Consider the following 144,179-nt stretch of genomic DNA (forward strand, 5'->3'; position numbering starts at 1 on the left):
TTTTATTGGAAATTCTCTGAGTTTATTCCTATTACATATAATATTTGTTGATGGTTTTAGATAGATACTAATTTTTATTTTAAGGAAAGCTCCATTTATTCCTAAACTTTCTGGTGTTTTTAATAGGCATGTATGTTGTATTTTGTCAAAGACTTTTTCATCATCTGTTGAGGTAATATATGATTTCTGTTGGTTTTGCTATCGATGTGTTTGAGTGTTATCTTAAGGTTGAGCCATTCCTGCCTACCTGATATAAATCCTACCTGATCATGGTGTATTATTCTAGTAATAACATGCTGTGGTCTTATTGCTAAAATTTTATTAGAGAGTTTTGTAACAATATTCATCAGGGAGGGCAGAGCCAAGATGGTGGTGTGAAGGCAGCATTTCCTGAGAACTCCTTCCTCAGGGAACTCCAAAAGCCAATAAATTATGACTCTAGCCAAAATTTAGGGGGACAGAACCCACAGAAAGATTGAGTGATACATTTTCCCAGAGGGAGATAACATAGAAGTTCCGTGGGAAAGGTGTATTTCACCAGGACTAGGAGCTGGAAAAAGCCCTGGTTGCAATGCAGTCCTGGAACAGCTTGAAGGGGTGAGAGAATTCTGCTACACCAGAATGAGTGTGGAGTGAGGGAGCACCAGCCACAGAACCTGCAGTGAAAATCAGGAAAAAGCAGCCTGTACCCTCAGAGCACAGGCCACAGATGGTAAGGAGCTCAGAGAAGATAGGACTCTGGTGAACGATAGAGGGGGTGAATGAGGACTAACTATGAGGAACTTAAATGATATTGAACTGTTTGTATTCCTGCATGGGAAGAAGATATTGATAACTCATATGAACTTTCTCATTTATAAGAGCTGTTAGAAGGAGCATATATATAGACAGGACACAGGAAGGAGTGGAATATAATGGTATAATATAGTAAAAAGATGGAGTCAATGGGTGATAAAGGAAAGTACTGGGAGGAAGGGAAAGGAGATGAAGAAGAAGCTAAAAAATTTCACATAAGAGTCAAGAAAAAAGCTTTTTCAATGGAGAGGAAAGGGAGAAAGCAAGGGGGAATGATTAAGCCTTCATCTTCATCAGAAATGTCTCAGAGAGGAAATAGCATACACATTTAATAAAGTGAGGAAATCTATCTTGCCTTGGAGAAGGATGGGAGGAAAGGGATGGAATGAGGGGGAATGGGAGAAGGGAAGGGGGGAATAGGTGATAGAAGAGAGGGAAGATTGAGGGAGAGGGTACTCAGATGACAACACACTTGGACAGCCCAGGATGAAAGGAGAGAGAGAGAGAATAGAATAAATGATAGTGGGGAGAAATAGAGTGGAGGTACAGCTAGTAATAGCAACTGTGGGGAAAAATATTGAAGCAACTTCTATGGTTCACTTATGATAAAGAAAGCAACTCACCCCACAGACAGAGCCATTGGAATCTGAACACAGAATGAAGTACATTCTCTCTCTCTCTCTCTCTCTCTCTCTCTCTTCTTGAGGTTTCTCATCTTCTTGGGGGGTTATGTTTACTCTCATAACAAAATTATTGTAATAATAGTAATAATAAATTAAAGTTCACTTGCAAAAAAATAAAAAAATATTCATCAGGGAGATTGGTCTATAATTTTCTTTGTTTTGGTTCTTCCTGGCTTAGGTATCAAGCACTATGTTGGTGTCATAAAAGGAGTTTGACAGAACTCTTTCCTTTCCTATTTTTTTAAGTAGTTTATGTAGAATAGGAATTAATTGTTCCTTAAATATTTGGAAGAATTCATTTGTAAATCCATCTGGATCTGGAGACTTTTAGGGAGTTTATTGATAATTTCTTCAATCTCTTTTTTCTGAAGTAGGGTTATCTAAGCAATTTATTTCCTCTTCTGTAAATCTGGGCAATTTGTATTTTTGTAAATAGTCATTTATTTTATTCAGGTTATCCAATTTATTGGCATACAGTTCAGCAAAATAGCTCCAAATTATCTCTTTAATTTTCTCCTCATTGGTAGTTAGTTCACCCTTTTCATTTTTGATACTGATAATTTGGTTATCTTTCTTTTTTTAAAAAATTAGATTAACCAAAGTTTTGTCTATTTTATTGGCTTTTTTCATAAAATCAACTCTTAATTTTATTTATGAGAACAATGGTTTTCTTGCTTTCAATTTTATTAATCTCTCCCTTGATTTTCAGAATCACCAATTTGGTATTTAATTGGGGATCTTCAATGTGTTCTTTTTCTAGCTTTTTTAGTTTCATACCCAATTCATTGGTTTCCTCTGTCTCTATTTTACTCAGATGGGTGTTTAGAGATAAAACATTTCCCCTCAAAACTGCCTTGGCTGCATTCCATAAATTTTGGTATGATGTCTCATTATTATCATTTTCTTGGATATAATTATTGATTACTTCTATCATTTGCCTTTTGATCCATTCATTATTTAAGATAAAGTTATTTAATTTCCAATACTTCTTGGTTTATTTTTCCATGACCCTTTATTACATGTAATTTTTGTTGCATCATGGTCTGAGAAGTATGTATTTATTATTTCTGCTTTTCTGAATTTGATTATAAGGTTTTTGTGCCCCAGTACATGGCCAATTTTTTTAATTACTTTTTTTTTTTGGTAAGGCAATGGGGTTAAGTTACTTGCCCACGGTCACACAACTAGGTAATTATTAAGTGTCTGGGGCGTAATTTGAACTCATGTCCTCCTGACTCCAGGGCTGGCGCTCCTTCCACTGCACCACCTAGCTGCCCCACTTTCCCTCTTTGCCAGCACAAATAGGGCTGCTATAAATATTTTTGTTCAAGTAATGTTTTTAGCCTTTTTCTTCATCTCTTCAGGATACAGACCCAGTAGTAGTATTGCTGGGTCAAAGGGTATGCACATTTTTGTTGCCCTTCGGGTGTAGTTCCAAATAGCTCTCCAGAATGGTTGGATGAATTCACAGCTCCACCAACAGTGTAATAGTGTCCTAGATTTCCCACAACCCTTCCAAAAATGATCATTATCCTTTCTGGTCATATTGGCCAATCTGAGAAGTGTGAGGTGGTACCTCAGAGAAGCTTTACTTTGCATTTCTCTAATAATTAATGATTTAGAGCATTTTTTCATATGGCTATGAATTGCTTTGATCTCCTCATCTGTAAATTACCTTTGCATATCCTTTGACCATTTGTCAATTAGAGAATGGCTTTTTGTTTTAAAAATATGACTCAGTTCTCTGTATATTTTAGAAATGAGTCCTTTGTCAGAATCATTAGTTGTAAAGATTGTTTCCCAATTTACTACATTTCTTTTGATCTTGGTTACAGTGGTTTTATCTGTGCAAAATCTTTTTAATTTAATGTAATCAAAATTATCTAATTGGTTTTTGGTGAGGTTTTCCAACTCTTCCTTAGTCATAAACTGCTCACCTTTCCATAGATCTGACAGGTAAACTAGTCCTGGATCTTTTAATTTGCTTATAGTATTGTTTTTTATGTCTAAGTCCTGTAAACATTCAGATCTTATCTTAGTAAAGGGTGTTAGGTGTTGGTCTAATCTAAGTTTCTTCCATACTAACTTCCAATTACCCCAGCAGTTTTTATGAAAGAGGGAGTTTTTATCCCAATGACTGGAGTCTTTGGGTTTATCGAACAGCAGATTACTATAATCATCCCCTGCTTTAACACCTATTCTATTCCACTGGTCCACCACTCTTATTTCTTAGCCAATACCAAGCAGTTTTGATGGCTGATGCTTTATAATATAATTTTAGATCTGGTAGGGCTAAGCCACCTTCTTTTGCACTTTTTTTCATTAAGCTCCTGGCAATTTTTGACTTTTTATTTCTCCATATGAACTTACTTACAATTTTTTATAACTCATTAAAGTAATTTTTTTGGAATTTTGATTGTTAGGGCACTAATCAGGCAGTTTAGTTTTGGTAGAATTGTCATTTTTATTATATTAGCTCTACCTATCCATGAGAAGTTGATATTTGCCCAGTTATTTAAATCTGATTTAATTTGTGTGAGAAGTGTTTTATAATTGTTTTCAAAAAGATTCTGAGTCTGTCTTGGCAAATAGACTCCCAGGTATTTTATAATGTCTGAGGTTACTTTGATGCTGTATCTTGCTAGACATGTATAGAAAAGTTGAGGATTTATGAGGGTTTATTTTATAACCTGCAACTTTGCTAAAATTGCTAATTGTTTCCAGTAGTTTTTTGGATGATTTCTTGGGATTCTCTAGGTAGACCATCATGTCATCTGCAAAGAGTGAGAGTTTTGTCTCTTCCTTCCCAATTCTAATTCCTTCAATTTCTTTTTCTTCTCTTATTGCTGAGGCTAACATTTCTAATACAATATTGAATAGTAGTGGTGATAATGGGCACCCTTGTTTCACCCCTGATCTTATTGGGAATGCCTCTAGCCTCTCCCCATTGAATATAATGCTTGCTGATGGTTTCAGATAGATACTGCTAATTATTTTAAGGAACAGTCCATTTATTCCTACACTCTCTAGTGTTTTTAATAGGAATGGATGCTATATTTTGTCAAAAGCTTTTTCAGCATCTATTAATATGATCATATGATTTCTGACAGATTTGTTGTTGATATAATTGAGTATACTCACAGTTTTCTTAATATTGAGCCAACCCTGCATTCCTGGAATAAATCCTACTTGATCATAATGTATTATCCCAGTGATGACTTGTAATCATTTTGCTAAGATTTAATTTAGGATTTTTGCATCTATATTCATCAGGGAAAGAGGTCTATAATTTTCTTTCTCTGTTTTAGCTCTTCCTGGTTTAGGTAACAGCACCATATTGGTTTCACAGAAAGAATTAGGCAGAGTTCCATCTTTTCCTATTTTTCCAAAGAGTTTATATAGAATTGGAACCAAGTGTTCCTTAAATGTTTGGTAGAATTCACTTGTGAATCAATCAGGCCCTGGAGATTTTTTTTTAGGGAGTTCAATAATGGCTTGGTGAATTTCTTTTTCTGAGATAGGGTTGTTTAGGTATTTAATCTCTTCTTCATTTAACTTGGGCAACTTATATTTTTGTAAATATTCATCCATTTTACTTAGATTATCAAATTTACTGGCATAGAGTTGGGCAAAATAATTTTGAATTATTACTTTAATTTCCTCCTCATTTGTGGTGCTTTCACCTTTTCCATTCATGATACTAGCAATTTAGTTTTCTTCTTTCTTTTTTTAAATCAAATTGACCAGAGGCTTATCAATTTTATTGGTTTTTTCATAATACCAACTTTTGGTTTTATTTATTAATTCAATAATTTTTTTGCTTTTGATTTTATTAATTTCTCCTTTAAATTTTAGAATTTCTAATTTGGTATTTAATTGGGGATTTTTGATTTGTTTTTTCTCTAATTTTTTTAGTTGCATGTTTAATTCATTGATTTCCCCTTTTTTCAATTTATTCATATAAGCATGTAGACCTATAATATATCCCCTGAGAGTTGCTTTGAATGAGTCCCATAGGTTTTGGTATGTTGTTTCATTATTATCATTATCTAGGATAAAATGGTTAATTCTTTTTATAATTTGTTTTTTGGTCCACTCATTTTTTAAGATGAGGTTATTTAGTTTCCAATTTGTTCTGGGTCTATATCTCCTTGGCCCAGTATTGCATATGACTTTTATTGCATTATTATCTGAGGAAGATGTGTTCACTATTTCTGCCTTTTTGCAGCTGATCATTAGGTTTTTATGTCCTAGTACATGGTCAATTTTTGTATAAGTTCCATGTACTGCTGAGAAAAAGGTATATTCCTTTCTATCCCCATTCAGTTTCCTCCATAAGTCTACCATATCTAATTTTTCTAACAATCTATTTACTTCCTTAACTTCTTTCTTGTTTATTTTATGATTCAATTTATCTAGATCTGATAGTGGGAAGTTGAGGTCTCCCACTAGTAGAGTTTTGCTTTCTAAGTCTTCCTGTAGTTCTTTCAGCTTCTCCTCTAAGAATTTGGGTGCTGTCCCACTGGGTGCATATGTATTCAGTATTGAAATGACTTTATTGCCTATGGTACCTTTTAGGAGGATAAAGTTTCCTTCCTTATCTCTTTTAATGCTATCTATTTTTGCTGCTGCTTTGTCTGAGATAAGGATTGCTACCCCTGCTTTTTTTACTTCAGCTGAAGCAAAATATATTTTGCTTCAACCTTTTACCTTTACTCTACATGTATCTGTCTGCTTCAAATGAGTTTCTTGAAAGCAGCATATTGTTCTGGTTTTTAATCCATTCTGCTACTTGCTTATGTTTTAAGAGAGAGTTCATCCCATTCACATTCAAGGTTATGATTACTAATTCTTTATTGCCCTCCTCTTCCTTCTGTTTGTATTTCCCCCCTTCCCCCCCTTTTTCCATATTCCCCAGTATTTTGTTTCTGAATACCACCTCCTTCAGTGTGTTTGCCCTCCTATATCACCCCTCCCCTTTATTTCCCCTTTCCCTTTTTCCCTTTTCCCTTCCTTCCTTTTGTTATTTACCCCTTCCCCCCCCACTCCCTTTCTCTTTATCCCTACCCCTTCCCTTTTCCCCTTTAATACTTGAAAGGTTAGATGTTTTATAAGTTAACTGAGTATGTGTAGGTTGACTTTAAGCCAAGTCTGATGAGAACAAGGTTCAGGTGTTTCTCATCTTTTCCCTTCTTCCCCTCTATTACCATAGGTTTTTTTGTACCTGTTAGTGTAATGAGATTTACCCCATTCAATCCCTTCCCTCCTCCCATCTCTTTCCCGTCCCCCTTTTTAAGGAGGTAGTGTTTTTTAGATCATTCTGTCTAAGTCATAGAAAATTCTGAGTGTCTGTCCCTTCTAGTTCAGTATATTCTATTGAATAGAGTCAAAATTCCTGAGAGTTATTAGTCTTTCTTCCAAGTGGGGTTAAAGTCAGTTACATCTCTTTAGATAGCAGTCTCATGGATAGGTCATGAATTTCCATCATTTCTGGCTAGGTATATTTTCTCTGTTAGAGTTACAATTCTCAAGATTTGTGAGAATCTTTTTTCCCCCATGCTGGGATATAGCCAGTTTCAAGTTACTGGATGGCATTGTTTTTCCTTTTACTGCCCCTCCCCCCCTTTTTAACCTTTTCATGTGTCTCTTGAACCTCCTGTTTAGCTCTGGTCTTTTCATCAGAAATATTTGGAATTCTTCCATTTTGTTGAATGTCCATCTTTTTCCCCTGGAAGAGAAGGCTCAGCTTTGCAGGAAAGTAGATTCGTGGCTGCATTCCAAGCTCCCTTGCTCTTGGAAATATCTTGTTCCAGGCCCTTCGATCCCTTAATGTTGATGCAGCCAGGTCCTGCATGATCCTTACTGTGCCTCCTTGATATTTAAATTATTTCTTTCTGGCTGCTTGCAGGATTTTCCTCTTTTATCTGATAGTTCTGGAGTTTGGCCACAACATTTCTTGGTGTTTTCATTTTAGGATCTTTTTCTGGTGGGGATCGATGTACTCTTTCAATAATTACTTTGCCCTCCAATTCCATGATATCAGGGCAGTTTTCCATCACTAGATCCTGTAATAGTAAGTCCAGGCTTTTTTCTCTTCAATGTTTTCAGGAAGTCTTATAATTTTCAGGTTGCCCCTCCTCGATCTATTCTCGAGGTCAGTGGTTTTGTTGATGAGGTATTTTATATTTTCTTCTATTTTTTCTATTTTTTGATTTTGTTTAACTGACTCTTGCTGTCTCATGGAGTCATTAGTTTCTGTAGACTCCATTCTTTTTTGGGGGGGAGGAGTTTTCTTCATTAACCTTTTGCAAGTCCTTTTCCAATTGGTCTACTTTTGAAAGAGCTTTCCATTTGACCAATTGAGGTTTTGAGAGAATTATTTTCTTTTTGTATTTGCCCAATTGAGGATCTGAGAGATTTATTCTCCTTTTGTATTTGTCCAATTGTACTTTCTAAGGATTTGTTTTCTTGTTGCAAGGTATTAATTGTCTCTCCCAAATTTTCCAGCTGATTTTTAAGCTCCTTCTTTATTTCTTCAAGGAAGTCTTTCTGTGCTCAAGGCCAGATCGTATTCTCCTCAGAGGTTCCAGGTCTTTCTGAGTTAGGGTCTTTCCCTTCCAAGAATTTTTCTATGGATCCACCTTTCCGCTGACCCTTCTTCATTTCACTAAGACATTGAGTTGGGGAGGGGCTGGTTCAAAGGGGCTTGGGATCAGTAAAGGCTTTACTCACTGAGTGCAATTTTTCTGGCTGGTCAGTAGGAGGTGTTGGTTGCTTTCTCTGGAGTGTCTGTGACCTTGATTGAGGCCTTCTCCCTTTGCTTGAAGGCAGGAGTTGGAGCTATTGAATTCTTTTGCCTTCAATCAATGGTGGGCTTTACTCTGGCCTGAGGTCATTCCTCAGGTGGGCTAGTTCTTCTGCTCATACACCTGGGCCTGAGGCAGAAGTAGTTTGCATTTGTTTACTCTGGGAAGGAGTCTGAGCTGTAATGGGACTGTGTTCCTCAGACCAGAGGAGCCCAGGGATGGTGTCCCCAGCTCTCCTGCTCCACAACTCTTCCCCCAGCCCTGTCCACAAGCTCCTGGGGGACAGCCCCAACACCAGTGCCTCTATTCCCTAGTTGACTCAAGCCCCTGCCGTCTAGCCCCACTGCTGATCCAGCAGGTCCGGCTCTCGGGCCCTCAGACTCCTGGTTCCAATTCAGCTGCTAATCTGGCTGATCTGGGGCTGATCCTTCCTCTGAGCCCAGACTCACCTGCCTAAATTCAGCCAATGCTGTTGCTGGAGACAAATCCTGAGGTAGATGTTCTTTCTCCTGGCTTTTCTTTTTGGGTTTTGTGGGTCAGATTTCTTTTAAGAGTTTTTTTTCATGTGACAGATGGGGAAGAGATCAGGAGACTTTAGAACTGTGCCTGTCTTCTCTCCACCATCTTGGCTGGAAGTCTCTCTGAACCATTTCTGATGAGAATGTGGGCTCATTCATTTCCCCCTCACCTTCCCCTCTTCCATGTTATTGCAAAAGCTTTTTCTTGATTCTTTTACATAAAATATCTTAGCCTATTCTACCTCTCTTTTCCCTTTCTCTCAGTGCATTTCCTTTTCACCCATTGACTCATTTTTTACAGTGTATTATACCTTCAAATTCAACTCCCTCCTGTGTCTTGTCTATATATGCCCCTCCTAACTGCTTTAATAAATGAGGAGGTTCATATGAGTATTATCAGTATCATCTTACCATGCAGGAATACATGGAGTTTAACATCATTAAATCCCTCATAATTTGCTCTTCCCATCTACTCTCTCTATGCTTCACCTGAGTCCTATACTTGAAGATCACACTTTCTGTTCAGGTCTGGTCATTTCAACAAGAACATTTGAAATTCCCCTATTTCATTGCATGTACATCTTTTCTCCGAAGAGCTGCTTTCTTCAAGGTTATTCATCTTATAATGTTGTTGCTGATGTGTACATTAATCTCTTGCTTCTATTCCCTTTGCTCAGCATCAGATCCTGTAAATCATTCCATGCTTCTCTAGTCTGACCATTTATGATTTCTTATAGATCAATAGTATTCCATAATATTCATATACCATAACTTGTTTAGCCATTCCCCAATTGATGGGCATCCTGGGGGCTATTTTTCTTGGATCTCTTTCAGAGGAGATCAGTGGATTTGTTCAGTTTCTGTTTTACCCTCTGCTTCTAGGATAACAGGGCAATTTTCCTGTAGAAATTCTTTAAAAACGAAGTCAAGTTTCTTTTCCTGATCATGATTTTCAGGCAGCTCAATAATTTTTAAATTGCCTCTTCTGGATCTGTTTTTCCTTATCTGTTGTTTTTTCAATGAGATATTTCATGTTTTTCTTTTAGTTTTTCATTCTTTTGGTATTGTTTTATTGTTTCTTGGTTCCTCACAAAGTCATCAGCTTCCTTTAACTCCATTCTACATTTGAATGAGTTGCTTTCTTCAGAGAGCTTTTTTCTATCTCTTTTTCCATCTGGCCAATTCTGCTTCTTAAGGTATTCTCCTCATTACCTTTCTGAACTGCTTTTTCCATTTGACCTAAACTGGTTTTTAACATGTTTTCTTCAGCCTTTTTTTGGATCTCCTATTAGGTGCTGACTTGGTTTTCATATTTTTCTGCATCTCTCTCATTTCTCTTCCCAATTTTCCCTCTACCTCTCTTCAAAATCTTTTTGGAGTTTTGCTATTGCCTGAGCCTAACTCCTATTTTTCTTGGAGGCTTTGCATATAGAAGTTTGGATTTTGTCTTTTTTTGAGTGTGAGTTTTGAGCCTCTATGGGATCAAAGTATTTGTCTATGGTCAGATTCCTTTTTTTTTCTGTTTACTCATTTTCCTAGCTTGGTTTTGGGGGTACTTCTCAAGCTTTTGAGTATTATTGAGTTATTTAGTTATTCCCTGTAAGGACCTCAGTTACTTCAAGGTATTATGAGATGCTCTAACTGCTCTCCTGCCTGGTCTGTGGATGACCACAAGCACTTCATTCTGCCCTCAAGCTGTGAGGAGGGTCCCTGCTCTATGGTAGTGGGAACCCTAGACTTTGACCAGGGTCTGAATATGGACAAAACACTGAAGTCCTGTCCCAGTAACAGAGGAGAGACCTTAACAGTCTCCCCTACTCCCTTACCTTTGGTAGGTTGGGTGCTCTGGAAGCAGCTACTGGGCAGCTCCCTGCTGGCTCTGTGGGCCTGCTTCTGTTTCCTGGGATCTAGGCTCTTCTGAGGGCCGTGGCTACACTGAGGAGGGCCACACTGGCCTAGGCTTCTCTCTCACTCTGACAGTTTCCCCAATGATCTTCCAAGTTGTGCTTGGTATTTCCTGGGTTGGCAGGTCAGAAAAATGCCAGGAGCCAGTGCTCCCAGGGACCCAGGTGCCCAGCGACTGCTCCCAGAAGACTCCTTTACTCCAGTGCTGTGATCCTGGTAGCACTGTTGCTCTCTTCAACCTGCTAGAATAGAGCCTTCCCACTATTTTCTAGGTTCCCTAGTGCCCCGACCCATGGGGCAGAAAAGTGGGGTGTCAAGGAGGACCCAGCCTGAAAAGGAATGGGTGAGAATAAGGAGAGTGAGACCCAAGGATGGTGGATAAGGTCTGAGTTTATTTGAGAAAAATACCTGCTTATATATTGTAGAGAAGGAACAAGGGGATTACCTTAGGGGTGGAGTTGGTATGCCTTGGCCTGAGAGAAGGGATAGTCTGTGGTCTGTTTGTTCTTGATAATGGAGGGTGAGGCCTCTTTCCTTTATCTTGGCCCTTGGTATGCCTGGAATTTTGTTTGCTCCTTTTATCTTATCTGACAGGGGGCTTCTTGGCTCCTGGTATGTCTGGAATTTATTTGCTCTTTTTATGGGGGCTTCTTGGCCCCTGGCATGTCCCCCTTTTTTATTTTAAATTTATGGGCAGGATCCCTGTCTTAGGCTGTGCAACTTGATTTTCATGCTTGGTATCCGTGACCAGGAGGGGACCTTAGCGAGGTCCTTGTTATCTCCTGTAGGATCTGATGTTCCCAAGTCATGGAGTCGCACTAAATCCCGTCATTGGGTATCACTGCAGCCCTTAGGGGGTGCCTTTCCTTGAGCAGATGCGCATACCAAGGTGGGTGAGGTGTAAGAGCAGCAAACCTCAAGGGTTCCATTTGGAGGTCCTCACAGGACCCTTGGCTTTTCAATTGGTGATATAAGACCAAAACTGGTTTTCCAAGGGCTGAGTCAATTTGGGATTTGATAAAGTTGGTCAGTCTCCTGAAGGCCCATGGTCCAAAAGAAATTAGAATTAGGAAGCCAATTAATGGGCCTAGAAGGCTTGGGAGCAGAGTAGAGAGCCAGGGGGATGTGGAAAACCAATTTTTATACCATGCCTCACCTTTCTCTCTCTCCCTTTTTCTTTTTTCCAGGCTATCCTTAACCCTTTGCAGACTGTCTTCTACCAGGCCAAGTTTATCCTTAAAAAAACAGCATTCTTCCTTTAGTGCCGCACAGAGTCCCCCCTTGTTGTAAAAATAACAAATCAAGACCGCGTCTATTTTGTAATGCTACTTCAGCTAGAGAGGCAACAGAATCTTTTAGGTGTTCTAACCCTGCTTGAAGTTCTGAGAGATCCTTATCAATAGCGGAGCTAAGCTGGGTGTACTGTGCATTAGAGGAGACTAAGGAGGCAATACCTGTACCAGAGCCAACAAACCCAAGTCCAATCAGGACCGCGAGTGTAACTGCTGTCAGGGGTTCTCTTTTGTCTCTGATAAGGGTACCCCTTCCATGTTCCCAAAATTGGAGGAATTCCTCCGGGTAGTGGACAGTTAGGTGAGGAAAAAGGGAGACAAGGACACAATAGTCCTTTTTCTCAAGGAATTGTTTGGTGTCCACAAAGGTGGTTAGTCCTGATGAGCAGGCAAGATAGGTATTAGGAGGGGCTATAGCATATCTATAGGAAGTATTAATAAGGGTACTTTGGTTACATACTGTGTCTAGCTGAAGAGGGGGGAGCATTTGCGGGCCAAGGAGACAATTTCCCTGACCGGAGATTTTTGCAAGAGTGAGGCCTTGGGATTCCCCAGTGCCCCATCTGAGGTCATCTGTTCTGTTGGAGTGTGTGATGTTCCCGAATTGAGCAATACCTTCATAGAAGGGAGGGGAAGAGGAATAGCAGATCCAGCATTCTTCCAATGAAGAATTCTGTATCTGGGTCAAAGCTTGCACAGAGGCATTAATGAGGGTAAGTATGATATGGGCAGTAGAGGGACCACTAGCAGGGAGAGTGGGTCTATAAGGGACGGTGTCAAGGGAGACAGGGGTGCTGGGAGTAGGTTGGTCCAAGGGTCTGGTATTATAGATGTTAGCATTAGGCCCAATGGCCACTGGTTGGGAGAGTGTGGGGATGGTTTGGGTGAGTTTGATGGTGAATATAGTTCCAGGGTTATATTTAGACTTATATAATCGGAGTCCCCAGGTATATCCCTTTTCCCATCCACGTGCCTCTTTCCCTTTCACAGTAAACTGAATTTCCAGGGGGTTGCACCATTGATTGTTAGTCTGGCAAGAATTCTGAGTGAGGCTATAGTTGGCAGCGACTGTTATAAAGTCTGTTTCTGAGTGTTTTATCCAGTACCCAGTACCTGTTGTTTCACAACCCCACTGTTTGCAGAAATAATCTGCCGGTCGGCCACAACGTGGGTGGGTCCGTGCATATCCGGGGCATACATAGAAGGATAGGCTGGCAAGCTTTCCTCTTCGGTTTTTAGTGAGGCATCCAGTGGGTCCCGCATATGGGCCCCACATCACACTCCATCCTGAATCGTATTGCGAGAGTTGACAAAGGTCGGGGTATAGAGGGGGCCATGGGGCGGTTGAATCTACTTTAGACGTGCTCCAAACACGGGAGCCTCAGGAGTCTTCAACGGACCAGGTATAGTTGAGTAGTCTGTATGAGCAGGATAGAGGTAAGAGCAGGCATAAGATGAGGGCCTTCATGCTGGATCCCTTATCTACAAGAGAGCACAGAGGGAGATTTCTCAGGGGGTTCCCTGGGTGGATTATGTAGTTTTACTAGACGCTCAGGTAGCCATCTAGCATTTTGAGCTGATGAATCATAAATACAGGCATGTCCTTTACCCCAGATAAGGACTGGGTCAGGTCCTTGCCATTTGTTGGAGATGGGATCTCTCCACATAGCCTGTGCATAATTGTGTTCAGTAGTGGGATGCCAAAGGCGATCTGCTGCAGATTTGGCATTAGCATCAAGGGAGAGGAAATTGAGGACAAAGAGGGCATGGTTAAGAATGGTTTTAGCATTATTAATCTTGGGGTAGAGTGTCTCTGACCCTTTCTGTAATTTAGTAATCATGTTTTTGAGCGTTTGGTGGGCTCTTTCTACAATGCCCTGTCCTTGGGGGTTATAAGGAATTCCTGTAATATGTTTGATACCTAAACTCTGACAGAAGTTACGGAAGGAGGTGCTTGCATATCTGGGACCATTGTCTGTTTTAATGATCTTAGGGTTGGGGAGTGTAGCCAAGGCGGCCAGAACATGGTTAATAACATGGCGGGTAGCTTCACCGCTCTGGGGGGTGGCAAAAATAAACCCACTGAAGGTGTCGATAGAAACATGGATGTACTTAAGCTTTCCAAAAGGTGTATAGTGGGTGACATCCATCTGCCAGACTTCACCAGGAACCAACACCCAGGGATTGACGCCGAGGTGTGGCTCTGGGAGCAGGACAAGACACCCTGGGCACTGTTTGACAATTTGTCTTGCTTGTTCCCTAGTTATGCCAAATTTAAGCCTGAGTGTCTGTGAGTTTAGGTGGTGCAGCTTGTGGGCCCGCGTGGCAGCCTCTAGGAGACACAGCAACACAGGCTCATAAGCTACCCCACAGAAACCTGTTCCTTTTCCTAAAAATGGATCTTGAGTTGCCCGGTCCACTTGTGCATTCCCTTCTGTCAGGGGACCTGGGAGGTCAGAATGGGCACGAATATGACCAATGAAAAAGGGTTGACTTCTGGAAAGTATGAGTGACTGTAACTTGGCAAAGAGAGGGGAGGCATTGGTAGATGGTCGTATATAAGGGACAGTTTCTAAAAGGGGTACCAAGTGGGCAACGTAGGCACTATCTGTGTACAGATTTAAAGGATCAGGGACTGCCTCAAAAGCCCAGATGATCGTAGCAAGCTCTACAAGTTGTGCAGAGGTGTATGGGAAGGTGAGGGAGGTGATCTTCCCATTTACGCTCACTGCGGCTTTCCCAGATGCTGAGCCATCTGTGAAGATGAGATGGGCCTCCTTGAGGGGTGTCCTTTTAGTTATTTTGGGGAAGACTACAGGTGTTATTTGCAGGAACTGAATAAGTTTGTCAGGGGGGTAGTGATTGTCTATGATCCCCGGGAATGAGATACAGCTCACAGCCCAGTCATCATCGTTTAATAGGAGCCAATTTATTTGTGATGCTGTGTATGGGCAAATGATGCGATCTTTGCCTCACTGGATTTTTCTGTCTCTTGAAAATTTAGTTAGAGTCATAATTTTAAGGTTTTTTGAAATATTTTGGAAGAGAGCTCCTGGGAAATGCTGTAATCATGCCACCATCTTGGCTCTGCCTAAAATAGTTTTCTATAGTGAGCCAGTGCTCTTTTAGCTTTTTTGTTCATCTTTGTTGTTTCAGTTTTACTCCTGGGGTGTATGGAATATAAATCCAAACCCAAGTTTTTTTTTTTTTTTTTTTTTTTTTTCTGGGGCTGGGATCTGATCCCTGGCTCCTTGTTGGCCAAGATATTGCTTAAACAGTCCAGGCCTTGCTTTTGCAGAGTTTTGTTTCCTCCTTTATATTCAGGTTCTGACTTAACAGTGGTTTGTTCCCAACCAGGTCCTGTCTTTTACCCTGGTGTTCTCAGGGTTCAGACTTTATTTAGGGTTGTGATCCTTCCTGCTGTCTTGCTATCTAGCTACCAGGACCTCTGCTATTGTTAAGCTCTTGGGACCTGGATTGCACTGAGGCCAAAAGTCTCTTGCTAGCACCCCCCGCCCCCCACCTCCTGGACTTTACTTCCCCTTTCCCCCAAAGGGACAGACCTTTACTGAAGATCCTCCATGATGTCTAAAGTTAAACTTCTTTGAATCCTCTCTTTTTCTAGGTGGAATCTATAGTGTGAATGTGAAGAGTAGAGGCTTCATTTATCTTTGGTTGGGAAAAGCTCAGGGAGCAGGTTATCTTCATGCTGCTATCTTGGCTCCATCCCAGAAGTCTCCACAAACAATCTATTTCTAGAATACCAATTGGTTGACAGTCATTGACCTGTATATACAAGGCAGGGCACAACTGCAACCTTTAGGTGGGATTGAAATAGTGTCAACTTCTTTCACCTTTCATATTACTTTCTGAAGAGGGTAAGACCCCCCCCCCCCCCCCCATGGAAGTCTACTGAGTTGCAACAAGAGAAATGGGGGAAGCCAGAGACTGAGCAAGAAAAAGAATTTTTTTTTCCTCAAATATTTGGGGGCTTGAGGAGGAGGTACAAATTAGGGAATGCTGCTGACTAGGGGTTTGTTGATAAATGTTTCACAACTGACTTACCCTTTCTGTGCCCAAATGTACACAAAATATATTTTTTTGGGGGGGTTGCACAAGGCAATGGGGTTAAGTGACTTGCTCATAAGTATCAAGTGTCTGAGGCTAGATTTGAACTGACTTTAGGGCCAGTTGACTGGTCACCGAGCTACTCCTTAATTTTATTTTCTTTTGGAGGCAATTGGGGTTAAATGACTTGTTCAGGGTCACATAGCTTACTAAATATCTGAGGTTGGATTTGACCTCAGGCCCTCCTGACTTCAGAGTCCATGCTTTATTCACTGTGCTACCAAGCCATCCCAGATTTAAAAAATCTGCATTATTAATATTTTTCCATCACTTTCCTACATTTAGACAATCAACCAAAAAGAAGGGACCTGATATGTAGTCAGTTTCTGAGGTATAAATATTCACAGTAAAAATTTAATAACTGGCTCCAGCACATTCTTGCTTCTCTATAAATTCAAATCTACAGAGCACCATTGACAGCTGAGATTTTGTGCTCTGTACCTCATTCATTTCCAGACCAAGAGATTTTACCATGAATCAATCAGCCAATTCATCAATAAGTATATGGCAGTGAATGTTCAATATGATCTAGATACTGAACCATGGAGGATATAACACAAAAATAAAAATGGTCTCTGCTCTGAAGGAGCTTATATTCTTTTGGGAGGGGCAACATGCAGATCTTAACTGACTGGAACCAATTATAGAATGTCCATGCAATTCTCCCAGGAATTTCCACTGAGTATCTTTGTGGTTCTTCCAGAAGAACCAGAAGATTCTTCCTAGAATCTTCTATGTGAGTAGTGTGAATAAGAGGTACTATGTATATGTGTCAGTCCCCTCTTATATAGACAAAATAATAACCCCCTAAACTTTGGGGGGCTTGAGGGAATTTCTGAAAGCTAACTGAATAAGCAAAAGACTTCATAGAGTAGGTGACTAAGCTGAGCTTTGATGAAAACTAAGGATTCTAAGAGGCAGAAGTGGAGAAGGAATGCATTTCATGTACGGAGACAGTTTCTGTAAAGGCAAGGGGACAGGAGAAGGAATATTGTGTGAATTATAAAGGAACCAAAGAGAACATATAGTCAGTCTTCACCTGAATAAAATTCAAAATTTCTCCCTTGTGTTTTTTTTCCTCTTTAGTTTAAAAATTATCAATATCTAATGTTTTTAAACCCTCATTTGCAAATATAACTTTCCCTCCTTCTCTAACCATTATTTATCACAAAGATTAGAGAAGAAAGAGGGAAAATATTAGTACTTTAGCCAAACTAATCAACAAAACAATGGAGTCTGACATTGCAATGTTCCCCACCCATAGTTCCTTATCCCTGAAAGCAAGAAAAGGAAGTATATTTGCTAATATCTTCTCAAGAGCCAAGTTTGGTCATTAAAGTTTATTATCATTGCTTCCTTTTTTATTTTTTTATTTTTGTTCTATTGTTGGAACCATCCCATTTTCCTTTCCTGATTCTACTTTACTATACTCTGCATCAGTTCATGTCTTTTTTCTTTTAAGTAGATTTTTATTTGCACCTTTTGATTTTATATCATCTAGACATGTATCTAGTATTTATATATGCCCCTCTCTTCTAAGTCATCCCTTATGACAAAGAATTTTTTGTAAAAAGGAAAAAGATGAAGATAAAGAGAAAAAAATCAGCAAAACTGTTGACAGTTCAAGAAATCTTATATTATGTGCCATGCTCCATGACTATGAATTCTGCCTCTATTAAGGAGTGGGACAGGAGAGGTATTCTCAAATCTTCTTTGGGGTCAGACTTGTTCTTTACTATTTTGCAACATTAATGTGTATTTTTTGGTGTTTTTCTCCATTTGCATTGATACAGTTACTGTATCTTTTTTTTTTGAGGGAGAATTGAAGTGGGGCAATGGAGTTAAGTGACTTGCCCAACATCACACAGCTAGTATCAAGTGTCTGAGGTTGAATTTGAATTCAGATCTTCCTGACTCCAGGCTGGAGTGTCACCTAGTGTCCATTGTGCCACATAGCTGCCTCTCCATAATTTATAATCATGTTCATCTCATATAGTACAATAAAGTGGGAAGACTAGTAGTAGTACTTTGCTACCATGAAAAATGCCATTATCAATAAATTTATGCACATGAGACTTTTGGCCTCCTTGGGAAATATGTATAGCATAAGGCTCACTATATTAAAGATTTTGAACATTTTAGTCTTTTTTATTTGCATAATTCCAAATTATTTTGCAGAGTAGCTTAATAAATGAATAGCCCCACTATGTGTATTAATGCACTTGTCTTTTAGCATTCCTTACAAAAATGCTTATGTCTATCTTTTATCTGTTTTGGCAATTTACTGTGTGTAAAAGTGAAACCTCAGAGTTCTTTTGATTTGAGTTTTCCTTATAATTAGTGGTTTGGAGAAACTTATCATATGAAGGTTAGTAATTTGACTTTCTTCTTTTTAGAACTGTTTATTCATATCTTTTGACTCCTTATCCAGTGAGAAATGGCATTTGGTTTTATATACTTGTATGTTTCTTAATAGAGTATCCTTTGAAGGAATTCTGGGGTAAGAATTCATCTAATATAATCTGGGGAGCATATACAGATGATCAGAGACTGTTGGTGAAGAGACTGAAAGTAATTATATTTGACCTCACTGTTTAGGGTGGTAAATATACTTCATATTTCCCAATCATTTTAAAAAGTCTCTTATCAAAACATCCAGTCTTTGCTTTGGTATGTAACTTTTTTTAACTCATATTTTAAAAGTTCTTTAGTTCAAGAAGGGAAGAAAGAGGGAAGTGAAATCTTTGGAGTTGCATTATTTCATGCAAGTGCTTAAGGAAGCTTGCTATTTCAAATAGTTGCTGCCAAATGTTCACACAAAGTTCCTCTTCTTTACAAGAGGATGGGGAAGAAGTTTTATTTTTTTTAATGGTCATTTAAAAAAAACCCCAAACTTCAAGATAGTCACCTGAGAGACTTTTTTTTTTTTTTTTTTGCTAGGCAATGGGGTTAAGTGGCTTGCCCAAGGCCACACAGCTAGGTAATTATTAAGTGTCTGAGACTGGATTTGAATCCAGGTACTCCTGACTCCAGGGCTGGTGCTTTATCCACTGTGCCACCTAGCTGCCCCATATCACCTGAGAGACTTTTAAGGTGGACTTATTTCTTTACTCATTCAGATATTCAATGTAGCTCAATTAAAAATTTATATATATATATATATATATATATATATATATATATATATATATAGTTATTAGATTTGGTAGTACCAGAATCATAGATTCTGTCTTAAACCTAATAATAATAAGCTAACATTTTTACAGACTTTTTATGCACCAGGTTCTGTACTAAATGTATTTTACATATATTAACTTATTTGATCCTCACAAGAACTCTGTGAGGTAAATGTCAATACCACCTCCATTTTATAAGTGAGGAAATTGAGGTAAAGAGAGGTTAAATGACTTGTCCGGGGTCACACAGCTGGTAAGTTTATCCTGAGGTCAAATTTGAACTCAAGTTTTTTTTTTTTAAGAAACCAATGTTAATTTTCCATCAGCATTTTTCCAACACTATTAGAGCATCTGGGTAAAACTTAAGACCACTCTGTGGTAGTTACTACCCATTCAATGGCCTGAGCAGTAGGAGCTGCAGACCAGTCCTCAGTAGCTGGCTGAGCACTCCAATCTTCAGTAGGGAACTGCTGAATGGGCATAGATGGCATCTGGACGCCCTCAGACCAATCAGCCACCTCTGGCTGAGCAGCAGTGAATTCTGGGGCAGGTGCAGTCCATTTGCCCTGAAATTTCTCCTTTGTCACTGCCTTCTCAGAAACGGCCTGCTCTTCCTTTTCAATCTCCTCTGGATTTCTGTAGAAGTAAAGATCAGGCATGACCTCCCATGGGTGCTCATGGGAGATGGTACCCTGCAACCACAGGACTTCTCAGGCCAGCATACACAACATCAGACCCACTGAGTGAGCTCCCTTGTTGTTACATGGAATGGCAATGTCCACATAGTGAAGTGGGGAGTCTGTGTTGCACAGTGCAATGGTTGGAAGGTTAACATATGATGCTTCAGTCAAAGGCTGATGATCTGCCTGAGGATCAGTAACCACCAAGAGGCGAGGCTCCCTGAAAGCTGCCTGGATCTGGCTAGTGAAGGTGCCCAGGGTGAAGTGTCCAGCAACAGGTGTGGCGCCAGTGGCAGCAGCAAATTTCAGAACAGCTTTCTGGCCAGTGTTCCTGGATGAGATGACACTAACATCAGCTGTATTTTCAATGGCAACAATGGCACAAGCTGCCAGCAGAAGCTTTTCCCAAGTTCTCTTCAAATTAATGATATAGATGCCATCACTCTTCCTTTTGTAGATATACTGTTCCATCTGGAAGTCCAAATTGGTGCCACCCAAATGGGTGCCTGCAGTGAGGCATTTGAGGACATCCTCCTCCTTCATCTGCAAGACATCCAGGGCTTCAGACATTGTGAAAGTTGCCCTTGAAAGTTATGACGGAAACCGTGAACAATGCTGTATGGACCCCTCTTCTGGGCAGCACGGAAAGCTGAACTCAAGTCTTTAGATTACTGAACCACCTACATCATTTTGCTCTCCTCTCCTCTACATCATATTGGAAACATGATCAACCACTTTTTGTTTGAAATCACTACCAGTGAGTGGGAACTCACTACCTTTGGAGGCAGATTTTTTGCTTTGGGTTAACTATTAGGAAGTTTTTCCCTTAGACATTAAGCACAAATATTTTCATTGTAATGTCTATTCAGAGTACTTCATTTCCCCCTCTGAGATGAGAAAGAACAAGTCTAGTCCTCAGTTACTTGGATTTCCTTCCATTTTCTATGTGTAGCCCTACTTGTCTGGTTCTCCTAAAATGGAGCTCATAAGTATGCTGCCAGAATCTTTAAAATCAGTCTTATTAAGCAGTTTACACCCCCGTCCCCAACCTTTCTTTCAATTATTCTAATCTGCTCTACCTAGAGGGTGAATATCTTAGCTCACCCACAGGATGGGGACCATGAACTGAGGCAATGAGAAGGGAAGAGCTTTCCTTTCCCTGCTCTCTTTTGCCCTGACTCTGAGAAATGGGTCTTGAGATGTTCATTTCTTCTGTGTTGTTTGCTCTCAGTTTCATATTTTGAAGATGATCCTCATAGGACCCAAGAGTTTGAGCCGAGGTGACCTGGACCTAGGATTGTAGGTAATATGGAGCAACCGAGATTTTTGTAGTTGTTCAATCACTTCAGTTATGTCTGATTGTTTGTGATCTCATTTGGAGATTTCTTTTTATTTTATTTAAGGCAATGGGGTTAAGTGACTTGCCCAAGGTCACACACAGGCAAGTAAGTGTCTGAGACCAAATTTGAACTCAGGTCCTCCCAATTCCAGGGCCTGTACTCTATCCACTGCACCATCTAGCTGCCCCCATTTGGAGATTTTTTAACAGGGATTCTGGGGTGGTTTGCCATTTCCTTTTCCATTTTACAGGTGAGGAAGCTGAAGCAAACTTGCCTTTTCCAGCTCATTTTACTCAGGAAGATGCATTTTCCTGACTCCAGACTTGATACTCTCTCTACTATGTCACCTAGCTGCCCAGTATAGATGTGCTGAGAAACAAGATTACTGGGGCTTAACTCTGGAAGGGTCTTTTGGATTTGAAATGGGCACTGTGCTCTATAGGACCTGAGCTAAACTATGAGCTCAATTCCCTTCTTCTCAAGGATTGAGGTGGTACAGAGAAGTGGGGAATTATGCCCCCTACCCCATTTGGGGGAATAAATTTGTATATTTGTGACTTTACCTTTTGAAGTAAATATTTTTGCATAAAAGCTAATCTGACTAATGGTGGCTAAATGGAGTATAGGAGGAAACCCTCTGTATCTGTGTGGGGCTAGACCTTTTGGTAGAGAACCTTATCACACTTAGTCCCTATAAAGGTACTGTAGAACCCTGGAAAATAAGAGAAATTCTAATCTACCTGGCCTTCTAGGCAGTGAGAGTCATGGGAATCAGTATTACCTCATTTAAAAAATCTAGTTTATTGATGAAATACCTATATAATAATATTTGCCTCAGTAGGGGACTCTGATTCTTCTTATTTATTGTAATTGTTACTTTCTGTCTTCTAAATTTCATTATTAAGAACTCTTCCATCTGTCTTATGCTGACTTCTGTGAAATTTAAGTCCAAAGCATCCTTTTTGCCCTCTCCATAAATGTTTGGAAATCTGCTCTCCATAATCTAAATATGCATCCTTGATATGTTTTGCTTTTCTCTCCTTCATCCAATATCGATCTTAAATGGAGTGACTGTATCCTTCCAAGCCTCCTATCATTTCCAAACCTGCAAACTAGGTGATTGGTCCCACAGGAATCTTTTCTTTATTACTTTTCTCTATATTTTGGAGGATGAAGTTGGCATTAAAGGAAGTCCAGAGTAGCTTTTCTACCTTGAGGAGAGGGAGAATCCCAGAGGAAAAGGAAGGTAGTTGAAGGTCTTACATTACTATTAATATCATTCTTCCAGGACAAGATTTGTTTCTTTTTTTAAATCTGATCCCTGAATTTGCCTGTTCCTCTTCTATTTTTTTTGAGGCAATTGGAATTAAGTGACTTTTCCAGGGCCATACATCATCTAGAGTCAAGTGGCAAGTATGTGAGGTCAAATTTGAACTCAAGTCCTCCTGACCCCAGGGTCAATATTTTATCTATTGTGCTATTTGTCTGCCCCTTATCTACTTTTTATTTCTATCCAGGCAGTACACTTGGATGACAGTATATTTCTTTTGCTTTCTTTCTTGGTCTTCATCCAAAAACTCTAAGTCAGAGTTAACTCTAAATCTACTCCTTAGATTTTTTCATACCACTTTATCTTCTTTTTTAAAAAAAAAATATATTATGAATTTGACAGTAATAGCATTTTTTTGCAAATACAAAGGACAGAAAAATAGGTTGGTCTAAGAAATCATCAATCTAACATGTATCATGCCTTTTAATATAAATTAAATTTAACCTGGTAGCACCAATAATGGCCTTCTTGTCTGGGGGGGGGTCTCCTTTTTTCTTTTTTTTAGATTTTTGCAAGGCAAATGGGGTTAAGTGGCTTGCCCATGGCCACACAGCTAGGTAATTATTAAGTGTCTGAGACTGGATTTGAACCCAGGTACTCCTGACTCCAGGGCTGGTGCTCTATCCACTGCGCCACCTAGCCACCCTTGGGTCTCCTTTTGAACTTTTTTGCCCTCCTGAAAATATTTTAAATCAGGGGCTCATTTTTTGCATTATTGACCCACTTGGAATTCAGGGGAAGTTTATGGACCTCTTTCATATAACATTTTCAAATACATAAAATATATAGCATTATAAAAATAATTGTAACCAAGAACAGTACTTCATAGTATTTAAATATTCAGATTCAATACTTAAATTCAATATTTAAAAAATCAATGAACTAAATATTTAACAATGTATATTTTCAAAATAAAAAATCCTTTTTTTGAATTTAAATTATTTATTTATTATTCCAACTACAAGTAAAGATTTTTTTTTTAGATTTTTGCAAGGCAAATAGGGTTAAGTGGCTTGCCCAAGGTCACACAGCTAAGTAATCATTAAGTGTCTGAGACCGGATTTGAACTCAGATACTCCTGACCCCAGGGCCAGTGCTCTATCTACTGTGCCACCTAGCCACCCCTAAAGATGGCTTTTAATATTAACATTTTTGTAAGATTTTGAGTTCCACATTTTCTCTTCCCTTCCTTTTTCCTCCCCTCCCCCACAAAAAGCTAGCAATCTTTTAGAGGTTATATATGTATAACTATGTTAAACATTTCCCTATTAGTCATGTTTAAAAGATTAATCAGAACAAAAGGAAACAAAAAACCATGAGAGGGTAAAAAAAATAAAGCATAAAACAAATTTTTAAAATGGAAAATAGTATGCTTTACATTCAGATTCCATAGTTCTTTCTTTGGATGCAGATGGTAATTTTCACCACAAGTCCTTTAGATTAAAAAAAAATAATATATTCAAAGGCCCCTGGCTAAAGAATTTCTGGTTTTAAACTATGCACCTTTACTCTATCCCACCTTTTATCTAGCGTCTTATGATCAGGGTATACTCTTCCAGAACAATCTTGCTACACATCTTATCAAAGCTTACCTCTTTTCCTATCCTTTATTTCATCCCACTAAACCTCAGCGATATTCAAGAGATCACATTTGGCCTCCTGACATTAAGATCATTTATTTGTTCACCTTGCTTATTACTTGTACTTGTTACCATGTATAGACAACTAGGGTCATGAGTTTTGTTGCCTGCTTCCTTTCTGGAATTTATTTCTGGGATTATTGGACATTTCTACTTCTTCCAGCTTTGTAAGTATTCTCTATGCCATCTACTTTGGTGGATAGATACAGGCAGTTTTCTTCCTTTTCTTTTTAAATATAAAGCTCCTTTAATTAGATTTAAAGGACTCCAGGCAAAGACACTTCTCCTCCCACATAAGGAACTCATTAATCAACTTAGATTTTATTTTATCTTTTGCCTGTGTAAAAAAAAGTATGCCTTTTATTTTTGCATCACATTTTCTCCCCAAATCTGTTTCAATTCCATCCTCCCACTCACTTATCTTCTCTTCCCATCCAATTCCTTACCCAGTGACAAGCAAAGACATTTTTATCAATGCTAGTTAGGTGTATTGCATCCCTGGTCAGGAGGCAGTCACTTCTATATTTTCAACTGTGGTTTAGAGATAAAATTCTCAGATATCATATTTTTAAGTAGTTGTTCACTTCCCAAATCAGCCTTTTTTAGTGATTAAAACATAATCACTGTCCTTAAAGTATTGTCACTTTTTTGTCCAAGACTTAAAAAATCCTTAAAGGTCCTTAAAGGTCCTTTTTTAAAAAATATTTTATTCTGAACTTATACATTAAAAATAATTTCCATACACTGTACAGAACATAGAAAAATTCTATATGAAAATTGCTATTTACTTTTAAAAAGTACATAGTAAATTTTACATATTACAACTCTCTTTTTCCTTCTGAGATGCTTTTAGTTATTTTCTGTGCAATTTATAAAGTATTATAAAGTTATTTTTTGGTGGTAGCACTATTGTTCTCCTCCCCATCCAATACTTACCTGTGTTAACAAAGAGAAAAAATATTATTGTAGCATATATACATGAATGCATGAACAAAATTAATCCATACAGTGGCCATATACAGTAATATAGTATATCACTTTGCTTGTATCCATCACCTCTCTGACAGGCTATGTGTAGGCATGCCTCAGTGTAGATCTCACAGACATGGTTGGTCATTGAACTGACCAGGATACTAAAGCATTTCAAAGAGGCTTTTCTTTACAATGTTACTGTCATCGCATAATTTTTCAGGTTTTGCTCACTACACTCAGAGTTAATTCATATAACTCAATATTCTCTGAAGTTATCTTTTATTATTTTAATAGGCAATATTCTCATCTTGGTATGTATCGCAATTTGTTCAGTCATGACTCAGTTTTCTAAAACATACTAACTTGAATTCTAGTTCTCTGATTTTCTTCTCTTCTTAAAAGAGAAACAAACACAACCAAAAAAACCCCCTTTCAGAATCAGGAAGTTCTCTTTACTTGTGACTATTCCCTCCTTGGTATGATTTTTATGATCATTTTATTATTAAATTATATTTTTAATTTATGGAATAAACGAGCATTTCTACAACATAGTACAATACAAATGATTGCACAAACTGAAAATCTATCATGCACAATTTGTTATTCCTTTCAAATATACAACAAAATTATTATGTAAATTTCTTTTTTTTCTTCCCTTCCCCTAAACCCCAGGTATATATATAACTATATATATATATATATATATATATATATATATGTATATATATATGTTAAAATTTTTCTATAACTATTTTTTCATCAGGTTTTTCTCTGGATGCAGATAGTATCTTTGTTCATATGTCCTTTATAGTTAATTTGGATATTTATAATTGTCAAAATAATGATTCAAAGTTATTCTTAAAACAATATTGCTGTTTCTATATACAATGTTCCCTTGGTTTTGCTTATATTGCTCTTCATTATTTCATGCAAGTCTATCCATGTTTTACTAAGATCATAAAGTTCATCATTTCTTATAGTACAGTAGTATTTCATTATAATCATCTACTATAACTTGTTTAGTCATTGCCCAAATGATGGGCATCCCTGCAATTATTGGTTTTGTGCCATTACAAAGAGAATTGTTATAAACATTTTCCTTTTTCTTAATTATTTTCCATTTTACTTTTTTCTCCTCCTCTGCTCTTCTCCCCAACCCCTGACTGTTTTCCTGTTGTTTGATATATTTCTATTATAAACTGCCCATGCATTCATTTTCAACCTTCCTTTTCCCAGTTCCATTTAGAGGGGGGCTCATTTTAAACCCATTCCCCAATATCCTAATGCTTCAAGTTCTTTTATTCTTCCTATGCACTACAAATTATGGGAAATTAAGGTCTACCTTTTCTCCCTCTTTTCTACCATTGTGTAGTCTTCCTTGTACTCTCCTTTTTATATTGATTATTGAGCTGTTCAATCATTCTCTTCGTGACTCCATTTGAGGTTTATCTTGGCATTTCCTTCTCCAGCTCATTTTATAGATGAGGAAACCGAGGCAAAGAGACTTAAACGATTTGCCCAAGGTGACACAGCTAAAGCCAAATTTAAACTCACAAAGATGAGTCTTCCTGACTCCAAGCTCAGCACTTTATCCACTGCACCATCTATCTAGCTGTCCTTCCATTACTTAGGTATTGTTTATTATCACTTTCTCTTCTAAGATACTCATTCTCTGTATAATTGTTTTCTCAAGAATGTTTATTTCATTAAAAAAATTTTTTTTCCCTTAGATTCTTTGTAGCTGTTAAGAAGTCAGATTTTCAATAACTTGTGATACAGGTTACATTTTCTTTGATTTACTCATTTCTCTAACTTTAGATTGTGAGTTAGATTGTGCCCAGAATGGTCTTTTCTTAGACAATTACTATCTGTATGACCCTGAGAGAGTCATTGAATATATGTTTCCATTTTCTCATCTGTAAAATGGGGATAATAATACCACCTACCTCACAGTACTTTTGTTAGGAACAAATAAAATAATGATTGAAAGGTTCTTTCCAAATCTCAAATCACTTTATAAATGATAACTACTATATACCAGATGCTTCCAGATCCTGATGAAGCATAGGAACTAACAAATGCTCTTGGTTTTGGTCTTAGTTTCAGAGTGTAGTGGGCTTATGCTCAGATTGTCTAACACAGAGATACCCATACTAGAGACACCTAGAATGCTTTCTATCGACTATGTGATTGGTAAAGGGCTTCATTTGACTAAGTGAAGTCTTATACTCTTTCCAATCCTGACTAGGGATGAACACAAATATTTACCCACATTATGGACTCCATGTACTAAACTGGATATGAGGAAAAGGTCTATCTTCACTATCACTACCTTTTTAGCCTCACTGACCCCAAGAAATGGGCTTGGAGTTCTGTTCTGTTATACATATATATATATATATATATATGTATATATATATATATATATATATACACATATATATATGCATATGTAGTGTAACAAGTTGTGCGTGATAGATTTTCAGTTTCATGTGCAATCATTTGTATTGTACTATGTTACAGAAATGCTCATTTATTCCATAAATTATATAGATGTATTTTGTATGTATTCTGTTTTATATGTATTTTATGTATGTTTTATATGGGGTTTTGTTCTGTTTTATATTTAGTTTTAGGCACTGGACCTCTGCACTCAAACCATAATCACCTTGGCGGCCTAATTCTAGACCTGAAGTTATTACCATCTCATCAAGGAAACCCTGAAAAATATACTAGGACTCAAGTTCTGTGGGGATTTGGACTTGGAATTTGGTGGGATCATGCTATGTAAACTAAGTTAAACTGTGAACCCAATCCCTCACTCCTCCCCCAGACTGAGGAGATTAGGAAAGATAATACCTTTAGGTGCTGAGAGGATATTTATATTTTTTCCCCTTTACTTTTGAAGTAAATATTGTATCATAGCAGTTAATCTGACTGCTAAGCAGTAAAATGGACCAGGGAGGAATGGGATATAACTTAACTGGTCCTTGGGCAGTGGAATCCAGAGTAGTCACAATTACAAAAGGAATATCATAGAATATTTCTTCAAAATATTCATTCTACATTTTCATAGTGCCAGGAAAACCAAAAAGCAATGTATTTTCTTAGTCTCTCATTCTATGACTAATGCTGGCTTCCTGCCAGTGGTGGGATCACTATGACATCCGGTAGCCACTCTTCAGTCCAGCATTTTGATAGATGTTCCGAATTGTTACTCGGAGAAGTACAATCTTGCATAATACTTCCTTAGATCAACTTTGGTAACTTCTCATTCATTTCTAAAACCACATAATCCCTGGTGAGTATTTTGTCATGCCCTTATGGTAACTTCCAAGTTCTACTATATTTTAACCTTTAATTTGTAATGAAATGACTCAGAGTGAAGTGAGCAGAACCAAGAGGAGAATTCTTGCAATGATAACAGCATTTGAAAGAAAATGACTTGAAAGACTGGAACTCTCTTCAATATAATGACCAATCATTTTTTCAGAGAATTTTATGATGAAGTATGCTACCTTCTGACAGAGAGATAATAGACATAGGATGTAGAAAGAATATATATTTTGCGGCATGACCAATGTATGAATTTGTTTTGCTTGAATATGTTTGTTTGTTATAATGTATTATTTTCCTTTCTCCCATTTTTAATTTAGGATCCAGAGGAGAGATCATTTAACAATAGTAATGTTCATGTTTAATCATTTTCAGGCTCTTTGTGACCCCATTTGGGATTTTCTTGACATAGATACTGGAGTAGTTTATCATTTCCTTGTCTGGCTCATTTTACAGATAAGGAAATTGAGGCAAACAGAGTTAAGTGACATGCCCAGGGTCAAATAGCTAGTAAGTGTTTGAAGCCAGATCTGAACTCAAGAAGATGAGTCTTCTGACTTCAGGTCTGGCATGCTATCCACTGCAAGTCATTTTTGAAGATGGGAAGACTTAGAATTTATGAGGCAAAATAGGCAGTTTAGAATGTGAAACTAGAGGTCAACAGAGTTTTAGGAATGCATAAGTAGATTTGAGAATCATCAACATAAAGCTCATCAAACAAAATAATACAAAGGAAGAAGGAAAGAGGACTCAAGACCAAGCTCTCTGGGGCTCCTAGAATTAATGAGTATTATCTGGGTAAAGATTCAGCAAAGAAGACTGAGAAGGAGGGGTCAAATAGGCAGGAGGAGAAATTCAGAGAGAGTACAGTTCAGAAATCTTGGAGAAAAGAGCATATTAAGGTGAAGAGGATGATTGATAGTGTCAAAGACTGAGAGAGGTCAAGGAGGATGAAGACTGCACAAAGGTGATTGAATTTGGCAATTAGAGATCATTTGTGACTTTGGATAGAGTTGTTTTATTTGAATGATGAGGTCAGAAGTCAACTGTAGAAGATTAAGAAGGGAGAAGAAAAGAAGTAAAAGCACCTAATGTAGATGACTTTCTCAAGGAATTTAGTGACAAAAGGTAGGAAAGATATATGATGATAATTAGAAAGAATGAAACAATGAAGTGAAGGGTTTTTGAGGATGGGGAGGCTTGGGCAAGATTGTTGGCAGTAGAGAAGATGGGAGAGACTCAAACAAGTGAGAGACTAGGGCTGATAGAGGGATTAATCTATTGGAGATGTTCGAATAGGGTGGGATGACTATACCCGATACAGGTATAGGGGTCTGCCTTAGAAGGAAGGACCATCTCTTCATATGAGACATAATTCAAAGAGTTTACCTCCTCAGATGGCACAGAGTGATAGATATGGGGTGGAGGTGGGGAAAGAAAGGAGCTGTCAATGAATGACTTTTTTTTTGAGGAAATATTCTCAACTGAAAGGGTGGGAGGAAGAGGAAGCCACTGAAGAAGAATGAAAAGGTTTGGAAGAATTGTTGTGGACAGAGAGAAAATGAGTTAGGGAGTTGCAGGAGGATTGACTAGTAGCAGTGAAAGCTCATTTGAGGTTATATAAATATATTTGTGGTGACCCAATACAATGACTGTGTGATTCTCTCCACCTTTGTTCAGTAGCAAGTGTATAGGAGCAAAGGCAGTGGATGATTAAGATAATCCAGGATTGAGTCTCTGTGGGTCACAATGAGTGATATGGTAAAGGGATAAGAGACTCAAAAAAAAAAAAGAAAACAATGTAAAATTGAACTGGTTCACAAGGAATTGAATTAAAGAAAAGGAGAATGAGGAATGAAAATATGAAAAGTAGGGTTTGGTATTGGAAAGCAGAATGAAGGGTGAAATGCTATCAGAGAATGATCAGATAAGAGAATTTCAAAGTTCATGAACATGGAGGTGGTACATTCATGGATGATGGCAAGATCAAATTAATGACCATCTTTGGATGTAATAAGATGTGTAGAGAAGTAAGTGATGGGAAATGTATGGATTGAGGAACCTGGATTGAGGAAACTGGAGGTTAGAGTGTTTGAAGAAATATCAATACAAATATCTAAGTCTCTTTATATGAAGGTAAGTTGGAGAGGACAGGAAGACTGAATCAGATACTGAATACATTGAAGAAGGAAGGGGAATGTTCAGAGGCCTATAGACAACAGCTGACATGATTTTGATTGGGTGGTAGTAGTGGAGTGTGTGGATCTCAGAAGAGGAGAAATTAGTGTCTGATTTTGATAGACAGAGAACATAGAAGTATATTCCAATTCTCTCACTTTGACCAGTGAGTCAAAAGGAAAGTCAAAGGGCAGTTAGTGCTGGAAAGTATGGCCAGGGAGATTACCATTGGGAGGGATCCTGGTTTCAGTGAGACCCAGAAGATGGAAGGAGTAGGAAAGAAAAACTATTATGAAAGCAAGTTTGTTACCTATGAGGCAGACATTATAGAAGGCAGTGGTAGGGGTATTTGGAGGGATCTATTGCAGTGGATGAGAATAAAGAATTAGGTTTTATGGGTATGGAGAATAATGGGGTTTGAATGATGACCTATAAGAGTTTTTGAAATTATTTTTATTTATTAATTAATTCTAATATTATACATCTTATTCCAATTGCATAATTATTATATATAATTATATGTAATTATTTATTATTATTCAATTTAACACATTATTTCCAAACCTGCCTAACTTGTTCATATTCCTTTATGAACTTTCTTCAACTCTCTTCTCTCTCTCAATTTGTCAGTGGAACATTCTATCCCCTCCCTTTTTTGTTATCACTATCACTACTCCCTTCTTTCCTTTTACCATCTTTCCCCAAAGGCCCTCCTTTATTTTCAGATCTACTTTCTCTTATAACCTTGTCCATCCCATCTCTGCCATTGTTGAAAAATGAAGAAAAACGAAAATGCTACAAATGTGTAATAAAACACCCTGAACTACTAAGTGCTTTTAGGTGTCTTTTGGTTACCAAGACCATCCATTGGAGGGCTACACTGAGTAGTATCCTGTACCTTAATTCAGACTCTTTACCCAAAACTCCAAGTACATAATTACTTTGTACACAATTTCCTCTACCCAACTCTCAGAACCTATTCCAATTTATTATTAAGGTATTGATGATGACAATAATTTCATGTTTTCCTTTTTGACATTTTATTTCAGTTTATACTTAATGATCTGTAATTTCATTGGTTATGGTAGTCTTTTGTTCACTGACAGAGATATCATTCTCATTGTAACTTAGTAGGTAGTCTTAGAGAGCTGTTGTGGTAAAAAAAAAACCTACTCTCCTGGAATCAACCTAGTAAAGAGCATCTTTTTCTTTCTTTTTTAAGTTAATAGTATTTACATTTTTCCAGTTACCTGTAGAGACAGTTTTCAACATTCATTTTTGTTAAATTTTCTCCCTTCCTCCCTTCACTCTCCCCTACCCAAAACCACAAGTGATCTGATATAGGGTATACATGCACAATCATATTAAACAAACTTCCATATTAGTTATGTTGTGAAAAAAAATCAGAACAAAAGGGAAAAATCATGAGAAAGAAAAACAAGAAAAAGACAAATTAAAAAAAGTGAAAATAGTAAATTTTGATCTTCATTCAGATGCAATAGCTCTTTCTCTGGATATGGATGACATTTTCTATCACAAGCTTTTTAAAATTGAATGAGCTTCTTTAAACTCAAGGTTTTATCTGGTTCTTAGATGTCTTTGTCATCATCTTTCCTATCATTCCCCTCAATGTACCATATGGTTTATCCATAAGGACACACTGGCTTTGCCTTTTGTAAGATGCCTTGTCTCCTTGCCCTGACTATTCCTTATACCTAGAAGTCTTTCACTCCTTATCTCCATATTTTAAAAATTCCTTTTTTTTCCCCCACTTAAATATTCAGCCTCTAAAGAGGAAGCAAAAGGAATAAGTAATTAGCAGGTCAATTTAGCCAATATGTAGAGTGAGTGAAAGATAGTAAGGGGAATAATCTTGAAACCTTGATTTTAAAAAAGTCTTGAAACCCAGGCTTTTGCCTGATTGTGAAAGGCTTTTTTTTTCCTTGAGAGGGAATTAATTTTTTAAAATTTCAAAACATATATTTAAAATAGCATTTCCTTACATAGAAGACCAAAGAATTGTACATGAAGTTGAGAATCTATATTATATAAAGCTTACTATTCTATATGATATATATGTGCTATTTTATATATGTGTACATATATTAAATTCAACATGCATTTTTCTTTTTTTCATAATTTATTTGCTTTTCCAATTACAAGCAACAGTAGTTTTTACCAATCATTCTTTTGCAACATTTTGAGTTTTACAGTTTTCTCCCTCCTTCTCTTCCCTTCCCTTCCCTGTCCTCCTGACAGAAAGCAATCTGCTATAGGTTCTACATTTATAACCATGCTAAACAAATAGATCCATATTGATCATAACATGTATTTTTTCAAAGCTGTCCTTGACAGTGATTATTTCTAACTTTCTGTTCTATGATTTGCTTTAAAATGTTTCAGCGCCCCCTCTTTAGTTATTTATTTTTATTTTGCTTACCCTATCTTTCTGTTCCCACTCTCAACTACTTCACTTTCACTTTAGGGTATGCCCAATTAAAAATAAAAATAAAAGCAAAACTTGTAACAAATGTAAATGGATAAGTAAAATAATTTCCCACCTTAGAAAATTGGTTGTGTCTAAAAGTATTTGTCTTATTCTGAATTTTGAGTTCATTACCTCTCTGCCAGAAGGTATATAACTTGCTATATCATAGGACCTCTGGAATAATAGTTGATTACTACATTGATTAGAATTCTTAATTTTTTCAAAGTTGTTTTTCTTTCCAATGTTGTTAGTATTTTATAAATTATGCTGGAGGATCTGCTCATTTTACTCTGCATTAGTTTATATAATTTTCCCTAGTTTTCCTGAAACTTCTCATTTTTTCAGTGTGAAATAGTATTTCATTATAGGCATAGCATATACTTCATTTAGCCATTTCACAAACTGAGTGACACTCATTCATTTTCAATTCTTGGTTAAAACAAAAGAGTAGCTATAAATTTTTTTGTATATTTGGGTCTTTTAATTTTTACTTTAATCTCCTTGGGGATATAAATTCATTAGTAGCATCACTGGATCAAAGGATATGACAATTTTAGTAACTTTTTGGTCATTGTTTGAAATTTCATTTGTGAAGGACTTTAAATGCCAAGCAGATAATTTGTATTTATTTTAGGAAACTTCTTAACCTAATGTCTGTTAACTTGTTACAAAAAGATTTTTGATAATTATATTTCAATATAATTATTTTCCTTTGTAATTCTATATATTTTATTAATGCATTTAAAATATTATTTTGAGAAGGGGTCCATAGGTTTCATGAAACAAAAGGGTCCATGATGTCAAAAAAATAAGCAACTTAAGAATCTCACTTCTGAAGGCAATAAGAAGTCACTGAATGTTCTCTAGTAATTTAATGACATGGATTGGACTTTATGAGGATAATTTTTTAGTTAACAAAAATTTATTTTCTTTTCCTCCCAATTTCCCATAATTATTAAAAATACCTCTTGTAAGAAACATGGATAGTCAAGCAAAACAAATTTTTTCATTAGCCATGTCCCAAAACATATTTCATTCTATATCTTTAATTTATCACCTCTCTGTCAGGTGCTTCATCATTGTTTTCCTGGAATCATGCTTGCTCATTATGTTTCAGTGTTTTTAAGTTTTAAAAAGTTTGCATTTTCAGTGTTGTTAATGCATAAATTGTTTTCCTAGTTTTGTACATTCTATATCAGTAAATACAAGTCTTCCAAGGTTTTTCTGAAACATTCTCTTTCATTATTTCTTTTGGGATAGAAATATTCCTATACCATCATTTTAGTGATTTCACAAATGTTGGAGACACCTTTGGTTTGTAATTATTTGACATTATAAAATAAGCTTCTATAAATATTTTTTGTATATACATATCCATAGAAGGATTATTTTGCCAGCTCAGTCAATATTGGTTTGGATAGAAGAGAACCTTTTTGAAGACTATAGAAATAGTCTAGACAAGATATGATTATGGACTAAACTTGGACAGTGACTGATTGGAGAAAAGAACATGAATGTGAGATTCTATGAAGGTAGATTCATAAGAGTAGGCAACTGATTGTATATGAGGGGAAGAGGGAAATAAGAGTCAAGCATGACCCTGGAGTGTCAATCTTGTTTGATGGTGGTATCCTTAGAAAAAGAATTATTTGGAATAGGGCCAAAGTTGAGGGGTGAAGTTAATGAGTTTTGGGCAAGTTAATTTTAACCTACTTATAATCCATAGATTAGATGGAGATATCTAAAAGGAAGCTGGTGATGTACAACTGGAGTTCAAGAGAGAGACTAGGTCTTCTGAATACATAGGTTTTGAAACTTATCTTCATAAAGATGATATTTGTAGGGCACTAATAGAATGAATTAGTAAACAAAGAAAAGATCTATGGAAGAGTTTTGGTGGATACCCACTTTTGGGGAATGGTATGTAGTTGATCATCAATAGAAGAGATTGAGAAGTCATGATAAATATGTAGGAGGAGAATGAAGTAACAGACGGGTCAGGAAACTAGCAAGGAGAGGGTATCCAAGTCATAGATGGGGTCTGAGAAAAATACAAGAAAGGTTGATCAGACAGGGAAAGCATTTCTTTTCCACTTAGGAACTAATAATGAATCTATTGGTATACTGAGGATGGAAGTATATATATATATATACATATATATACATATATATATATATGTATATATATGTATATATAACACTTACATTTCAGGGGAAAAGCCCAACAGGTTCAGGTTACCAGACTTGGAGTATGAGAAGGGAGTGGAATACAGATCAACCTACACAGAGCTAGGGACCCTAGACTGGAGTAGAGGAGGCAAAGTCTTTCTGCCCTTTCCTTTTCTCTTAACAACACTACAACACTATCTGTTCTGTCAGGATTAGTCCTTGGGTGAAGTAAAAAAACAGGAACCTGAATGATGATGTGGAAGGGATGTTGTCACAGATTTGTCACCGGTTGATTGGGAAATAGAAGGAATTTAAAAAGTATAATTCTAAGCAAGTATATATGTAGAGGAAAGGAAAGGAAAGGTTATAAGAAGGATCAATTCCTAAAGCCATTTAACTATTATAAATAATTATGTCTTTGTCAAATTATATAAACTGTCACATAGCATTGGTCTTCCTGACTCCAAGGCCAGTGTTCTATCCACTGTACCACCTGACTGCCCCTGTCATATAGCATTGGGACAACTATTTTGGTGCAGGTAGCATACCAGGTCTGAAGTCAGAAGACTCATCTTCATGTGTTTAAATCTGTTCTCAATTGCCTATTAGCTTGTGATCCTGTGCAAGTCATTTCACTGTTTGCCTCTGTTTCCTCCTCTGTAAAATGTAAAATAAGCTGTAAAAGCAGAAAGAAATGGCAAATCACTCCAGTATCTTTGCTAAGAAAACTCCAAATAGGATCATGAAGAGTCAGAAATGATTGAAAAATGACTGACCAACAAATGCTACCTATCATAGTATTAAAATCTGGTATCTAGTGGACATTCAATAAATTGAGTCTATATAATGATAGTTTTTTGTAAATTTATTGAATTTAGTATGACCATAAGATCTTAGATTCAGAGGTGAGAGGGACTTTATAGCCATAAAATTTAACCCAGAGATGTTAATTACTTGACTATTGTCATACAACAGTAAGTAGCAGAACTGGCATTTGAACTCAGATCTTTGGATGCTAAATCCAAAAATCTACCATAAAAGCCAAATATTCTCCTTCATGGTCCATCTCTGCAACTATACTGTAGCAAAATGTTTTTCATTCTTTGTACTATTAGGTCGCCTTGCATAAGAAAAAAAGAATTGCTTCACCTACATTCAATTCAAAGACATAGTCTACTTCCCAGAATTACCAAGTTATATTTCCAGTATTTTGGTATTTCCCATATTACTTTATCTAGAAAATGCCTTTCATTTTCAAGGGGTGAAAGTCATGTAATAATAGTTTCTTGAACCCCTGCCCAGAATCCACCCATATATCCTATTTCCTCTTTCTATTTGTGGAGGCATTCATATTGAGGCCAGCAGCTTTGACTTGAACCATGAATTGACTCAATCCCAGTTCTTTTATTCAGCTAGCTTTTATTTAACTACTAATTCTGTTCATTTTTCCTGCATCCTGATTATTGATGCCATTTGAACATTAAAAATAAACTGATTTAAAACTTTGAACTCATTGAATATTGGAAGGGAATTTAAAGACCACCTATTCTAACTGGTCCTGATTTTTATAGATGAGGAATCTGATATTCAGGAGTGTTGCAAAGTCCTATAACTAGCTAGCTAGAATTGGACTTAGGTCTCTTTATTTCTGGGTTAAGCTTCACAGAATAACTTAATTAGAATCAAATATCATGTAGACAAAGAGGATAGGAGTCAGTATCTTACAAACCAAAAGCAGCATAGGCCTAGGAAGAATAGCAACTCACATAGGGCATCACTTATCCATATGCTTTTCTGACCAAGATGGCAGGAGTAATGGTAGTCTATCAACTCTCAAATTTCTATTTTAGAAAAAAAGGTAGAATAATGAGTGAACAATGCAACGTGATAGTAAGAAAATTTCTTCTGTTCCAGGACTGCAGATGACATCAGCCAGAATGCCTCAGATGACTTAAAAAACAAAGGGGTCTAGAAACAAAAGGCCTTGCTAACACAGCAAATAAACCTAGCCTCTCAATGAGATGGGCCAGAAATATTTAGCCTGCAATGGTTGGTTGGTCCTTGTCCTTCATTATCAAAGAAGACTAAAATGACATCACTATGTTAGAGACAATTTACAGTGTGGCTGATCAGACCAATATGAGCTCAGAATTCTCTACCACAGATTAGACATAAAATAGTCCACGTGAACACTGGAGGTGATTTTTCTAAACTTGTTCATCTTACCTTTCTTATGAGCTACTTCAATTCTGCCTTGCTCATAGAGTACAGCACTGCCATTGATGAAGCCATGTCATGCTAGGTGGTCTTTTGCCAATGTCTCCCATGCTGTACAATCAGTTCTAAAATTCTTCAATGTGACTTTGCAATATTTTATGTCTGATGGCAACAAGAGTACAGAAATATTTGAGAAAGATCTAGTGTGGTTGGAAAGACAGAGGTCACTTAGAAAACACCAGGTTTTGATAGCTCTGAAGAGTGGCCACAATTAGAATGTCAGGTTAGGAAACCCCAAGACCTCAGGAACTCTGAATTATTAGCTTCTGTCCTGAGAAGTCATCGAACCTGAAGGCAGAAGGCTATAAACCTCACATAGAGCTGAGGGCAAAGAGAGTGTGGTTCTAATCTTCAGAGGTACAAGTTAGTACAAGAAATCAGGGAACCCAATGTACCCTGGGAGGTTCAAAGCAGGATCAACCTAAAAGAATCATTTATGTAACCCCAGTTTCAAATGTTCATAGCAGGGGAAAAGGTTGGCTCTGGCACAAAACATAACTTTAGGAACTAAAGTTGCATACAAAAGCAAATCATCATGCTGACCAGTATTAAAAAATATTGTAAATCTAAAGATTCCTCAGAGGAACAAATAGTTCTGTAACTGCAGGTGGTGACTCAAAGAGAGGGAAAGGGGTAGAGAATATTTTCCAGAAGAACTAGGTGAATACCCCAAAGAAATAAATCAAGAGATGTACATTATTCAGTAAGAAATATAACAAAGTCAAGAAATTGAAAAAATAGAAGAAAACATATAAGACAAAATCAGCTGGAAAATAGGTTAAGTAGAGATAATTTAAGAAGTACTGAACTCAATAAAACCAAAAGTTGGTATTAAGAAAAAACCAATAAAATTGACAAACCTCTGGTCAATTTGATTAAAAAAAAGAAAGAAGAAAACCAAATTGCTAGTATCATAAATGAAAAAGGTGAACTCAACACCAATGAGGAGGAAATTAAAGTAATAATTCGAAATTATTTTGCCCAACTCTATGCCAATAAATTTGATAATCTAAGTGAAATGGATGAATATTTACAAAAATATAAGTTGCCCAGGTTGAATGAAGAAGAGATTAAATACCTAAGCAACCCTATCTCAGAAAAAGAAATTCAACAAGCCATTACTGAACTCCCTAAAAAAAAAAATCTCCAGGGCCTGATGGATTCATAAATGAATTCTACCAAATATTTAAGGAACAATTAGTTCCAATCCTATATAAACTCTTTGGAAAAATAGGGAAAGATGGAACTCTGCCTAACTCTTTCTATGAAACCAATATGGTGCTGTTACCTAAACCAGGAAGAGTTAAAACAGAGAAAGAAAATTATAGACCTATTTCCTTGATGAATATAGATGCAAAAATCCTAAATAAAATCTTAGCAAAATGATTACAAGTCATCACTGGGATAATACATTATGATCAAGTAGGATTTATTCCAGGAATGCAGAGTTGGTTCAATATTAGGAAAACTGTTAGTATACTCAATTTTATCAAGAACAAACCTATCAGAAATCATATGATCATATCAATAGATGCTGAAAAAGCTTTTGACAAAATACAGCATCCATTCCTATTAAAAACACTAGAGAGTGTAGGAATAAATGGACTGTTCCTTAAAATAATTAACAGTATCTATCTGAAACCATCAGCAAGCATTATATTCAATGGGGAGAGGCTAGAGGCATTCCCAATAAGATCAGGGGTGAAACAAGGGTGCCCATTATCACCACTACTATTCAATATTGTATTAGAAATGTTAGCCTCAGCAATAAGAGAAGAAAAAGAAATTGAAGGAATTAGAATTGGGAAGGAAGAGACAAAACTCTCACTCTTTGCAGATGACATGATGGTCTACCTAAAGAATCTCAAGAAATCATCTAAAAAACTACTGGAAACAATTAGCAATTTTAGCAAAGTTGCAGGTTATAAAATAAACCCTCATAAATCTTCAACTTTTCTATATATGTCTAGCAAGAAACAGCAGGAAGAGCTAGAAAGAGAAATCCCATTCAAAGTAACCTCAGACAATATAAAATATTTGGGAGTTTATTTGCCAAGACAGACTCAGAATCTTTTTGAAAACAATTATAAAACACTTCTCACACAAATTAAAATAGATTTAAATAACTGGGCAAATATCAACTTCTCATGGATAGGTAGAGCTAATATAATAAAAATGACAATTCTACCAAAACTAAACTATCTGTTTAGTGCACTACCAATCAAAATTCCAAAAAATTACTTTAACGAGTTAGAAAAAATTGTAAGTAAATTCATATGGAGAAATAAAAAGTCAGGAATTGTCAGGAGCTTAATGAAAAAAAGTGCAAAAGAAGGTGGCTTAGCCCTACCAGATCTAAAATTATATTATAAAGCATCAGTCATCAAAACTGTTTGGTATTGGCTAAGAAATAGAGTGGTGGACCAATGGAATAGACTAGGTGTAAAAGCAGGAGATGATTATAGTAATCTGCTGTTTGATAAACCCAAAGAGTCCGGCCATTGGGATAAAAACTCCCTCTTTGATAAAAATTGCTGGGAAAATTGGGAGTTAGTATGGAAGAAACTTAGATTAGACAAACACCTAACACCCTTTACCAAGATAAGATCCAAATGGTTACAGGACATAGACATAAAAAACAATACTATAAGCAAATTAGAAGATCAAGGACTAGTCTACCTGTCAGATCTATGGAAAGGGGAACAGTTTATGACTAAGGAAGAGTTGAAGAACATCACCAAAAACCAATTAGATGATTTTGATTACATTAAATTAAAAAGCTTTTGCACAGATAAAACCAATGTAACCAAGATCAAAAGAAATGTAGTAAACTGGGAAACGATCTTTACAAGTAATGATTCTGATAAAGGACTCATTTCTAAAATATACAGAGAACTGAGTCATATTTTTAAAACAAAAAGCCATTACCCAACTGACAAATGGTCAAAGGATATGCAAAGGCAATTTACAGATGAGATCAAAGTAATCCATAGCCATATGAAAAAATGCTCTAAATCATTAATTATTAGAGAAATGCAAATTAAAGCTTCTCTGAGGCACCACCTCATACCTCTCAGATAGGCCAATATGACCAGAAAGGATAATGATCATTTTTGGAAGGGTTGTGGGAAATCTGGGACACTATTACACTGTTGGTGGAGCTGTGAATTCATCCAACCCTTCTGGAGAGCTATTTGGAACTACACCCAAAGGGCAACAAATATGTGCATACCCTTTGACCCAGCAATGCCACTACTGGGTCTGTATCCTGAAGAGATGAAAAAAAAGGGTAAAAACATTACTTGTACAAAAATATTTATAGCAGCCCTGTTTGTGGTGGCAAAGAATTAGAAATCAAGTAAATGTCCTTTAATTGGGGAATGGCTTAGCAAACTCTGGTATATGTATGTCATGGAATACTATTGTTCTATTAGAAACCAGGAGGGATGGGAATTCTGAGAAGCCTGGAGGGATTTGCATGAACTGATGCTAAGTGAGATGAGCAGAACCAGAAAAACGCTGTATACCCTAACAGCAACATGGGAGTGATGTTCAAGCTTGAAGGACTCGCTCATTCCATCAGTGCAACAATCGGGAACAATTTTGGGCTGTTTGCAAAGGAGAGTACCATCTGTATCCAGATAAGGAGCTGTGGAGTTTGAACAAAGTACAAGGAGTATTCCCTTTAATTTAGAAAAAAAAAACAGATAGCTTATTGTCTGATCTTGTTACCTCTTAGACTTCTCTTTAGGGATATGATTTCTCTTTCATCACACCCAATTTGGATCAAGGTACAACATGAAAACAAAGTAAAGACTGACAGAGTGCATTCTGTGGGGGAGAGGCGGGAAGGAAGCAAGATTGGGTGAAAAATGTAAAACTCAATATCTTTAATAAAAAATAAATTTAAATTAAAAAAAAGAAGTACTGAACTCACTGGAAACTGTGACAATAAAAATCCTGGGCACTGTATCTCAAGAAATTATAAATAAAAATTTCTTAGCTCTATTAGACCTATTAGAATCAGTAGGCAAAGTAAAGAAAGAAAGAATTCTCTGATCACCATTTGAAATAAATGCCCTAAATTAGTCTCACTGATGCTATAGTCAAAATCTGATGCTTCCATGTCAAAGAAAAAAAAAAATGAATCCTAGTGCCAAGGAACCATAAATTGAATGACACAAGATTTGGCAGCTTCTATTTTAAATAAGGACAGAACTTGTAATAAAATGCAGTTAAAGAAAAAAAATATACATTCTTATAAGCAAGCAGAAATGAGTATAATCCTATAGGTTAAAACAAAGTGGGTTTTAATCTATTAGAGGACATGAAAAATTAAAATTGAGTGGAAGCTTTGAAATATTAATTCAAAAGATTGAAGAAACCTAGGAAGGTAAATATATCTGAGTAGTTAAAAAGTTCTATGATGTAGAGATAACTTTCTAATATGAATAGAAGAAACAAGTGACCCTTCAGAATCTTAATGTCTTTAAAGGATATTAAGAGAGTTAAATAACAAAATCAGAAATACTGGAGAGAAGGGTAGATTGATTTTATTCTGATGAGAGTTAAATAACAAAATCAGAAATACTGGAGAGAAGAGTAGATTGATTTTATTCTGATGACATGAAAAGAACAAAAAAAAAAAAGGGAGTGTAAAAGCAGGAATTCCCTGGTGTAGAAAGAAGTAAGAAGGATATGGAACTTGCCATTTCTCATAATAGGTGTGCATAAGAGAATACAGTATAAAAACATGGAGGAAAGGATTGTGGGAGTGTGCATTAAAAGAATCTCACTTCTACCTGAAATGAATAAGATAGGTTGATCTTGGCATTGTTCTCCACATTGGTACCTAATCATAGTATAGAATGGATCCTGATCTTCCAACTGACCCTCGTGGTTAATCTATCATCAGTGGCTCGCTATGGCAGCTCTTCATGAGTGGTCCCCTGTTAAGCAACTGTAAACTCTGTTTATGATGACTTTCTTTGCTGTCTGTCCTACATTTCTTTTCTTTCTCTGCTCATTCTCTTGATCAAAAAAATCTGGGACAAGCTTGGGAGTTTGGGCACTGTCAATTCAGTGGTTCAGCTTAGTTAAAAATTCGTTTATATAATATAGAATATAATATAGTATTCAGTTTATATTAAATTACATATTCATTTATATATTATACATACTATTTATATACACAAATATATATATATTTGAATATTAAATTATTTTAATTGTTATTTATATTACTCTCATTCCTGTTTATCACCTTTCCCCAACTAGAAGAACCTTAACACTTCTTTGGATCAATATTTATATTATTCTTTTTTCCTGAAATTCCTTAAGGACAGACATTTCTTTTGACTATCTTTCATAGAACTTTTGATAATCTTTTACAAACTATTTATGTGGAAGTGCGCAACATATATTTGTTGATTTATTGATTTTTTTATATGATGACCAAGAAGCTCTGATCCCAAATTCACACAATAGTTATCCTCACACAAATAAAATGGCTGTTACCGGTATCAGTGGGGTTTATTCTCTCTTCAAAGGCAGCTAAAAATCACAGTGAATAGAATTGGATCTGGCACAAGAAGATACAAGTTCATATAATTGCCTCAAACTCATTAGTGGTGTGACCCTGAGTAAATACCTTAATTTCTCTAAGTTTCAATTTCCTCATCTGTAAAATGAGAATAATGATAATAATGATAGCAGCTCCTTCATAGGGTTATGAGATCAAATGTGATCAAATGTAAAATATTTTGAAAACCTTGAAGAACTATTTATGTAACCCTAGTCTCAAAGCCTGTTTGTATGGGACTCTCCTCCTAATGTTGGGAGATCATATTCTAACAATTGCCTGTTAGTTTCTGACTTAAGTATATCTGGCTTAAACAGATTTCTTAATATGTTATTATTCCCCCCAATTTATAAAATTCTGAAATAAAAAATATCAACTAAAATAAACATTTCCATTTATATAGTAGAGGAGATGGTTGTAGATGAATTTGTGAATCTATTATGCTCAGCTTATTCTTCTTTTAAAATATATAAAAAATTCAACACATTATTTTCAAAGTTGTCATACTTTGTGATCCCTTCTGGTCTTACTTTTTTCTTTTTCCTTCTCTAATCTGTGTTTTTCAAAAATATTTTTCAGTGACCCTCATTTTTTCCCCCTTTGTTCCTTCCTCTCTATCTTCCTCACTTCTTTTTCTTCCTTCCTTCCTTCCTTTCCTTCCTTCTTTCTTCCTTCCTTCCTTCCTTCCTTCCTTCCTTCCTTCCTTCCTTCCTTCCTTCCTTCCTTCCTTCCTTCCTTTCTTCCTTCCTTCCTTCCAATCTTTCTTTCTTTCTTTCTTTCTTTCTTTCTTTCTTTCTTTCTTTCTTTCTTTCTTCTTTCATTCTTTCATTCTTTCTTCCTTCCTTTCCTTCCTTCCTTCTTCCTTCCTTCCTTCCTTCCTTCCTTCCGTTCTTTCTTTCTTTCTTTCCTTCCTTCATTCTTTCTTCCTTCCTTTCCTTCCTTCCTTCCTTCCTTCCTTCCTTCCTTCCTTCCTTCCTTCCTTTCTTTCTTTCTTTCTTTTTCTTTCTTTCTTTCTTTCTTTCTTTCTTTCTTTCTTTCTTTCTTTCTTTCTTTCTTTCTTTCTTTCTTTCTTTCTTTCTTTCTTTCTTTCTTTCTCCCCTATCCTTCCCCATCTCCTACTCTCATATCCAATGAAGAAAATAGAAAATAAGAACAAAACTTTTGTTTTAAAAAATGTAAAAAAAGCTAATAAAATGAATACTTCCAGAAACACATGAGAACAGAAAGAGGAGATTGTACATGAAACTACAGAGCTCTATTCTATATAGCTCTACAAAGTATGTACAAATTAAATTTAACATTAGGTTTCAAGGCTGTCCTACTTGTTTGCTTCTTTCTGGTCTTCCTTCTGTTATCTTCTCTGAATGGAAAAAGAAGATGCTCAATGACCTGATTTTCTTTCTTTTACTTCTTTTTTTTATTTAGTATTTTTACAAGGCAGTGGGGTTAAATGACTTGCCCAAGGTCACACAGCTAGGTAATTATTATGTGTCTGATATGAGATTTGAACTCAGATCCTCCTGACTCCAGGGTTAGTGCTCTATCCACTGTGCCACCTAGCTGCCCCTCTTTTACTTTTTTTGACAATGTTCCAAATTTAATTTAATATTTATTTATTCTCATTTTATATAATTTTCTATACATTAATAAAATATTCTTGTCTAAGAGTAAACAGAATACCCCCTCCCCCCCAAAAAATGTAGACTCACTTGAGTGAGAAAGGAAAGGGGAGAGAAAAAAAATTAAAATTAAAATAAAAAAATAATAGTAATAATTGTAGGTATGGCCAGGTGGTGCAGTGGACAGAGTACCAGCCCTGGAGCCAGGAGCACCCAACTCCATATCCAGCCCTGTACACCCAACAATCACCCAGCTGTGTGACATGCAAGCTACCCCAACTCCACTGCCCTGCATAAACCAAAAAAAGAAAAAAAAGACCTAAAATAAAATAAAATAGTAATAATAGTAGGGGAAGCTGGGTGGTAGACAGAACACTAGTCCTTGAGCCAGGAGCACTTGGGTCCGAATCCGGCCTCAGACACCCAGTGATCACCCTGCTATGCGGCCCCAGGCAGGCCACCCAGCCCTGTTTGCCCTGCATGCCCCCAAATAATAATAATAAAAAATGTGCTTCAGTCTGTGTTCCAACACTACCAACTCTGTCGTGGGTGGATCACATTCTTTATAGGTCCATCACAAAAGTTTCTTCCATATTTTTCCACCCTTGTCATTGCTGATCCTGACTCCCTCCTTTGGTATTTCTCCACTACCATGTACTATATTTTCTCTCTCCTTTCACTCTGACTCTGCTGTAGGGTAGCTGAGTGGTGCAGCAGACAGATCCCCGGCTCTAGGGTCAAGAGGCCCTGAGCCCCCATACCACCCCTTAGGCCCAGAATCCACCTGGCCCTATGGTCCTGGACAGGCCTTCCAATCCCAGCCCTTTGCAAGAAGTAAAAAAGAAAATGTGTGATATCTGACCACTCTCCCCGTATGGTCCATCCCCTCCACCTTTATTCACATCCCCACCCTTTCCCCCTGCTCCCCCCTCCTTCTTACTCCAGATGTCTATACCCCATTGAGTATATATGCTGTTTCCTCTCCTAGTCACCTCTGATGAGATCACATTTTCCCTCATTCCCCCTTGCCTCCCCCTTCCATATCATTGCAATAGCTCATTGTAATAAAGAAAAAAACTTATTATATGAAATATCTTGGCCTATTCCCCCTCTCCTTTTTCTTCCTCCCATTACATTTCCCTTTTTTTCCTATTGACTCCATTTTTACACCATATTTTATCTTCAAATTCAGCATTCTCCTGTGCTTCAACTATAAAAGCTCCTTCTACCTGCTCTATTAACTGAGAAGGTTCATATGAGTATTATCAGTGTCATTTTTCTGTGCAGGAATACATGCAGTTCATCCTCATTAAGTCCCTCATATTTCTCCCCTCTCCTCCAATCTCCATGCTTCACCTGAGTCCTGTATCTGAAGATCAAACCTTCTGTTCAGCTCTGGCCATTCCAAAAGGAACCTTTGAAATTCCCCTGGTTCATTGAAAGTCCATCTTTTTCCCTGGAAGAGGACATTCAGCCTTGCTGGGTAGTTCATTCTTGGCTGCATTCTAAGCTCTTTTGCCTTCCGGTATATTGTATTCCAAGCCCTACGAGCTTCCAATGTAGTTGCTGCTAAGTCCTGTGTGATCCTGACTGCTGCTCCACAATATTTGAACTGTGTCCTTCTGGCTGCTTGTAATATTTTCTCTTTGACTTGGGAGTTCTGGAACTTGGCTATAATATTCCTAGGGTTTGGTTTTTTGGGATCTCTTTCTCTGGGGGATCGGTGGATTCTCTCCATTCTATTTTGCCCTCTGCTTCTAGAATATCAGGGCAATTTTCCTGTAGTAATTTTTTGAAAATGATGTCAAGGCTCTTTTCCTGATCATGACTTTCAGGTATTCCAATAATTTTTAAATTATCCTTCCTAAGTCTGTTTTCCATATCAGTTGTTTTTTTCATGAGATATTTCACATTTTCTTTTAATTTTTAATTGTTTTTTGTTTTGGAGTACTGATTCTTGATTTCTGGTAAATTCATCAATCTCCCTGAGTTCTATTCTTTGTCTGAAGGATTTGTTCTCCTCAGAGAGTTTTCTTATCTCTTTTACCATCTGGCCAATTTTGCTTTTTAAAGCATTCTTCTCCTCAATAACTTTTTGAACTGTTTTATCCATTTGACCTAACTGGTTTTTAGCATGCTATTTTCTTCAGCATTTTTTTGGATTTCCTTGACTAAGCTGCTGACTTCATTTTCATGTTTTTCCTGCATCTCTCTCCTTTCTTTTCCCAGTTTTTCTTCCAACTCCCTCATTTGATTTTTAAAGTCTTTTTTGAGCTCTGTCATAGCCTGAGCCCAATTTCTGTTTTTCTTGGAGTCTTTAGATGCAGGAGCTTGTGCTTCCTTATCTTCAGACCGAGTATTTTGATCCTTCTTGGGCTCATTTGCAAAATATTTCTCAATAGTCTTCTTTTTGTTTCTCTGCTTGCTCATTTTCCCAGCCTGGGCCTGGTTTTGGGGTGCTTTCTGAGCTTTTGGTATACTACCACAAGGGTCTCAGTGTGAGAGGCTCTGTCCCCCCTCCTGGTCTGTGAATAACCATAAGCACCCCCCTCTGCCACAGGGCTGAGGTGAGGGGGGCCCTGCTGTTCAATGGGGTGCCTAGACTGCTATCAGGATCTGAATGTGGTCAGATCCCCAGAGTCCTGTTCCACAGGCAGAGGACAGAACTCTTCATTCTCTCTTCAATCCCCTCCCTCAGCTCAATGGGCTCATGCCCTGGAGGCTCCTGCTTACTGGCTCTGCCTGCTTCTGTTTCTGATCTGGGCTGCAGAAAGACCAAGCTGCTCACTGTGTGCCCTGAGGGCTGGGCTCCACGTGCTCACTCTAGCAGAGGTCCCCTGCTGTTTCCCCACTTTGTACTTGGTGCTTCCCAGGGTGCAGCTCAGGAGACTCCCCCACTGCTGTGAGCCGTGGCTCCCAGCACCCTGGGGTTGCCTCCGGGAGGCTAAAGTTCTTTCACTCTGGTGGGCTGCCCCTCTGGCGGGCTGCTCCTCTGACCTGGGGGAGCGGAGCCTTTCTGCTCTTTTCCAGGTTACCTTGAGTAGGGGAACTGCCTCACTGGGTCCCTTTGTGGGTTCTGTCTGGAAAGTTTAGTTAGAGTCCTTAGTTTCAAGTTTTATCAGAGAGCGCCTAAGACTTGATCCCTTCTTGTTGCCATCTTGGCTCCCCCCCCCCCCCCCCCAAGGCTCTTTTCCTGATCATGACTTTCAGGTATTCCAATAATTTTTAAATTATCTTTCCTAAATCTGTTTTCCATATCAGTTGTTTTTCAATGAGATGTTTCACATTTTCTTCTAATTTTTCATTCTTTCAGTTTTGAAGTATTGATTCCTGATTTCTGGTAAATTCATCAATCTCCCTGAGTTCTATTCTTTGTCTGAAGGATTTGTTTTCCTCAGAGAGCTTTCTTATCTCTTTTTCTATCTGGCCAATTCTGCTTTTTAAAGTATTCTTCTCCTCAATAACCTTTTTTGAACTGTTTTATCCATTTGACCTAAGCTGGTTTTTAGCATGCTATTTTCTTCAGCGTTTTTTTGGATTTCCTTGACTTAAGCTGCTGACTTAATTTTCATGTTTTTCCTGCATCTCTCTCATTTCTTTTCCCAGTTTTTTTTCTAACTCCTTCATTTGATTTTCAAAGTCTTTTTTGACCTCTGTCATAGCCTGAGCCCAATTTCTGTTTTTCTTGGAGTCTTTTGATGCAGGAACTTGTGCTTCCTCATCTTCAGACTGAGTGTTTTGATCCTTCTTGTGCTCACAGGCAAAATATTTCTTAATGGTGTTCCTCTTGTTTCTCTGCTTGCTCATTTTCCCAGCTTTAGCCTGTTTCTGGGGTGCTTCCTGAGCTTTTGGTACACTCCCACAAGGGTCTCAGTGTGAGAGGGTCTGTCCTCCCTTCTGGTCTATGAATGACCATATGTGCTCCCTCTGCCATGGGGCTGATGTGGGGGTGGCCCTGCTGTTCTATAGTGGGGCCTAGACTGCGATCAGGATATGAATGTGGTCAGAACCCCAGATTCCTCTTCCAGGGGCAGAGGACAGAGCTCCGCAGTCCCTCTCTTCACTCCCCTCCCTGGGTTCAATGGGCTCATGCCCTGGGGGCTCCTGCTTATCAACTCTGCCTGCTTCTGTTTCCTGGATGTAGACTGCCTTGGCCATGTTGCTGCTCTCTGCTTGCTGTGTTCCCTGAGGGCTGGGCTTTGCGTGCTCACTCTGGCAGAGGTCTCCCCCAGCTGTTCCTCCAATTTGTACTTGGTGCTCGCTGGGGTGTAGGTCAGGAAACTCCCCCGCTGCTGGGAGCCACAGCTCCCAGTGCCCTGGGATTGCCTCTGGGAGGCTGAAGTTCTTTTGCTTTGGTGGGCCACCCCTCTGGCGGGCCACGTAACTCCAACCCTGGGGAGCAGAGCCTTTCTGCTCTTTTCCAGGTTACCTTGAGTAGGAGACCTGCCTCACTGGGTCCCTCTGTGGGTTCTGTGTCTCAAAAATTTAGTTAGAGTTCTTAGTTTAGAAGTTTTATGAGAGAGTGCCCAAGACACAATCTGCTCTTGTCGCCATCTTGGCTCCGCCCCCCTTTACTTCTTGATACTCTATTTCTACCTCCATCTATCTCTACATCTACCTCCTATTTTCCTTTTTTTTTTTTGACAATTTTGCCACTCTGATTGGTGTGAAATAGACCCTCACAGTTGTTTTAATTTACATTTCTCTAATTATGGGTGAAACAGGGGCAGTTAGGTGGTACAGTGAACAGGAGGTCAGAGCTGGAATCTCATCTTCAGGTGTTCAAATCTGCCTCAGGCTCTTCATAACTGAGTGATTGCTTAAGTCACTTAAGTCTATTTGCCTCAGTTTCTTCATCTATAAAATGAGTTGGAGAAAGAAATGGCAAACCACTCCAATATCTTTGCTAAGAAAACCCCAAATGGGGTCACAAAGAGTCAGATATGACTGAAATGATTGTACAACAAAATTCATGGATGATCTGGAACATTTTTTAAAAACTTATTGTTGATAATTTGGATTTCTTTCTTTGAAAGCTGCCTTTGTACATTCTTAGGTTTCTTACATGGGAATGAATACCCCAGAATAGCTATTTCAGGATAATCACTTACTCTCCCCATTTCATCCCTTAACCATTCTTCCTTGGTTCACTGTTGAGTGAGATTTATATTTACTATAAAAAAATGGATAATATATAGGAATATATCTTTCTTCTATAGTGGACTTGAGAGGCAATGGAAGTCAATAGCTCAAACCCCTAAGTCCAAAGAAAGAAATAAAGAGGAGTTGTAATAGTTGGAGTTCTTGCCTCTGGTTTCTTACTATCTCCACTCCAGAGATGTTGTCCTTGATCTTAGATTCCCTTTCCCCTTTCCACTCCCCCAATCCTTGAAGCTTCTGCACTAAGGCTTGGGAAAACCCCTACAAGTGATATGAAACAAGGGGTTCTTTCCTCCTGGGGGCAAAGGAGTAGAGGAAGAAGAGTTCTGGTAGGAGGCGGGTTCATGATATATTAATTTGGTGCTCAGAATACATCTTCCCTTAGATATTTATGGTTATACTGAATTACAATTATAAGTAGAATACAATAATGTATAATATGATACAATATTATAATAGTGATAATAACAGTTATACTGGCAAAGCAGTATGGCATCACTTACAATGATCTAATCTCAGGGAATTCAAATCTCACCTCCAACACATACTTGCTATGTGATCCTGAACAAATGATTCAATTTTTCAAGTGACTTAGGCAACCAGAGAAGGTGCCAACCTGAATTTGTAGAGGGAGTTTCCTCATCCAGAAGTTCCTAATACTAATGAAATTACGATTTACAAAGCACTTTTCCTCATAATAATCCTGTATATTATATTATTTAGAACTAACAGTAAAATTTTAGAGTTCACTGAACCTAAAACCTTCATTTGACAAAGGAAACTGAGGTTTACAGAGAGAAAATGTTTTCCTTATGGTCATACAATTACTTAAGTGGCAGAATTAGAACCCCCTACCCAAATACCTGCAGGACACACACCAGGAGTATGTGCCAGTTGTGACAGCTCCCCAGCTTTTAGTTTAGCTTGAATCCTTAGCCAGGGTTAATTCTCTTTCTGGTGAGTGTGGGGAGAATAGACTGTCTTTTAGTTTAAAACCCTGAAGCATTTCCTTCTTTAGTTATCTTTTTTAACATCTAAATTTTAAAAAAATAAACAATATATCCTTTCATTTTGAAAAATTTGACATCAGCAGTATGGCATCACTTGACATCAGTTCACAAGATTGTAATACATATTCTTAAATTCTTCATCAGTAAACTATAACATTATTTCTTTGAATAGTAAATCTACCTTTGATTTGAATAGTGAATCTAGTCTTGATTACAATCTACAGGTTTTCTTTTTTTCTTTTTAACTAAATTTTATATTTTCATATTCTAATTTTTTCCTTCTTCCTTAAATGTCTTCCCCACACCCAAATAAAAACTAAAACCCCTATCACAAATTTATGTTGCCTAGAAAAACAAATTCCTTACTTGGTCATGTCAAAAAAAAAGACACAATTTGTAAACATCACTTTTCTACTGACAATGGATAATATCATCAGTTTTCTTCTTTAGTACTTTTAGGAAGAAAAAGTTCTAACATATTCAGTCAAAGGATAAGTTCTTTCTGCTTCCTCCTTCCAATAAGGAGTGGTCTGTCTGTTTTTTTTTTTTTTTTAAGTATCTGAAGGAAATACTTTGTCCCTAGATAAGCTCTGTGGAAATATGTCTAGTTTACTAGCCTCCTTAGGAGTTATTCTTTTTTTTTTTTAAATTCTATTTCCTGATCATTAAAGCCTGAATCTTTCTTAGAGACATCTCTCTAGTTTAGGATAAAGAAAAATCTATTTAACTGGGTGTTTATTTTTTAGTGGAAACCCTCTGGCACTAAAATAATTTTTTAAAAATTTTTTTGCAAGGCAAATGGGGTTAAGTGGCTTGCCCAAGGTCATACAGCTTATGTAATTATTAAGTGTCTGAGGTCGGATTTGAACTCAGGTAGTCCTGACTCTAGGACTGGTGCTCTATCTATTGCACCACTTAGCTGCCCCAAGCTAAAATCATTTCAAGGGAGTCCTGTCACAAAGATCTCAGAGATCTCTGTTGACACACATCTTGTAGTTTGGTACTTTTGGGGGGGGGGGCAGGGAGGAAGGAAAAATCCAGTATTATTTGCTTCTGCAATGAAAATGAATTTAAGCAACATAAAAATCTAGCCCTGAGGTGAGACTTTTGGGAATCTCTTGCGTTTTGCTGATGTTCAGCATTTTCAACTCTTCATTTGTGTTTTTCTTTTACTTTTTCAAGGTAATGGAGTTAAGTGACTTGTTCAAGGTCACCCAGCTAATTAAGTATTAAGTGTCTGAGAACAGATTTGAACTCTGGTCCTTCTGACTCCAGGGCTGATGTTCTTTCCGCTGTGCTACTTAGCTGCCCCATTTTGTATTTTTCTTGGCAGAAATACTGCAGTGGTGTGCTATTTCCTTCTCCAGTTCATTTTACAGATCGGGAAACTGAGGAATACTGGATAACATGACTTGTACAGGATCATAGCGTCTGAAGCAGGATTTGAATTCAGGAAGACGAGGCTTCTAGACTACAAATCCAGCACTTATCTATTATAGATACTGTATGGTATCTATTACCATATCTTTGGACTTTGCTAGACTTTGACTAACAAATATCATCATCATTTCTACTACCATCAGGAAGGATCTCCTGTCACCTTTTCTTTTTTTTCTCCCTTACTGCATTCACTGTGACCATTTTTCACAGTTATTTTTTCCTTAGTTTTTCCTTAGTTTTCAAAGGGATTTTTTCTTAGTTTTTCCTCACTTTTAGTATTAAGCTAAAAATTTGCAAGGAATCAGAGTGAAAGATGGCATTTCAGATGTGAACAAACTTCAGTTTCTTCCCACTTCTCATGAAAATAGGGAAAAATTTTTTTAAAGCAAAAACAAAGCCCCCCCCCCCCCCCCATCATTTTGGTCTTTTAGGTTGTCTTCCATCAGAATGCTGAGCAATTGCATATTACAAAATGCAACCATACACACAGAGATATCCTTGATCCAACCCTCCCCTCACTCCCCCAGTATCTAGGAAAGTGTGCTCAGCAACTCTTCTATCTTGAGAGGCTATTTAAGAGGGGGGGGGGGTGAAAAAAAATTTGAGGCAAAAAGAGAAATGAAACTCAAAGGGTTCGACCCTGTCAGCATTCTTGTATTTATAAGCAATGTATTTTGAAAGGAGACACAGAATCTCAGGATCGGGGACCAGTCAAAATGACCAGTGGAGTGCTGCTTCTCTGGATGGTGACTGAGCTTGGACTGAGTAAGTATTCTGACATTTGCCCCTACAGCTACCCAGAGGGTGATTCACTAGGATGGATCGTTGACTGATATGCCTTAGAGAAGAATAAAGTGGTTGCATTATTTTTATTATAGGTCCTCTTTTTGGTTTTTTTTTAGGTTTTTGCAAGGCAAATGGGGTTAAGTGGCTTGCCCAAGGCCACACAGCTAGGTAATTATTAAGTGTCTGAGACCAGATTCGAACCCAGGTACTCCTGACTCCAGGGCCGCTGCTTTATCCACTGTGTCACCTAGCTGCCCCTATAGGTCCTCTTTTAAAAGATTTTTTTTAGAATAGGGGTTCATACAGTTCCTGGCTTGGAAATCTGTGGGAGGCATTCACATTCAAGGCAACAAAATTTAAAAGGAAACACAGATTAAGGGAGTGATGTAAAATGGAAAGGAGACAATTCTTTGGCAGGTGTCATTAGCTTAGCCGGAGTCACCAGGATGGTTAATCTGATTTAAAGTCTAGTATTCTTAGTTCCATTCCTGCCTGCTATGGTCAGAGAACATTTACTCAAGGTGGAGAAGCTTCAGGGGATATTTCTTTTTTCCACTTTATATTTTATGGTTTTCAGTGGTGCACAAAGGATAAATAAAGGACAGCATGCGATACAGAGGAAAGACCAGTGGGATGGAAATTTAAAGATAAGAATTCTAGACCAGGCTCTAAACTGGTCTAAAAGGTGCAGGTGAAGCAGTAGCACATTGAATTTGGAAGACCTGGATTCAAATTCTAATTCTTTAAATTAAAAAGTGTATGAATTGAGACAAGTAACTTCCATTGTGGGAGTTTCAATTTCTGTATCTGGGAAAAATAAGGTTGAATTAGATTGCCTCTAAAGTCATTTTTAACTCTTACAGTATGATTTCATTTTATGTATTAAACTGTTAGCAAGTAACTAATTTTGGCTTTTTTTTTGAGGTAATAAAAGGGGAATTGGATTGGATGGGTTCAATAGATATAGGAGTTTGACCTGGCTGTGTCATTGTTATCTTGGTCATATCACTTGTTAATAGTCAGAATCACAAGTTGAAGTAATTCTCAAGCATATTATGGAACAGTATGAAGTTAATAGAGTTTCAAGTATTAAGGAGTTGGTAGGGTCTAGTGGGAAATATACTAGATTATAGAATCAGAAGGCAGAGCTCTGAATTCTAACTTTATTCCTTAGGTATTGTGTGTGCTTGGGCAAATATTTTTTTAACTCTTTAGGCCTTGGTTTAATCAACTATAAATGAGAAGGTTAGACTAGATAATCCCTTAGAAACCTTCCATGTCTATTTTTGTGATCTGTAGGCAAAATTTAAGACTCCAGAAATTTAGTATTTTTAGAGACATGTTTAAAGTTTATTAAAATCACCTTCATTTTCAAATATGTCCTCATGTCCCTGCTACTCAGAGAGTCATCTTATGTAATAAGGAATTTTAAAAAAGAGAAGGCTTTTTTTTTTGTAGATACATAGGCTAACAAAGCATATCTAGCTTATTTTCTGATTTGAGTCACCTTTCTTGGGGTAGTAGTGGGTATCCTTGTATTTAGCCACAAAATTCTCACTTCTCTCAATGTAGTGATATGAAGAATAAAAATAGTGTTCTATTTGTCTGATAACAGGCCAAGGATTTTTCTAGTCATGTGGGCAATAATTTCCATGGGTTATTACTTTTGCCTAGAGCATATGTCCTTACTTGTATCATACCTTATTTCTTTGTCTCTAATCAAATCTATCAAATAATCCTTAGTTATGATTAGAATCAGAAACTGGGCTCATGAAATCAGGTGTTTTATGTTTAATTTTAAGGGAGGAAAGAGTTCCTGATGGGGCAATGTTTCTGACCTCTTCCAACCCAAAATGGTGAATTAGGTAATATTTGTTTTCTGGACCTGGGTTCTCTTGTAGCTCTCTGTCTGTCTGTCTGTCTGTCTGTCTGTCTGTCTGTCTCTCTCTCTCTCTCTCTCTCTCTCTGTCTGTCTCTCTCTCTCTCTCTCTGTCTCTCTCTCTCTCCTCTCTCTCTCTCTCTCTCCCCCCATATGAGTATGGGGAGAGAGGGAGTAGATGTAGGTAGTCCTTTGATGCCTCCCATTACTCTTCTTTTTTTCACCTGTTGAAAACCTTACTTGGGGCTACTTTTCTGAAGAATCAATTTATGTTCCATATTTTCCCACCATTCTCTAATACCAACCTCCCAACTCTTTTTTCAGATCTATCATATTTATTTCATAGGACTTGATTGCTTTTTTCACAGGGGTGTAACTAGTAAAACTGATAAAAGATCCAATTGAATTGAATTGAAATCAGTAAACATTTCACAGTATTGAATTGAATTGAAATCAGTAAACATTTACACAGAACAGAATATATACCAGTCACTAAACTAGGTATTAGGAATACAAAGATTAAAGTTAAATAGTCTCCCCTCCAGGAATTTACCATCACTGAATCCTATGCTAATGTTTAAAATGTTTATTTATAAAACTTATGTTATGATATAACCTTCATTTCTAAATGTTACATTCTCTCTCCCCTACCCAGTGAATGAACTTTGTAGCAAAGAATAAAAAAAGAAAGAGGAAAAAAATATTTCAGGAAAACTAATGAATTAATCACCAAAGTCTGATGGTGTATGCAGTGTTGTTTGCCCATTGTTCCCAATCTTTATAAAGAAAGGAAGAAGGATCATTTTCAAATCTCTTGATCATTATAATTATCCACTATTCAGTATCTTTAAAAATTCTTTCTATAGGGGCGGTTAGGTGGCGTAATGGATAGAGCACTGGCCCTGTAGTCAGGAGTACCTGAGTTCAAATCTGGACTCAGACACATAATAATTACCTAGCTGTGTAGCCTTGGGCAAGCCACTTAACCCCATTGCCTTGCCAAAAAAAATTCTTTCTATATATTGTTTTTCTGATTCTGTTTACTTCTGTACTAGTTTATATGTCTTTCTATGTTGCTCTGTATTTTTCATATTTATCATTCCATTCCATTCATGAACCACAATTTGGCCATTTTCCAATCCATTGTTGTTCTTTTTCAATTATTTTCAGTCTTGTCCAACTCTTTGTGACCCCCTTCGGTGTTTTTCTTGGCAAAGATATTGGAAAGGTTTGCCATTTCTTTCTCCAGTTCATTTTAGTGATGAAGAAACTGAGGCTTAAATGACTTGCCCAGGGTCACACAGCTAGGAAGTATCTAAGGCCAGGTTTGAATTCAAGATGAGCTTTCTTTACTTCAGGTCTGGGCTCTATCCACTGCATCACCTAGCTGCCCTCCTCTATCCATACACTATGCTCAAAGGGAGAGATCAGTTGACTCTTTGGCCCCCATTTCTCTTCCTTTTTCAGTAGCCATGTGAGCATATTGTTTTCCTTGGATTCTCCTTCCCCAGTTTTAGTATACCCTCCCATGTTACTTTGTCTTCATTTTGTATATATTTTATATTTCTCATCTGTTTACTTATTGTTTCCCCAAATAGAATATAGCTCCTTAAGAATATAAGCTACATTTTTGCTTGTGTAACTATAGCCCTTAAGATGATACTTGGATCACAGCAGATACTTAGCAAAGTTTGTTAAGTGAATAAATTTTAAGTCTCCTTCTGGGGATCTTGTTTCATCTTTTTTCAGTCAATCCAAAAGAGTGAAGATTTTCAGGTCAGGGAGGAGGGTAAGCCAAAGGAATCTCTAAAAGTCTTCTCAAAACACACGTTTTAGGTGTCCTCTTATGCCTACTTTAACTCTGGTAAGAGGAGGCTATTATGTTAAGTCTGAATGGAAAAACAGAACAAAAGAAGACAAGAGTGAATTCAATTATTCTTTTGCACGAGCAGTCAATTTCTTCAAACTCAATAAGCAATTTTAAGAAATTGGTTACGTATATCTAGGCAATGATGACAATGAGACTCCTGTGCTCATCTCTCCCAGGCAGGAGACAGCTGGGTTGCTTTGTTACATTTAACACTCTTCTGGTTGATTCACTTGACTGAAAGATTAAGCTCATTGCAATTCAGTCAGTTTATTGCTGTATTGGAATGAGGAACCCTAAGTCCTGAAGCTCTTTATGTCACCCAGGGTCTCCATCTTTCTAGGAAAGAGATGGGAGTGAAGAGATAGCAGGTTATTGCTATGTAATCATATGAGAAGATGACTGGATTGGTTGTCGAAAGACCTGGATTTGAATCCTGGTTCTGTTATTAGGTGATCTTGGGCAAGTAATAGACCTCTTTGGGCCTTAATTTACTCCTCTGAAAACCTCCAATTTGTTACTCCTATCCAACTCTTTATGACCTTAAATGGAGTTTTCTTGACAAATATACTGGATTAATACTTGCCATTTCTTTCTTCAGGGGAAAATAGGTTAAGTGACTTGCCCAGGATGACTCACTCAGTTATTGAATGTCAGGTTGTTTTTTTTTTTTTTTTGACTCCAGGCTTGACACGTTATCTACTAGGCCATCTAGCCACTAAAGTCTCTTCTAAATCTATGGTCAATAATTATATCATTCTGAGGGTTACTAGTCTTTCTCACTCCACAAGAACTTTCTTAGAATTGAATATAAGATGGGAGGCTCTTCTACATTCTAATATAGTGGTCCTCAAAGGGGGGATTCTATCCCTTGTGGAGATTGTTGCATGACCACAAGGTATGTGTAATTATAACTGCTTGGAAGAAGGGAAGATGGATCACATTACACCTTCTCTGCGGCAGTCCTCTACTCTTGTGGCAAACCTTGTCTCCAACATAACCATCTCTGCTTCCAAACCATGTCAACTAATATGACCCCAATCCTATTGCTCTATTAACATGTATTAAGCTCCTACAGTGTTCTTTCTGGGGCTCTTGGGCAGGTTCTATACTCCTATGCTGTGATTTGTAAAAGTCTTTCCCCATCTTCCCATTTTCTATGGAACAGAATGAGTGTCACTGAATAAGCAGTTATGGATGACAGATTTCATTTCATTGTCTTTTCTTTCCAAACCACTTCTCTTCTAAACTTCTTCACTGCAATAGAGGGTACCCTTCTCCTTTTGGTCACCCCTAATCAAAATATTGGTTACAAAAATAGCCTCTTCACTTTCACTTTTTATAGCCAATCAGCTGCAAATTATTAATCTAGTAGTAGAAAAGGACAATTGGGTGGCACTATGTCTGGAGTTAGTAAGTTTAAATCTAGCTTCAAACATTTATTAACTATGTGGCTGGGCAGTTTCCTCATCTGTGAAATAAGTTGGAGAAGGTAATGACAGACAACTTCAGTATCTTTGCCAAGACAATCCCCAAAGGGGTCTTGAAGAGTTGAAATTACTTTTTTAAAAAAAGGATTTAAGAAATGCTAAGATGAGATAAGAACAGAAGGGTTGGGTGGGCATTGAAATTCATTAAGCAATAAGCCACTGACTTAAGTCTGGTAAATGTGGGTTCAGTCCCCACACAGTATAATGAATTTAGAAGATTCATGTTCTTGCTTCTTGGAAGAAAGCTTAATTGGGTGCTTTGAAATAAATTGACCTAAGGTTAGATATTAAGGAGACTGGTACTTTAAGAAATCCCCTAGTCTTCTATCTCTGGTAGCCTTTTTTACAAATTATGTTTATTTTTTTCTCACTGGATTGTTTTGTTCTTGTTCTTGTTTTTTTTTTTTTTTTTGTCAAGGCAATGGGGTTAAGTGACTTGCCCAAGATCACACAATTAGATAATTATTAAATGTCTGATTTTAGATTTGAACTCAGGTTCTCCTGACTTCCAGGGCTAGTACTCTATCCACTGAAGCACCTAAATTCCCTCTCTGGTAAACTTTTTTGTTTTATTTTGTTTTTGCAAGGCAATGGGGTTAAGTGACTTGTCCAAGGTCACACAATAGGTAATTATTAAGTGTCTGAGGCTGTATGTGTACTCAGGTCCTCCTGTCTCCAGGGCTGGTGCTCAATATATGCACTGCTCCACCTAGCTGCCCCCTCTGGTAAACTTTTGATTGAAGGTAGCTCATTGACTGAAGGTCCACTAAAATAACAGGATAGAGAACTGTTGATAGATATTTTATCATTTCAATCATAGTATGTAGAGTTGCAAGGAATCAGTGGCTATAAGGTTTTTAGATCTAGAATTGCAAAGACCTTTAGAGATCATCTAGTCAAATCTCCCCATTTCCCAGTTAAGAAATCCCAGGCCTTGGAGGGATTTGCATGAACTAATGCTGAGTGAGATGGGCAGAACCAGAAAAACATGGTACATCCTAACAGCAATATGGAGATGATGATCAACCTTGATGGACTTGCTCATTCCATCAATGCAACAATTAGGGACTGTCTGAGATGGAGAATACCATCTGTATCCAGAGAAAGAACTATGGAATTTGAATAAGGACCAAGGAATATTACCTTTAATTTAGAAATAAAATCTTACTCTTTGCAGATGACATGATGGTATACTTAGAGAATCCCAAAAGTCTTCTAAAAAACTACTAGAAATAATTAGCAACTTTAGCAAAGTCGCAGGCTATAAAATAAACTCTCATAAATCCTCAACCTTTCTATATATGACTAGCAAGATGCAGCAGAAAGAGCTAGAAAGAGAAATCCAATTCAAAGTAACTTCAGATGATATAAAATACCTAGGAGTCTACTTGTCAAGGCAGACTCAGAAACTTTTTGAAGACAATTACAAAACGCTTCTTACACAAATAAAATCAGACTTAAATAACTGGGCAAATATCAATTGCTCATGGATAGACTGAACTAATATAATAAAAATGACAATACTACCAAAATTAAACTACTTGTTTAGTGCCCTACCAATCAAAATTTAAAAAAAATTACTTTAAAAAAGTTACTTTAGGGGTGGCTAGGTGGCTAAGTGGATAGAGAACCACCCCCTGGAGTTAGGAGTACCTGAGTTCAAATCTGGCCTCAGACACTTAATAATTACTTAGCTGTGTGGCCTTGGGAAAACTACTTAACCCCATTTGCCTTGCAAAAAAACCTAAAAAATTACTTTAATGAGTTAAAAAAAAAGAAATCCCAGGCCTACATGAGGGAGTGACTTGCCCATAGTCACCCAGGTTATACAGCAGTAGATCAGGAATTCTATGCAAGGTCTTGGAGGGTCCACATCCAAATATAACATTTTTTCCTATATATATATCACTCCCTACTGTCCTTTAAATTATAATAATTATTGATGACACTTTTTAGAAATAGAAAGTGAATTCTTAGACCTACTTTTATAATCTTAGCTTTTTCTCAAGAGCTATAGTTATGCATCAATCAATCAACAAGAATTTTTGAAGTGTTATGTGGTAGGCATTATTCTGGGATGCTAAGGGATGCTAAGAAAGGAACCCCCCCCCAAACACACACACACACACACACACACACACACACAGAGTCTACTGTCTTTTTACTGATTTCCTATAAGCATCTCAAATTCAGCATATGCAAAATAGATCTCATTATCTTTCTTTCCCAAACCCTTCCTTATTCCTTTACTTTTTTTCAGTTATTTTCAATCATGTCCTGCTCTTCATGACTTCATTTGAAGCTTTCTTGGAAAAAATAGTGGGGTACTTTGCCATTTCCTTCCCCAGCTCATTTTACAGATGAGAAAACTGAGGCAAACAGGGTTAAGCGATTTGCTCTGGGTCACACAGCTAATAAGTGTCTAAGATCACATTTGAACTCAGGTCTTCCTGACTCCAGATTTGGTGCTTTATATATACTCTGCCACTTAGTTGCTCTTCCTAACTTCACTATTACAGATAAAGGCATTATCTTCACTTTCTCAGATCCATAACTTTATTTTATTCACACTGCTTAATAATATTCACTCCACATATCTAATCTATTGCCAAATCTCATTTCTTCCTTAATATTATCTTTCATATATGTCTCCACTCTATAGACATCACCCTGTTCAGGCTCTCATCACCTATAATATTGAAAAATAATCTCCTGATTTCCTTGCCTTATTTCTTCCTACTTGAATGCACTCAATGAAGTGATTTTTCTGAAGATTATATCATTCTGCCCTTCCCTATCCTGCCCACCACCCCCTTCTCAATGAAATCTAATGGCTCATTATTATTTCCAGGTTCAAAAATAAATTCATTTGCTTGGAATTTACATTTCCTTTAACCAGCCCCTTTCAACCTTTGTAGTCTTCTTATACTTTATTCCTTTCCCAAAACTCTACTGTTTAGTTGGGTTGGCCTATTTGATATTCTTTACATATTTATTACCATCTGGATCTCATGTCTGTATAGTGCACTGATTGTACCCTATTCCTGAAATGATCTGTACCTTCACCTCTGCTTCTTAGCTTTCCTGACTTCCTTCTAGGCTTGAGTTCAAATCTCATCTTCTCAGGAAGACTTTTCCTGTCTTCCCTCTGCTAGTGTTAATCTTAGATGACCTTCCCTTTCCTTATCTGTATATAGCTTGTATGTGCCTGGCTACTTACACATTATTTCTTTAATTAGACTGTAAGATCCTTGAATGTAAGATCTGTTTTGGCCAATCTTTGATCCCTAATGTACAATAACAACAAAAAATGATAAACAACAGTTAGAAAGGCATGCTTTAAAATTTTTTTATTGATTTTCTTCCCAATTAAATGCAAAGATAGTATTCTACATTTATCCTTTTGCAAGTTTTTGAGCACCACATTTTTCTACCACCCTCACTTCCTTCTTCCCTCTCCATGGTGACAACTAATATACGTTATTCATATACAATCATGTTTAATATATTTCTATATTGTGAAATAGAAATTAGAACTAAAGGGAAAAAATCCTGAGAATAAAAGAAAAAAAAATTTTAAAAGTGAACATAGTTTGCTTTGCTCTGCACTCAGACAACACAGTTTTTTTCTCTCTCTGAATGTTCATACTTTTTAATGACTGATCAAGTAAAGGAAAAAATTGACTGGAATTTATTCCAATATATGAGTTCTGTTGATTGAAGACCGTCACTAAAGTTCTATTTTGATTTGGATGTTATCCTGTATTTTCAAAGGCTGTGCTTGGGGACTCCAAATATCAGTATGATGATATACTGTCATATGTCATATGAAGACCAGATTAGTTAAGTACAGAAAGTTTTATCACTATATTGTCTAAAGGGTAATTAATTATTTTATGATTGTTGTTCTTTGTTATCCTAGAAGACCAAAATGGCATCCCAATGTTAGAATTAAGCTACATTGTGTCTGATTGTCACTTTACCACCAGTTGGGCACAAATAGGCCATATGAATGTTTGGGTGGATTTGCCAAATTTGCATATCTTGTTTCTTCTGCGTTATTTTTGTAATAATAACTTGAAAGGGTCTTCTAATAAGACTAAGAGGTTTGGCAGATGCCCTTCCAGTTACAAAGTATTAGACCCTTGCATTATTGAAACAATGAGGAATATAGAATAAATTTGCAGAACACTCATAACATATATGTGATGGAAATAGAAAAAAACACCCTTCACTCTCTTCAGTGTAGAAATGGGAGACTACTACCAGACCTGGAGTTAGGAAAACTCATCTTCTTGCATTAAAATTTTGCTTCAGACACTTTTGAGGTGTGTGATCCTGGGCAAGTCACTTAACACTGTCTCAGTTTCCTTATCTATAAAATGAAGCAGAGAAGAAAATGCCAAGAAAAACCTGAATTGGGTCTTAAAGAATTGGATATGACTGAAATAATTGAACAACAACAAAATAAGGCTTGGTTTATACTCTAACTGATTTGCTTTTGTCTTTCATTTTATTTTGTTAGAAGACGAGGGAGAAGAAAGGGATATCTTTGGAAACAAAGGTGATATGAAAGCAAAATATCCGTAAAAATAAAATAACAAGAATATATTCCAGTAAAACAGGGGTAGAATGATCAGAGACATTAGTCCTCATCCTACTACTCATCTCATAAGGGTATCATTAATTATAAAAGAATCTGAATGGGAAAGAATGAGCAGTAAAGTATAAATTCATTAAATTGCTAAGAAAGCAAGTAAGACTTGCCTATGTTCTTTTTGGGTGGTAGGTTTGTGCATAAGTATAAAAAGGAAAGCATGTTATTATTTGCAATTTAATAATTATAAAAGAATTGGAGTACAGCAACAAAAGTTAGTGAGTATTTATGCTAAAACATGTAAATAAGAATATCACTTTTTAAATATTATTTTATTTTTATTTTTCCAATTTCATGCAAAGATAGTTTTCAACATTCATATTTTTGTAAGTTTTTGAGTTCCATATTTTTCTACTATTCTCCATCCCTCCCCTTTCCTCATGGCAGCAAGTAATCTGCTATAGGATGTACATATATAATTATGCTTAACATTTCCATATTAATCATGTTTTGAAAGAAGAATTAGAACTAAAGGGGGAAAAACTTGAGAGAGAGAGAGAGAGAGAGAGAGAGAGAAACTTAAAAGAAGTTTTAAAAAATGAATATAGTATGCTTTGGTCTGCATTCAGAGTCCACAGTTTTTTCTCTGGATGTGGATGGCATTTTCTATCACAAGTCTTTTTAGGATTGTCCTTGATCTCTGAACTGCTGAGAGGAGTTCAATTCAACTTAGTTGACCATCATACAGTGTTATTCTTAAGGTGTACAGTGTTCTCTTGGTTGCTGTTAATGTGTACAATGTTCTCTTGGTTCTGCTCACTTCACTTTATTCAAGTCTTTCCAAGCTTTCTTACAGAACAATAGTATTCCATCACAATCACAAAACACAACTTGTTCAGTCATTTCCCTAAATTTCCAATTATTTGCCACTACAAAAAAGAATTACTATAAATATAAAATATATTTTTGTACATATGGGTCTTTTGTACAATTTTTATGACTTCTTTGGAATGTAGACCTACTAGTGGTATCGCTAGATCAATTTTATTTCTCTTTGGGTACGATCTCAAATTGCTTTCCAGAATGATTGATCCAATTAGCAACTTCACCAATAGTGCATTAGTGTCCAAATTTTCCCACATCCTCTCCAACACTGATCATTTTATTTTTTTGTCATCTGATAGGGTAAGATGCTATCTCAGAGTTGTTTTAATTTGCATTTCTCTAATACTATCTATAATCTAAATCAATAATGATTTAGAGCATTTTTCATATGAATATAGTTAGCTTTAGTTTCTTCATCTGAAACTGGTACTGGCTAAGAAATAGAGTAGTAGATCAGTGGAACAGATTAGGTAGGTACAAAAGAAACAGCAGTAATGATTATAGTAATCTTGCTTTGATCATTTGTCATTTGGAGAATGACATTATAAATTTGACTCAATTTTCTATATATTTTGGGATGAGGCCTTTATCAGAAACACCAGCTGTCAAAATTATTTCCCAGCTTTCTGCATTCTTTCTAATTTTGGTTGGCTTTATTTGTGTAAAACCTTTTAAATTTAATGAATCAGAATTATTCAATTTGAAATTTATAATGTTCCCTATAGTTTGGTCAAAAACTCCACCCCTCTCCATAGATCTGACTGATAAAGTTTTCCTTGTTCTCCTAATTGGTTTATGGTATCACCTTTTATGTCTAAATCCTTGTGCCCATTTTGACCTTATCGTGGTATACAGTGTGGTCTATGCCTAGTATCTGTCATACTATTTTCTAGTTTTCCCAGCAGTTTTTGTGAATTTTTTTGGAGTCTTTGAATTTATCAAATAGTAGATTACCATAATTGTTACTACTATTTCTTTTGTACCTAATTTGTTCCACTGATCTACTCTATTTTTTAGCCAGTACCAGACAATTTTGATGACTGCCACATAATAAAATAGTTTTAGATCTGGTACAACTGAATGTTATCATTTTAAGGGAAGAATTAGTTGCATAAACTGGGGCAGCTAAGTGACATGGTAGATAGAGCTCTGAGACTGTTGTCAGAAAGTCATCTTTCTGAGTGTAAATTTAGACTCTGACATTTCCTAGCTGTGTAACTCTGGGAAAGTCAGTTTGCCTCAGTTTCCTTATCTTCAAAATGAGTTGGAGAAGGGAATGACAAACCATGCCAATATCTTTGCCAAGAAAACCTCAACTGCAGGCATGAATTGTCGGACACAATTGAAAGGATTGAATAACACAAACATTTTTGTAACTGCTATTGGGAGGAGGAGTAGAAAAGAAAACATGGAAATTTAACGTTCTTGACTTGACTTTTTCTCTTTTTTTTTGTGCAGCCCAAGTCATATCACAGACTGTGACAGGGTTTTTGGGTCACTCTGTACAGTTGCCTTGTCACTACAGTGTTACAGATAGAAAGACTCACATGGTGTGCTGGGGAAGGGATAAATGTCCCAATAGCAAATGCGGGGGAGAGATTCTCAATACTGATGGAAACCAAGTGACATGGTCAAAATCTTCAAAATATCATCTTCAAGGAAATATTGGGAGAGGTGATGTGACCCTGACGATCAAAAACACAAATGAAGGTGATAATGGTTTTTACTGCTGCCGGATACAGGTACCTGGGTGGTTTAATGACATCAAAAAGGAAATATTTTTACAACTAAACAAAGGTAAGCCCAAACTTCTGTGTTTAAGAAAGAAGATTCTCAGATTTATGAAACAGTGTTGCTGGAGACTGTTTTCTTAGGAAATAGTGGGAGATGAAAATTAACCATTATGTACTGTATTACATATTCTATTTCTTAGCAGTACTAAGCAATTTTGATGACTGCCACTTTATAATATAGTTTTAGACCTGAAATTAAAGTTCAAAGTATAATTAATTTGTTTTCCTGAGATAAAATTACATGATATATTTTTTCTCACTTTCATACCTTTTACAATTTTGGTTATTTGTATTTTTAAGATACACATCAGTTACTTATTTGTATGAAGGGTTAAGTGTACAATTCAACACTGATATTTGAATATTACTAATCTCAGTAGTTGATCGACCTATTTCCATCTTACTAAAAATAAGTGAACCCTTCTTGTCTTAATAAATTTAGACAAAATCCACATACTTATATAATACCTGGATCTATAGTATAAAATCATAACTCAGCTTACCCAAATCTGAATGTTTTAGAAAATTGAATTTTCTAGAACTAAAAATTTGATATTTTTAGCTGAGTACATTCTCTATTTTTATGCTTATTTTTGAATCTGTATTTTTCTTGAACTGTATTTTGTGTCAGATATATCTTTTATTTGGTTACTTCAGCTCCAACTACAACTACTCGGCAGACTACAACTACTCGGCAGACTACAACTACTCCCCCAACTACAACAACTCAGTTAACTATAACTCTTCCAGATTCAACTACTCAGTTGGCTACAACTCCTTTTCCCACTACAACTTATCTGACTACAGCTCCTCTTCCTACTATAACTACTCCTCTGGCTACAACAACTTGTCCAACTACAACAGCCACAACTTCTCTCCCAATAACCACTTCAGCCATTCCTAACCTAACAACTGTAATGACATACCAGTTGACTACAGTCACTCTCAAATCAACAACAACTCTTCCTCAAGAATCAACTTCTAATCAAGTGGAAATTCCAGTCCTGACCACTCTTCCATTGACAAAAGCTACCCTTGGGACTACAGGTACACAATAAGACCAGTATATCTTCCTTTCTTTCTTTTAGGTTGAACTTGGGCTCTTGAGAACAGAATCTATAAGTAATCTTTTTTTTTAAGGGACCTGAGAAATATGCTATGGTCTATGGAGCCAGAATTGTTTCTGACATAAGTGACTGAAGGATAACTTATGGGATGGTATGATTTTCCTATGGCATATATCTCAAAAACCTAAATATGGATGTCTCCAAATATATTTAGATTCTGTTATATGTCTATCATCCATAATTTTATCTTTGCTCTTTTTGAACTGATTATAATTTTCATCTCAAACATCTTTTGGAATATTCAGTTCTTACATTCTGTAGCTCTAGGAAGATTTATTTCAGAGTTATGATTATGTTTTAGTCTTTCATGCTAGTCTGAGAACTTTGAAAGCAATGTTTATGTGACAATACAAAAGATCTCATAAAAGCTTTAACCTGCCTCACAAGTGACTAGACAACTTAAATGTTTGATTATGTCAATGGATCTGTGATCTCATTTATTTGAATACTCCCCTTTACTCTTACATTTTTCACCAATCAAAATCTTGTCTTATAAAATTCTCATTCATAAGGATCTATTCAATTCTTTAGAAATCATCTGTTAGCTCTTTTAATATTTTTGGATATCTATGAAATCTTTGGTCTATTCATCTATTGCTTTATGATCCAGTACTGCTTTGCAATCCATTCTACCTTATTTTTTGATGACAAAGATCCTTCAGGACATCTTTTAGGCTGCATTGTATGTTTTGCTAATATTGGATAGCTGTAATGCCTTAGTAATCCTGGTTGACACATGATCACAGAATCCAAATCTCTTTTCTGAATCTGATTTTCTGATAGTATATTTACTATTCATTCATTCCTTGACTGAACTATTATAAAACTCGTTCCTCTTTCTTTCAAAATCAGTGAATTATTGTTGTTACTTAGTCATTTCAGTCATGTCTGATTCTTTGTGACCTTATTTGGGGTTTTCTTGGTAAAGATACTGTAGTGGTTGGCCATTTCCTTCTCAAGCTCTTTTTGCAGATGAGGAAACTGAGTTTTTAAACAGAGTTAAGTGACTTGCTTAGGGTCATACAGCTAGTGAGTAAGACCCAATTTAAACTCAAGTCTTCTTGATTCCAGGTCTGGCTCTCTGTCCACTATACTGCTTAACTGTCTTAGTGAATTGTTCTACCCTAAATGATCTTTAGATAACTATTGCCAGAGTACAAAGTGAAGAGTCAACTTTGTCTATATCTAAAGGTGTGCTTGGCTAAGAATCTTATTTTTCTTTCTTTAATTTCTTGTTGAAAAGAGAAAGCCATTGGTCTGCATTTTACTGCAACCACTTTGGTATTCTAAGTTATGAATAAAGTGTCTACATTATCTGTTTCCAGGTACAAGTGGTGGTTGTAAATAAAACCTGGTACCAGGTTGCAAAGAAAGATCAAGTACTTGAACCACTTGCCAGTGAGAGTTACTTTTCATGGTAATTCACCCTTAGGATATATGCTTCTGTCTTAGGCCAAGAAACTAATTTCTGCTCTCTTTATCTTTCCTAGAATATAGAGGCTTGTCATATGGAAAAGAGAGTTAGAAATTTGGGTCTTGAGATCAAGATAAAATAAAACTGTATGTATGACTTTGGGAACTGCCTTGGATAAAGTTGATAAATCCAGTTGCTGACTGTAGATAAGATCACCAAAGAAGTCAACAAGCATTTGTTAAGAGCTTATTATGTGCCAGAGAGTAGCAACTAGGTAATGAAGTAGATAGAGTGCCAAAACACTTAACCCAGTGTCCTAGGTTTTCCCAGTTGGAGAAAGAAATGGTAAACCACTCCAGTACCTTTGCCAAGAAAATCCCAAATGGGGTCATGAAAAGTTGGATATGAGTGAAAAAAACCTGACCAACCACAACAATAACAAATGTGGTAAGCTCTGGGGATACAATGAAAGGCAAAAATGGTCCCTCTGCTCAAGGAGCATGGAATGGGGAGAACAACATGCAAACAAGATGCATACATGGTAAATTGGAGATAATTTCAGAGGAAAGGCACTAACACAAAAGGCTTCTTGTAGGAGGTGGGGTTTTAGCTGAGAAGTGAAGGAATTTAAGGAAGCAGGGAATGGAGACAAGTAGGGAGAATATTACATGGTGGGGCAGTCAATGAAAAGACATCATTCAGAAGATGGTGTATCTTTTGTAAGGAATAGTATAGAGGCCAGCACTATTGAATTGTCAAAGATGGATATAAAGAATATAATGTAAAAAAGACTAGAAATGTAGGAGGGTGTCAAGTTATGAAGAACTTTCAAAGTCAAAGGATGTTATGTTGATCCCAAGAGAAATAGGAAGCCATCGGAGTTTATTTGCAGGGAAGAGTATGACATGGTCAGACAAGTTTTGGATAAATCAATTTGACATCTGAGTGGAGGATGGATTAGGGAGGGAAAAGACTTGAGGAATTCATCTAGAAGGCTATGTTAATTATGTATATTTGAACTGATGAACTAGGTTGTAGCAGTGTCCTGAAGAAAGAAGGTCAAATTAAGAGGATTTGGCAACTCACTGAAAATGGAGGGGTTCTGGAGAGGATAAGTCAAGGATGGCATCTAGAGTATTCTGATTCCCTTGAAAGTTATAGGGTGGCCTATGATCCTTTAGTTGTATTTATATATCCCAACTTTGAGATCAGTGTTTTGTTCATAAAGAGTTCACATGTCCTTTTTAACATTCATTATTGCTCCTTTATTTTTCTCAAACTGTTTTGCCTTTCTTGGTATTTCTATTTTTTTTTTTTTTAGGTTTTTGTAAGGCAAATGAGGTTAAGTGGCTTGCCCAAGGCCATACAGCTAGGTAATTATTAAGTGTCTGAGACCGGATTTGAACCCAGGTACTCCTGACTCCAAGGCCGGTGCTTTATCCACTACGCCACCTAGCTGCCCGATATTTCTATTCTTAAATAGTTGTTTTACATTTCTTTGGACAGAATCACCACTGTGGATTCTAGGGTTTTTTTTTATTTGGACAATTATTTCTGATGTACAAGCTATAAATTCTGCTTTCATAATTCTTATTTTTTTATTGGACCATTCTGGAACATCTTGCTGTGTGCTCATTTGGGAATGTACAAAATTCTCAGCCTTATTAGACATTTATTCAGTTTCCTTTATCTTGAAAAATTTTTTCAAAGATGTTTGGATTAATTTAGATATTTTAGAAACTATCTTCAGCTATTTCTGTCTTCTTTGTTGACTTATCTGCTTGTGCTTAAAGTTTTTAACTGAGTTTTCTTCCTCTTGGGATTTTTGGTAATTTTAACCTATTTTCCCTGTATATTCTCTTATCACTCACTTTCTCATTTCTTTCCTTTGATGGTAGATTCCCCAAAGATGAACCTTAAAATTATCTGCCTTCTATTACACTGAAGAATTCATTTTTCATTAGCTCAGCTTGGATGCTAATCCCTTTTCTTTAGACTTTACAGTCTCCCACTCTCCACAAGCTAGATTACCTTCATCTTTTGATGCCCTCAGCATTATGGGGGCAGTTTGCTTTAAGGCATCAATATTCACTTAGTGCATGGATAAAGATTTTTCAAAATTTAATTTTTTTAATTAGCCAAAATCTATTTTATCTTTCTCCCATCTTCCTTACTTTGAAAAAAGAAAAGAATTCTTGTAAAAGATATACAAAGTTAAGCAAAACAAATTCCTTACTGTCAAATGATCTGGAGAATGAAATGGCAAACTACTCCTGTAACTTTGCCAAGGAAAAACCCAAATGGGGTCATTAAGAGTTGAATACTATTGAAAAACAACTGACCACCCACAACAATAACAAATGTAATAAGCTCTGAGGATACAAAGAAAGGCAAAAATTGTCCCTATGTTCAAGCATGGGCATGGAATGGGGGAAACAACATGCAAACATTGGCCATGTCCAATATATATATATATATATATATATATATATATATATATATATATATATATATATATATATATATATATATGTCTCTATCTTAACTCTGAGTCTACCAATTCTTTTGTTTTTAAATTTATTTATTTATTTTGAACTAATCTCACTTCCTTTCCCCCTCCCCCACAGGAGGCAGTCTGTTAGTCTTTACATTACTTCCATGATATACATTAATCTAAGTTGAATGTGATGAGAGAAAAATCATATTCTTAAGGGAAAAAAAGTAATAAGAGATAGCAAAATTACATAATAAGATAACTTTTTTCTTTGTTTTGTAAGATAACATTTTTTAAAAAAATTGAAGGTAATAGTCTTTGTTCAAATTCCACAATTCTTTCTCTGGCTACAGATGGTATTCCCCATCACAGATATCCCAAAATTGTGCCTGATTCTTGTACTGATGGAATGAGAAAGTCCATTAAGGTTGATCATCACCCCCATGTTGCTGTTAGAATGTACAATGTTCTTCTGGTTCTGCTCATCTTGCTCAGCATCAGTTCATGCAAATTTGTCCAGGCTTCCCTGAATTCCCATTCTTTCTGGTTTTTAATAGAACAATAGTATTCCATCACATACATATAGCACATTTTATTAAGCCATTCTTCAATTGATGGACATTCACTGAATTTCCAGTTCTTTGCCACCACAAACAGGGCTTCTATGAATATTTTTGTACAAGTTATACTTTTACCCTTTTTCATGATCTCTTCAGGGTTTAGACCCAGTAGTGGTGTTGCTGGATCAAAGGATATGAACATTTTTGTCACCCTTTGGGTGTAATCCAAATTGCTCTCCAGAAAGTTTCAATGAGTTCACAGCTCCACCAGCAATGTATTAGTGTCCCAGATTTCCCACTTCCCTTCCAACATTGATCATTGTCCTTTCTGGTCATATTGGCCAGTCTGAGAGGTATGAGGTGGTACCTCAGAGATGCTTTAATTTTCATTTCTCTAATAAGTAGTGATTTAGAGCAATTTTTCATATGACTATGGATTGCTTTGATTTCCTCATCTGTAAATTGCCTTGGCATATACTTTGGCCATTTGTCAATTAAGGAATGGCTTTTTTTTTAAAAATTTGACTCAGTTCTCTTTATATTTTAGAAATGAGTTCTTTATCAGAAGTACTAGTTGTAAAGATTGTTTCCCAATTTACTTGATTTGAGTGGTTTTGTCTGTGCAAAAACTTTTTAATTTAATGTATTTGAAATTATCTAGTTTGTTTTTGTGTTCTCCATCTCTTTCTTCATCCCAAACTGCTTCCCTTTCCACAAATCTGACAGTTAAACTACTCGTTGATCTCCCAGTTTGCTTATAATATTGTCTTTTATGGCTAAATTCTGTATCAATTTTTATCTTATCTTGGTATAGGGTATGAGATGTTGCTCTAATCCAAGTTTCTGCCATACAAAATTCCAATTTTCCCAACAGTTTTTATCGAAGAGAGATTTTTTTTATCCCAATAGCTGGACTCTATGGGTTATTAATTCTTTTTAAGGAGTAGAGAATCAATTTTTAATCATGGATCCTCTAGAATTGTCATTTCATTGAACTGATCAGAGCTCTTAGGTTATTTGTTGTTGTCTATTTTTTTTTCCTGGTTCTGCTCATTATATTCTGCATTAGTTCAATAAGTCTGCCCAAGTTTCTGTGAAACTGTCTCCTTCCTGAATTCTTTTTTTTTTTAGGTTTTTTCAAGGCCTATCGGGTTAAGTGGCTTGCCCAAGGCCACACAGCTAGGTAATTATTAAGTGTCTTAGGCTGGATTTGAACCCAGGTACTCCTGGTGCTTTATCCACTGTGCCACCTAGCTGCCCCCCTCCTTCCTGAATTCTTACAGCATAATAGTGTTTTTTTAAGTTCAAATACCATAATTTGTTCATCCATTTTTTAATTGATATCTCCTTAATTTCCAGTTCTTCGTTCCCACTGAGAGCCTCTACAAATATTTTCATGAATATGGAGTCTTTTGTTTTTTTTTTTAAATTTTTTAAATTTTTTGCAAGGGAATGAGGTTAAATGGCTTGCCCAAGCCACATAGCTAGGTAATTATCAAGTATCTGAGGCTAGATTTGAACTCAGGTACTCCTGACTCCAGGGCCAGTGTTCTATCCACTGAGCCACCTAGCTGCCCCTTTTTATTTTTTTTTAAAGATTTTATTTATTTTGAGTTTTACAATTTTTCCTCTAATCTTACTTCCCTCCCCTCCACCCCCCACAGAAGGCAATTTGTCAGTCTTTACATTGCTTCCATGGTATACATTGATCCAAATTGAGTGCAATGAGAGAGAAATAATATCCTTAAGGAAGAAACATAAAATATAAGAGATAGCAAGATCAGACAATAAGATACCAGTTTTTTCCTAAATTAAAGGTAATAGTGCTTGGTTTTTGATCAGACTCCACAGTTGTTTCTCTGGATACAGATGGTATTCTCCATTGCAGAGAGCCCCAAATTGTCCCTGATTGTTGCACTGATGGAATGAGTGAGTCCATCAAAGTTGATCATCGACCCCATGTTACTGTTAGGGTATACAGTGTTTTTCTGTTCTGCTCATCTCACTCAGCATCAGTTCATGCAAATCCCTCCAGGCTTCTCTGAATTCCCGTCCCTCCTGCTTTCTAATAGAACAATAGTGTTCCATGACATACATATATCACAGTTTGCTAAGCCATTCCCCAATTGAAGGACATTTACTTGATTTCCAATTCTTTTCTATCACAAACAGGGCTGCTATGAATATTTTTGTACAAGTGATGTTTTTGCCCTTTTTCATCATCTCTTCAGGGTATAGACCCAGTAGTGGTATTGCTGGATTAAAGGGTATGCACATTTTTGTTGCTCTTTGGGTGTAGTTCCAAATTTCTCATGGAATCTTTATTAAAAGTAAACTTTCTATGTATCAGACTACCATCATTTTTTTACATCTTTAACATTCACAGGGACAGGCTACTTTAATATCTCTCCCCCTTTTATATTTGGACAAAATGAAACTTAGCAAGTCAAGGCTACAAGGCCACAGAATTACAACTCAGAGATGACTTCTATCTCAGAACAGACATAAAGATTTCTGGCAGCATTTGATATAGAAAATGCAATATTAACATTACCTATGTTCTATTGAATTTTAATTTATTTTGTCAGATAGTTCCCAATTATGTTTTTTTTAAGGTTTTTGCAAGGCAAATGGGGTTAAGTGGCTTGCCCAAGGCCACACAGCCAGGTAATGATTAAGTGTCTGAGACTGGATTTGAACACAGGTACTCCTGATTCCAGGGCTGGTGCTTTATCCACTGCGCCACCTAGCTGCCCACCCCCCCCCATTATGCTTTAATATGTTTCAGGCCATACTTGAGAATATTGCAATACCCATTTTTTGTGTGTTTGGCTCCTCTGGTCCAGACAATGATATTAAGATTCTGGATACCTTTTCTTCTCTTTATCAGGAAACAGAAAATATTGTCTCTAGAGAACAGTGTGGGGAGGGGAAATGTGAATGTGGGCATCTATGCATCTAGAGAAATGGACAGGAAGCTGTAGATGTGCCAGTGTTCTGTGAGTCCCCCAAAATGAACCCTTGCGCCGTCTTAGGCATGTGTATCATTGCTCACTAGTCCTTGGGAAGAGCTCATGAATTTATAAGTGTAAGGGACTTTAGAATACATAGGATTGTAGATCCAGAGCTGAAAAAACTCTCATAGACCATCCAGTTTAACCTTCTTATTTGACGAATGATGAATAGGAGATCCAAGGAGATTGTGACTTGCCCAAGGTCACCAAAATCACCTAATGGCAGTGATAAAATTCAAACCTTTATTCTCAAACTCTAGAGGAATTGCCTTTCTCTAGCCCTAGAAAACTGGAAGGGACTTGCCCAAGTTTCTCACCAACTCATGAGACTTGCAGATGTATTTGGGGGTTTCTCTTACCATCCCAAATCCCTTCTGAGTGCTAAGTCAGATGTTTAAGGAGCTGTAGTCAGACTTTGAATACACTAGGACATAATTTCTTTCATGATAGTGGATGTTACAAAGTAGGCCCTCGATGGCTCCCTAAAGGCTGCTGTTACAACAGAGGAAAGATTTTGATACTGAAAAGAATAAAATGTCATATCACTATGATTTTCTAAATAGGATGAAGTGGTCCAGACATGAATACAAGACTTCCTGTCTGAGGACAGATTGTCTGATTAGCTTCAAAAAAGATTTTGACTCAGGTCCCCAAATGAATCATTATCCTGTCATTGGCATTAATTCAAACTGGAGACTGATTTCCAATTTAAATGGACATAAACAGAAGGATAAAGACTTCTTGATCAATTCAGTAAAATTGGATAAAATGAACATTGCCTGTAATAACATCCATCTTTCCCCGAAGATACTTACCACAGCCTTTTCTGGGTCTCTGAGGGACAGTTTCAGGAAATTTGCTTTTCCTTCTTGTGTCCTGTCTTTTTTTTAAGCCAGACAGCACTTTGAGGCTCAGAATGTCAAATATATTAGTCCTTCTTGGGTTTAAAAGGATCATTTAGGGATTTAGAGGGAGGAGAGGGAACAGGCAGATTATTGGGAAGTGATTCTGGTACCAAGAATAAAATGCATTAATAAAATAAAATTTTAAAAAAAGAGAAATCGGGTTAAAGATGTCTCTTTTTTGGGGTAACTTTGGTGTGTGTTTTTTTTAAATCAAAGAAATAGTATAAAGTGCTTTTTGATTTTTGAGAAAAGAACCCTTTTGGAAAAAGAAGATGAGAGTTAAGCAATTTGACTTTTTTAAAATGGAGATAAAGTCCTTGAACTGGAGTAGAACTTAGTCTAACCCCCTCATTTTTACAGATCATTTGAAAACAAGATGTAGATAAAGGAAATGACTTGCCCAGAATCCTGCAGGCATGGTTGGTTTAGAATATAGGCCTTCCAAACCCTAATCTTACACTGTTGTTTTTCTCCTATGCTTGTGCTTTTTATTGTTTTTTTTTTTTTTTTTTAGATTTTTCAAGGCAATGGGGTTAAATGGCTTGCCCAAGGCCACACGGCTAGGTAATTATGAAGTGTCTGAGGCCAGATTTGAACTCAGGCACTCCTGACTCCAAAGCCAGTGCTCTATTCACTGTGCTGCTTGTGCTTTTTAAAAGGCAAAATTGAATATAGAAAAATAATATTTCAAGGAATAGTTTTATAAAGGGCATGATACTGCAAGAAGAACAATTTTTCTAGGTGAAAGATGATCAGAAGGAAGATAGGAAGTCAGCAGAAAGATCCCTGTTTTCACATTCATAGTTAAAATGAAATAGAGTACAATTAATTTTAAAGGTAATGTCTTTTGTGAGTTATTATTGCTCATGGCCATTTTCTTTATCCACATGGCTTTCCCTGTGTGGATAGTTTGACTGAATTGATTACTGTTCTCATTCAGGAGGTTTTTTGCAATCACCAAAATGTCATTAAGAAATAAAAGCTGGAGGACTTCACAATTAATAGGACATTTCTCTTCCATTTACACTCTGCTAAACATCTCCTATGAAGTTGCAAATGACTTTGTAATGCATGAGTTTCCCTGCTTTATATCTTTCTTGATAGTAATAATTAGAGAAACATCCAAGTTATATGTGTTGTATTTTTCAAAAAACCCTGTATAATTTTAACAAATGGATGTCAGACCATTTCTTTGGAGAAGAGCTTTTCGTGTTGTTCTTTGTTTCTTCTTCTTCTTCTTCTTCTTCTTCTTCTTCTTCTTCTTCTTCTTCTTCTTCTTCTTCTTCTTCTTCTTCTTTTGGTTTTTGCAAGGCAATGGGGCTAAGTGACTTGCCTAAGGTCACACAGCTAGGCAATTATTAAGTGTCTGAGGCTGGATTTGAATTCCTGACCCCAGGGACAGTGCTTTATCCATTGCACCACCTAGCTTCCCCTCCCTGCTTCTTTTTAAAAAAGTGTTTCTTTATGAAGAATAAATAGGCACAGTAGGATCTTTTATTCATTGCACTTTTTAATACAATTATGTCACAGTAAATATTTGGTCTCTGAAAAATATCATTTATGAAAATCAGTCTTCCTGAATCTTTCTCAAGGATGTTGTTTCAGGTAAAAATTATTATCACAAAGATTTCATAGTGATAAAAAAGTAGACGTAGATTAGCAATCACTGTTGTTTTCTTGATTTGTGTTTTAAACATAGTAATGATGTCTATAATTTCCCCTCAAGGCTTTCATATCTTTGCTTATTTCAAATATCTTTAGAATTGATCCCTTAATACTTTCAACATCTTATCATCTCTGGCAGTATCTCATATTATTATATGCATGTTCAGATTTGTCTCCTTTGTGACATTTTTAGTTTTGATATCTAGCAATTTAGTATCTTTGTTTTCATTAGTATCATTCCTGCTTCGTCATGTAGCACACTTGAGAACTATAATTCTAGAGTCCAACTGTAATACCTCCACTGTCATTATTGCAAAAAAAAATATTGTGGTAATTTGGGCAGCTGCTTTCTTTCCTTCCTTCCTTCCTTCCTTCCTTCCTTCCTTCCTTCCTTCCTTCCTTCCTTCCTTCCTTCCTTCCTTTTTTTCCTCTTTTCCTCTTCGTTTGTCTGTTCTTTTTCTACTTTTATCTTAAATGTTTTAGGAATAATTTGGCTTATTTGAGTCTCTCATCAGGTTGATTATAAATTTGTTTTCTTTGCTTCTTTATGTTTTATGCTGATGAGAATGCTAAGACAAAGGGCAACAGAGAGAGAGAGAAGCTTTCTAGTCCTCCCTGGGTCACTTATTTTAGCTATTGTGACCTTGGTCTTTTCAGCTGCCTGGTCTGTAAAAAAGGAGCTTGAAGACAGAAGGCTAGACCAGAGGTTCTCAAGAATTATAAACAGTATGAGATATATGATCCTCTGACATTTTTAATGGTTAAACACTACACAAATCAGGGTAAGTAAAACAGTGTTATATACAAGTCATATAATCCACTATGAGATTATGTGGTAGACTGATGAGGGAGAGTTGTCCTCAACATCTGGGCTTTAGGGGTTAGGTTCCTTAGAAAGGAAGATTTATGTGAGAAGACTTTAAGTTTCTTATGAGTATTTTAATCTATTCATATAGTAGTTTGTAGAAGGAAGTTATAATTATCTTCCTCTATTCATGTTGGCTATTCCCTTTGGAAACTATAGGATCCATTAGAACAGAGAAGATCTTGTTGCTGTTGATTTTCTTCATCATCATTTTTTTCTTAAATTTTTACATTTTATTTTATTTAAATTTTTTAACCCAGCTACATGCAAAAGCAAGTTTCAACATTTACTTCCAAAACTTTGAGTTTTAAATTCTCTCCCTTCCTCCCAACCCACTCCCTACATTGAGAAAATAAGTTACTTGGTGTAGATTAAAAATGGGTAGCCATAAAACACATTACGACAATAGTCATGTTGTAAAAGTAAACTAATCTCCTCCCCCCCAGAAAAGAAAGAAAAACCTCAAGAAAAGTGAAGTGAGGAAAAAAAGTTATGCTTCAGCCTTTATTCAGATTCCATTAATTCTTTTTCTGGGATGGATAGCATTCTTCATCATAAGTCCATCAGAGAAATTGCTTCAATATTTTTTTCCTACTGTTGCTTTTGTTGACTGTATTTCTCTCCATCTTATTCCCCCATCTCCATTTATTCTATTCTCTCTCTCCTTTCACCCTGTCTCTTCTCAAAAATGTGCTGTATCTGACTACCCTCTCCCATGACCTAGCCTCTCTTTTATTACCTATAACCTCCTCCCCACCCTCTGTCCTCTTTCCCCCATCCCTTTCCTCTCCTGTTTTCCTCTAGGGTAAGACAGATTTCTATACACAATTGAGAATATATGTTATTTCCTCCCTGAGCCACTTCCAATGAAAATAAAATCTCACTCACTCCCTCTCACCTCTCTCCTCTTCCACTCTATTGCAAAAGCTTTTTCTTGCCTCTTTTATATAAAATAACTTACCCCATTCCACCTTTCCTTTTACTTTCTCTCAGTACATTCCTTTCTTGCCTATTAACTCCATCCTTTTATATATTATACCTTCAAATACAACTACCTCCTATGCCTTGTTTATAATACTCCTTCTAACTTCCCTAATAAATGAGAAGACCCATATGAGTCATCAATATCATCTTCCCATGCAGGAATAAAAGCAACTTAACATAATTAAGCCCCTCATAATTTGCTCTTCCCATCCACCCTCTCTATGCTTCACCCAAGTCCTATATTTGAAGATCAAACTTTGTGTATGGCTCTGGTCATTTCATCAGGGAAGTTTGAAAGTCCCCATTTCATTCAATGTCATTCTTTTCCTCTGAAAGAGAATGTTTAGTTTTGCTGAGTAGTTGATTCTTGGTTGTAATCCAAGCTCTTTAGCCTTCCAGAATATCATATTCCAAGCCCTATGAACCCATAATTTAGAAGCTGCTAAATCTTGTGTTATCCTGACTTTAGCTCCACAATATTTGAATTGTTTCTTTCTGGTTGTTTGTGTATTCTCTCTCTAGGTGTACATAGCATACACTAACTAATACATAGCATAACACTAACTAATATTTTCTCCTTGACTTGGGAGTTCTGGAATTTATACTATTCCTTGTAGTTTTCATTTTGGGATCTCTTTCATAGGTAATCAGTGGACTCCCTCAATTTCTATTTTACTCTCTGCTTCTAGGTTTATCAGGGCAATTTTCCTGAAGAGTCTCTTGAAAAATGAAGTCTAGGTTCTTTTTCTGGTCATGACTTTGAAGTAGTCCAGTACTTTTTAAATGATCTCTCCTGTATCTGTTTCCCAAATTAGTTGTTATTCCAGTGAGGTATTTCATATTTTCTTCTAGTTTTTCATTCCTTTGGTTTTATTTTATTATTTCTTGATTTCTCACAAAGTCATCCATCATTGGCTCCATTCTTCATCTGAAAAATTATTTTCTTCAGAGAGCTTTTGTATTTCCTTTCCTATCTGTCCATTCTAACTATTAAGTCATTCTTCTCCTCATTGGTCTTTTTGGACTACTTTTTCCATTGACCCAAACTTATTTTTAAGATATTATTTTCTTCAATATTATTTTGTAATTTTTTCACCAAGCTGCTGACTTGGTTTTCATGATTTTCCTGCATCACTCTTATTTTTTTCCCAATTTTTCCTCTACCTCCCCTACTTGATTTTTAAAATCTTTAATGAGTTCTCCTGTAACCAAGGCAAATTCATATTTTTCTTAGGGGTTTTGGATACAGAAGCTTTGACTGTTATCTTCTGAGTGTGTATTTTGATCCTTCATAGGACCAAAGTAAATGTCTGTGCTTGGATATTTTTTTCTTCTGTTGTTTGCTCATTTCCCCAGCCTAAGGACTTGATTTTAACTCTTTGTTAAGATTGACCTCTGCTTCAAGGGTAGAGGAGACACTGTCCCAATATTTTGAGGGTGTTTAAAGCTGTTTTCAGCTAGATACCTACTGGATACCTCCCAGGAACCTCAATTCCTTCAAATTCTTATGAGATTATGACTGCTCTCCTGATCTATGTATGATCACAAGCTTTCCTTTCTGCCCTGGAATCATGAGGAGATTCCCTGCTCTGCTAGGGAAGGAAAGCTCCTTCTCTTGGGACTGGGGCCTAGATCTGAATATAGGCAAAGTAACAGAGTCTTGCCTCATGGATATTAGAGACCTCTGAAATCTCCTGATCCCTCTTACTATCCATGGACTGAGTGTTCTGGAAGCGGCTGCTAGGTGGCTTCCCAACAGTTGGCTCTCCAGACCTGTTCCTGGTCCAGAGGGGCCAGGGTAGAGTGCTGGTCTAGGCTCTGCTCTTACTCCGGTGCAGCAGAGCTTTCCTGATGCTCTTCCCAATTGTCCCTGGACTGAGAAATCTACCACTGATGCCATGGACCCAGGTACCCTCAGGGACCCAGTCATACAATTCACTATTACTGGATGGCTAGAGCCAGTTTGCTCCTGCCAGGGCTGTGCTACAACGCTTTCTAACCCTCTCTTGTGGATCTTCCAAGTTGTCCTGGGATGGAAAATTGCTTCATTCAAGTCTATTTGGGGGTTCTGCTACTCTAGAATTTGATTAATTATTTAAAGGTATTTGGAATGTCTAGGATAGAGTTTAGGGAAATTCCTGCCTTTACTTGGACATTTTGACTCCACCCCCCCATCATCTTTTAAAATCTCTGATAATTCTAAACATTGGACTTTGTACATAGCATACACTAACTGAATATTTGACAATGAATCAGTGAAAGCTTTTCAGCCTTGGGGTTGACATTGGAATCCCTGGCTTTCACATCCTAGATCTGCCATTTACTGTATATTTGCAATCTTTGGCAAATCATTTATGTCTCTGGGCATTGGTTTTCCCACTTACAAAACAATGAAGTTAGACTAAATGATTTCCAAGTCTTTTCATCTGTAGCATTTCCTTATCAGCAAATTTTCTTATCTGCAAATTGTGATGATGGTGGTTAAATTCGACACCAACAATTATACAGATAAACTAGTCTCAAAACTAGTCTTTTGAACCTAATAGTTTCTCAATAAATATTTTTTGCTAGTTCGATAAGGTAGTCTTATGTTCCACTTCAAGATCAAGCAATACTATGTGTCATTGGTCAGTTGCTTAATCCCTCTGTTTCTCAGTTTTCTCATCTGTAAACAGAGGTGTTTTGGATTAAGATGCTTTCCAATTATAGACAACATTTATATTATACTTTGAAGTTCTAAAAGCACTTTAAATATGCTGTTATTGGACTCACCAATAGTCTTGCAAAGTAGGTGCTATTTCCCCACTCTTTTACATATGAGAAAATTGAGGTTGAGAGAGGTTAAATGACTTGAGCAGAGTTACACTAGCAGTATCTCCTCCAGCAGTAATTCTATGAGGCATTGCTTGTTGTTCAGTTGTTTTTCAGTTGAGACTGATTCTTTGTGACCCTATGTGGAGTTTTCTTGGCAAAGGTAGTGGAGTGGTTTGCCATTTCTCCAGCTCATTTTACAGATGAGGAAACTATGGCAAACAGAGTTAAATAACTTGCCCAGGGTCACACAGCAAATAAATGGCTTAGGCTAGATTTGAACTCACAAAAATGAACCTTCCTGACTTTAGACCTGGCACCCTAATGTTGCATACTGCCTAGCTGCCCTGAGACATTGCAGGGTCTCATAAAGATGCCTTATCTAGGAGTCAAGATTTGTCAGTGTCATCAATTTCATGAGACTTTGGGAAAAATCATTTCCTGTCACTAGGCTTCAGTTTCCCCATTCATAAAACAAGGGGGTTAAATGAAATGATCTCCAGCTTTTTTCATCTGTATTGTCTTATAATTGATTAAATGTTATTCTCCCCTCCCCCCTGCTTTTTAAAAAAATCAAAATCCTATCCCAAATTATCCAGCAGGGGTCAGAGTAAGACAGGAAGACAAGGAAAAATAGATTTGACTACATTGAGAAAATGCTTTGTGGAGGCTGTGTCTTAAATATTTTCATTGTAGGTCTGTGTCCTGATTGTATCACTGAAATGACTTGTTCTAGATCAAATTTTGCATGCAGAATGTAGATGGGTTAACAGACAGGAGTTAGTCTATAGTCATTGTCAGCAATATTTGAGGGAAGGTGAGAAGCAGTGATTAGTCCCAACATTAAGACTGATATTCAAGCTATTATGTGACCCTAGGCACCCTCTGGAGACTCAGTTCCTCTCCTCAGTTTCTTCCTCTATTAAGAAAAGGGGTTTGCTAACATGATTACTCAGGGTATTTTCAAGTTCTAAACTGTTAAGCCCAGCTGCCAGTGATTTCAGTGATTTGCCAGCACAGTGTGATAAGATGTTTAATAATAGTGCCAATTTAGAGGCATTCTATTTGGAGTTGATTCTTCCCTGAATCTCACTAGTTAAGTGAGTTTAAATACTGTGGGGAAGTTTGTGTTTTAAAATAAGATTATCAGTCTTCTACATACTCCTTCCAATCTCCCAAATAACCCAACAATATGAATGTGAAAGGATGACAGGATTTATGCACACAGACTCATTATGATCTCAGAAGTCCTTTTGGAGCAGGCACTCTACTAAGTTCAGAATATGATATAAAAAGAGATAGAAACACAGTCTCTACCCTCAAGGAACTTGTGGTTCTTTGGAGAGACAATATACAAACAAACATATATAAAGCAAGCTATATACAGTATAGGTTAGAAATGATTAATAGATGGAAGTTATTGGGTCTAAGGGATTGGGGAAGGCTTCTAGTAAAAGCTGGATTCTAGTTGGGACATAAAAGAAACCAGAGAGATCAGTGGGAGAAGCAGAGGAAGGAGAGTATTGCAAGAACTGGGGTCAGCTAGAGCTGAGGGACGGAGTGTTTAGTCTGTGAAATAGTCAGTATGGCATTGAGGGGAGGCAAAGAGGGGAGTTGATGATGATGATGATGATGTTTGTCCCATTCTTGAAGAAGACCCTGCCATCCGGGAGGTGATACCATGACACATGGATTATATTTGAGTGAGGGGTGCTGTGCTAAGGCACCAACCTCACTTTCTCCTCCAGAGCCATCTGAGTCCAGTGGCCAGATATGAATCAGGACAACTGGTGATGGCCCTGGATGTGAGGCAATCAGAGTTAAGTGACTTGCCCAAGGTTACACAGTGGGGAGTTAGGTATGAAAGTAGTAAGAGGATAGATTATGAAAAACAGCATTTTTGGTCCTGGGATGGATCTTTGTGGAGACAAGAGGGATTGATCAGACAAACTGGAGATTCCTTTTTAATATTTGGATTCTACTCCATTTTAGGATTCCATACTCTAAAAGTTCATTCATCATATTTCCTTGATGTATTTTGGTGTGAATTGACTCATTCATTGGAACTTTCTGAGAATACATTCATTCTTTGGAAATGTTCTTGTGGTTAATGTATTTCTCATCTTCATCATCTGGGTTCTACTTTAAATGTCATTGTGGTAATGTTTGAGAAAAATAGTATAACCCTTATAATATTCAGAGATTATCTTATATCCAGGCCAAAGTTTAATTTCCAGTTTTTAATTTTAGGATATATATATATATATATACATACATACATATACATATATATATATGATGTATAGACTATTGGAGCTGGGGTATATCTAGTTAATGCAACTCCTTCAATTTTTAGAAGAGGAAACAGGTCTTGACTTACCCTAGAGCCCATTAGAATTTATGTGTTATTTACAGAGACATGAAATCCTTGGATATGGAACATTGCATATATTTTCTGATTTCTTGGATTTAGTAATCACTTTTGTTGATTTTTTTAATTATTCTATGAGATGATTCTCTGGGAAGGGCAAATGGAGAATATATAGCAAGAAAATTAGGCAGTGTCAAAACAAAAAAACCCAATACATTTTATTTTTTTAAAAAAGAATTTATATGGCAAAATGAAAAGTATACTGGAATCTGGAATCAGGATGACCTACATTCATAGCAATCAGAGCTAAAAGAGACTCAGAGGTGATGGAGTCTAACCCCTGTCATTTTACACATGAGGAAACAGGTCCAGAGAAGTTAATTAACTAGCTCAGAGTCACACAGCTAAGAATTGTCTGAGATAAATTTCAAACCCAGGTCTCCTGATTCTGAAACAATTTTTCTGTCTACTACTTCACAATGCCACTTTTGGAATTTGGTAGCTTAAATGACCCCAGGAAGGCTACTTAAGGTTTAGGACTCAATTTCCTTTTCTGTAAAATGAGGGTGTTAAAGTAGATGATCTCTAATCTTCCTTCTAATTTCAAATCCTATCTTTTAATAACTAGGGGAAGCAATAGAAAACATTAAAAAAATTCATAATGCTTGGTAGAACTTGTCTGTTACACCTTGTTCTGATTGTCACTAAAAAAAGATTGCTTTTTACAAACTAAAAGATAAGGTCCCATAATTTGCATTTTCTTGTTGCTATAATATAGAAAAACCTTATTTCCTAGTGTCTTTTTCATTGGGGTTTTACTATTATCTGAAGGAAAAAATGGGAATAATTTGCTGTCACCAGGGACTGTTTGCATTTGGGGGACAATGTTTTTCACATTAGACATTTCCAATTTAAAGTACATATTAGCCCTGATAAAAGCTACCCTGGGCTGGCTTTTCTCTTTGATGGTTTCAATTTCAGGCTCATCCTTCTGAAATGATTATAATCAAACAGGATTCTAACTGAGTAGGGACAGGAATTCTCGAGTCTTACCTACAATTTCCGGCTCCTGGGGAATCATAGCAGAGAGAAAAACTTAGTTGCAGGATATTAAGATATGTCGAATTTCCCTTTTGGTTCCTTATTCCATTCTGATCCTTTCCTTTCCCTGATAAAAAGCCCATTTGCAGAGCTATGGTCTGAGGAAACCTTAGACAAATCCACTCCATCTCCCAAAGCCTCAATTTATCCAAAAGGTAATGATGGAAAGCAGATGAGTTTTGGAACTGAGTATATAAAAATATGAACTGATAACCAATAAAGATGAGAGGAAAAAGGTGAATTAAATTTTTTTTAGTATGCTGTCTGAACTTCCTGACAGTTTTTGAAACCTTTATGTAATCTTAGAAACTTATATTTAACTGTCTTGGGAAATATAACTGTTTTCTTCTCTTTTTTGTTTTTCTTTTTCTCCCCTGGACATCAGAAACAACAAGTTTTCCACAAAATGATTCTGAAATTGAAAAGGTAAAGCAATCCATCATATAGCGGGCTATGAGATTTTAATTAAAAACAAAGATACACATACACACACTTGCAAACAGAGGGAAGTGGTTTCTTATATAAACAGGCAATTTTGTAAACCCATGTAGCAAAGGGGCCACCATGCACTGATAGAAGGAGTATTCTCATTGGGAGTTATCTATACTCATGAAATCTTTTTTTAAAAATTTATTTATTTAAGGCAAGGAGGTTGAGTGACTTGCCCAAGGTCACAAGGCAATTATTAAATGTCCAAAGGTTGGATTTGAAATCAAGTTCTCCTGACTCCAGGTTTTTTTTTTTTTTTTTTTTTTTTTGGGCAAGGCAATGGGGTTAAGTGGCTTGTCCAAGACCACATAGTTAGGTAATTATTAAGTGTCTGAGGCCAGATTTCAACTCTGGTGCTCCTGATTCCAATGCTCTATCAAATGTACCACCTTGCTGCCCCCTTACCCATGAAATCTTAATCAAAAAAATCAAACCACCCCCGACCTTGATTTTGTCATGACAAGAATTTGGTGACTTTCAAGACTATTGAGCCCATAATGCTAAATGGTAAAAGTTTCTATTCAATTCTAACTCTTTCTCTAGAAATCTAAGCCAGCCTCAAAAGTCAAGACAATGACATGGAAGCCCAGGTCAAAGAAACCAGGTAGATCTCAGAAAAGAATGTTGATTAAAAAATGAGAACTCTCAGCTGTCGTGGCAAACACTGGATGTCTTCTGATTTCTCTGGCTTACTTCATGACCCAATTAAAGTCTCATCTTTTTCAAGAAGCCTTTCCTTGTTCTCATTAACCTTAGTGCCTTCCCTCTGACATTATCTTTACTTATTTGAAACAATGTGCTTCAGAATATAAGCTCCTTGGGAATAGGGGCTGTTTTCCCCCTTTCTTTCTTTCCTGAGCATTTAGCCCAGTGCTTGATATTTAGTAGGTACTTAATACATACTGTTTTTTATACATACACTCCATCATGCACACACACACACACACACACACACGCACACACGCAAACACGCACACCTGCACACACGCACCTACTTTGTTCCAGACCCTGGTACCTAAAGCCATAAAACAAAAAGACAAAAACAAAATATTCCCTAGCTTCAAGGAACTTATACTTGATTGGGATCAGACAACAAATAAATATAAGTTAGAGAAAAATATTATATAAACATAAGGTTTTTTTTGAAGGGGGGACTCATTAGCAATTGGGAGATGGTTGAGGGGGTGAAGGCATGGGGGAGGTGGAACAGTGGAAAATCAAGAATGTAGGCGATTTGGTCTCCTAAAACTATTTCCCAAAACTAGACATATCCTGGATGAAACTTTAAAAACCTTATGATGGATTGCCTAAAGGTTCAGGGTTTTTTTTAGGTTTTTGCAAGGCAAATGGGGTTAAGTGGCTTGCCTAAGGCCACACAGCTAGGTAATTATTAAGTGTCTGAGACCGGATTTGAACCCAGGTACTCCTGACTCCAAGGCCGGTGCTTTATCCACTAGACCACCTAGCCACCCCTAGGTTCAGGTTTTAGAAAGTTTTTTACCCATCTAAAATTATTCTAGGTTATAGCTCAGATTTTTACTTTCAAATATAAGTAGGGTTCAAAGGGCAAACTATTGACCATGGGTTTTGTACACAGTAAAACTCATGACTTTTTAGCTGTCTAACAATAAGTGCCATTACAGAACAGAGAAAACTCTTAAAGGCAATATCTAGGTGAGAGTATGACTGTTCTGCTTTCCTGTGTCTCTCTAGGTAAGAGCTTTTGGAGACCCTGAACTACTGATAATCATTGTACCATTGATGGGTTTTGTGATTCTCCTGATGCTACTCGCTTTTATTTTGAGAGGTAAGGAGGGCAAGGTCAGATAATGACCTTCATGGTGCATATGCTAGGCACCCCACAAATCTCTGTGGATGGAATGAATGAATAATTTTATGAATGAATTATAAATACTCTCACTAGATCTGCATCTAGGTAGAGCTGAGAAAATAGGCAGACAGTCTTGGCTGAGTACCATGCCCTGCTTCTGGATCCTTTTGCTCCTTTTAGCATCGCATTTCTCTCACCTATACTCTCACCCTATCTATCCATTTTTTTTTAGATTTTTTTTTGCAAGGCAAGGGACACAGCTAGGTAATTATTAAGTGTCTGAGGCTGGATTTGAACTCAGGTGCTCCTCATTCCAGGGCTGATGCTCTTTCCACTGTGCCATCTAGCTGTCCCTATCTTTCTTAATAGGGAGAAAAGAAACCTGATAGATTTGCGCACACTATAGTTATGATTATATCCAGGAATATATGTATTTTTAGCTAATTCCAGGAAGAGAGGGCAGTCTGACTCTTGACTCTTACTAGCTGCGTGACCTTGGGAAAATCACTTAACCCCAATTGCCTCATATCCAGGGCCATCTCCAGTTGTTCTGATTCATATCTGGCCACTGGACCCAGATGACTCTGGAGGAGAAAGTTGAGGATGGTGACTTAGCACAGCACCCCCTCACTCAAATCCAAATCACCATGATCACACAGTTAGTAACTGACTTGAAGTTTGAATCCAACTTTTCCATATACTATGCTCAGCTTGCTTTTTACAATACTCAGTGGCTTGTCCATCAATAATATGAGATTCCTGAAACAAGTTTTCTGACTTCAAGATAAATATAGCTTGTAGATGGTTTTCTATTCTGTATGTAAAATAGAGAATAATCCCTCAGGGTTCATTAGATAATATAATTTTAAGTATTTGGGAGATCAAACAAGCAAAGATAACTGTACCGTTTAGTTTATTTCATTATAGTACTTGGTAATGTCAAATATAGTTAAGAAAAAAATTTAATTTTTAGAATCATACTTTATTTTTCTAATTACATATAAAGATGAATTTTAGCATACATTTAAAAATTTTGAGTTCCAAATTTTCTCCCTCCTTTCCTCCAAAAGAGGGTAAGCAATTTGATGTAGGTAATATATATGTGCAATAATGTAAAACATTTCCATACTAGTCATGTTTTGAAAGAAGAAACAGACCCAAAATTCATGAAAAAAAATAAAATGAAAATAGTATGCTTCAGTCTGCTTTGTGATTCCATCAGTTACTTCTCTGGTTGTGAATAGCATTTTTCCTCATGAGTTTTTGGAAAAGTCTTGGATAATATTGCTGGGAATCTCTAAGTCATTCATAGTTGTCAAGAAAAAAAATATTGAACAATTTTGGATTAGACCTTACACAGATACATGGTTAGATACTTTCATTGATAAAAATATTATAGTAAAGAAATGACTGTTTGGAGCATATGAATATTTAATTTTAAGGGTAGATTAGACTTAGAGCAACCTGGTGACCTGTGGGATTTATGGTGGTTCTTTAAAAGAGGATATTGGATAAATGGGATCTGTCCTCCAAGGACTAATTATACTTTTATGTACTGATTCTTCATCCCTCCCTCCTTTCCCCACCCTCAAGGGTGTATCTGGTAGCTTGTTCCATTCATAAGCCAATATTACTTTGGGGTTCTCACTGAAATCGACTTTCTTGCTTATTCACATTTCACATTATAACCTTGTTTTGTTTCTAGGTAAAATCATAAAGAAGAATTATTTGGTTACATACAAAAGGTAATCTATCTTGCCTGCCTCTCTGCTGATATGTGTGTGGTAATGACTACAGGAGTTGTTAGTGATGATTAGACTCATTAAGCTCAATAGCTTAATGGCTCCTTATCCTCTGACTAGTTGCAAATGGCCTGCCTTGCCTTTCAGCTTGCAGCTGCACATTGGAAATGATGGGCCACTCCAAGATTGGGTGAAATTAGAATTCCCACCCTTGGATTTTGCTCTTCTGCCTCTTTAGAACTAGGACCAGTTTAATCTGAACAGTACTTAAAACATCATTTAAAGAGGGTTCTGGCTCTTTCTTCCCCCACTGAAGCTATTTGAGAGAAGAACAGGGTATTTTGTAAATTGTCAGTAGACATCTTTGCTAGTGGCTAACTCTGAAGGCAGGAAGATCTGGGTTTGAGTTATCCTGGCTTTGAGACCTGAGCAAATTACCTAGCCAACTCATTAAGATTAGAAATTGCAGAGAAGGTGTCATCAACATTAGTAAAAAGTGTTCATAAGGGGGTGGCTAGGTGGCTAGGTGGCGTAGTGGATAAAGCACCGGCCTTGCAGTCAGGAGTACCTGGGTTCAAATCTGGTCCCATACACTTAATAATTACCTAGCTGTGTGGACTTGGGCAAGCCACTTAACCCCATTTGCCTTGCAAAAACCTAAAAAAAAAGAGTGTTCTCTATACCAATTAAATCATAAGGTCCAATCTTGCAGGACCTATTAGAGATAAAGATTCTGCCATCAGATGCTCAAACTCTTTACCTTCAGATGAATGCTTCATGTCCTGTCAACACACTCTTTCAATTTTCTCACTATAAATCCATAAGTCAATACCATGGACTGTAAAAAGAATTCCTTCTTTGGTCTGGAGCTTTGTTGTTGTTCAGTCATTCAGTCATGTTCAATTCTTTGTTGCCCAAGTACCCTACTGGCCGGAGGATTTTTGCCATTTCCTTCTCCAATAAATTAAGGCAAAAAGAGACTAAGTAACTTGCCCAGGGTCATATGGCTAGTAAGTGTCTAAGACCAGGCTCGTATTCAGGTTTTCTTGACCCTGGGACCAGTACTGTCCACTGAGCCTCCTAGCTCCCCCTTATCCAGCTCTGCATCTAGTTGGTCCAGGGTTTACTTGTCTGAAAATGAAAGGAATTGGATTAGATGAATGAGGTTAGACTTCCAGATTGAAATTTAAATGATTCTGCTGTAATTGGACATTCTATTTGGGTCCAGTTTCTTCTTGAACAATTTCTATTTCTCTTTATAGGTCAAGCAATGTTGGAGAAGATAGCAGTACCCTACCTAGAAGGCTAGAAGAAGATGAAGGTCTTTTTACTCTCTAGTAGCTTTCAATTAGAGAAGTATGGAAGAGTGTGTGTATATACATTAATGTGTGATATTGGAGATCTGACAATAAACTGATTTATGCAAGTTTTTAAAAAATGTACCAGAACTAAATGAATAACAGCCATTTCAAAGTAGTCATACTTATTTCTACCAATATTTACAGTTACTCATAACATTTCAGGGCAAGGTTATAAGAAAATGGTTTTCTTAGTTATATATGTCATTTAATCCTGGAGGGGCAGAATGTAAGCTCTGCAGATATGAAGCTCTACATTCATTTGTTCATGAAAAACATGAAGTGTCTGCTCTAAGTAGAAAGTAGTTGTAGTAACTGACTTTATATAGGGTTTTAAAGTTTGTAAAACACTTTACATCCATTATCTCATTTAAGTTTTATGATGTAGTAGAAAACAAAGAACACTGAATTTGGAGTCAGAGACCTAGGATTTAAATTTCCCATCACCTATTGTCTCAAACTTTTTTGTGACCCCTGGACATGACCCTTCTTCTCTCTGGGCCTCAATTTCCTCATCTGTAAAAAAAGAGACTTTGGAGCTTCAAGATGACTTTGAAGGGCCTTCTTGTTTTAACTCTATGATTCTTTGTAAGTAGTAAGGAGAATGCTACAAGTAGTATTATTCATTTGAGAAGAGGAAACAGGGGTTCAGGGAGGTAAGAGACTTTCAAGAAGTAGAAATTGTATTTAGAAGTAAAAAAATGGGTGATCAAAACTGAACTACATGTTGTAGGGCCAATTTGTTAAAAAGAAGTCAAGTCAACAAATATTTATTATTTTATGTGATAGGCACAGTGTTAAGTTCTGGGCCTTCAAATACAAATGGAAAGATAGTTCTTGCCCTCCTGGAGCTTTTATTCTCTTAGGGGAAGATGATATTTAAAAGGAAGCTGAAAAAAGTAGTAGAGGGAAAAGAAGGCAAGATAGAAAATGTCTGGTTAGTCAGGAATAGAGACTGCAGAGGAAAGAAGATTTATCTGACTTGGGAATTTTCCTGTAAAATGGAGGTTCTAGGAGGAACCATTCAATAAGATGAAGGGAATAGGTGATCCATTGAAGAGATTGCATAGGACTCTGAGATATTTGAGAATATTGTCAGCCTTGTATGATAAGCTCTAAAATAGCTTGCTTTCTTGAATTTGCTCATTTCATTTTTGTTTCCTATTTTAAATTTAAATTCCTATCCTTAAACTAATGTTCCTCAGTAATAACATAATTATATTATGCTGGGAATGAATGATATCACACAGATTCATAGGATATAGACCTAAAGGGTGAGGGGAGAAATTCCTGGTTTAGAGAAGCTCCTGGATCCAGGAATCCTCTGGAAAAGACTGTATCAATAAAAAAAGGCAGATCTTGGAATCTAGGGTCAGATACAGGTTCCTGAATATATCAAGGATTTATAGCACAAAACTCACAAATATTACAGTGACTTACATGTGTGCGAACTTGACAATTCAATTTACTCTTTGTGACTCGGGTTTCTTCATTTGTCAAATAAGAATGTTGGGCCAGACATTTCAACAAGCATTTAAGTGCTGACTTTGTAGTAGTAGTCATAGTACTTGGCAATGGACATACAAAGACAAAACTAAGCCCTTTCTTTTAAGGAGTATATATTTTAATAGGGTTACCCCTAAATTTCCTATGGACTCTAAATTGGATAATATTGATCTTTTACATAGATGACATGCCTCATAACTTAGAGCTACCCTTTTCATTTTTCTGAACTTCAGTTTTCTAACTGTAAAACAAAGGGGATAAACTGCTACTGTATTTTCCCAAAAATCAGACTGGGTCTTATATTAATTTTTGCTCCAAGAGAGAAATTAGGGCTTATTATCAGGGAATGTTTTATTTTTTTTCCTCATGTACAAACAATCTGCATTTATTCATGTACAAAAATCTACATTTTACAAAATATATCATGTCATCTTCTTCTGGAACATTGTCATAAATCTCCAAACCCGAAATTCCAGCTTGAATTTCTTGCCACTCTATTTCCTATACAACCATTGACCTCAATCTCTCATGTCCAGCAATAGAACTCTCCTTAAAGGAGCATTTCTTGTCTATGTGACCTGCTTAGTACATTGACAACACAGCTAGGCTTCACAGAGTTTCCAGGCTGATTTCTCTCCATTCTATTTTCAATGTAGTCATTGATTTCCATACACAAATGTCCTTGAATGACATGTTTATTGTAATATCAAGAGTCTAGAGATAGGTTCCTGCAGGAATCATTTGATCTATTCTTCTCTCTGCAAGAAAGTTCTTCATGTCCTTAGTTCAGTGAGTGCTGGCTGAATCCCAGACCTCCTTGGCCACCTCACCTTATAACTACTTTTGTACACCAGACTTTTTCAGTTACAAGAACATAAATGCCTGAAACATATTTAATTTTATCTTCCTTGCCCTTAGTGATAATTAGAGGTGGGGTTTCCTTTCATCCAGACATCAAATGTGCATATTATTCATGCATTGTATCACTACTTAGTCATTTAGCAATAAGTTTTGAGTTACCTGTTTAATTATGTTTACCTCTTGTACAAAGGCATTTATTGGGGGATTTACAAATAATTATAATTTATATTATCATTTATTTTAATTATTAATGTCAATATAATATATTTAATATATAATTATAATGAACAATTATAAATAAATCATATTCAATCATTCATTTTATAATTATTTATATTTATGTATAATTGATGAACAATTACATTTAATCATAATAATTTTATTTAAACATAATAACTAAAATTAATGAAAATATATTTAGTTAATATAATTAATTTATATGAAATTAATTTTAATTAATTTAATATAATTAATTTCATATTAATTAATATTGATAACTAATGAATAATTAATTATGATGGATAATTTATGATTAATTTAATGATAAATATAAGTAATAAAACATTAAATCAATCAACAAATTAAGTATATATAATAAAATATTATTTTATAATTCAATACTTTTAGTATGTGTTGCAACAGATGTACTAAAGGTGTCATCTGATTTATGATTTTATTTGGGGATTGTTTTTGGAATGGAGCTTATATTACAGGCACCCTGCAAAATCATTCTAGAGTTTATTTTAGGTCTTATTTTGGGGGAAAATGTAAAAAAAAATTACATTTTATGATTCCTGTTTGGAGCTGTTCTCAGAAACTGAAGTTCACTTTTGTGTAATTTCACTGGTAGAAATCCTTTATCCCTTAAGGACAAATTTTTGTTATATTGTGAGATAAGCATATAAAATAAAGAGCTTGATTTTGTGATGGGGGCTTACTGTAAACTAGAATGGAAAGTGCAACAAGGAGGGAGTGGTTTGGACAGAGACAAAGTCCTTTGGAAATGGAGATTAACAAAGCTTTTTTTTTAACTTACAAAGGTTGTTGAAGAGACGTCAGTCAAAGGGAATAGTATAGGTGTGAGACCACTTAGGACTCAAAATGAGCAATTTTGGACAAACAGCTGAGAAGGAATAGGAAACTTCTTTGACATCAAAAGTGTGAATCAGGGCAGGGCAAACATGGGGCCATTAGTATGAAGGCATGCTCTGAATTAGTAAGAAATGAACAAGGAGGGACAAATAGGAAACAACTCTAATCCTGTCATAGAAAATACTTGGCTGACAGTGGGGATGGGGTGGCATCCAATTCCCAACCTTAACATATATGCATTCTGGAGATTGGGGCTGAATCAATTAAATTGGGTATTTCTAGGTCATAGAAAGCAACATGTAAACTCTGCTCCACAATGAGGTTCACCATAAGGATTATTTTTGAGAAATGAATTGGAAGTTCAAAAGATATCTAGGCAGAAAAGACTGGCCCAGGTAAAACCAAAAAAGGAGTTTGAAGTAATCTGACTTTGATTAGGAACTACTAAGGAGTAGTTTCAAAAGCATTTTGAGCAAGGGTTCTGTCATAGGAATAAGTGTGCTGTTGCTTGAAGTGACTCCTTTGAAAGATGCATCTCATTTGTATATATATTCTGACAGTTTTTAAAAAATAACTTGTTATTGATTTTTTAAAATTTTTCTTGGCTTAAATTTCTCATTGCAATTCTTCCCCTCCTCACTCCAAATAACCATTCTATATATCAAAGAATTTTAAAAAGAAAAATTAGAGGAAAAGGAAGGGAAAATGATCCATACATTGAAAAAAATCTGACAACATAGGCAGTGCTTCATAGTCATGGACACCTTACTTCTGGAAATTATCTGTAGAAGCTCTTCTTTCCATTTACATTGTTGTCATCATTATATACATTGTTTCCCTGGCCCTGCTTACTTCATTCTGCATCACTATTTAACATTTTTTTTATGACTTTACAGTTGCATCCTGCAGACTCCCAGAGATGTATGGGATTTTATAGAATGCCTGGTCCAATCTATCTGACCAACAGTTCTCTACAATATCCCTTAGAAGTAGCAATTCAATTTTTGATGGAAGACCTTTAGGAACCAATTACTATCTGAAGCAATGTCTTTAACTTTGGGGTAGCAAAAGTCCTGAGTTCAAATCCTTCCTCAGATGCTTTCTGAGCAAATAACAACTTTGGTTTGCTTTAGTTTCTTAAACTGTAAAAAAAAAACAACACCTACTCTATGGAGTTTTTTTAATTGTGGTTTAAATTATTTAATATCTATAAAGTACTTGGCAAACCTTAAAGTATTATAAATATACTAGCTATTATTTTATATTTAAATTTTTTATAGCTGCTCTAATTCTTAGGAAAATTTCCCTTATATTGAACTCTTATAATTTTCCCTTATTTTGAACCCTTATAATTTTCCCTTATATTGAACTCTTTCTTTGTAACTTCCATTTCTCCCAGTTTGGTCCTCTGGGGCTAGCCAATCATGATAAGTAGAATAAATCTAATTCTTTCATACTATGGAATTTCAGACACTTGAGGAGAATCATCTCCACTACCCATCAACTTTCCTCCATAAGCTAACCACCTCTGGTTCCTTCAACTGTTTTTTGATTATTGAAGAAGTTTCTCTAGAGGATACCTTTTCCCCTAAATTATTGTGGAACATGAAATTCAGATCAGTTTCCCAAGAAGTACATCTCCCTGATTTCAAAGTAGCTTGGGGATGATTTCCAAGTAGCCATCTAGACAGAGCAATAGTGTATACTACTAGTTCATGTAGATCATTCAGTCTGTCTGAAAACCTACTTTCTCTCTTTGTCAGGACTTTTGGAGTACTTTGAAAAGGTCTGCTTTGAGTTTAATTATTTATCTCATTCAATGATAGCTAATTTGTCCAAATGAAAATTAAAGGCATATGTTGAGATTTGTGTCTTCTGATTATTCTTTACCTTTAGACATTGTTACAGGGCTAACTCTCAAAGAGGCAGGATAAAGGATAAGTGAGCCTAGCCATAAACTCACACATACTCAGAAACCAACCAAACAAATCCAACAACAGAAAATATTTACAGCCTGTTTCCTGGTGTTCAGAGATAAATATATGTGCTCACCAAAACCTATACAACTGACAAATTAGCTAGAGGACATTTTTCTTTTATTAGACATGAAGTTTTATTCTCTGGGATTTTCCCATCACTCTTTTTTATAGGTAATGGAGACTATCTAAAAATGATCCCTAGAGGAGAATTTAAGGGAAAATCTAATCCCTTTAGAGGAGACAACAGGGGGTCATATGCTGTTTCAGGCCGGCAAACTCTTAGAAGCCAAGAGAGGGAGGTATGCTGAAAGTAGCTAATATTCATTTAAAATTTTAAGATTTTTCAAAGCAGTTTAAAGATATCTTTTGATCCTCAAAGTAACCCTGAGAGGTAGGAGCTTTATTATCCCTATTCTACAGAAAGGGAAACCAAAGTAAGGAATGACTTTCCCAGGGTTACAAAGATAGTGTCCAAGAGACAACTTAGATTCAAGTCTTCTCTAATGCAAGTTCCATTTTATATCCATTATATCATCTAACTGACCCATATGGATAATAGCAAAAGACCAGTTACACCCCTGAATTATTGTAAACAATTGAGGAATGTCCTGGTAACAAATATTAGATGAAGACAAAGGAAGGCATATCACTGAAGTCACACAATTTAACTAACAGGAGACCAAATTCTTATTTTTATAGCCAAGACTGGTTCTTGGAAGAGATGAAGAGGGCTGGAAAATAGAAGTTCCTTGAGTGGAAAGACTGTTTCATTTTTTGTCTTTATATGCTCAGAATTTAGCACATTGTCTTAAACAAAGATGGTGATAAATAAGTCTTTGTTTAATTGAAAGAAATGGTTGAAAATATGGGTTAGCAGATAAGGAATCAGACTGAAGTGTCACTTTTTAGAATAGTGGTATAAAATTGGGTTTGGTCAGAAGAAATAAAAGTAAGATCCCAGATTCTTTAATAAGAGCATTTAGACTCAGTGGAACTTATCTTCAGTTCTGATTTTGATGTGCTAATGAGTGGCTGGCCTTGGGATCTTTGTGTCCTCTTGCCTCCAGATGGAATCAGTCTCCCAATCTGAGATTTAGTACATCTTCTAGTTGGGGAATGAGGGGAATAATGTTGATCCATTTGTAGGTTCAAAGATTCAGGGATAGAGACAGTCAAGCAAATCATTATAAATTCTATAAGATGTAGCCACCTGGAATGGTGGTGTTACCTTTTAGCAGTCATTGAAAATCTGATTTGATGGATAGATAATGATTTGAAAGTGGCATATCAAATTATTTGTATGTAATATAGTGCTTCTGAAGCTCTTGAGAGTCCTTGAAATAGTCTCTGGTTTTTTAAAAAAAGCATTTTAAGCATCTCCCCCTGTGCTCTTCCATGCGCTCTTAATTTGTTCTGTGAAGAAGGGCTTTGCTGGGTAAAGATAAAATTCAATCTAGACGCCATAAGAAGGTTCATAAATTCTATAAGCTTTGATTGTATAGCTTATTGGAATTGAAGAAAAAAACTACTGGCTTTGCCTTATGTTAATGGTAGATATATATTTTGAAAATTCAAATAATTTTATTTCAGAATTTAACAAGATATCCAGACTGAGAAGGTATCTGAACATGATTTCTGAAATTCCTGTAACAGAAAGTTTAGGATGTCATGGGTCATAAATTTAACTATTTATTTACATAAAAATATTCTTTTCTAGGTAATGAAAGGTTTTCAGACAAAAATGAAAGTACTAAGAAAAGCATGGAAATTGAAGGAGTGCCCACCTATTGGCAAATGGAGGAAAAAAATATGCTATATGAATGTGATGGAGCATAAGAAATGATCAAATGGTCAGTTTCACAGGAAATTGAAAAAACCAGCATCCAGAATCATCCTGATTCTGTTCACTTCATTTTGCATAAGTTCTTACAAATCTTCCCAATTTTCTTTGCAGTCATCTCCTTCATTCTCCAACTGATTGGCACTTCCTCACTTTCCAATTCTTTGCCTCCATGAAAAGAGTTGATGCACTCATATACACATTTGGGTGCTTGTCCTCTTTGATTTGAAAGACTTTAGACCTATGCTCAAAGCTGACCAATAATGATTGCAGAGGACCAAAAATACCCACCTCCTATTAGGTGGGTATTTTTTGGTATTAGGGTTTGTATGAGCAATGGATTAAAAAAACAGGACATGATATATACTTTTGGATGTAGCCAGTGAAAGATTTGCCTCACTTGTCTACATATATTTTTGAAAAAAACTTTTAATTTTCATGTATTATTTTTATTGAATAGGGGGAAGGTAGTGTAGAAGGGAGAGAAAATAAACCTTTTGTTTTTTTTTAAAGACAACTATATACCATTCTTTCCTTTTCTCCCTACGAAGATACCATTCCTGTACTCAAAGAATTGACAGTCTGCTAGGTAGGAATAAGAAACAAATACAAATGGAACACAAAGAAGAGTGTGATGAATGAGAGGTACACAGTTCACTCAAATTCCTAAGAGGCAGGGATGACTTAAACTATGGATCAGGGACAATTACTTGGAAGACTGGACATAATAACTAGATCTTGAGGGATTTTGACTGCTAAGGGAGGAGAAGTCATTCAAAGCATAGAGCACTTTGTGAATAAAGGTACAGAGGTGAGAAACCTCAGGGTATATTTGGGGAATGGCAAAAAGACCAGAAAGTTCAGAGTTTCGGTTACCTGAAGGAGAGTAATATGTTCTAAGGCCCGTAGGCTAGATTGGACCTGCATTGTGATAGGCTTTGCATATTAGGCTAATAAGTCTAGGTTTTATTCATATGCAGTAGAGAGTCAATGGGGATTTTATTTTATTTTGATTATTTTTAATTTTATTATTCTTTTTAATGAACATCAAAGAAAAACAAAAAGAGACTGGTTTTCTTTCCTTGCATCTCCAGTATTTGGCATAGCTCCTGGCACAAAGTTAGTGCTTAATAAGTCCTTGTTGATGATGATAATGAGAAAAAGAACATTTCCAAATATACAGAAGAACAGAAAAAAGATTATTCTTTATCACATAATTGGCTTAAAATTTTTTTAAAGTATGTGATATATTCAATATGTTCCTTTCATAGTGGTACATTTGCCTATTTACTTCTCTTTTTTTAAAAATTTGTTTTGCAAGGCAATGGGGTTAAGTGGCTTACTCAAGCCACACAGCTAGGTAATTATTAAGTGTCTGAGGCTGAATTTGAACTCAGGTATGCCTGACTCCAGGGCCAGTGCTCTATCCACTGCACTATCTAGCTGCTCCCTGCTTATTTACTTCTAAAATTCCTCATTGAATTTAAAGAGAATTGGAAAGATAAGGGCAGATCTAAGCATTTTAGATCATACACTTAGAAATGGAAGGAACTTCACAGTTTATCTAGTACAAGCCTCTCCATGTATGGATGAGAAATCAGGCCAGAAAAGTTAAGTGACTTTCTCAAGACTGTAGCTAAGTATGTTCAGGACAGCATTTAGCTATGTATCCTTTTTTATTGTACTGAACATTGGTCTGGCAAATGTGTACAGAAATTATTAGGAGAGAGTCTGAAGATGAAAACTTTTAGGAGTTAACTGGAGACATAATAGTTCATAAGAGAACTCAAAAGACTGACCTTGGATGGGTTGGTAGAAATGAGGAAAAAAGATATGGAAAAGAATGTTATAGGGGTAGAACTCAACATAATTCAAGATTAATTGGATGTGGCAGAAAAATGAAAGAAAGTAATAGGGAAAGTAGGAGGATTAGTAGATTTGGGAGAAAGATAATTTTAATTTGGATTAGTTTAGTAGAAGGTGAGGATAGTATATCCAGATGACAATGTTCAGTAGCCTAGTTAGAAATGGAATCATTTACTAAGGGGTGATTGTGGAAGACTTAGGGACAATATAGTATGAAGGTCAGAGCTTTGGGGAACAACAACATTAAAAAAATTGGTGTATAGGCAAGGAGCCAGCAAAAGAAAATAGTATGTTTTGAACCAGAGTATAAGGTTCAAGAAAATTCACTGTCCTCCAAACCAAGAGATAGAATTAAGAGTGAGGGAATGGTCAGTAGTATTCTATGATATTGAGAGATCAACAAAATATTAAAACTAAAAGGATTTAGCATTTTGGAAGTCATTAATTGATTACCTTGAAGAGAGCCTTCAAGTGGGTTTTGAGAATGTAAGCTAAATCGCAAGAGGATGAAGCATAAATAAGTGGGAAGGATGTAGATAGCACACATGAACTCTCTCCCATTTTGGCTGTGGAAGGGACCAAAGGGATAAAATAGTAACTTGGGTGGGCAGTAATGTTAAGGAAAAGTCTTTTCTTAAAGATAAGGAACATCTGACATTTATAGTCAAAAGGAAGGAGTTAATGAAGAAGAAGTTGAAGACTTAGGTGAGAGGGAAACAAAGTCCCAAAGGAGCAAAGAGCACAAATGAACTTTAGAAAAAAAAGAAGTACCACTTCTTCTGAGACTTGAAGAAAGGAGGGATGAATGAGTGAATATATGGAGAAATTTTGAGGTATAAAGGAGAATGTTCTAATTGGCCTTTTCAGGAAAGTAGGAGGGTCACTTGCCGAGAATAAGGGGCCAAAAATCATGCTTTGTAGTAAAAGAGTAGAAAAAGTTTGAACTTGTATAGGGGAGATGGAATAATCAACAGAAAGCTGATAAAATATTCGATAGTATTCAATTACTATGGAGAATTCAATAATAAGATGATTAGAGAAAAGGATCGTTAAATCTCAGGGCTAGCCCAATTTAGTTTTAATAGCATGGATTTCTTCTGTAATCATAGGCATCATTTTGTGACTTTCAGTAGCAAAGTTCAGTAGAGAAAATAGATTGTGGGAGGGACCTAAGATAAGTGATTAGCAAAAAGGGCACTGTGGAATGTCAAGGCATTAAGAGAATATGATATTAGTAAGAGGTGAATGCTAGTTGAAATGGTCAATTATGGCGAACATTCTGAGTAAGGAGAAAAGTTAGAGCCTAGGAAGTTAAAGTGGGGATGAGAACAATAGGGAAGGGTCAAGGAATCTGAGTTTTTGATGAGCAGATTTGATAAGAGCAAATGGTATGAAGAAGATAGAAATCTTGGTCTGGCCTGTGGAATTTCAGAGTTAAAGAATTTAGAAACATGGAAAGTAGTGATAAGATTAAAGGTATGTTCCTATTAGTAAATTGTTCTAGCAGAATGGAAAAAAAGGTCATTGGAATGGAGGGAGGTCAATGGGTGAGGGAGAAAGGAGTGTGTGTGTGGGGGTGTTAAGGAACTATGAGGTCAAGTATCACCAGTGTGATGCTGCAGCTATAAAGGCCCACCCACGTCAAAAACCTTCAGAGATTCTTTATTACTTCTAGCACAAAATACTACTTTGGAATTTCACATCCACTTTTTCCCCCACTGACCTGCCTTGTTTCAACCCCATGGATTGAAATGCTACTCCTAGGATAAATTCATCTCTTCTAAACTCAGCAGCATGCAGCTAACTCAAGCCTTTCAGTCTCCTCTCTCCTCTGTATGGATGACTGGAGGGCAGACCAGATGCCACTCAAAGCCTTCCTTTTTAGTGGACAGAACCTAGACTCAGATTATTCCACTTTGTATTGGCCACATTATCTGGTTTCAACTTCACCAGAACAATTTCTCCCTTGCTTTCCCACCTCCTTTGTGTGTCACCTTCCCCCTTTAGACTGTAATCTAGTAGAGGACCAGGACTGTGTTTCCTTTTTTTTGTTGTTGTTCTTATTAATTGTGTCCTCAAAACTTGTTTCTTATATTTGCTTCCCTAACTCTTTGAATAGTGTTTTGCACACATTTAGGCACTGAATAAATGTTCCTGAAGTTGAATTGAATGGATACAAGAAGAAAGGAAGTAAATCATAACACTGATTCAGAAATGAGTTCTTTGAAAAAGGCAGTAGGTTGTTCTAGACTAGTGGATGCTAGAAAACCGTGCCTTATTACAGGTTTGATAAGATCTGGGATCCCAAATAGCAGTGCAAGGAAGTACAGCAATCTCTCTGATAAGTCCTTTTAGTTGCATGTCAATTGGAACATTGCCCTTAGTCCCAGCCCTGATGTCTAGAAGGAGGAAGAACTACATCCAATCCAGCCCTCATCCTATTCTCTGAAGCTTTGAGGCAGATATATCTGCTGATATAGTTAGGACAAGTTCAAGGAAATCTGAAGCTTCTAAGAAGAAAACTGGTTCATCTAGAAGTCAGAGTCCTACAAAATAATATGCAGAATGAGACAGAAATGGGCAGAGAAAAAGAGGAACAAGCAACTTTACTGAGGAGATATACAATATGGAGGAGTGGTCAGGGATGATAGATATAGGTTAGTTACTTGGGTTCTTGCATGAAACTTGTTGTTCAGTCATTTTAATGGTGTGTGAACTTTGTGACTTCATTTGGAGTTTTCTTGGCTAAGATACTGGAGTGGCTTGTCATTTCCTTCTTCAGCTCAATTTTACAGATGAGGAAACTGAGGTAAACAGGGTGAAGTATCTTGCCCAGAGTCAGACAGCTTGTAAGCATCTATGACTGGATTTGAATTCAGGTCTTTCTGACTCCAGATCTGGCATTCTACCCACTTGGATTTCTGGATGGAATTAGGATTCCCCAAATAAGTGAAATGAGGTGGGTTTTTATTGATCAAGTTGTATATATAGGGGCAGAGGAGTTTGGATCTAGAATATCTAGGGTATGCTAGAGGCAGTTAAACTGGCTTAAGGTCATTGTTAAATTTCCCATGTGAGCATCAACAACTTAGAAAAGTGTTGATTGTCCACACTTAAAAAAGGATTGGAGAATAAGTAAACAATAGAGATTAAAATTAAAAATGGAGGCTAATAGTTTTTTCTTTTTGGAAAATCTGTTCCTAAAAATTTATGAGCATACGTTTGGTTATAGATCAAGATTTTTGATGTATTTTGACTCATGCTGTGGGGAGCACCTAGGGAACTGGCAGTTAGATATGCTCAAACTTGCTGCCACTGGAAAAGGGGCTTTTGGGAATTTGATGATGTCTTTCTCTGACAAGGTAATTCAGGAGTTTTTAACTTCTAGGAGTCTTTTTTTTTTTTAGTTGAGTGGGGAGGCTACTGAATTCCTTACAAACTACAACCAAGATAGGGAGACAGAGCAATAAGGAGTCAATGTGAATTTCAAAAGGGAGAGGTTGTTGAGTGATGGTGGCAATAATCTGGAAACAATGACCTTCAGATCTTTCCTCTTCTCCTTCTGGGTCAGGAAGAGGAGTTGAGTAGAATGAGTGGCTATCGTTGTAGAAGCTCACAATAATAGATGAGTTATTAGGGGAAGTTAGGTTTCAATAAAGATAGATCATGAAAAGGGCAGAAAAGTTTAGGAGTTTGTTCATAATGGAGCTGACATTTGCTCAATTACAGAATTGAGAAGTTGGCACTATGGTAGTTATCTAGCTCCCATACCCAAAAGAAATCCCCACAACAGTCAGCAATAAACCAGAAGGGTTGTAGAAAAAATGATGCCAACCAATGTGATTAGTGGGACCAGAATAGGCAATGAATTTGTTAGGTTAACAGGTTTGGGGGTCATGTGACTCTTGGTACACTTGATATCACAAGGGCATCATGTGAGTTAAGTGTACATAGTGGATTTATACTCCTAAAATGAGTTTAGTGTATGGGACCTGAGATTTATATTGAATTTTAGTAACTGGGGAGAATATGTGGGTTCAGCATTGAGTCCACCAATCAGGTAGCAAGAGGAACAAAGAACAAGTTTGAGGAACAAGCATGGGGGTGTGGTTTTAGAAACAATTGTATGGGTAATCTCAGATTTGGGAAAGGATTTCTCTGATGAATTGTGGCCAACCTTGAATAAGGGGTGACCCAGGGAACTTGGAGATCAGAAATGGATAGCTCAGCAATATGGGGTCAGTCTTGCTCAAGTCATGATAGATAACCCAATCTACACCCACCCCCTTATAATAACTCTGAAAAGTCTAGATTCTATTAGATGATGCCCAGAGATATCTCTTTACCTCTGGAGTTTGCCCATTCTAGTTTTAGGTGCTCTAACTTTAAAGAAGTATTTCCTTATATCAAACCTGCACTGGCTTCTTTGTAACTTCTCCTTACTGCTCTGGTTCTGTATTATGGGACCAACTAGAAACCTTTCAAATACTTGATGAGAACTTTCATGTCTCCTCAAGCCTTCTCTTCCCTGGGTTAAGTTTCTTCAACTGATTCTCAAGTATATGACATAGTCAAGGACCCCTTTCCCACATGAGCTGCCCTCTTCTGAACACTCACCAGCTTATTAACATCCTTCTAGGGGCGGCTAGGTGGCGTAGTGGATAAAGCACCGGCCCTGGAGTCAGGAGTAACTGGGTTCAAATCCAGTCTAAGACACTTAATAATTACCTAGCTGTGTGGCCTTGGGTAAGCCACTTAACCCCGTTTGCCTTGCAAAAATCTAAAAAAAAATATAACATCCTTCTAAAATAAATGTGTCACCCAGGGATAGACACAATACTGCAGATGAGGCTTGTATAGAATGCAACAGAAAAGATGGAAGTAGAGAGATGGACATGAGTAAATGGGCAGAATGGAATTGGGCTTGTTGGGAATGAAAGCAGGGGAAGAGAAGAAGAGACAGGCAGGTGACTAGGACAATAACTATAGATTGCAGAAATAGCAGCAGGAAGGAGGAAGAAAATCACAGAGATGATAGAGGATGGGAAGAGTTAGTTCTACTTGAAAGAGAAATATAATAATAATAATAATATTCATTCTCAATTGCATAGTAATGCATGCTTCACAATAGATAGGTATACCAAGCATTCTATATGTGTTTTTTTTTTTTGATGCTCACAACAACTCTACAAAATTGGTGCCCCATTTTACAGCTGAGAAAACAGCGTAATTGAGGTTACATAACTTGCTCAGGGTCAGTCAGTAAATATGTGAGAAAGGATTTGAACTCAGGTCTTCCTGACTCCAAATCTAGGCACTTCACCTTTTTTGATAAAAGAATTTTCCTTCTAGTTGGCCCAAACTAAAGTTTTTTTTACAAAGATTTATTGATTTGTTTTGTTTTTATGTCATTAACATTTTCAGATTATTCCTATCTTTGAAGAGGTGTCTTGTAACAAAGAAAAACATTTAAGTCAAACTAATAATATAGTGACCTAACCTGAAAATGCATATGGCATGTCACATCTGTAGCACACCAACTTCTCTAATTAAAAAAAAATATGGAAATCTATTTTGTCTCCTATTCCCATGTGATGAGGAAAAAGCAAAAAAAAAGTAATGAACTATAATAAAGTCTGTTGAGTCCCTTTCCAGACTCCCTTATTTTTTCCCCAGGTGAGCATTGGAGGGGTGGGAGACAAAGAGGACAAGTTCTCCCTTTGTACACCAAGGTCTTCATTTATTCACCAGAATACAAATGCTCAAATATTCTCCCCAGTCTCTAATCCACTCCCACTCCCATGGCACTTAGTAAAACAACATTCTGGTGCTCAAGGGCACCAGGTAATAAAGATTTACAGTATTCCCACACACAACAGTAACCCTAATAAAAGTAAAAACAAAATCCTGCAAATGTCTCTATATGAAATCTATGTCTTATTCTGCACCGCAAATCCATCTATAAGTCTTTTTAACATAATTTTATGATTGAAGTAATTGTAGCAGTGAGTTAAATGACTTACTGTCATATAACTGGACTGTATGGGGACTAGGCTGGAACTCCAGTCTAGAACCCCAATGATTTTTTTCTACTAGTCCCATTTATTGTGTTGATAGAGGGCATGACTCACCAAATTTCTGATGAGGTCAGATATATATATATATATATATATACATATATATATATATATACACACAAATGAGTGGTGAAGTGGGTAGGTTGGCTGCTGCTGGTTGAACCCTTCTTGTGCCAGGAGAGGAGGGCAGGAGAGCTTTTGGAAATATAGCCAATTGCTTTTTGTTGCCACCTGGTGCCTTCCTTCAAGTCCTGTTTAGAATACCAACTTTTAATTCTAGTGCCTATCCTCCACTGATCTCTTACATTTTACTCTATATTAACTTACTTGTATATTGCTGTTATTTATATTGTTTCCCCCATCATACCATGAATTCCCTGAGAGAAAGGAGTATTTTTAACTTTTCTTTGAATCTACAGTGCTTGGTAGAGGACCTGGTACATAGCATATGCTTAATCAGTGTTCATCAACTGACTGACTTGACCCTTGCTAAGTCTTTTTTCCCCTTTCTAAGTCGTAGGACAAATCAACAAAGAACAAAGGAGACAACAATGATCAAATAGTTTGCCTGGAATGTGGGTGTTTGGGACAGGAACTGAACTCCAGGCTGAACTCATTCTTTAACCCTATCTTCCTTACTGGCTTTTTCTCCCCCTTTTCTATTCCATTACCCCCACTATTATTTACTCAGAAATCAGATTTAAATTTACAAAGGAAATTGCAAGCAGAAAACCTGGCTGGAACTTTAATGAAGCCAGGTGGGACATATTTAAATGGAAATGCATTCGAGTAATTCATGAAGAACTGATACCAGCTGTCATCTCACTTAATGAAAGGTTAACAGGAGTTCTGTGAGAGCTGGTTGGGGAGGCTCTTTCTTTCTCTAAAGAAAACAGAAAGTTGAGAAGCTGACTTCCCAGTGGAGTGAAGAACTGGAGGTGGAAACCTTTGAAAACAGAAAAAAATTCAGACTGAAAATGAGCTTTCTTTAAATTTGTAAACATGATACAGCCTGGAAAAGAAATTCCTTTCTCTAATAGCTATCAGTACTCTGAGGACATGAAGGACAGTAAAGGGGAGCCTTCCTGACTAAGATGAATACTAATGTCAATGTAGACACTTCAGAGAGCTCAAAGATGGCTTCTGGCAGAAGAACAGTTGGAATCACTCCATTACTTTAGCTGAATGTATAGTTTTAGATGCATATGGGGACTGTTGGGTGATAAGTCTTAAAATGGAGCCTAGCATGGTGTGATATGCACAGGATTTAAATCAGAGGATATGAGTTCTGCCTGTATAATTTTCCTTAAATCACTTAATCTCTCTGGCCTCAGTCTCTTCATCTTTAAAATGAAGTTGTTGGTCTAGATAATTCCAAAGGTTTCTACTAGCTTTGAATTAGATGGTCTTTCTTTATTTCAGGGATAAGTATAGAACTATGTACACAATAAATATTATCTTGTTGATCAGTTGTCTCTTTTGTATCTGATTCTTTGTGACCTCACTTGCAATTTTCTTGGCTAAGATAGTGGAGTGGTTTGATATTTCCTTCAATTAATTTTAAGGTGAGGAAATTGAAACAGAATGAAGTGACTTGTCCAAGTTCACACTATAAGTGTTTGAGGCTGGACTTAAACCCAGGAAGATGAGTCTTCTGACTCCAGGCCTGGTACTCTATCCACTGCTCCACCTATCTGCCCCATCTGCTAATCTAAATCTAACCAAAACTAAACTAGATCACAAAGTTATGGCATAGAAGTCCATGTAGAATTTTCTTATAATTATCTTCTCTAATTTTAATGAAATTATCATCTAATTACCATGGATAATTCCTTCATTGCCTCATTATGCTTCTCCATCTCATCCTTGTCTTTCCATAAGTACTCCCTAGAGAATACATCCTTTAGGATAGAAATTTTCCTTTGGCTTTGTTAGAATTTTTTGGATATCAGCATAATCCTGAGAGTATTCATATATTATCTTTTACTCTACAACATGCCAGTCTTGATCAAACATTTCATATAAATTAATGTTTGTAGATGGTCAAAAACTGTGTGATCATGAGAGCATAGCTCATACTCATGAGTTAATGTTCATTACACCTTTATTATGAATATATAGCTTCTGTACTAAATTCAGCATCACTCCAACTACCTTTACCAGAATACACCAATATATCAACTGGAAGTGAACATAAGAAAAGGATCAAACAGTCTGTAGTCCGGGAGTTGTAAGCTTCGTTGACTCCCTTGTTCCCATAAGATGCTTTGCAACATGATATGTAAATTAGAGAGTAATCTTCCTGGTTCAATGTTCTACCATCAATCTAGGCTCCTAAATCTATTGCAATTATTAAGGCATTACACATGGTCATTTCAGTTGGACCCAAGTGGATTTAAATTTGCTTTGATTCAATGTCAAGACTGAATAGTATTTATGTCTAGATAGTCTAAAGGGAAGAGAGCTTTGTACCATGAAGTAATGTGGTTAATTAATCAAGGATTAAGTTTGGATCTAAGTTATAATTTTACATGAGTCCAGCACTTGTGAGTGATTTTGCTCAATAAAATTACTGATAAACTGGCCAGAAAAGGTCTGAAGAGACAAGATAATGACCTAAATATCCCTATTAGTATGGAAGAGGCCTATTAAAGTAATTAAAAATGAAGATAGGAATATTTGAAAAGTAGAAGGGGATAATGAGAAAATAGGAAAGAAAAATATAGAAAAGATAAGCCTGTGGCAAAGATAGAACTAAATATCCTTTCATAAGAAACCAGAGGAATAAATGAGGAGATGATTCCATGATTATTCAGTGAATGGAAAGGGAAGACTTTTTTGTTCCTAGGACTATCTTTGAAAAATGAAGGACGGGTTCCAAAAACCCCAATGCAACTGGGATGCTCCCAACCATATGTCCTCTATTAACAAATTCCAGTGGGGGGCTCTCTTCAGAAACTAAAACCCTATTATAACAGAGAGCACATATGGTCCATTTCCACCGTGACTGTGCATTTCATTACCTCAGGGGCTTAGTTCATTTTTGATGCATTTTCTTGAGGAGGTAATAGGTAAGAAGGAAGAAAAAAGAATAAGAGGGCATTCAAACCCAAATATTTAGAAACCCAGATGTTGGAGAGAGGATTATGAGAAAAGTCAGTGTGAGGTTGCCACATACATACTGCTCACAAAATTGTGAAATAATGAAATGAAAGGTGGTGGAGGTCTAAATAATAAGCATCAACCCAAAGGAGGATGAGGACACAGAACAAATCTGGGGACCATGTTTAGAGCAATGATACCTAAACAGGGATAGGGACCTGTAATTTCACTGGGATAGGAAACTCCTGTATCAATGGAAGCTAACCTTTTCTCACTACTTATAGACTTACTGGAATTGCCTAGAATGCCTCAATCACACAGTCATTATGTGTCAAAGGTAGAGACTTTGACTCCTGGCTTCTAGAGACCACTTAAATATATTTTCTTAATTTAAATTCTAGTTAGCTCTCTTGTATAGACATTTTGCAAAATAATTCTATTTCTCTTCCCCCTATTGCTTCTACTAATCATATAAATAATTCTATGGAAGTTGCCTAAGGCAAATAGAGGTTGAGTGACTTGCACAGGGTCACATAGCTACCTTTCCATTTTTCTTTACTTCAATGCCCTCATGTGCCTTTTGATCCAAAGACACTAATCTCCTTTCTCTTCCCCAGACAAGATACTCCATCTTCTGTCTCCAAACATGTCCTTTCCTGCCTCAGATCTACCTCCTGGATAATTTTACTTTCTACAGGAAGACTTTCCCAGTCCTTCCTATTTCTATGCCTTCTGTCTGTTGGTTGTTTCAAATTTATCCTCTATAGCTTGTTTGTACATAATTGTTTGCTTGTTGTCTCCCCCATTAGATTGTGAAGTCTTTGAGAGCAGGGACTGTCTTTTGTCTTTCTTTCTTTGTAGCCTAGCACATGCTATGGGTGTTTAATTATTTGTTACTGAATGACTGACTGGAAAGGTTTTAAAGAGTGGGCCAAAAATGATCTCCTGAAGAGCAGACTAGGGAAACACACACACACACACACACACACACACACACACACACACAAAATCAAAGTGGGAATTTGTTTTGCTTGAATATGCATATTTGTTACAAGAGTTTCTTTCTCTTTTGGGAGGTTGTGGTAGAAAAATAGAAATGTTAGCTAAATGAAAGACATGAAATTTAATTTACAAAAAATTTAATAAAAAATGCTAATCATGAATACCATTTTGTTTTGTTTTGATTTCTATAGTCACAAAGACTATACTACTATGTAGTTGTTGAAGACATGTGGCCAGTTTTGGCAGAAGAAGAGATCCTGTTGGTAAAAGCATTGATCTTTAAAAGACCAAAGGAAGCAGCATTATTGGGCACCTAAATTAGTGCCCTGGAAAATAAGAGAGCTATGGTAGAGTTTCAGATGTCACGGGTCTTTATGGAGATACTCAAAGCAGACATAGATACAGAACTATTTGTTCTAGTTTATTTTCCTCAATTTTTATAAGTGGTCATCTTTGTGACCAAGTATTGCTTACTTAAGTGACCATCAGTTCTCTTTCCTTGTCTTTGTTCATTTTTCTTGGTTTTCTCTATTCTCCATTTTTCTTTCCTTCTTTCGTCTCCCCACCTTGTATTTGGGTTATCTTTGATTTCTTATGTATATATTTGTTGCCTTGTCAACAAAGTTATGTTTTTTCCTTTTCCCCTTGGGTCAGTACACTTTTGAAGTATAAGTTGTCTTTATCTAAGAAATCACTTTATAAGTCTTCACAATTCTCTTCATCATGCTATCATTTCAAGATAGTAAAAGTCTTGACTACATAAAATGCTCAGGGAATGATATATTCTGGGTAAGAGAACTTTCTAGATGATCCTTTAAACATGAGAAATCATCATATTTCAAACCCCCATTCAAAATCTTAGCTCAATCAGTGGTTGGAAATGAAAAGAAATCAATTTTTGTTTGCTGTATACCTAAAAATAAAAGTTTTATTATTGCTTTTTGCTTTCAACTTCATCATTTTTCCTTAGTTGTTCCCCATCATTGAATTCTTCCATGAAACAATGAAAAATATTTAAGTAAAACTGATAACAGTATTTATCACATTCCACATCTGTTGGATTCTCCCATTTCTCCAAAAAAGGGAGAAATTTTCTTTTTTCAGTTTGCCAGGATGGATATTGTTAAATATAATGCATCAGAATTCACCTGCTTTTAGTATTATTATTATTATTTGAATTGCTGAAGTCTCTTTTAATGCCATTCTCTTGGTTTTGCTTTCTTTTATATGTATTATTTCTTTCCTTTGTATATAACTTCCTTATGTATTCTTTCTTCCCTATTTACCAATCTTCCTATATTTGTCTGAATGTCTCATATTTGTTCTCTTTTTTATGATACAGTGCTATTCCATTATATTTACATGCTATGGTTTGTTCAGAATTCCCCAAAAGATGGACTATCTTCTGGGCTTCCAGTTTTCAAATAATACAAAAAGTGATACCATGATCATTTTCTATATGAAGTGTCCTAAGAAGATCTTTTAAAAAAAATCAACAGTTTAGCAACAATGAATAGAGATAATTAGCTACCCCTTCATTCAAGCCAAGGCTAGATGTCTATTAAAGATGTAGAAGGAATGACTTCAAGTTCCAAATTCTGTGGTCATATGGAATACTGTCTCTTGTCATTATTTACCCACTGAAGTTGTAAGCTTCAAAGAAAAATAGTGTCCCATTCAATTACTTTATGGTAGGGATTATTTTATTTGTTGTATTTATAATCCTAGTGCCAAGCACAGTTTCTGGCAAATAGAAATATTTAATAAATGCTTTTTGATTGATTGGTTATTTTCAAAGGACTGTTACCTCAACAATCATAAGAAGAATGTAGTGCAAATATTGTCATCTATTATTCATAGATGAGCAAATTGAGATTCCAAGAGGTTGCATGATATGTCCATGGTGTGACTAATAAGCTTATAAGCATCTCCATTGTATTACATTCTGAAGAACAGTGTAGTTCCAGGCTCTCAAGCTAAGCAATCAAGGAGTTAATGCATATCACATGTCCAGATGCATATTTAATGGAGAAATCCATAGTGTTTAATCCAGGGATGAATGATTTATGGGAGTCTTGGATTATTCACTTTGCACTAAATTAAGTTGTCTTATTTAGACAAAACAAGACTTCCTGATGGGATCTGCATCAGAGACTTGACTGAGTAATGATGTACGTTGCCAGGATGACTTATTGATTACACTTTTGGATCATCTGCCACCAAGAGGAACTAAAGCTATTTCATTTTAAATCTGTTCACATCGGGAAGTACTTGCACAAAGGAAATTGTATATATTCTGTTTGAAATATCAGCTATTAAATATATATATATATATTGAATATATATATATATATATCTGTATATTTATGGAACCTTGAACTGATTGGTTTTAAACTATTAGGTTATTTTTAGGTCAAAGTAAGTGTCACGGCATTTGTGCCCCCACTCCTTTCCCTGTAGCTTTAAAAGTTGTCACTCCATTAGTTAAAATTTTTATATCCTGTATTTCAAGTGCAAATTTTGATATATTTGAAAATGAGAAAAAATTTCATAATATAACATCAATTTAACTTCCAAATACCTAATGATAACATTTATACAGTATGTTTTACTCTCCTATAATCTTATTTGGTGTGAAGGAACACTTTATTTGAAGAGAACTGGGTTCTGGTAGTTACTATTTATATCTTACAGATGTCAGGGCAGACGATTACTGCTGGGGTGCTTTTCAGGGCTACTTTCCACTTTTGATGTCCATCTGTTACCCAGCTCTCATTTGTGACTCCAAGAATCTGTAGCATGACAGTGTAAACCATTTCAGAAGAAGGACTAAATCAAGTTGAGGCTAAACCAGGGGGTTTCAAACTCCTTGTTACTCCTTGGTAAATTGAGGGGTATCAAACATGTGAAGATTTTTCCTTGATAGAATGGGCCAATGAGAACAATTTGTCCCACAGGCCATGAAGGCAGCTGAAGCAGATGTTATGGAGTGTTTAGAGCTTGGTCAGATATTAAAGACAGCAAGGCCATTCACTATATCTCAAGCCATTGCTAGTCATCTTGACTTGTATTGCCACTGGACTTTGCTGACTTTGAAAGACAGAGTGAGTCTGACTTTTTTGTGTAACTCTACTTTACTAAATTTCAATTTATGAATAGTCAGAAGATATCACCAGTGATGTCATTTTGGTCCTTTTAAAGAACAAAAGACAGCAACTCATTTGTATAGCCTTGGAGAAAGCCTTTCACTTACTTATACCTGTTTCCTTATCTATAAAATGAAAGGGTTAGGCCAGATGATCTCTGAGGTTCTTTCTAGTTCTAAACCCATGATACTAGCATTCTCCTACATACAGAACCTGAAAGTAAGTCAAGTCAATATCATTTGTTAATTATCTCATTGAAATACATAGGAGGCACTAAATAAATGCTAAATGACAAATTTCTTAAGGTACAAAGTAAAGCAAAAACATTCCCTACCTTCAAGGAGCTCACAATCTAAGGGGTGGGAAAACAGCATGTAAGATTTACTGAGGATAAACTATATAAATGGTAACTACCAGAACCCAGGTTATCTGACTCCAAATAAAATGTTCCTTCACACCAAGATTATAGGATAGCAAAACATACTGTATAGTATATTGTATAAATATTATCATTAGGAATTTAAATCATGGACTTAGGTCATTCATCTCTTCCTTTCTCATTTAGACTTCTCAATGAGGTCAGGAACCTTCTGTTATTGGATTGCAAGCTCCTTGTGGGTAAAGACAGCTTTTTGTATCCTCAGAGTTAATGCTAGAAGGAAGGCATTATCATTATTGGGTACCATGAAAGAATTCTTGCAGAAAGCAGAATTTTAGCTATGTTATGGAAGAGTCAGGGAGGAAAGGAGGTTTAAGATAGGTTGAGGCATTGCCATCATCCTCTTATGACCAAAGAAGAAATTAAGGTACAGAAAGACCAAATTATTTATCTAAAGATGACACATTAATTTAATAATAGTTGAAGCATTAGAATCCAGATATCTTGCTTCCTAGGGACAAGCCATTAAAAATACCTCAGGTTGCTTTATATCTGCAAAAAATATCTGTTTCCTACTCCTCTCAGAATGTAATTTCATTAAAAACAGAGAAGTCATCTCATGAGAATCCCCTTTTATTCTGCTTTTATATAGTACTTTATAGTACTATATAGGATTTAATACCTAGTAATTGGTATACTTCAGCCACAAAGATAAAGAATCACAAAACATCAAAACTGAAAGAAACTAGAGATGTCAATTTAATGCTAACTTTCCTTTTTATAGTTGAGGTCATAGAGGTTCAAAGAAGTTCAAAATCTTCCCACTCAGTTGCACTCCTTTAGACTTTTCCTTCAGCCTCCCAGGAACCTCATAGTCCTCTAAGATCCAATCAACCTTGGTCCTCAGACTTCATAGTTATGTTCTGCCCCTCTGACTGGAGAGTAGACTCCAGAGTTCCTTCCCAAACCTCCATTTAATGCATGGACTTAAGTCAACCATCTCTTCCTTTCTCATTTAGACTTCTCAATGAGACCAGGTACCTTGTAAGCTCCTTGTGGGTAGAGATAGTTTTTTGTATCCTCATTACCTAACACAATAGATGTCAAATAATGTTTATTGACTAACATCTTGGAATACATTGGGAAATGCTGCTAAAACTGAGACTAGAACCTGATTAGACTGAAAGTTTCATGAAAGTGCCATATCTCTCTCTCTCTCTATCTCTATCCATCATCTCCATCATCTCCATCTCCATTTCTCTCCACACATATACACATACAAATATATATATATATACATATACCTTCACATCCTTATATATATATACATTGTGTATAAAACATGTATATAAGTATACAAACACATATGTCTACATATCTGTATGCATATCCATATATAAAAATTTATCTCTCTGGATCACCACCCTAGCTGTCCTCTATAAATTTGTATGAGGTTATTGTTGGGTTTGAATTTCTGTGATGATAGCTTTGCTCAAATTCATTCACAGTTTTCTCTAACATACCTACTGAAGAAATTAAGACAAAAAATTCCTAGGCCTTCATGAAGGATTGAAAATTAATACCATCTATTAGCAATAGGAATACTATGTACTGTGAAGTAGCAAACTTTGGAAATGCTGTGAAGTGCTTTAAGGAAGCCTTCTGGGCTATGATCAAGATAAAGAAGAAGCAGATATCACTTCTAAAAAATTTAAAAATATAAAAGGTACCTAACCAAACATTTATGGCATTTATTTCATCCATCCATCCATCCATCCATCCATCCATCTATTCATTCATTCATCTATTTATTCACTCATCTATTTATCTATTCATCTAGCTATGTGCCTATTTATGTATCTATGTATTTATCTATATTTATCTGTCCATCTGTCCATCTATCCATCCATCTCTTTCTATTTATTGGCTAGTGGGTTTGCATTTCTGGATACTTCATCTCTATAATTGATGATAAATTTTTTGGGGGGCTAAGAAATAAAGTGAGTGCTCATGCTTAAAGGATGACTGAACAAACTGATGCATGAATGTAGTGGAATATTATTGCTATGTGAGAAGCAAAGTATATGAAGAATTTGAGAAACTTGGGAAAATATGCGTAAACTTATAGTTTGAAGTCAGCAGGACCAAGAACACCATTTTCACGAGGACTGCAATAGTGTAAAGGAAAACAATGTTGAACAACATCAGAAATCTGATCAATGCAAAAGCATATTTATTCTACTAGTCCAACTGTAAAACATAACCTCCTTCTTCTTGGCAGGGGAGTTAAAGAGAAGTACTGTCAAATAGAAATGTAGTTTCCTGAATGGTATATAAGGATCCTTTTTGGATGATGTATTGACTTAGAAACTCACATATTAATATTATTTCTATTTTATTGTATTTTATTTATTTTGTTAAATATTTCCTAATTATATTTTAATCTTATTCAGGCAGACTAGTGAATGTTTTGGGCCACATATAGCCTGCCTTATTTGAGATCCCTGTTACTGACTGTAGATGAGGAATGAGGCATATATAATTAGACATTATTCACTCATTCAATCAATATTTATTCCTTTGAGCCAGGAACTGTGCAAGAAACTGTGCTAGGCATGGGGGGAGATAGGTACCAAGAATGAAACAATCCCTACTCTCAACGAATTTAAATTCCATTGGAGGAGACAGCAGATTATGGTGAATATTTGAGGTAAAATTCCAACCCATTTTTCCTTGCCTCCAAGTTCAGTGGATAGAACACTGGCTTTGGAGTTAGGAGGACCTGGGTTCAAATCTAGTCTCAGATACTTGACACTTACTAGCTGTGTGCATTTAACCCTGATTATCTTGCATCCAGGGTAGTCTTCAGTCATCCAGATTCCCATCTGACCACTGAAATTAGATGACTGTGGAGGAGAACGTGAGGCTGGTGACTTAAAACCAATTCACTTATTTTCATGGAATCACTTCCCTGATGTCATGATCTTCTTTGAGAATGAAGGACAAACATCATCATAATCATCATCATCATCTATGCACTACAATAAATTGGACAACTATTCCAAGATCTCTCTGGCTGCACCTGATAAAAAACATTTTCATAACTTTTAGGAGTGTAATCTGAGGCCCCATAGCCTGCTCAGACAGGATATAAGCAGTTGGTGAGTAAACTCCTTGTAATGGGGACTTGATTTCCAAATTTGGTTGTCTATCCCAGGTATGTCTGAAAGACCATGCTGCAGCAGAAGGCCCTTATGGGCGCTAGAGAAATGTCTTAGCATCTACTCTGAGAATATTTGAACAGCCAGTTTGAAGCAAATTCCCACTGCATTTGACTTGGGGCCAGTCTGCTGATATGAGAGAATAGTTTTTTTCCCCCTGTTTGCTTTGTGAAAATAAAGTTGACTCTTTATGTAAATGAGATGTGAACTTTTCACTCTTATCACTTAAAAAAACACACACATATACCAATCCTCTCTAACAACCCACCTGCCTCTTAAATAAGTTTGCTTCAAGAATGCCATTATCATCTTCATTACCATTAATATTATCATTATTTAACATCTGCTGAATGTTGGAAGTGTGACAAGCATTGAGTGGCCTTGCTCCAGGAAAAGGCCCTTGTTAATAACCTCAACTCTTCTGTGATTAGTAGGAAAAATGATATTTTCTAGCAAATTTCAACAGACAGAAACCAAACTACTGAATAGACTTGAAGAGTCTCATTGAACTCCCCTTCCAGATAGAGATGTGCCAGTGGAAAAGTCCTATGGAAATAGTGCCTTTTAAGACTGGCTCAGGGTTTTATCTTTCTGTTCTAAGAGAAGTTAAGTGCCTGGAAGGTGAGGGGATGTTCCTTGAAAGGAGAAGCTACAACACTCTCCACTCAAAGACAGTAAAACCTGAACTTGGTATTGATTGAAGCTATATAAAAAGATTCCTTTAATGAGAGAAAGATTGGTTACTCCCATCCTGGGGCTTACACAGGCACTCTGCATGGGGGAGTGAGAAATGAGAAGATTTTGCCAAGGCAAAAGAAGTGAAAGCAATACCAAACTGTGCAGGGACTAGCTGAGAGGGAGTGGTGTAATGAAAACATTTGTCTTTGTCAGAGTGAGACCAACATCTTGATTTGGCCCCAGCCTTCATGAACTAACAATTCCTATGCTTGGGAAGAAGTAATTGAAACAGCAGAGCAACTGAGCCATCCGATGATTCTGAGGAACCAAGAAGTGACAAATGAGAGCCACTAGAGCTTGGATAAAGAAAACTTCCAGGCCTAGTAAGGATGCAGTTGACTGCTCTTATTGCTTTCATAACATCAAGAATTCCTGATAACCATCTGAAGGGCATTTGCTTTGAGTGGTTTTCACAGTAGGAGAGGGACATTTGCTTTGATTACCCCTGCATATCTCTCAAATTGTATTCCATCTGACCAATAGCATGTGTGAGGGGGTGCCCATTTCCAATGCTGATCATTTTGTTCAATGAAAGTAGTGAAGGTGAGGGTGGTTGTGAAAGGAACACTGATAAAATTGCTATTAGGGAGAGGGCACTTAATCAGGGTAAAGCTGGCTATGGTATCTATCTCTTTTGAATTTGAATTTGCATATGATGGATATAAGAACTTTAGAGGTGATTTGGGGAAACTGGTTTCTCAAACTTTTTGTTGACTGGGGGACACATGGATATTACCTAGTTATAGTAGATGACAGAAATGTGAATTTTGATTTATCACCACGGGACAGAGGTGAGTCATCTCACTGAAAAGACCTGCTTTGGATCAATAAAAGAGCTGAGTTGAGATAAATTAAGCTTAAGGCTGAGAAAAGAGCTCAGAGTTTCTTTACTCTTCATTTGGAAGAACTGACTGATGGAAGACAGGCTTTGCATTTGTTCTTTTGAAAAGCTGACTGAAAATTTGATCTGCATTTTCATTTACCATCTGAAAAATATAGCCTAGACACATGAGTGAACTGGAAAGAACTTTGCAGATTTGTTTTCTACTTTTCTTAAAAGAGTGTAATAGGACTCAACTATTCCAGAAAGGGAGGAGTCTGAGTTTAAGAACCAGAAGAAAAGTGGTCCCTAACAGTAAAAGACTGGAGAGAACCAGAGGAGGAGTTTCATGAGCATAGCAGCCAGGGAAACATTAGCCTCTTCCATCATTGAATTGTTTTATAGATTATTCCTATGACAAAAACATCATGACCAGAGTTGTGAGTTGTCCCTAGGCAGTTATTCCCCATTCATGCAAACCCCCTTGTGCTCATTCTCCCACAGATCACTGTATGTATCAGTGGAAGAATGTCTTTGTTTTATGGGGAAATATTATGGGATTTTTAAAAGTATTTTACTGTTTAGTAAATGTTTATGATAAACTAACATAATCATCTCATGTCACTTTATTTGTTAGATAAGACACATATCATTGAGGGTTCTGGAGCTACAGTACATAGTAGAAGAATAATTCTACTAGCATAGTTATTCCTAGAAACGTAATAGAGAGAATTAATGTAATGGTCAGCCTTTATAGAACTCTCCAAGCCTATTAGAATGGGTATAAGTTGACTGAGCAAGCCACTATAGGCATAGAAAGAAAACTAATGGGGTTTTGCCATACTTGTGTTGTGTGTGCATTTAGAGTCGAATTTTAGAATTGAAAGGGTTGTGTTTCTCAGGGGGGTATAGTAGAAAAAATACTTTATTTAAAATAAAAATGGAGGTTGTGGGAAGAACTAGCCACTTAGAGGAACAGTCCAAAAGTGACAGAGATTACTTTCAGTGGGAGAGGTGAACTTTCTATTTATGTGTCCTTCTCTTCCCTGGCACTTGAATTTTTCTTTGATCTGATCAATCCATAAACATTATTAAGTACCAAATGTCTGCAAGAAGCTATACCTGGCACTGGGGATACCAATGCAAGAAATGAAACTCTACTTTCAAGGAGCTCACACTCAAGTATACAAATAAATATATGGTTTACATATAATTATATGCAGAGTAAATACAATATAAAAAGAAGTAGTTAAATAGCTTATGAGGGAGGGCACATATTATCACACAAAAGAACAGAGAAGTTTTCTGTTCATGGTGGTATCTGAGCTGCATTTTGAAGAAACAGAGGGATTCAAAAGGTAGAAGTGAGGAGGAAGCACACTTTAAGTATGGAGGAGACACAGGAGACCAAAATTGGAGTGTTGTGTATGAAAACATCAAGACCACTTTGGTCACACTGTTCTAGGTGATTTTATTTGCCAGATGCGTTCTGAACACAGGTCAGTAAGAAATTCTCTTGGCTCAGATCTTCACAGCCTCTGGTTCGACAGGGATGCATTACATGCATTTGAGCCTGAAGGGAATTATTATTGCCCAGCTAACTAGATGATGTAATTACTGAATTGGAGTAATGCACCCATTAGTGGACAAAATTAGAAAGTACATTTCCTTTCAAATCTAAAGGTAGAGGTTATTATCAACTGATAACTTAATCAGAAGAGAACTTGTCTCAATCAACTGATAACTTAATCAGAAGAGAACTTGTCTCAATCAATCAAAGGCTGACTAAATATGAAAAGTCCTTAAAAGTCATTGGATAAATTAGGACAACTTTGACTGGAAATCTATTCCAATTAGATAAGGGACTCGGTATCCTAGAGTGGGAGGAAGGAGGGATTTTAAAAACCAGGAACTAGTTAAGACCCCAAGAATTTGAGGTGAGTGACAAACCAGAGGAGGCTTCTTGCCTACATCCTGAGAAGTGATCACTTGGACAGGGAGTGGCCTTAGCTTTCTCTTTTGCCTCTTGATGGATGCAGGCGTTGAGAGTCAAGAGGATTTTGTACTCCTCATTTTTTCACTGGCATTCTAACATAAAGAATAGAGAATAGACTTAACTTGATGAGGCATGGAAGACTCAAAGCTCCCCAAGAGATCCATCTAGAAAGTCACATCATACTTGAGGTGAACATTTTTTAAAATTTGTTTTCCAATAACATACACGGGCAGTTCCTACCAATCATTTTTTGGGCTATGTTTTGAATTTTATAATTTTTCTCTCTCCCTCCTGCCTCCCAACAGAAGGCAATCTGATATATAGGCTTTACATTTGCATCCATGATAAGCATAAATGGAAACTGAATTGATTGTGAGAGAAGAATCAGATCCAAAGAGAAAAAAGAAAACATTAGAGATAGCAAAATGACACATTACACAAGACAACTTTTAGAAATTGAAATCTTTGTTTAAACTCCACAGTTCATTCTCTGAATATAGATGGTATTCTCCATCACAAATTCCAGTCCATCATGGTTGATCATCACCCCATGTTGTTGTTAGTGTGTATAATGTTCTTTTGTTTTTGCTCATCTCACTCAGCATCAATTCATAAAAATCTTCCCAGATTTTCTGAAATCCCATCTCTCATGATTTCTTATAGAACAATAGTGTTCTATCATATACATATGCCACAATTTATTCATCCATTCCTCAAATGATGGTTGTCCCCTCAATTTCCAATTCTTTCTCACTACAAACAGAGCTGCTATGAATATTTTTATATGTGGAATTTTTACACTTTTTCATGATTTCTTCAGGATAAGACCCAGTAGGGGTATCAATGGATCAGAGGGAATGCACACTTTTATTGCCTTTGGGTATAATTCCAAATCGTTCTCCAGAAAGGTTGAATCAGTTCATGCCTCCATCAACAATGCACTATTGTCCCAGATTTCCCAATTCCCTTCCAAAATTGATCATTATCCTTTCTGGTCATATTGGTCAATCTGAGAGGTATGAGGTGGTGCCTCAAAGATACCTCAATTTGTATTTCTCTAATCAATAATGATTTAGAGCAATTTTTCATAAGATTATTATATATAGCTTTGATTTGTTCATTGAGAATTGCCTTTGCATATCTTTTGACCATTTGTCAATATGGGAATGACTTGTTATTTTATAACTTTGACTCAGTTCTCTGTATATTTTAGAAATGAGTCCTTTGTGAGAAACACCAGTGGTAAAAATTGTTCTGCAATTTACTTTGGATCTTGATTACAGTGGGTTTTGTTTGTGCAAAACCTTTTTAATTTAATGTAATTAAAATTATCCAGTTAATTTTTATAATGTTCTCTATTTCTTCTTTGGTCATAAACTATTCCCCTTTTCATAGATCTGACAGATAAACTATTATTCCTTGTTCTCCTAATTTGCTTATAATATTGTCTTTTATGCCTAAATCCTGCACCCATTTTGACTTTATCTTGGTATGTGGGGGTGAGATGTTGGTTTAGTCTTAGTTCCTGTCGTACTATCTTCCATTTTCCCAGCAGTTTTTGTCGATTAAGGTGAACATCTTGAAGGTTTCAGCAAAAAGTCTTCTAGGAACTGTGAATTACTCCTTTGCCACATATGTTCCCTAAACTTGTATTCACTTTCCCCTGGTCTGTGACTGCAGGGAGACTTTATCATAGCTTTTGTGACATGTTTTATATCAACTCTTCTTATCATACATACCACCTTAATTCTAAAAGTCTCATTCTAAAAGCTAATTAAGTCTTGGTGACAAGAATACTGGATAGAGTCAGGAAAATATGCATTATTCATCCATTTGGTTTTTACCCAGGGGAAAGTTATATTTGTAACAAAAAAAATTGAACATGTTAATCAACCCCAACTTTTTTCCCCAATAAAGAAACTGATCTTTTCTACATCATTTTATTTCCCCCACCCAAGTAATGTTGGATGACTGCAAATCATGGAATAAAATCCAGAAAGAATAAAAATTTCAGAAGCCGATAAAGGTAATGGAGAGATATAGGTAGGCATCAGTATCTTTAGCATATGAACTAAAGATGACATGAGCTCAAAAAAGTCATATTCAGGATCAGAGATGAGAGAGCTAGAGTTGAAAAGGAGTGTCAGATACCATCTGGTGCAACCCCTCTCTTCCCTGCTCCCCCCAAATTACAGACAAGGCAATTGAGGTCCAGCAACATTAACTTGTCCAATGTCACATGGTCTCAAGAGTCAAAGGTTTGGATTTAGATCCAATGGTTAATCATATCACATATTAGAAGATTAGTAAATGGTTTTGTATTGATCAATTGACATCATTAGAAGAGGAGACCCAGTCAGATATGTGGTAAGAATAATTGATGATATTTGATAATTGATTACCCTTGTAATCCATGGTTTCTGAGCAGTGTCAAGAGATCCAGAGAAAAGTTCCTGGAATGTTGTCTAACTTTTCTTTGGAAGACATATAGGAGATTATGGACAAGAGGAAAAAGTAGATGTGTTGCCATCTGAGCCATTAGAAGGAACGTTCACATTGATGAATTCATAGATCTATCAAAGATTGCAATGCATTTTTCAGGATGAATTTATAGCCTCCATGAATTGGTAGTTTTATTTTTTTGTTTGTTTGTTTTTCTTCCTCTCTTGGTCCAAGTCTACGATGAATAATTTTTCTAACTGGGATTACTATTTGTTGAATGAATGAACTTGAATGATCAATTTTGGTAGCTCTCTCAGTTTTTTTTTAATTTTAGGTTTTTTGCAAGGCAAATGGGGTTAAGTGGCTTGCTCAAGGCCACACAGCTAGATTATTATTAAGTATCTGAGGCTGGATTTGAACTCAGGTACTCCTGACTCCAGGGCTGGTGCTTTATCCACTGCGCCACCTAGCCACTCCTGCTCTCTTGGTTTTCTAAAAGGAAGATACTAAGAGGCTGTCCTTATTTCTTAATGCTAATGATATAAAGTTGCCTTATACTTGTTACTATAAAAGTTATGCTTTGATAAAAGGAAAGGTGCCTTTGAAAATTGGAGAGCTTTAATGAAGTTCTCCTCATCCCATGACAAACAACTGGTATGATTTTTAAATGGTCACTGACTTATAGAAATCATTAAAAAAAATCTATCCCTAGATACCAAAGCCCCAATTGGACATTTTAGGGAAATTAAGAGTTAATTAAGTCCTAATGAATTGCTAATATCACCTTCCTAAATTAAAGGGAAAAATTCATTCACTAGTCTTGGGGGGGGGTGTTATATGTCCATTCTCTATTATTTTCCTGCTGATTATCAAATGTTAAATATGTTGAAAATATTTGTGAACCTGTATTTTGACTTTAAGAATTATGCAGTGTTTAGCTTTGATTTTGTATCACAATATATAGTACTGGGAATCTCCTTTTCTCCTTGTAAATAACTCTGTGCAGATAGAATTTTAACTAGCACTGAGCAATATGGTTTCATACCAGGATAGTGAACTTTAAGTGTGCATGTAGTTGAGTTTTTTCAGGAGCATCGAAATTACTGAGCATCTTGTAAGCAAAAATAATTAGCTAAAACTGGAAGCTACCTAAGAGTGTGCCAGTCACTACACCCCAGGCAAGCTCTTGTCTAACCTGCTACTTTCCTTCTTTTCACTGGTTTATCCAAAATGTTTGAAGACATATTTCTTCTTGATTGAGGTGGGTGTTTCTTTTGCTTGTTCTAGATACAAATATGGCTGGTTACTATTTTGAGGGAAACAGACTCCTTGGATTGAAGGAGGTATTTGCTATTAAACTGCAGTACTATACCGGTTGGTATCTGAAAATCTAAAAAAGTGACTGGGAATTGCTTGATCATTGATCATGCAGGCTTGTCTAAAACATATCTCAGAGGAGTCAAATGCATTAAAAGTGGTTCATGGATTGTACTGAACCTGCCATAATAAAGCTGAAGCCTGAAGCCTTTGTCCCTTCTCACCTTTGTATGATATCATCGGAGAGAGAAACAGCAGGAGAGATTTGAGTCAGTTTTCATGTAACCAGGATCATGTCAGTATAGGACCAGAGAGTCCAGTATAAGAGGGGGCACTGGATACACTTCTATCTGATTAAAAATCACGGTAAAGGGCATTTCAGAATCCTTGGATTCTATCTCCAGTTCTTAAAATACTTATTTCTCCTGTCATCTTAGGGAAATCATTTTAACAATCAGAGCCAGGTTGCAGGACTGCTAAGATGATTGTGTATGGAAAGTTCCAAATAAAGTGCTCTACAAAGTTAAGGGAATACTATAATTATTGACTCATAATTTCCTTGGAATAGGATTTTCCCAATGGAAACTCTTTCAATTTGGAAAGACAACTGTTATTCAATTTATCATCTCAGAGAATTGCCTAAAACCCTAAAAGGTTGACTTGTTCATTGTCACCCAGTCATCATTTTTCAGAGGCAGGTTTCCCTAGCTTCAAGGGAAGCTCTCTTATCTGCCCCTGTGCAATAATGTGTGAGTGAAGTGCTCATTCTAATCATTGATACTTGGGTATTACAACAACTCTATTCTATCAATGTACCAATTCATCCTATTAGTTGCAAAATATACAAGTCTTTCAATCCTATGTGAATATTATCTTATGACCTTGCACAAAAGTTCCATGCAACTAAGGAACCTTCATATGGTTCTTTTTAATACTTTGTGTAACTCTTATGCTGTCCTTCTGTTATTACTCATTCTTGCTTCATGAACAGTCCTTAATGATGCTTTTGGTGCTTTTCTTACACACACATACATATATGTATGTATGTATCATCATGGGTAAGATGCTACAACCTACTTATTCCCATCATGAATATTTCTTTCTTTTACAACTTTATTTCACTTAGCATTTGTTTTTTCCTCACACTTCCTAAAAAAATGAAAACAAAACAATACAATCAACCAGAACTCTTGTAACACATATGCATAGACAAGTGAAATCAATTCAAGGACAATAGCATTGTCCTTGTCCAAAATAAAAGTCTAATTTTGTACCTGAAGTCCACCACCTCTTTGTCAGAAAGTGGGTATCATGCTTCATCATTGTTGGGTATTATATGCATCAGAGTTGTTAAGTCTTTCAAAGTTGTTTTTGCTTGACTATGCACATTTATTATGAGTTTTGGTTAGTTGTATTGTTTTGTTTTCATTTTTACAGTGGTATAAGGTAGAGAATAAATATTATTGTTATCATGAATTATTTTCCTGGTGCTACTCACTTCATTGTACATTACTCTATATTTTTTTCACATATTTCTCTGTGAAACCATTCCTTTCATAATTTTTTGTGGTATGATAATATACAAAACAAATTACATATGTTTAACCATTTAATAAGTGATAGGCATCTCTTGTTTCAGTTTTTTGCAATTATAAAAAAAGCTGCCAAAATATTTTTGTACATGTAGGTCCTTTTCCTTTTTTCATTATCTTTTTGGGGATATAGAATTAATAGTGACATTGCTGGATCCAAGGGTATATGTGTATATATATACATATATGTATTATATATGTATAATATATATATATATATATATATATGTATATGCAATTTGGTGACATTTTGGACATTTTGACTATAGTTCTAAAACTGCTTTCCAGATGGTTGCATGCTTCTTTTCATCACCGAGAATAAAAACTTTATATGAGAATATAATAATTTCACATTCATTTAGTACTTCAGGTACTACCATTCATGAAGTAGGCAGTGTAAGTATTATTTTATCATTTTGCAGATTAGGAATCTAAATCTCAGAGAGGTAAAATCATTTACCCAAGGCCACACAACTAGTAAACACTAGAACTGAGATTGGAGCCTGTGTCTTCTGAATACCAGTCCATTGCTTTAAGCCTAACACTATGCTTCTCATGATACAATGAAAAGTATAGTATTTAGAGATAGAAAACCTATATTTAAACCTCTGCTCTGCCCCTTACAAATTGAGTTGACTTAAGAAGTCACTTTTCTCAATTTTAGAGTCTTCATGTATAAAATGAAGTGAGTGACTAGATAATCTTCAAGATCTTTTCCAGAACATACAATCTTATATAACACCAGCTCTAGAGAGAGAGAGAGCAGCAGCCTTTCCCTTGCATCTTTTTAAATTTCTTCCTCTGGGATTTAGTTACAAGAAGGAGCATGTCATATATCAAATGCTAGCAATGTTAAGGTTAATTTGTGAGCTAACTCTGTTCCTCAGTTTCCTTATTTGTAAAATGAAAAGGTTTGACTCAGAGATTTCCAAAGTCCTCTCCAAGGCCAATTGGAGAAGATTCTTTCTTTTTTCCCAAGCCACTGCGTTCATCCTCCTAGGTTATGGGAGAAAAATCCACTAGGCAGGTAGGTCCTGAGCAAACTCACTTCCTTGACCTTTTAGTTGACCTGCCTTTTTTAGGAAGAGAAAGCAGTATCAGAATGCTGCTTTGGATTCCATTAGGTATGTCCCTGTGTAGAATATGATGAGCTAATTATGGTAATGCAGACCCTCATGAATGCCAAAAAAATTCATGATGATCTGTAGTATAAGAATACATAAAGTGCAATTAATTTGTAATTGGGGAGTAGTTAGCTGGTATTAATATTAATAACTTGGTTCTGAATTTCTTCATTGCATCAGGCTGTACTCAACTCTTGACTATGGAAAGTTATCGAAAATTCAATTACGTTCAAGAAATATTTATTAAAACACCTACTTTGTGTAAGGCATTGATTTAGGAATTGCGTCTACAAAGAAAAGAATCCAGGATTTCCTTTCAGTAGCTTACAATTTAATAGTGCATCATCATATGCATATTCACAAGCTTATGCTTGATAGAGTGTGAAAAAGGAGCTACAAAGTCTTTTAAGGAAATTTAAGAAGGAAGATATCATCTCGCCGCTTGGAGCCTCCACCCTTGACCGTTAGGCCACCGATTGCTTGCCAAAGGGGAAGAGTTCGGGGTGTCCTTTGGGAGCGGTCAGGCTGCTTGTCCCGATGCGTTGTTCTAGGGGCCCCTGTGCTCCTCCGAGGGGCGCGTGGACTGTCTTGTCTGCTTTCCCTAGTCCTTTCCCCTCAGGCGGTTTCTGGTATGGAATGGGCAGGGTAGGAAGGTGTGTGTGTGTGTGTGTGTGTGTGTGTGTGTGTGTGTGTGTGTGTGTGTGTGTCTGTCCGTGTATGTGTGTGTGTGCGGTCAGGGATGCTGCCTGGCTTCTCCGAGGAATAGAAAACAACTTAGCACCAAGAGGCTCCCGAAGCAGCCAGATCATCCCCAATAGTCCTCTTTCCAAGAAATCAGGTCTGGAGGTGGAACGATTCTGGCAAGGCAAGTGAGAATGACGCCGTGCTCAGCAAACCCCTCACTAAAATAAACTGGTGGCAACTTACGCCACCAATCATTGCTTAGTTATTGTGGTCCTCCTCAATACCAAAGGACAAGGAAGAGGAGGGAAAGGGGCGGGGGGAGAAGGAAGGGAGAGGAAGGAGGGGGAGGAGGAGGAGTTGGGGAAGGAAAAAGAGAGAGGGAGGAGAGGGAGGCTGGGGAGGAGGGGGAGGGGGAGAAAAGCTGTTATATTTCATTGTCAATTCTCTGTTAAAATAAGTGATATAAAAGAATAGATAAAATAACGTTTTCAGTTGACTTTCTGTTCCCTTTATACAAAGGGAATACTGGCCTTTTAGATTTTCTTAGGTTTTTCCTCCCCCTTCCTTCTGTTGAACTGTTAATAGGCACCCAAGTGTTTGCATGAGGTACCATTACCTAAAGCAAAAGCCCTGTCTCCTGTCTGTTCCTACCTTGCATGTGAATACAGTCTAAGTGCAGAAGCAAAAGGAAAAGGGTCCTGATGTAAAACAGCTCCTGCTTCAATGTCGTTGAGGCAGAGAGATTACATTTCCCCAAACAAAATCCAATAAATTCCCTCATGAAACAGTCCCATTTGGTTCCCAAGGTAATGGGCCAGAAAAATGCCCATTTTCCTGCTAGACCTGCAAAGTGGTCTGAGAAAGCAGAGACTATGGAAAAGACCTTGGAGATCATGTCATCCACCTTTTTCATTTTATAGATGAGGTAACTGTATCCCAGAGTGCTCAAGTGACCCTTGGTAATGTCCAAGGTTACCCAGGGAGCCAGCTAGTAGCAGAACTACAGTATTGAAGAGCCACCTGGCATGCTCCCAGACTTCCCCAAATCCTCTTTCTGAGCTGGGTAGGTTTGTGAGTAAAGTCATAAGTACTAAGGACACTCTGCAAAGTGACTATACAGCAATTAATCATTGAGTTAAAGTGTTCAACTTTTTCTAGCATCAGGACACCATGAGAAATGGAAGAAACAAAAGAATGTTCCTTGACCTGAAGTAAATACAGTTTCTATGCTTCCACAGACCTGTGATTTCATTAGTGAGGGCATTTCCTGTATTGGGGCACATCCCAAGCTATTTCTTTCTAATTTCCTATCCATTTTCTCTACTAAATTCTCTGTTTGATTTCAGATTCAGAACTGGAAAGGACCTTCAAAATGATTTTGATACCCTAATTTTATAGACAAAGAAATCAGGGCTTGATGACTTGCCCAAAAGGTATACAACTAGCAAGAGGGCATATCTAGGACTCCAACTCTGCTTTTCTGATACCACATTTCATACTGTAAAAAAGATGTGGATGCCTTTCATTTTTTATTACAATAATAACAATCCCCTGCTCTTCCTACATGATTGGTCCAATAATATATTTCTTTCATGAAGTCCTATGTGGTGTTTCTTAAGCATAAACCAGATAACATAAAGCATCCAGCTAGTTGTCAAAGTGTTAAGAATGTTGGACTTGGAGTCAGGAAATTTGAGTTCAAATCCTGCCTCAGATTTTTTTTGTGACCCTGAATAAATTATTTGATCTCTCTTAGTTTCACTGCATGATATACAAAATATGGATACCAAATAATGCTTTCTTCATTGAATGATTGTGATGTTCAAATGAGATATGTGTAAAGTACCTTGAAAAACTTGTTAACTATCATTACTTGTGTCTCTATGCACATTTTCATTATCCTTTGAGGCACTTATATTTGTGATTCTTTTGAAATTGTATTCCAAGGTTACCATATGTATAACATGGCCAGGGAATGTTAATTTTTTAAAAGATGGGCATTTGGGAGTAATTCCAGTAGAATGCAAACTTTTTCATTTTCTTTTGAATTTTAGTGCCTAGAATATAGTAGATGCTTAACAAATATTTATTGCATTGAATTAAAACAGTTACCACTTCAGGAGAAGAGGAAGGGAGAGAGGAAGAGGAAGAGGGAGGAAAAGGAAGAAAGAAGAGGTAAAGGGGACAGAGGGAGAGAGGCAGTTTCCAAGGTAACTGTTGGCAAGTGATTTGCAAACATTATGTCCTTAAGGCTCCAAAAGCCTGCATGGGCCACATGAGGTCAACAATTAATATTCTCCTCATTTTATAGATGATGGCCTAAGATGCAGAGCAGATGTGACTCAACTCATACTGAGGACCCCACAAATGTGGTACTCTCATTACTTCTTAATTTTAAGCCTATCACACTAGATGAAACCCTAGTTAACCCCTTCAGTTCTTTGAAGTGCTGAAATTTGGGGCCTTCAGTGAATAACTTGGGTTGGAAGTAAGACAGTCAGGGCAGCAAGGGGTCTTGTATTATTAGCAACTGGACACTGACTTCAGCATTTTAGGTTCTTTAGGAGGTTTAGGGTTCAGAGCTGGGAGGGATTCTAAATCTTGCCCTATCATCTCACAGATCCCAGGGTTGCTGGCAGAATTTTTATAGCCTACTTTGAATTCCTGAGGTTTCCTATTACTTAAAAGCAATCAAAGCACATAACTCTGCATTGACTCTAAGCAGGAAATCAACTCTTGGGCTTGAATCCTAGCTCTGCTATGGTAACCTGGAGGAACCTTGGTCAACTCAGTTCATTTGAATTAAAATAGTTTTTATTAAGGACTTAGTACATTGAAGGCTCTCTGCTGGATACACAGGATGAGCAGGCATGGAAGGCTTGCAATAAGTATCCTTGGAACATCCAAATGGACCTTTGGCCTTAGCAATTTGGGTGCTCCTTTCAAGGATGCTTATTGCAAGCCTGTGAGACTTTTGACCATGTCTTTACCATAAGTTTACCATAAGACATCTACCCTAATGTTCTGGAAGCCTTCCTTTCTTTTCCCTGACATCTTTTGGCTACCAATGGTATATTCTGAATACCAGTGGCCTACATTGACTGTCCACTTGTCATCCTTTGATTTCACTGAGCCCATCTTTTTCTTCATTTACTTCTCTAAAGATGCATTTTATTCTTGTTCTTCAAATTTTCTTATAGATCACGTGAGTCAACCTTCTCAAATCTACCATGAGACATCTTCCTACTTTTACATTTTGTATGATATTTATTTTCAGTTTATCAGACATTGTTATGCTTCTGCTCTTAGAGTCAATAATAACACCTCTAGAATACTAATAATTTAAAGATGGACCTCTGTTTCAAAGAAAAACTCCAGGCCTTCACAGGGTTTGTGCAGTTCTCTGAGGGCATTCCAATCCACTCAATTCTTCTTATATAATTTTAGGGAAGACAAAAAGTCAGTTGGTCTTTCAGTCAATCAACAATAATCATTTATTAAATACTTAAATACTATACCTATAAGCTAAGAACTGGAGATGCAAAGAAAGGCATTGTCTCTACCCTCAAAAAGTTCACACTTGAGTGAGATTGTCAACATTTATTAAATGCTCTTTATGTGCCAGGATTATGTATGCTATGCTTATAGTCTAAGGGAGGAGACAACATGCAAACAATTAATATAAAAAGGAAACTATGGACAGGATATAGAGGAAATAATTATCAGAGGGAAAGCACTAGAATGAAGAGGGGTGGAGGAAGGGTTAGGAATTAAAGGAAATCAAGGAGGTAGAGCAGAAGAGAGAGAGCATCCTAGGTACAGAGAACAGCCAGAGAAAATTCTTGGAGCTGAGACATGGAGTGTCTTGGTAGTGCAATGGTCAGAAGGTCAGTGTCATTGGATTCAGGAGCATGGTGGCAAGGAGTAAGGTTTAGGGAGACATATAAATAACTGTATTCATACAAGACCAATATGTATGTATACAGTTTTGCCCTCCACATTTTGACTTTCCCCTTTGTAATTTTGACATATTATGTGTTGGCATAAGAAATTAAATGGAAGTTTTTTAGTAGTTTTGTGGAAGCTGTAGTTGATATGCAAAGACTACCAGATGACACATAGTCTATGACCAAATGCTTAACCCAAATTTTACAATAAGGTACTTGAAACACCCTATAAAAGAAAAACCAAACATTAAGATTTCTCTGGTACAAAGAGAGGACCAAAAACTTTTGCACAAATTTTCCAGGTGATAGGGGAACTATGCCCTTAATCCCTGGAAGGGACAACTGTTTACATGGATATACAACAGACATATATATGCACATAATATATGTGTAAGTATACACACATAATAGAAAGTAGTTTAAGATAAGAGATTAGCAGAAAGCTGATGGCTAAGGGGAAAGGCTTCTTTAGAAGATGAAATTTCCTGGAGTCTTAAAGGAAGCCAAAAATAGTAAGGCATAGAAGCAAAAGGTGGAAAGTGTTTTGGGCATGAGGGACAGTCAGTACACACATATTCAGGAGATTGATGTATGTGAGGAGCAGCAAGTGGGCCAGCATAGCTAGATCATAAAGTGTGTGGAGGGGGATAAATTGTGACTAGACTAGAAAGATGAAAGATGACACAAATCTTGCCCACTAAAAGCTTATACTATAATGAGGTTTATGTGTGACAATGACATGTAAATAAATAAGTTTGATATAAGGTAGAGAGTGATAAAGGCAAGTGAGATCCAAAGTACTAGGTAAAAATCTGAAACAGGAGAGAGCACATCTACCTGGGGGAGAGCAATGAAGGCTTCATGGATGAAATGACATCTGAGAGGGAACCTTGAAAAAAGAAAAACAATTTTAACAGACAGCAATGAGAAAGAAATGGGTACCAGGTCATTTAATTAGACTTTTCTGGTGTTCAGTTTCCATGTTTGGATGTGAAATATTACAGGCACTTTCAGATAAGGTCACTGTATGATTTGTTTTTAATTGTTTTGCTTCATCATAAGAGACTTTTCCCCATGTGATAGTGATCTGTAAATGTAGAGTAAAAACAATATGAATAACATGAAAAAAAGAGGAAGTGATTGAACTAGATAGATATACTTTTGTGATCAGTTGGAGTGTTTAGGAACTGGAAGACTTGCTCTTCTGGGGACAAAGTTATGATGCTCTGGCATGTTGGCCAGAATTCTTGAGTATCTCTCCTCCAGTGACTCTGAAAGTAGCTAAGTAGAGTAGTTAAGGCCACATTTTCTGGTCTTTTTGCTCTAGCTCAAATCCATTAACTTGTTATCTTTTGATTCATCACCTTTGAGCCTTCGAGTATTGCCAAAGGCTGGGACCCATTACCTAGTTCCTTTAGCTTTCAGAATCAATGCCAGCAAAAGTCACATTTCCTGGAGGGCGATGAGATTACCTGTTTGGAAACTCATCATGATTATAACATCAGATGCCCCAGATTTTCTTTCAGTTGTCCTTGGAGGCTTCTAAAAAGCCCATCCACCATTTCCCTTTTGTGTGCCTCACTCTACATGCAAGTCCAATACTCTTTGCTGCATTTTCTGTAGTCAGTTGACAGTAGCATTCAAGTTCTTATTTCTCTGTCTATTTTTGACAATCTGGCTTCAATCATTGGGGGAGTTGAGAGGAGCCCATCAATCACACTCAGTGCTACAGAGTGAAGCAATGCTCCTGAAGACTGGCTTTTCAGTTGCTAAAGGACTGGTCTGTTTATGCTTTTTTCCCTTCTATGCTTCCCACTGTGTCCCTCCCTCCTGCCCCACTCTATCTCCTGCTGTAGATCCTCATATGACCCCAAATATCTCAAATGCACAATTTCTCAGACCCTTCAAGTAATCTAGGCAGCGTCAGAAACTGTAAAGCATCAAAATAAAAAACTCAATTTCAGTCAATGATGGCATTGTCATAATATTTCATCCAACAATTCTTTGCTATCCTTGTTTAATTATTTCCTACTGGAGAACATTTCCTCATTCATATTAGGATAGTTCAGTTTCACAAAATTCCTGGGATCTTTGAACTTCCCTTTCTCCAATACATACCTACATTCATGCACACATACACATTTGTCTAGTTGTTAATATTTCACCTCAATTATTTCATATTTAATTTGTACATATCTTATTTTTTCTTATTTGGGCAATGATTATATAACAGTATGATATAAGGTCCTTGAAGAAAGGGACTGTTTCATTTTGTCTTTGTATCCTCAGAACCCCAGAGATAATTAGAGAAAACACAGACTGAAAGCTAGGAGACCAATTGGCATACAATTTCAGTAGAGCAGGTCACTATATGGTTTGTGATAGTGAGGGCCTGAACCAGGGAAGAGCAGTGCATGTAGAGAAGATACATATTTAAGACATTCTAAGAGGTAGAAATGATTTGGCAACCTGTTTCATACAGAGTTTGAGTAAGAGGGAAGACCCAAAAGGTAATTCTACTCTGCAAAATCTTTGTTTCATTGATGCTATCCTCCTTGCTGTACCTAGCTCAAGGCACCCATGGTTTTCTATCACTCCCCCTTTCCTCTCCCCCCCACTTGGCAGCAAATCTGATATTAGTTTGTACTTGTACAATTGTGCTTAACATATTTCCATATTAGCTGTTGTGAAAGAAGAATTAAAACTGGGGGGGGGGCATGAGAAAGAAAGAAAAAGGAAAAAGAAATTTTAAAAAGTGAACATAGAATGTTTTGCTCTGCATTCAGAATCCATAGTTTTTTTTCCTGAATGTGAATGACATTTTCCTTAACAGGTCTCAGGATGGTGTTTGTTGAGAAGAACTTTTTCCATCATAGCTGGTCATCTCACAACATTGGTATTGAAATCTATAATGTTCTTCTGGTTCTGCTCACTTCACTCAGCATTAGCTCTTGCAAGTCTTTCTAGGCTTTTTTGAAGTCCACCCACTCATGATGTTATTATGTCTCCATCACAATCATATACCATGATTTGTTTAGTCATTCCCCTATTTATGGGCATTCCCTCAATTTCCAATTCTTTACTACTACAAAAATCATCTCTACTTTTTGGCTTTCTTTAAGACTATTCAGAGCAAAACATACTATGTTCACTTTTTAAAATTTCTTTTTTTGCTTTTTCTTTCTTTCTCATGTCCCCCTCCCCAGTTCTAATTCTTCTTTCACAACAGCTAATATGGAAATATGTTAAGCACAATTGTACAGGTAAAACTAATATCAGATTTGCTGCCATGAAGAGGGGAGAGGAAAGGGAGAGTGATAAAAAAACATGGAAATCAGTATGAAACAGGTTGCCAAATCAATTCTACCTCTACTCTGCAAAATCTATGTTTCAGTGTCACTAGCCTCCTTGCTGTACCTAGCTCAAGGCACTCCATCTCCTGACTATCCCTATTTTGCTATAGGACTCTGGGCAAGTCATGTAACTCATTTGTCTCTGTTCCCTCATCTGTAAAATGAATTGGAAAAAAGATGTGTCTCTTCTCTACATGCACTACTCTTCCCTGGTTCAGGCCCTCACCATCACAAACCATATAGTGACCTGCTCTACTGAAATTGTATGCCAATTGGTCTCCTGGCTTTCAGTCTCTGTTTTCTCCAATTATCTCTCTACAGAGCTGCTGAAATAATCACAGATTTCATCACAACATTTCAGGGCTCAAAAATCTTTCAGAGATCCTTATATTTTTATTGCTGTTGTTTTTGTTCATTCATTTCAGTCATGTCCAATTCTTCATGACTCCATTTGGGTTTTCTTGGCAAATATAATGGCTTGCCATTTCCTTTTCCAATTCATTTTACAGATGAAGGAACTGGGGCAAATGGATTACATGACTTGCCCAGAGTCTCACAGCTAGTAAGTGTATGAAATCAAATTTGAGGTCAGAAAAATGAATCTTCCTGAGGCTAGACCAGGCACTTTATCCACTGTGCCACCTAGCTACACTATTGCCTCTAGGAAAAATACAAATTCTTCAGTTTTGCCCTATAAATTCTGACTTTCACTATGCCCTGTCAGATATGTCATATGAATCTCCTTCAAAAATGCTGAATTCCAATCAAACTACACTCCTAGTTGTTTCTCAAAGTTCTAGAACCTGTTTTCATGTCTTTACAGGGTCTGTCCTCCAATTAAAGATGCACTTTTTCCTCTCTTCTGTCTCTATGAAGTCCTAGTTTCCTTTGGAAGGTTCTTCTTCCTTTGGGAAGCCTCTTCCCTGACTTGTTATTGCTCTTCTCTTCATCCCTCTCTAAACTGTTCTGCTGACTTTTTCCATCATGCCACAGAAACTTCTCCATCCTGGAAGTTCATTTCATACTTGGACAATGGAAGTACTCACTCACCCTGATTGGTTGGTTCCTCCCAGAATTTTCAGTTTTAAGAGACAGCCTAAGCAAAGATATTTTCATCCTTTTCCTTTCCTGGTCTCTCCACTGATAGTGTCTTCTCTCTAAAGTTATCTCACATAATCCTTTGTGTGGGGTCCATAATTGCCTAATCTACAATAAAAGAAACTGAGACAAAACTCTAAGCCAATGGCATTTTAAGGTTAAAATCCCCCTCTAATGAAGTGGACCTCTGATCTTCCTCACAATCTGAGATACTCCCTTCTTAAAGATGAAGCAAACCAAAATTATGGAATCTCATTGGTTGATAGATTTTGTCTTTGACTCTCCATTAAAGTCTACCTAAACTACTATTGGTTTACTAAAAGGCTAATAAGCAGATCTATCATGATCTTTCAGGAGGTTCTACCAAAGTAATGAGCAGATGCATGGGTTGGGCTGATAAATAGATGCCAAACATTGGCAAATGTGCTTATAGGAAGGTAGGCCACAGGCCAACAACAAGGGTCACTCATTGACCAAGTGCTCATGGTCACCTCCCCATCTTGGGCAATAGAGACATGATAAGGGATGGAGGGCACCAATAATAGCTGGAGAACTTTCCATGTAATTGAGTCACATCTGTCACAGGATTTGGTTACCATAACATAGAAAAACAAGGGTAGAGGTCCTCTAGGTGGTTTCCTATGAGTAAGTGAATTTATAGCTCTGGTACCTAGTATCAGAACTTACAATCATTAGCCATATGGAATCCTATCAAACTGATTAATACTGATTGAAATAAAATTAGGGTCTAATAAAATAGAGTCCAATTAATCATCTATCACAATTGCACATTGTCTTCTTCATTAGATTGTGAGCTCTCTGAGGACAAGGACCATGTTTTGCCTTTGAGTTGTCCAACTTGGGTGAATGTAAGGATATGCAAGCATAGTACTCTCAAAAGGTAGAGAAGTTTAGAGAAGGGATGGATTTAGGGGAAAGATAAGGAGGTTTATTATGACATGTATAATGCTAGTGGGACACCCAAATATAGATATTCTCTCTTGAGGTGGCCTTGGAGGATTAAAAGTGGAAGAGAGATTAGGATCAAATAGATAGAATTGGAAGCCATCTGCTCAGTGATGATAAATAAATATGTGGTAGTGATTAGATGAACACAAAGAGTGTGGAGGGAAAAAAGAAAATCCCAGACAAAGCCTTAACTACAATCACCTTTGTTGTTATTCATCCTTCATTTTCAATAGGAAATAAGAGATAGATAATGATGCAGTAAGAGAGATTGAGGAGTGACTGAACAGTAAGATTCAAATCTTCATGTAAGATTTACTTGAAGAAAATAGTATCTCAGAAGTCAGGAGGGAGTATCCAGAAGGAGGAATAATGTCAGATGCTGCAGAGAGGTCAAAGAGAGTGAGGCCTGAGGAAAGATCATGGGATTAGCAGAGTAGAGATCATTGATAACTTGGGAGACATCAGATTCAGTGGTTGGGGAGAGATAGAAAGGAGATTGCAAGGGGATGAGCAGAGGGTGGGAGATAGGAATTTGAGACAACAAAGGCAAATAGTATTTTCTAGGAATTTGTGAAAAAGAGAAAAACTATTAGGATGAAAGGAAAATGGAGTCATCTGAAGGTTTTTTTTAAGGATATGGGAGATACACAGAGAGAAGACAGAGAAACAGAGAGAGACAAAGAGAGAGGGGAAAGTATGTTTGCCCAAAATAATTGAACGAAGCACTATAAAAAGATGATAATACATTTAATATTATACTTTTGTTATTTACATTTGAAGGAAAGCAGGGAGGATGGAAAAAAAGAAGGAAGAAAAAAGGGAAGAAACGATAAATGCTTTAACTTCAAAAAAAAGCATTACCAGTTTTGGTCACTGCATGTGATCTAAGGGGTACCTTCGGGAAGTGTGTGGTCCTTAATTACATAATTGCTGTTATTATGTATAGGTTTTTTGTTTTTTGTTTTTGAGTCCTTTACTGAGAGAGAGAGAGAAGAAAGTAGGAGGCTTGGGGAGAAGGTCTACAACAGTCATATTAACTCTTTGACTCCCAATCTAGGATTCAAGACATTCTAAGACTTGTCTGATATCTACTTTTGCACCTCTCTCTCATTCTACTCCCTTTCACATATCTCATATTCCTGCTGATCTATATTTCAAGCTATGCCTGGAACCTGTTTCTGTGGCCCCTTCTCCAGGACTTCTTCCTTGACTCTAGGTTCCCCGAGGAAGACTGCTTCTCCTATGGAAATACCACTGATTTATTAGCTATACTTTTTATGTTCATAAAAGTTATTTACTGAGCAGGCATAACAAAGATAATTATTTTTTTTTAGGTTTTTGCAAGGCAAATGGAGTTAAGTGGCTCGCCCAAGGCCACATAGCTAGGTAATCATTAAATGTCTGAGACCAGATTTGAACCCAGGTACTCCTGACTCCAGGGCCAGTGCTTTATCCACTATGCCACCTAGCCGCCCTGACAAAGATAATTATTACGGAAACATTATCTTAAACTGAAGCCACACTCTCCCCTTGTACACATTTTTTTTTCCCCTGGGGAAAAAAATTTAGAAAGACCTGTGACCAAAATGTGAATTCACAACTCCCTATCCTTTCTTCCTTCTTGGAATCCTCATGAATTTTTCCTTAAGAGTAACTTTCTTTTGGGCTTTGAGAGTTGGTATTTCTGTAGTCTTGAAGCTGCCTTTTCCCAATATGTCTAGTTTTAACCTTAGCTTGCTTTCAGCTCCAGATGTAGCCATCCACAACCCCTTTAGACACTGAAAGGAACTCCAGATCTCAGGTCTTTTGAAGTTGTTACCCAATAAGAGAGAAACTCCACCCTTCCACCCCTTCTCTAAAGGGCACTTACCTCAACAGAAGACATGCAACAATGATTGATTGGCTCTGAACTCAGACATAGCCTCAAGAGGTAGGACTGATTCTCTTAAACTGAACACAAGATGCTTCCTGTATGGTCTTATCTGCTCCTATCTAATAATTCCGAGCCCCTGTGAACATTTCAGATTGATTGACTTTCATACCCAATTTGCTTTTGATTCAATCAAAATGTCTGGGTCTTCTGTGATTAATTGGGGGGAGGGTTACAAGAGTATACTCCTACATTTATATTTCATATATTTGTGGTACTTTGCTCTCTGCTTCAGATGTTCTATCATCTCCATCCTTTGTCTTCCCAAGCACTATCATTTTTTAAGGTCCAGTTCCAATGTCCTGTTCAGTGATTTCCCCTTCTACTTCAGCAGAAATAACCTCCCTTCTTTGAATTATTATGGCATATCCATATATCCTTTCCTCTTTCACATTCTATTTTATATCCTGATTTCTTGTGCACATCATTTCTTCTATTTACTTTTGAAGGCTAGGATCATTCCTAGTTCATCAAACATTTATTGAGAGCTCATTATGTAGAAGACTTTATATTAGAAATTTTATGGGATTTTATGAGAATAAGAAATAGACTCTGACCATATGAATTTTACATTCTAGTGCGATGGGGCAGCTAAGTGGCACAGTGGATAGAACATGGGGCTTGCAATCAGGAAGATTCATCTTGAGTTCAAATCTGGTCTCAGACACCTCCTAACTGTGACCCTGAGCATGTAACTTAATTTTGCCTCAATTTCTTCATCTACAAAATAAGCTGGAGAAGGAAATGGTAAACCATTCCTGTATCTTTGTTAGGAAAACTCTAAATGGGGTCATGAAGAGGTGGACAAGATAGAAAAACAACTAAATAACAAAGTGAGATGATAGAATTAAGGTTACAAAGGATCTTGACAATGGCTGGGGTCCAGTAAGAAAAGTAAGAAAAGAAGGTTTTTTTAGCATAATGTTTTGAACTTAGGATAAAAAATTCATTTATAGAAAGATAGGGAGAGAGACTTAACTTGAGAGAAGTTCATCTGAAAAAGATATTGAGGGGCAGCTATGTGGTGGGGTGGATAGAGCACCAACCCTGGAGTCAGGAAGGCCTGAGTTCAAATTCAGCCTTAGACACTTTATACTTCCCTGGGCAAATCAATTAACCCTGATTGCCTCCCTTTCCTTCATCTCCCCCAAAAAGATAGTGGTGTTTTAGTTGAGCACATGTTTATTTTAAGTGAGCTTGATATAGCTGATTAAAAAAAATCTAGGGTTGGATACTTATTAATAGCTCATAAGTCTGTTGCAGAGTGAAAGCTCCTTGAGATCAGGCATGGATCTTTCCTTTTGTCTTTGTACTGCCAGTACCTTTCAGAGTGTTTAATAGATGCTTATTGAATTTGATTGGTTGAGTATTGAGAGTCATCATGGAATAGAGGAAGGAATATTGGATTTAGATCGGAAGACTTTGGTTCAAATATTAAGTCTGTTACTTTTTGGATAGTAATTTAACGTCTGTCAGACCTGTGTCTTCATCCTTCTCAACAATATATTGGGTTTATTGTAGCTGTTCCATAATATTGTGAGACTTGCCCAGGATCACACAGCTAATGCCAGAGGCACAATTTAATCTCAAGCCTTACTTGACTTTAGCCACTAGAGGACCTTGTCTCTAAGCTTATGGTTATCTTAAAATTATAGAAGTTGAACCTCCATTACTTTGAAGTAATTCATATGAACGTTTTCTGCTTGAAAAGATTTCTTTTTCTTTAGATCCCCAAATCCCAAATTAATTTTTATTTTGTCCAAAGATCATACCATTATTTTATATATGTTAATCATAAGGAATTAAAGGATGATTTGAATACAATGTCTTGCTTTCTGAAACAGGAACAAGGATAATTGTCATCATTAGGGGTCTATGGAATATAGCTATGTAATATAAAATCCATATATTGGTTGATTTGGCTGAATTGTTTTTTCTTCTTTTAATCTTTAGTTTTCAGTCTTTAAGTCATTTCTTCATAGCTTGTTGAGAATGGGAAAGGGATATGCTTCTTGTGACAGACCCATTTTGAAATACACTGAGTATATTGTAAACCAGTGTTTACAATTATAAATAGTTTCAACTGTAAAAGTGTATTGTAAACCAGGGTTTTTTTGTTGTGTCTTCTTTGCTCTTTGACACTGTTGTTGAATTTTGTTGACATTTCTGTTTCAAATAAAAGTCACTAAGGACTTTCTTTTTTTTTCTTCCTCCTTTGATCAAAATGCATTACACGACAAAATAGCACATGGACTTCTTCTATGACAGATTTAATGACTGAGCTGGTACATGAAATGGAACTGAGTAGGAGAAGAAAAAAAATCTAACATTATATTTCCAAGTGTCCATTAATTCTCTGCTAATAATAAATTACCTTGGAATCCTGATGGAAATAGATATGTGGATCCCACGGATCCCAGGAGCATTTATGAAGATCAGTGAAGTAGTGAGGAATATAGTCAACTCTTCATCATATACCTTGGGCCTTACCTATCACAAATCTTGCTACTTTTTTTTTTGCTTCCCAGCAACATTATTGCCTTTTCTGCTTAAATAATGCTTTTGTTACTACTATTATAACTGCCTCTTTATTTTTGCTTTAAATTGCTGCCCTAAGCTAATTAGAAAAGGAAGGTAGCTTATAATATATTATTATATGAAATACTTAGTTATTCCTCTAGACTTCAGGGAAGTTGTGAACTGGACAGTCAGGAGAGCTAGAATGAGGCAGCTCTGCTTGGGTTGGAACTTTGAGTAATAGCAATCTTCATTTCCAGAGTATTCTGAGGGAGCAAGAAAAAGATGAAAAGGGAATGTAGGAGGAAGCTGGCCAATTTAACAAGTCTGCCTGAATCAATTTTTTAGTGCCACTTTATTATTTGATTTGAAATGTTCTGGATGTTGAGAACACCAGACAAGATCATATTCCAATGTCTATCACATTATAGCACCCCAATGGATTCTCTTCCTTTTTAAAATATTATCTTAAAAATTAAAGTTTGCTATTATTTGAACTGTGCCTCTCTGTTCTCATGAGCATCAACTGTAGTAAATGTCAGACCTGAGTTAATATTTCATATTTTCTCTTGATGACTTTATTGCATTATAGGTTTAATGAGGTTTCTGACTTGGTGTGATTTTTCTTGGCTGGCTAAGATGGTTAATTGACTAAAATGAGCTGTTTTCCCCTTCTCAGAAAGTGAGTGTCTTCAAGTGGAGATTGATCCAACTTGCTATCATCATTTTCAACATATAATAATATTCAACTTAGAATTAGAAATATTTTGCCCCAGATCCTTAATGATTCTGTGAATTTTGGGCAAATTTCCTAATCTGTCTCTGACCCTGTAAACCTCTTATGTAATAGAACATAAGTCACAGGATTGTTGTAAGAAATCAGATAACATACATAAAACATTTTGCAAATCTAAAATTATTATGCAAATGTTTTATTGTTGTTGAGTCATATTTGACTCTTAGTGACCCCATTTGGGATTTTATTGGAAACCATACTGGAGTGGTTTTCCATTTCTTTTTTCAACTCATTTTCCATATGAAGAAACTGAGGCAAACAGGGTTCAGTGACTTGCCCAGGGACATAGAACTAGTGTCTAAGGCCATATCTGAACTCAGGAAGATTAGGTTTCTTCCCTATATAAATGTAAGTCACCATTATTATTAACTGACATTTTCTGTGGTATATTAAGATTTGCAAAGAACTTTGCAAATGTTTCAGTAGCTACTTAGTCACAACTTTCATATAAAAATTCTAGTTGTTATCCCTATTTTATAGATGAGACATCTGAGAATTAGAGAGATTAAATGACTTGTCTAGTTTTACACAGCTAGTAAGGGTCTGGGTCAAGATTTTGACTGTTCTTTCTGATTCCCTGATCTAGCCAGTGCTCTATCCAAGCACAGAAATGTAATTTAGAACGCAGCCATATATCAGAAATGATCTTTATTCAACCTCAATAGTTGAATTTTCATTATGGATGAATTTTGTAACTGGTTGGTATTTACTGATAAAATATTCTATGTTACATAGCTTTATTAACTTGGAGTTTATTTCCTTTACCATTCTTATTTTCTTCATCCAAAGAAATGAGGCAGGTGATATTTCATGTAACCAAAGTAATGACTCTTGGGAGTCACATTGTTTACATCTCTGGTATAATTTTTGACTGAGCCCAAGTGATGGTGACACTTATAGTTTAGAATCTGAATAAGGTCTAAGCCTGTTTATCTTTAAAAATGCCCATCCTGAGTGTTTTACTGGAAGTACATGGCTAAGAAAGGACTGGTAGATGTGAAAAGAAGGCAGTAATAATGATTTACAACCAAACAGAGGCTAATAAACCTGCTAGCTTTTTGTATTTACTGTGGAGATCAATGGTGACCTCAAGCTAAAACTTGCTTTAACTTTATCCAGCTTCTCTTTTTTTTACTTTTTATGGGCTTCTCAATTACTTTGCTTGTCTACTGGAGGAGACTTTTATTTGTTGATAAGGACTCTTTAACCAATTGCAAAGTTGGAAAAATAAAGTTATCATTATACATACGGCAATGAGTGAGTTACCACTTCAGGTTAATCTGACTCTGGCTTTGGATAAGCAAAAATGAGAGGGGAGGTAAACATATATAAAGGCAAAAATCCCACAAAGAAAATTGTGCAGAGGGACATGGAATAGTTAAAGGAGATGTGGAATTATATTGTTCTTACATGACACAATAGACTTAGATTTCCTGGACCATTTTCTTCTTCCACAGAAAAAAACAGAAAAATGTTGGTCTGATAAATAACAAGTTCTAACCAAAGCAGAGTTTTTCCTAGTTTCTCCTTTTCTCTTCCTCTTACCACTTGCTTTCTGGTTCATACCCTTCCTGGAGAATAGAAGACTAATGGTCTATTGGTTTAAAAGAAAGAAGCCTGGAGCCAACATGGTAGATTAGACACAACAAATCAACTGAGCTCTCTCAATATTTCTTTCCAAACAACTGTAAAATTACACCTCAAATAAAAATTTGGAGTGGCATGATTCCAACTTAAGAACATTTGGAGGTCATCAGGTAAGGTCTATGACAGCAGAGTGGAAACCTGTCTAGAGTATGCATATTCAATGGTAGCAATAGCAGTTTCAGGGGCTCTCAGCTCAGACAGGTCAACAACTACTCAGAAAAAGGGGACCCTTTGCTGTCACTGAGTACAGCTAATGCCAGCTGACAACTTTATTGCCCATATGCAATTCTGGGTCAAAGTTCCAAGGCAGAGAGGAATGTCTGTGATTGACCTCAAGGGAGTAGGGGTCCTAGTTGCAGTTCCAAGCAGAGAGGAACTCTAGAGCTTGTGGCTCCAAGGGATCAGGGGCCCTTCCTGGTTAAAAATCAGCATACAGACCAGTATAGCAGTGGTGGCACTATTTTCCCAGTTCACACCATGTTAGATGACCCTCAAACTTGTATACCCTTAGAACTAATTCTGAAAACAGCAGCATGAAAAAGTCTAACACTTGGGACAATGCTTCCTCCCCACCCCTAGGTTGACTT

The 144,179-nt window shown here is 36.7% G+C and overlaps 1 protein-coding gene across 1 annotated transcript; it reads left to right on the forward strand.

Moving 5' to 3' along the window:
- Positions 1-53,179: 53,179 nt before the first annotated feature.
- On the forward strand, positions 53,180-93,169 carry LOC141506092 (uncharacterized). Its single transcript, XM_074212530.1, has 7 exons — positions 53,180-53,288; positions 65,486-65,824; positions 66,478-66,867; positions 85,517-85,557; positions 87,334-87,427; positions 89,157-89,196; positions 90,456-93,169. Exons 1-7 carry the CDS (start codon positions 53,240-53,242, stop codon positions 90,529-90,531), a joined length of 1,029 nt encoding a protein of 342 aa, XP_074068631.1. The 5' UTR covers positions 53,180-53,239; the 3' UTR covers positions 90,532-93,169.
- Positions 93,170-144,179: the final 51,010 nt, after the last annotated feature.

The sequence above is a fragment of the Macrotis lagotis genome, chromosome 1, assembly GCF_037893015.1.
Source record: "Macrotis lagotis isolate mMagLag1 chromosome 1, bilby.v1.9.chrom.fasta, whole genome shotgun sequence".
NCBI classification, from domain to species: domain Eukaryota; kingdom Metazoa; phylum Chordata; class Mammalia; order Peramelemorphia; family Peramelidae; genus Macrotis; species Macrotis lagotis.

Coding starts and splice junctions, on each gene's coding strand:
- LOC141506092 (XM_074212530.1), top strand. CDS start 53,240: ATGACCAGTGGAGTGCTGCTTCTCTGGATGGTGACTGAGCTTGGACTG. Junction 66,868..85,516: donor AGCTACCCTTGGGACTACAG/GTACACAATAAG, acceptor CCTGGACATCAG/AAACAACAAGTTTTCCACAA. Junction 85,558..87,333: donor ATGATTCTGAAATTGAAAAG/GTAAAGCAATCC, acceptor GTGTCTCTCTAG/GTAAGAGCTTTTGGAGACCC.